This window comes from Alosa pseudoharengus, unplaced genomic scaffold (assembly GCF_046254945.1).
Source record: "Alosa pseudoharengus isolate Yale_2024_CS ecotype anadromous, Long Island Sound unplaced genomic scaffold, YU_APseudo_1.1 YU_APseudo_1.1_scf_13, whole genome shotgun sequence".
Taxonomy (NCBI): Eukaryota; Metazoa; Chordata; class Actinopteri; order Clupeiformes; family Clupeidae; genus Alosa; species Alosa pseudoharengus.
In genome coordinates, this window is record NW_027468598.1 from 10,994,443 (window position 1) to 11,138,621 (window position 144,179).

The 144,179-nt window shown below is 45.0% G+C and overlaps 3 protein-coding genes across 6 annotated transcripts; all 3 read right to left on the minus strand.

Annotated features, from left to right (window-relative positions):
* Positions 1-15,581: 15,581 nt before the first annotated feature.
* LOC143121637 (dehydrogenase/reductase SDR family member 13-like) lies at positions 15,582-19,649 on the minus strand. Of its 3 annotated transcripts, XM_076282111.1 has the most exons (7): positions 19,531-19,649; positions 18,496-18,624; positions 18,192-18,290; positions 17,854-17,972; positions 17,616-17,739; positions 16,550-16,876; positions 15,582-16,289 (listed from the first exon to the last, which is right to left on the minus strand). In XM_076282111.1, the coding sequence occupies exons 3-7, from the start codon at positions 18,220-18,222 to the stop codon at positions 16,030-16,032; spliced, it is 861 nt and encodes a 286-aa protein (XP_076138226.1). In that variant the 5' UTR covers positions 18,223-18,290; positions 18,496-18,624; positions 19,531-19,649; the 3' UTR covers positions 15,582-16,029. The 3 variants fall into 3 exon arrangements, with proteins under 3 accessions (XP_076138226.1, XP_076138227.1, XP_076138225.1); XM_076282112.1 differs by lacking the exon at positions 18,496-18,624; XM_076282110.1 differs by lacking the exons at positions 18,496-18,624; positions 19,531-19,649 and having other exon boundaries at positions 18,192-18,441.
* A 3,481-nt stretch (positions 19,650-23,130) lies between these two features.
* On the minus strand, positions 23,131-34,038 carry phf12b (PHD finger protein 12b). 2 transcript variants are annotated; one of them, XM_076282114.1, is made up of 16 exons: positions 33,152-34,038; positions 32,719-32,842; positions 31,930-32,108; positions 29,779-29,851; positions 28,941-29,406; positions 28,601-28,721; positions 27,722-27,854; positions 27,265-27,426; positions 26,991-27,143; positions 26,166-26,844; positions 25,722-25,811; positions 25,393-25,557; positions 25,081-25,179; positions 24,899-24,981; positions 24,602-24,740; positions 23,131-24,300 (listed from the first exon to the last, which is right to left on the minus strand). In XM_076282114.1, the coding sequence occupies exons 2-16, from the start codon at positions 32,782-32,784 to the stop codon at positions 23,900-23,902; spliced, it is 3,009 nt and encodes a 1,002-aa protein (XP_076138229.1). In that variant the 5' UTR covers positions 32,785-32,842; positions 33,152-34,038; the 3' UTR covers positions 23,131-23,899. The 2 variants fall into 2 exon arrangements, with proteins under 2 accessions (XP_076138229.1, XP_076138228.1); XM_076282113.1 differs by having other exon boundaries at positions 32,719-34,038.
* Positions 34,039-36,264: 2,226 nt separating this feature from the next.
* sez6b (seizure related 6 homolog b) lies at positions 36,265-113,746 on the minus strand. The gene is made up of 18 exons (XM_076283124.1): positions 113,680-113,746; positions 111,734-112,249; positions 111,470-111,664; positions 110,009-110,154; positions 85,654-85,843; positions 66,001-66,186; positions 60,803-60,971; positions 59,702-59,868; positions 56,545-56,739; positions 55,078-55,216; positions 44,697-44,893; positions 42,716-42,910; positions 39,723-39,914; positions 39,200-39,394; positions 38,675-38,713; positions 38,423-38,531; positions 38,213-38,309; positions 36,265-36,372 (listed from the first exon to the last, which is right to left on the minus strand). The coding sequence occupies exons 1-18, from the start codon at positions 113,744-113,746 to the stop codon at positions 36,343-36,345; spliced, it is 3,024 nt and encodes a 1,007-aa protein (XP_076139239.1). The 3' UTR covers positions 36,265-36,342.
* Between the last annotated feature and the right edge of the window lie 30,433 nt (positions 113,747-144,179).

Genomic DNA, 144,179 nt, shown 5'->3' on the forward strand with positions numbered 1-144,179 from the left:
AGTCATTTTAGCCTTGAATGTTATTCTAACGCCGTTTATAGCTGGAACTCTTTTATATGCTGTAACAGGACACTAAGCCATCCTCGGTTAGTTCTCCCCCAGGGGGGTGCATAGACAGAGATGGTCAGACTCCAACAACCACGGCAGCAGAGTTACGCTACACCATGCGGCATTACACCCATTCGGGAAAGGTCACGTTCAAATGAGCTTTGCATCGCTCGCGCGCACATACATATATATGTGCACAGAGAAATGAGAGGGAAAATTCCCAGCCATATCCAGAGCCTGGCCCAGGGCCCCATGTCATTTTACAGCACATAAGCAAGTGGGAGCACACACACAGCACTAAAAACTGGCCAGGGCCAGAGGAGAGTAGCGGAGAGCTCGTCTCAAATGGGTCTCCTGGAGGTGCCTCAAACGCCTCTTTGATATGGGCTTTTTCCCCCCTCAAGATTCTCAAAACAGTTCACTGTTGGTTAAAACTGCAAGTGGTGTGATGTGAGGAGATGTGCTTATATACAGAACCTCCAAGAGCATGATGGGAAGAAGGGAGTGAGAACAGAGAGAGAGAGAGAGAACCAAATACCTATCATAAAGAAACAGGAAGAGAGATAGAGAGAGAAGAGAAGAGAAAACAGATAAAAAGGAAAAGAATAAAGGCAGGAGGACTGACTCAAGAAAAGAAACAACAACGGAAAGCCGGGGAAAAGGAAAGTAAACAATTCACGGCGGGGTTGCAGAAGCTGAGCGTCGGAGCGGCATGCGCAGAGGGCAGCGGGCCGGTGGGTGGATTTAGCAAATGTGTCTGAAAGCAATCAAACAATGTCTGGACCAATCCCCGCCTCATCGTGATAAGAGGCAACACTGAGGCTGACTGGTGAGCGGGCAGCTCTCTAATCAGGGGCCGGACTGCAGTAATTGCCTGCTACAATCCATCTCTGCCACCGGCGGGCCCAGACGCTCAGCCGTATTAGACAGGGCCCCAGTTCATTTCAATACACTGCGCCGCCGTCAAGTGAAATTGGCAGGGTAAATAGGAACCGCTGTTTATTTCCTACTTCCACCCCCCTGTCGTATCCCGGCTAAACATGGAAGTAAAAAAAAGAGTGTGTGAGAGAGAGAGAAAGAGAGAGAGACTACCATTAGCTCGGGCAAGAATCCGGCAAAAAAAACGCAGAAATTACTGTCAGCAGGCATCCCCACCGCAAGCCGCAGAAAAAAACAATGGTGGGCATCCAAATTAAAACACAATAAATCACTGCGTGTTTAACTGCGCCGAGCCGGGTTGGAGTCGCATCTTCGCACAGCAGAGACCGAGAGAGGGCGTGCTGCTGGAGTGGGGGAGGCTTATGATGGCACACACACACACACACACACTAACCTCAGTAAGGAACATGGAGGAGCCAATGCTTGAAAAACATTTTGAAGGTGGATACTAGACTAGCATCTGGATTAGCACTCCTGCATAAAAACATTTAGTATATTACATCAGCAACCACTTCTGTGCATGTTAATATGAAGCCTGTACATGTAACATAAATGTGATAATTAATTGTGGGAAAAGTTACTGATTTGAAAGTATATAGACAATTGCATTTAAGAACCAACTCACAGATAGGAAACTAAAATACTTTCACAAAAAAACGGTATCAGAAGTTTCTGGTTGGAGAACTTGTCACTTCTACTGTAAATCAATAGCCTGGGCCAGTAAAACCAGTTATGTACATAAAATAATTGTGTTATGAGTCTGGCTGCCTCGACTCAAAAAAAAAGAAAGAAAAAAATGTGTGTGACGATTTGACAAGATGGACAGAGCCGTGTTTTATATCATTTTTCTAGGGCACTTCTGTGCTTTTACGAGGGTCCTTGTGGTTTTTCAATCAGCAATAACAACAGTATTTGGTAGCAGCCATTCACTGGGAGGCACCAACAATGATATTTGAACTCTGGGTTCAAAAGGCATGAAAATCATTCAGCTTCACTTTTTTGGCTTGGATGGTTACTTACTTACTGAATTCACCAGAATGGGGACCTTTCAGAATAGGCAGAGGTGCTATTTCTGAAAATTACTTCTTATTACTTAAAAGATATTTTGAGTCTTCTTTTAAATTACAATGCCCCTACAATTGGACCATACCCAAGGCTCTTCTTGCCAGAGAAGATGGCAAACAATTTTAGATTCCTCAGTCTAACAGAAATGGGATAAAGCATTCCATTCCAAGAAATAACCATGGGCCATTTTAGAAAAGAGGCAGTCTTGTGCACGTAAAAAAATCAAAACAATAAAAAAGACGAGGTCCATATAAAACAGGTCAGCATGGGTTAAGGGCCTCTAGTCTGCTCTGGTGTAAGAGCACAGAAGCACTGCCTGTCTTGACTTGCCGTAGGATGTAGGGCTAACTGGATCGGGCTAAACTCCACACACATGGAACACTCAATACGTTCCACACAAAACATTTCATGCATGTGTGTGCTGCTTTTTTCCCCCCTTGCAACCTAAAACCACGGTTTATAATTACTTGTTTTTACCTTCATGGTGGTAAAGAGTGCAATACAAATGGTGCAGTCCTGCCCTTCAAGATGACCACATCATTGCTGCAACAGAGATCCTTATGAAGGCAGGCAGCAACTGTAGAAAGCATATCAGTAGTTACCATGAGTCAGTCCCTCACATGACACTGTAGAGGCTGGAGCAGATACTGGCTCAGGCTATGAGCTGCTATGCTCGGTGAGTTGGCTTATTCACACATTGCACTGGAGTCTGGAAGACAGCTGTGTAAGACTTGGCGACAGAATCACCTGTAGTGTAGGGTTAATTAGGCAGCATGCATTTTTTTTTATGTTGGCCTATTTGAGCGCTGTGCAAATGTATTTTCAGACCTTTCTTCAGATGTAGGCTACAAGACATTTTGTTAATATCAACAAACTAAAAACATGCACAACAGGGAGCACAACACATTCTTTCAGCTTTTCACAAATACAATACATGCCTCATCACCAGGTGTACCCAATTCTTGGGAAACAATACTGCTAATTGCCTTGTTAAATTTACACAATTCATGGTCATTTCAAAATCACACACACACACGCACAAAAACACAAACAAAATAGCAAAACAAATTGTCCATGTGTGGGCAAGTCAAAAGAAGGAATAAAAATGACCAGCCAAAACAGAAACATTTCATTTTTCATAGGTCAGGGACACTGATCAATAATGAACTGTCATTTATGATGTGGACAGAGAAAAGCAACTGAATGCAGACTTAGTGTTGAATTGCCAGAGTTAGAAATAACAACAACTATATATATGGACTCTGAGACAAATACTTGAGTTGCAATGTAATAACAATGCAATAATCCCTTTAAACGACGAATGCAGTCTCGGGTTCATGCAGCTTAGAAATGGGAATCAGAATTATGAAAAAACACACTCAGATGCATGCACTGCAAAACAAACACAAATGACTTTGGCAAAAGTGATCATTTTCAGTATTTACACCTTTTTCTTCAATAATGATGTCTGATTCAGTCCATCTCAAGCCCTATGTATGGGTAGCAACTGGTTTGTTCCAAGGTAATAGATGAGTGAAAAAGCTACTTGCATCTTGGAATTACCATGATCCAACAAGAAATTCATGAAATGGAATGTTTGATAATTTCACAGAAACCACCGAAGTCACTGAAAGACAGGAGGTGACTCAGTGGAAAATGTCCTTGTAGTTGTCCAGTCAGGAAGTCATTTTCTGTTTTATTTTCATATTCAAATATTTCATCCGAGCTTGAGAGAACAAATGTCAAGGAAAAAAAGCAATAACATTGAGTCCATTTCATATCCCAACTGGACTTCTAAACATAACTACATAATATTTGATGCAATATACCCCTAAATTCCAGACATATGTAAAGACTACTATTCAATATTTAAATCATGCCCATATAAAACAATACATATCAGGACAGACTGCGGGGACAATGACTTTGTCTGCATATGGTCATGCCCATGATGTTTCCTACAATATGATCACAGCTCCACCTAGTGGTTAGGTTTAGATATTATTCTGACCAATATTGAGTATAAAGGTCCAAATAAATTGAGATTGACCCCAGTCAATCGTCATTGAGACTCACCATGACAGAGTATCTGGTATGTAGCAGATCATTGAAATGAACCTATAAACCCTCAGTAAAAAGGGACTCCATAGTGTGATTGAACTCCTGCAAAAGACAAAATGTGAAGAAATACAGGTTGTGCAGACACATAAACACAAAAACCCATCCTGAATGGGAGAAAATTGGGAGTTAAATAAGATTTGTTTTTTTTTTCATCGGAGTGATAGCTTTTCAAATTTGATGAGAAAGTGATAGCCTTTTCATCAAATTTGTATTAATGTTACATTATATGAGCTTAGTTTGGTGTTTAGCCAAAAAAGCAGGGTGATGGGTTACTGCGACCACCAAATCTAGACCTTGATAGGAATACCAGAGATTTCAGTGGGTTTAGAATTTGTGCGATGAAATCAATTATTTTAGATAGATTAAACATACTTACTTTACTCTCCAAGTTCCAACATTCCCATGTCCAAAAATAAAATAAAAATATTAAATTAAAAAACCTGTCACAAGAAAAGTTTACTACCATCATCAGTTTGGTTTCCTCTCTTTCAAAAACACACGCAAAACGTGTAGAGGCAAGTTAGTGACTGATACAAATTATAAATGGCGTGCGCAGTGTAAATTGTCCGTAATTGGAGCATTTCGGTAGGTCATTTGCAGTGATGGAATCACTGTAGGTGTGTTCTTTGCTGCTCAACATGTAGGCCAAACGCAGTCTAATTAGGGAAAGCTAGATTTTGCTACTCGCATAAACTGTTTTCAAAATCTGTGTGTTTTCCCCCCTTTGTGACAGCCTACCCAAATCATCTATTTTCCTACCCTGGAGGTAAATTGTTTTTTCCCGAATGTTTTATTTTTTATTTTTCTTTGTTAAGCCTTAAAGTAGAATTGTTGTTTTCCCAGATTGGGAGAGAAAAAAAAAACATGTTCCCAATGAAATGAAATACAAATTTGTCTAACATGTTAACATGCAGCCATTGAAAGAAGCAGGATCTTCAAAGATCATCTTCATATTTATTGTACTTCTGTGCGTGTAAAAATGTCCTCTTTTGTTCTTTCTGATTGTCAGGCAGACTTTAAATATATGCCTAAAAAGAAATCATGCACTAGGCTAATCAACCTTAGACATACACATCTAGATTTCCACAGTCAGATCTCACTGGACAAGGAACAGGCCTTGCTGGAAAATGGGACCACATGTGCGCTCACGCACACACACATGCGCACACACACACACTCACATGCACACACACACACACACACACCTCTTCACCCGCTGAGTTCCACAGTCTGGTCCTGCTGCACAGAAAGGGAATTTACATTTTAATAGGCAGAGCTGCTCGCCCGCCTTCGAATGAGGGTATATGCTCAGCTGAACAGCGGGAAATGCACCCCACAGCAGAAGTTTAGAATGAACCCCAAGACAATTCCGGGTGTACACAGACAGAAAATGATATTTTTAGCCCCGTCCCCATCTGTGCATCTCCAAATATACATACATATAGAAATAATTCTAGACCCAACACTTTCAGACCAGCCAGGGAGTGTGTGTGTGTGTATATATGTATGAATGTATGTATGTGTGTACAGTATGTGTGTATATATCTGTGTGTGTGTGTGTGTGTGTGTGTGTGTGTGTGTGTGTGACAGCATGGGGCCCCAATTGGGGAGGCAGCTGTGTTTCATCTGAGCGTATGAAGGTCTCGTACAGGAGCCCGGCGACCCCCCAGTCTGCCTTCGAGCTGGTGCTCACAACACCGTGACTGTTCCATCAACACTTGTCATTAGTCCCCAAACACACAGGCTCATCCACAGGGTCTGTGTGTGCTGGGCTTGACTTGAGCCACGGTGCGGTCAGCGCTCTACTCCCTGACCTGTTCAGAAAGGACACAGTCGGAGGTCAGCTCCGCTCCAGCGCTGATAGACTGGGTGGACAAGTGGCGGTCACAAACAGGGGGGATAAAGAGTGTGTGATTTTTGGCAGCTTTTCGCATGTAATTTCTCAACAGGAAACAGTGAAGGAGATGGGAGGGTGGGGGGGGGGGGGGGGTGTTTGAGGCAGTTGTGAAAACGGGAGGCGCGTAATATTTTGGGTTCTCGAATAGCAATCTTAATCTCTCTCAGTGGTGTCCTGTCAAGAGCACAGGGGGGAAAAAGTTCAAATCAATGTAGCCATTTTAATTTGCGTGCATATTTCTTAGGACAAGGGTGTGTTTCCATTTGTTTACTGTCACTGTTAAAAAAAAAATAATACAAAAATAAAAACCTGTCCTAGTCCTTGAAAATGACTGTTTTCCTCTCGTTACGTGTCGCTCTTTTTGCCCTCCCCCCATTTTTCCCCTCACGGTTCATATCTGTGTCACGCCAGAGTGTGAAACAGCACAACATGTCACAGCTCCAGGCATGCAATCAAGTCAAGGGCCCCTCCCATTCCTAATTAATAACTATTGAACACGCTAACAACAATCAACACTAATTAAATACACGTTTGTTGACAAGTGTAAGAGTCTTATCAAAAGCACAAAACAGGGGTGTGTGACTATGGGGGGGGTGTATGGAGTGGGGGGATTGTTAGGTTGTGAGTGTGTATGTTTAGAGGGGGGAGTCTGTTTTCCATAATTAGTTAATGAAGTGCCTGAAGCCACACTTTTCATTCGGAGACCTCTGCATCCTGCCTGTCTGTCACCCCGAGCAGCCAGGGGAAGCAGGGCAGTCTGTCCAGCTGGTCATGTGTCTGTGTTTAACCTCTGCTTAACAGCCCAGTCAGGAGGAAACGTGCTGCCGGACAGCAAACCGCCAGTCTCTCTCACACACACACACACACACTAATACACACACATACACACATGGTCCAAAGAGCCACCACATCTCACTAGAAAGCCCATTACAGAAGTGTTGCTGGATAAAAGCGGAGCTCCCCCAGCAGAAGGTGCCTCGTGCTCTGCCGTCTCCTCCTTTTCCGCCTCTCCAGGCCTCCTGCGGGGCGAAGCCGGCCGGACCCTGACGCCCGCATTGTTGGCCATGCGGCATGTGGCACTGGAGCGGAACCCGTGAGGGATAAAGCCAGTGGGAAACCCATCATCACCCCCCCCCCCACCACCACCACCACCCCCCCATCCCCATCCTCTGCTGAACAGCCTGCCGCAGTCCAGCTCTCCACATTAACATATCCCACCAAAGACATCAATATGCAAGGCGCTTTTTTTTTCTTCCCCTTTTTCTCCCCCTCTCTGTTCCGCACGCTTTCCACTCTGTGAGCAGGAGCACGCAGTGAAGTCGGCAAACACTGCCTCCGTCAGCAAAAGGCTAAGCTAAACATATCAACTAACTTGCGCTCCGAGAAGCAATAGTCGGGGAGTGGGGTGGGGTGTGGGGGGGGGGGGCAAACAAAAGGAAAAGGCCAACGGAGAAGTTGTGAGAAGGGCGAGAGAAGTCGGAACGCTCCACAGAACAGATGCTCGGTTTCCATCAAGGGGGCCGAGGGGGCCTGGGTGAGGTCTCTGCCCTGCGCTGGCCCACTGACCGCGCCCGTGCTCACACTTCCCTGACCAGGAGTAATGCTGAGTGACAGCTACCACAGGGCACGGCCCCCCGTATCGACATCAGCCGTTTGTTCCCATGATCGGTCCCTGATAGGCAATTGAATTTGTCAGTGACCCTAAACAATCGCTTGGATGAGGATCAGCAGGCCTCCCTTCCCCCGTGGACCCCGCTGCCCATCCTGATCAATACAGCTGATCAATATCGCCAGCAACCAATATTGATGACTCGTGTCCTGTCCTGCTTACTGTCCAGCAGTTGGCCACTATGGTGGTGGGAATCAGTGAGTATGGATGTGCGTATGGATGTGTGTACGGGTGCGCGTATGGATGGATGGGAATGTGTGTGTGTGTGTTGGGGGGGGGGGTGTTGAGTATAATTACTTGTTGAGTATACTTACGAACTCCATTGCTAAGTTTGAACTAAACGTAAAACGTAAAAATTGTAAAAGACAATACACAATGATATCCCATTTTGTACCAAATAATTGACTGGTTAAACGAGAGGCACACCTGGGCCCTGCATTCAGAACTCTGAAATACAGTACTGCCCCCTCCTCCACGACCTAATTTGGTACAAGCAGCAGCGATGAGCCCAAACAAGCTCTGTCTGTCGAGAGGGAAGGGGAGTACCCCCGCCTGCCACAGGACGAGAGCGGCAGCATGGAAGAGGAGAGTGCATCAGCTGCTGAGCCAGCCCGCCAGCCTCTTTCAGTCGTCCCCCCCCTCTCCTCCAGAACCGGCGGGGATCTGAAGAGCCCGGGTCACTGGCGGATCCAATTAGAGGAGGACCAGGAGGGGCTCCGCTCCAGATGCAGAGCGGTGCCGGTGCCGACCTGCGCCTCTCAGCTGGGACCCGCATTAAAAGGCCCTCTGCCGCATGTGGTCAAGGAGGCTTTACCTGATGAGCCAAGCCCATCAGGCGTTGCTGGGCAGACGCGGGAGAGCCTCGTACATGCCCCACGTGCTCTCTGACCAAGCAGTGTACGCAGGAAACCTACGCTACGCGCTGGGTAGCAACACTGGACGGTGGCATCTGCTGCTATCAGAACTGATTAAGGTCGAGATTCAAAAGAGGATGGGGAAGGGGCATGATAAGACATGCACATATGAAGACATTATTTGTTGTCTGTTTTCCAGGAGTGGAGCACTGAAAAGGAATCGATGATGTGGAGTCCTCTCCTCCTCCCCCCCCCCCCCACCCCCTAGTCAACTACGTAGCACATCTGTTTGCATTTGTTGCTTTGGCATACGCCTCCTATTGTCAGAGCCAAGAAGAGTTAGTTAACCGTTCCCATTAATTAACAGGCCTTGTCCTTGGAGATGGCTGTGTGCAAAGATGCATTTTCAAAGCAATGAATCCCTCACTCTAGAGTCTAGTTGGTACCACAGGACAATACAGACTTGTCTTCAAAAACCTTCACACTGGTAAAGGGGGGGGAAAAATCACAAGTTTGTTTGACTGCTGTTCGTTCTAAAACCTGTGGAGAAAAAAAAGCGTGTCACCAAAAGGATCCTGGTCTATTGCTGGTGAATAGCATGGCACTAATTGCATGGGTGATTTCATCTGGAACTGGTCTGCCAGGAAGGTAGTTTTCCTTCAGCTCAACAACCAAAGGGGTGCAATTAGTGTCCGATCAATATCATGCATCCTTGATATTTCTCCACCAATTTCCCAAAGAATTCAGACAAAACCAGAGCCTTGAGCTGCCTCTTGTTCACCTCCTCCTCTCCTCACATCAATGGTCATATCTACCGTCTGTACTGAAAGTTGCTGTGAGTAATTGAAATTCTTTCATTGTAAATGACAAACAAGGCAATCTGCTCTTTAGTAGACACTTTGAAGAAAGCATATCTGTTCGGAGAATGTGGCTGAGGCGGCGGGGGAAGGGGGGCATTTCCCAAAAAGTCCATTTCTATTCAGCTGTTTATTACTCGCTCTCTACAAACACACAAAGGAGCAAAGGTGGAAGAACACAACGCCAGGATAGCACAGCTCTTTTGTACTAACCCAGAAACGTTCTTGAGATTTCATGCAAATGCCTTGAACGTACCAAGTGTGCACCTCTTTCACATTCATATAGATTTGTTCTTGTCACATAACACATCTTGTGTTAAACTCATTCATCATCCCTTTGGATTGATGGTCACTTGGAAGGACAGCCATTCAGTATTGAAAACATGTTTTAGGGATGGTTATGCAGCTAGTGGTCCAGTTAGTTGTTGAGCTAGTACAGAACTTTTTCCTCACACTTTCACACACAAAATAATTACCCACTTTTATCTTGAGAATGTGGCTCAGAAACAACCAAATGTATAAGAAACTTGGGTAACACTATTTTAATGTGTCGCTGTTACAGTGTACCTACCTAATTAGGTACAGTGGTACAACCTGTGTAACAACATGTACTATCAGGTAGGCCTACTATCATTGTACTTGCATTATGTATTTGTGGGTACTACCTACATATAGTTGTTACATTGTAATACTGAGTGCTTTTACAAAACTTTGCCAATTTGCCTAAATTTTCATCAGAGGCAAAGAGCTGACCTGAGACCTGCTGGATGGGGTAAATCTGATAGATTTGATATACAAACCATTCTTAGCTCCAGTCAAGGCCTCATTGTCTTCAGTGTACATGTAACAGCTGTGCTGCTACAACCTTGTTACTCTTTGATACAGTGGAATAAACCTATTAAGTGTACCAGTTAATTACTTACATATATGACATGTATGTTGTGTCTTCGATGTCTTGGAACAGGTCTACTAATTCACATGTACTGTGTGGTGTAACAGCAGACACGTTTCAACACATCAATTACAGGATGCATGACATCATTGACAGGATGTATATAATATGTACATGTAAGTACTTATTTTAATGTGTCGCTGTTACAGTGTACCTACCTAATTAGGTACAGTGGTACAACCTGTGTAACAACATGTACTATCAGGTACTATCATTGTACTTGCATTATGTATTTGTGGGTACCTACATATAGTTGTTACATTGTAATACTGAGTGCTTTTACAAAACTTTGCCAATTTGCCTACATTTTCATCAGCGGCAAAGAGCTGACCTGAGACCTGCTGGATGGGGTAAATCTGGTCATGATAGATTTGATATACAAACCATTCTTAGCTCCAGTCAAGGCCTCATTGTCTTCAGTGTACATGTAACAGCTGTGCTGCTACAACCTTTGATACAGTGGAATAAACCTATTTAAGTGTACCAGTTAATTACTTACATGTACATATGACATGTATGTTGTGCCTTCGATGTCTTGGAACAGGTCTACTAATTCACATGTACTGTGTGGTGTAACAGCAGACACGTTTCAACACATCAATTACAGGATGCATGACATCATTGACAGGATGTATATAATATGTACATGTAAGTACTTAACTGGTACACTTTATTTTAATGGGTTTATTCCACTGTATCAAAAGAGTAATAAATGTGTACCAACACAGTTGATACATGTACTACAGTATGTAGGGTAATGGCAGACATGTTCCAAGACACCAATGACACAACATACATGTAATATGTAATTGTAAGTATTTAACTGGTACACTTCATTTTAATGGGTTTATGACACTGTATCAAAGAGCAATAAGTGTGTACCAACACAGTTGATATATGCACTATGTAGTGAATTAGTAGACGTGTTCCAAGACATTGAAGACATAACATACACGTCATATGTACATGTAAGGAATTAACTGGTACACTTCATAGGTTTATTCCACTGTATCAAAGAGTAACAAGGTTGTAGCAGCTGTTACATGTACACTGAAGACAATGAGGCCTTGACTGGAGCTAAGAATGGTTTGTATATCAAATCTATCATGACCAGATTTACCCCATCCAGCAGGTCTCAGGTCAGCTCTTTGCCACTGAGGAAAATTTAGGCAAATTGGCAAAGTTTTGTAAAAGCACTCAGTATTACAATGTAACAACTATATGTAGGTACCCACAAATACATAATGCAAGTACAATGATAGTACCTGATAGTACATGTTGTTACACAGGTTGTACCACTGTACCTAATTAGGTAGGTACACTGTAACAGCGACACATTAAAATAAAGTGTTACCAAACATTCTAATCCATTTCCACTTCTACTATGTTTTGCTGCAGTACCACATTGTCAGTAATTGTCATGCGATGCTATGAATGCCAAAACACTTCCACAAACATTTCCTCATAGCCCTGAGTCGGGGGCTCCACAGTAGGACAGCCTTCCATAACTTTCCTCTATTAAATCCGCACAGCCAGAAAACCTATTTAAAAACAAAGGGACATCACCATGGTAATAACCTTGATGCTTTTTGATTGAGTAAATACCCTTAGTTGCCTTGTAAATCACAGCTATAAAACAAAAGACCACACTTTTCTTGGGTAGCTAATTGGCAATTAGTGAAACAATTGCAGAATGTTGCAGTTTCTGCTTAATTGATAGCCTTAACAGCAAAAACCTCCCCAACAGCATGCCTTAGAAGCTGTGCACAGCAAGGCATGCTTCCTCATTAGATTACGGCAAATTACAAAAAAAAACCAGGGAAACTGGTTCATTTACCTGCAACGTCTAATTGAATGCGTGTTTCCAAAGCCAATCTGAAACAATTTGGTCTGTTTTTGTTGCTCTCCTGTCTCAAGATGTTGTCAAGAAAGGCACATTGGTAATTAAAATAAGATAATAACTGGCAGTTTTATAACTGATTTTAGCAGCCTGAGATCTCGTAAAAACCTGGTCTATTAAAATTATTAAAATAGAGAGGGAATGCAGATTTCTCATAAAGACATGTTCTCACAATGCATACATAGGGCCAACTATAAAGCACAAGTCCCAGGTTTCCTATATTGTCAGATAGAAATATTGATTTTGAAAAATCATACCATTTTGTACATCTTTAGCAATGCTGTGTTCAGTTCATCTCTTCTGTTGCCTCTTTAACCTGTGACCATCATCCTTATCCCTAACTGTCTGGAAGGGAGTTGGCAGAGAGGAATACAGAAGGGAAAAAAACAAGACCCTTTTCTATGAATTCACTGTTTGTCCACATTATCAGTTCACTTTAAGTCCATTTTAAGCAACCTTTCTCCTCCACTTCAATTGTAAACCAAGCTCAAATGGACCTCAATTAATAATGGAACAATAGAGAATTCTCAGTGGAGTTAATGTGTCTGCTGCTGGGCGCTCTGTAAAAGCGAGAACAGTGAGAATGTGTGGAGGGGGTGTTGGTGAAAATAGGAAAAGAAAGGGAAAGGGAGAGAGACGTAAGCGGCTTTTCTGCCACTCTCCTACAAGTTGTACCATATTTGTAAACATCGTTAATCAGAGATTAGCAGATGGGGACGTTAATTGCACCTGTGGAAATAACATGACCCCAAAGGATGATTCTATTTACTGCCTTCCGAGGGAGCTCATAAAAAGAAAGGAAAGGGTGAACATGGTGAGGAAAGGAGGGAGGTGTTGAGGCCTAGAGTGAGAAAGAGAGAGAGAGAGAGAGAGAGCTTTTGGATAAAAACACCGATCCTTTGCCCCCCTCCATCCATCCTCACCATCCACGCCCCCCCCCCCCCCATCTTCGCACCTTATGTGCGACGCCAATCTGGCTCCACAGTGCATTTCTCCCAACTGACTCAGACCTGGAAGTGGAACTTCCAAACCACCTGCTCCTCACACCCCCAAACAGCCACACACATTCACAAACAAAAACACACACCTTACATCCAGACGGGACCTCCTCAAGATGACTGCAGGAGTGATTGCTGCGGTGATTAATCATCCTATGGGATAAAGGAACATTAAAACTACACTACATTAGTGTGGAGGCCTTGTGTATATGATATTGCACCGTAGTGTGGAATTCGACACGACTGTGGCATATCCCCCTGAAGGCAACTGCACGTACGTGGGGCGTATTTACAACCATGCATGTCAAGAAGTCACTCTCTTGGAACTTCCTCTTCCGATTCTCTCCCCCTCCGAGGGAACCGCAGCGTTCCGTGTTGCCGTGACACAACATCCAGAGCAACAGAGGCATCTCCGCCGCCACCGCTTATCAGCCCGCAGGCAACCCTCCCGTACCCCCTCCCCTGCACCCCCCCCCACCCCACCCCCAAACACAAGGTACCATTACGGAGAACACACACCACATCTAGCAGCCCAATACAATCCAAGAATTAACATACTGGATCAATCAGGAGCATTGCATGCAGTGATTGCTAATTGATGCGCTAATCCAGTGGTTAAGTACTATGCAGGAGTGCGGGGGAGTGTGTCGAGAGTAAACACCTCGAATCGCCCATCAATGTGTTGATTCTTCCGACAGAGCCAGATGGAGCAGGTGGAGGTAGCTGGAGATCGCAGATTGGCGAGGACAATACGATAGTGTTGAATGGAGGTTGTTGAACCCAGACCCTCTTACTTAAGACTCATGGCAAACAGTCCGTCTCAGTGTCTCTATACTACTACCCAGTGGAGCCAAAGATCACATGATCAAGAGGCACTTGCTGAAGACATTAATTCAAGATAAATTACACCCCTGACATGCCATTGGATTCCCATCTGTACAGGGACACCTTGCCAGTCAGCCAGCGTAACAGGTCTCAGTGAGATGGGAACAGGTCAGATGTGGGGATGTTAAGAACACTTGCATATACGCTTCACTCACAAAGTGGTCAACTTCGAGTACAGGCTCTAGTAGAAGCAGGATGACTACAGTAGAGAAATATATAGCAATCTACATCAAGCAGCTGAAATTATAATGAACTATTATTCTCTAAAAATCAATCAAATTGTGCATTGCAAAAAGAAAAGTGTGAATTTCTTGGAAATGCATGTGAATTATTTATGAGCATGTGTATAAAGTGAATCAATGTATTTATGTGACACAAAATGTACACATTGTCTTGCACTTTCAAACTAACAGTGGTAATGTTTGAAAGATTTACACTTGTGATGAGAGATGGGACTAGCTGATGAGTAGTTAAATAAAAAATATTACAGCAAGGTGACGGTCTACTACAGATGAGTAATACATGCAGAGCAATGTAAAGCATAATGTTACCAATGACTTGTGCTCCAGCACATTGCTCACAGTAGCTGTTACGATTGACAGGAGTAGAACAAAAGACAAAAGGCAAAACATGATGGAAAAGAAGGATATGCTTTGCAATTACACTTTGTAATATCTTAATAGCGACTCCCTGGAATGCTGACCTTACGGTTTAAAGTTATCCAGTGCTAACAAGGTTTCTTTTTTGTAGAAGGCACAGCTTCATAAGGTCAATAAAGGTTAAGGTCTTGTGGTCCTTGTTTTCTGTCTCCTCTTTGAAAAAAAGCTGGAGCAGAAGACCGAAGAGTATGTTGTGTGGCACGCTACTGCCCTCTAGTGTTGAAAGCATATCCATTTCAGGATTTACTTCACTTCAGAATTTACAAGCTGTGCTTTTTAATCTGCTTTCCAAGCATACAATAATAATTTTTAAAAAAGAGTACAAAGGCAGAGGAAGGCACTAAAGTAGCTACATTACACTGCTCTTATCTGATGCTGCCGCTCTATCAATTCATATATGCTGCTAAAGAACTGCAGCAGAACGAGAGGAGCGCAGATTTACAGATGGAACAGCCTTCTGCAACGATTGTGTTGATGATAACATCAATTTTGAACACAACTGGCCTTTCAAGATCAGTGCACTTTGAGAGTGCTGGCTGCCTGCAGAGTTCTGCTGAGTCATCACGAGTATGCATCAGCCGTTAGTCATTCGAACGGCATCTCCACAGCAGAATGCACACAAATGCTTAATTGATTTTTTTTTGACACGTAAGAACACCCGGGCACTACCGGTACATCTGAAAAGCATGCTGGCTTTGCAAGCAAGCAAGCTTCGCTGTTTGAAAGCAAATCAGTGACATGATCAAATGGTAATTTATTAATGGCTTACAAAAACAAAATTGCATAGAGAAAAGAGAGCAGAGGTTGATAAGTACAGAATGTCCCTAGTACTGACAGTGTATCCTGATTTGAGGTGAAGTGTCACCATTTGGCGTTTTTAATATTTACGCATTAGAGTATGGAGCATCAGTCAAGGGAAAATCAAGATTACATATTTTAAAAAAATATGTCATAGAAAAGCACAGCAAAATTCTCTATCTGTCTCTCGTTATCTGCGCATAGATCAGTTGTTACTTTCCAAACAATGTCAGTTTGATAAGGCTTGTTGCAAGTATAAAGACAAAAACAAAGTTTTGATGTCTTACATGCAAGTGACACTGGAAATCCAGAGAAAAGTGCAGAACATATTCCAGGAGCAACATTCCCTAACCTCTAGCTCAGGAGCAACATTCCCCAACCTCTAGCTCAGGACAGACCGCATAGCCTCTCACTGACTTCCCACAGCTTCTTAGCCAGACCGTCATCCCTTGCCTTCGCACTAACTCCCTGTAAGGCACATGCGGAGAAGTAGCGTCCGCTGAACGGCTCAATACCTTCCTGGAGGGCGCAGTGAAGGGTGGTCTGGGCACCGGCCTCTGGGTCCAGGAAGAAGAGCCGGGAGAAAGGCACAAAGAGCAGCCGCTGCCACAGGCTCAGGTTGCGGGAGAACTCTGTGCTGATTACCCCTGGATGGCAGAGAGACAACTGAAGAATGAAACTGCACTGATCCAAGAATGTTTTAAGGACTGAACTGCTTGAAAAAAAAGGTCAAAATATTATACTGGCAAAACATGCTATTATTTATCACAATATAGTGGGTTTGATTTATTAAGAAGAAATAAAGCAAAAACAACAGACATCAGTTCAATGTGCATCACCCCCTGAGTGAAGTGGTCTGTTGAGTAAGTCACTGGAAATTAGCTCAATGGCAATGACACTGACTCACCTGGGTGAAGGCTGTAGCAGGTGACATTGGTGCCCTCCAAGCGGTTGGCCAGTTCACGGGTGAAGAGGACGTTGCACAGCTTGCTGTGGCAGTAGGCCATGAAGCCGTGCCAGCTGGACTGCCCTGTCACCAGGTCCTTATGGGCACTCAGGGTGGCGAAGTCGATGGTGCCCAGGCGGTGGAGCAGCGCCGACACGTTCACCACGCGACTCTGTCCGCTCTGCTTCAGCCGCTCCAGGAGCAGGCAGGTCAACAGGAAGTGACCTAGATGGTTGACCCCGAAGACCAACCCAAATCCGTCCTCCGTTTGACCTGTCCCCATGAGCCCTGTGTGCAGAAGGGTTGAGGGGAAGTTAGCATCAGGGGTGGATTCTGGAATCACGCCACCCTGGACACAAAATAGTCTTACACTACCCCCATCCAAATGACAGTGTCCAAACAGGCTTGCTCTGTGTCGCCCAGACTAAACATCCACTAAAGTTAGCATCACCACTGGCCAGCTGTGTGGTTGTAATATCATGTGTCTACCACTGTAATAATGAAAGGCATGTAATGTAATGGTGCATTCAAGACAACTGAAATCCCACAGAATCCTACACACATCCACACAGTCCACAATTTGTTCAGTGTCATGATTCATGTGTCAAACACCTGACATCTGTCAAATGATGATGGCCTAGATATGGGCTTTTCTGTAAAAACACCAGTTGTTATGATCCTCCTAGGTGAACAGTGTGAGGTCCAAGCCAAATTTTGGAGCAGTCAGCTGGGTTTTTGGGGGGCCTTGGTAGGCCTGTTTATTTTGTCACACCTTGCAACAGGTAATATCTGAATAGTGAATCCCTGGAATTCTGACCTTACGATTTGAAGTTATCCAGTGGCAATAATGTCTCAGCTTCATAAGGTCAGCAAAGGACAGTAAAGGTTAAGGTCTTGCGGGCCTTGCTTTCGGCCTCCTCTTTGACTATAATACGTTTTATGGCACGTTACTACCCTTCAGTGCAACAGGTAATCATTCAAGACACAGTCAAACACCAACGACAACATGATTACCCTAACCTCACACCTGCGTTGTTGATGAGCAAGTCGAGTCGAGGCTCTGTCTTCAAAAATGTCTCGGCGAAGGAACGCACCGACTTCAGACTCGCTAAGTCCAGCTGCATGTACAGCACTTCACTGTTTCCACTCTCCTGGATTCGAGAAGATGCGAGTTAGTTTGCCGTTGTACCAACCTAGGTGCTTATGCAGCACCTTGACTGTATTTATGTATAACAATAAAACCAAAAAGGATAAAAACGTATTACCCTCCTAATGTCATAAACAGCAGCTTCTGCTTTCTGTTTGTTGCGACAGGCTAGAATGACACGTGCACCTCTCTTGGCTAGGTCCATCGCTGTGCTTTTCCCAATACCTGTATTGCTGCCTGAATAACAAGTGTTTTAAGTTGTTTTCACACTTCAGCATTTTACTCATGCTTGTTCATATATACATGCTATTAACGCCAATGGGGGGGGGGGGGGGGGGTGTTAAATGTTAACATTATCAGAAACGTCATATTAAAAAAGGTGGTCAAGCATCGAAACTTCAGGTAGCTTCTAACTAACGGTAGCGGTATGTATTAGCGACCAATTAGCAATCTTACCTGTCACAATAACAGTTTTCCCTTTCAACATAGCACTGCTTCTGCAGCGGGAACCCTTAAACAATGTGTAGTACAGCAACAAATACAACACGATCCCACCTGATAAAACAGTTAAGAAGACGGACATAATGTCAAAGTTGTAGTCACACTTGCGAAATATTGGAGTAGGCGATTAAGACGCCTCAGATCTAGGCAGAGCTCCTATGTTTTGAAAAGTGCATGCCCCGCCGACCTCAAACACTTCCGGGATTCTGTGTTGATGTCCACAAGATGTCGCTATGATACAAATTGTAACTACACTCACTTTCTTGAGGTAATTCACGTTGGGTGGCATCATACCGGGAAAGTTGGTTTAGTTAGAGCAGGGGTCTCAAACTCAAATGAGCTGGGGGCCAATACTGCCAACGTCATCTGATTGGAGGGCCGGCTATTTCTGAAAATGCAATGTTCTTTTTTTCAAATACCACACAAAACTGCAAACAGAAAGTGCAAGTGTTTTTATCTAGTTTTAGACACCTGTGCTAGCAACCTTAGCTTATAAATAAAATAATGATAAAATAAATATTAATACAAATTATAAAATAAATGAAAAACATAAAAACAGGTATGTGTGTGTGTGTTTCACACCAAATAAAAATATTTCCTCTCTTTTTTAAACCTGGCAAACTAGGCATCAGGGTTAAGAAAGCAACACCATTGGATTTTTATATCAAAATTTCAAAAGGCCATGGCTTGAAAGTGGTCACAGATAAAGTCCTACTGTAAATGTAAAAATCTTTGAGTAAAACAAAAGTTTATGAAGGGGGTAAATTTACCCATCTAATTTGTCACTGGATGGCAAGCACCTCAAATTATGCACCTTTCAGTAAATACTGGACAGGTTTACTTTCCTTTTTTCATATTACCCACATAACAAATTAACAGGAAAACACCTAAGATGTATACCAACACCTAAGATGTTGTGGTTTAGTAATAGATTACTACAATATAGGCCTACAATAAAGTATTCTGGTCAAACAGTTCCTATCGCGGGTAATCTGCAGTACCCAGAAGTTCGCATCATATTGCGGGTGACTTTGTAGTTCTTTAGAGCCCTATTTCTACTAGCCCTGCTGTCTGTACCACATCCATTACGGACACTCATCACGATTACCACTGCAACCTCCAAGCTATGTTGGGCAGAGGGTCGAAACAAGCATGGTATGCTTAGTGGACACCGTTGTATACACGCACCTCCATTCACAGACGCACCGTGACTATCACTGTCATAGACGATCGATCATAATCTCCAAAAGGATATTCTCCTTCAGAATTAGAATAGGTGAATAACATATCTTACCTAAGACTTCATCACACGTGAACGTTTTTCAACATTTGGTGTAGGCCTATTTCTGCTTAATTTCTGCTTCAATTTCTGCAACACCATATGGCCTGCATCGCTTCCGCGTCATTACATAGCCTATGCACGTCTTTGTGTTTCTCGCGTGTAGTATTTCCTGAAAACTTTGCGCAGCGATTTTGGGTTTGAATCAAGCTCTGGATGTCTTGCACATAGTGGAGCAGAGTAGGCCTGCAAATGAGATTTGTCACCGTACCTGGATCTATCGTCTATTTTAATCAGTATCGTTGTTTGTCGCAATTAATAGCCTCAAGGGCCGGATTACATAATTATTTTGTCATACGTCGCGGGCCGGAATTGGGCAGGACGCGGGCCGGATTTGGCCCGCGGGCCGGGTGTTTGAGACCCCTGAGTTAGAGGGCTCTTCAATTGGCGGCCCGCGGGGTCATTTGTACTGGCCCTTAAAAAAAAAAAGTAAGCTCTAGCAAGCGCATGTGCTGTTCTCCACTCTTGCATCTCTCGCTCGTAGCCACTGCACCTTAGTCCATTGCACAAGTTAGACTAGCCTACATTACAATCCATTACATTTGTACGTAAGTTGAACGTAAGTTCCATCTTAGTTTAGTTTCAACCTAAATTGGCACTACGTTGGAGTTTATGAACTACTAATATTTAACAGGTTGCACCACACAATAGTTTCTGTCAACAATATGCAAAAAAAAAAAAAAAAAAAACACTTGGTGGAAAGGAGCAGATCCGACTCAAAGGGAATTTCAAAGTATTTCTATATAGCCTGGCTATTTTTTTCGAAACGATAGCGAAAGAAAAACTTGGAGTCTCTCTGTCCATTTAGTGAATGATGAATTTGTGCGTAGCCTATTGCCGTTGTCCTTCATTTCTTCACGTCTTACAACATAATGCAATAATAGTCTAGTTAAGTCAGAAATGAGTCTGTCTAAAGGCCTTTTGGAAATCATGTGGCATGACACATTAAATGCGCACTCAATTGCGATTCGAAGCAAAAACTATCACCGATAGCCTAACGAAGGTATAGCCTAAATTGCGTTTGTAAATGTGGCGACGGCAAAACGTTTTGTGGTTAAAGTGAATCGTAGACTATATAATAACCAAAGGAGATGATTTGCACCTCCGTTCACCAAATAAAGGCCGTGGTTGTGTTTCTACAATATGGTGGCACAAAACGTAATTTCTGTCAGAAACCAAGTAGGCTAAATGTTTTCATTGTCAACGTGAACTATGTTCAGTAGGCTATGTTTTTCATTTATTCAAGCAGTGACATTTGGTATAGGCTAATGCATGGTGTAACGTGACGTGCGTCAGAAAAAAGATGGGCCTGTCCCTCTCAAAACATGTTAAAATAGTGTGATTAGAAAAAAAACCCCGGGGGAGACACCCCCGGACCGCCGTGTTATTATTAGGCTATTATGACTGGCCTGCCCCCACTGCTAAAAAAAAATCTAGAGGTCACGGTCATCTCATTAAATGATGGGAACGTCAAATGTAACAAGTAGGCCTATACGTCAGAAGAGCTACATATGCGACTGATTACACATTTAATTCACCAGAGGGGTATTTCACAAAGGCAGAATTAAGACATCCAAGATAAGTAATAAAGCGAGGTTTGACATAGCGTTGTCTGGTCATCCTAGCTCAAATCGTTTCACTAATGCCAATCTAGGATGAGTAGGAGCGACTATGTCAAGCCAGGTGTAAGTAATTCAGGATGTGTGCGCGTTCTCGTTTCTGCTCCAAAGTGCCCACGGTTGGAATAAAAAAAGACGCGGAAAATAGCGTCATTCACACAAAGGGAACAACGGCTTTTGACATAGACTAACAATTAAGTGAAGTTGTCCTTTTTGGTATGGGGAATCATGGCTATTTCTGTAAAACAGCAGGAGTAGGCGTGGTAGACCAACTGAATGCAAATTTACGTATGCACCCACGTGTGAGTGCTTCCTTGTCTCGGAACGCAACGTAAATAAGAAAGCGCTTGCCACTGCAAATATGCACATATATGATATACCAATATTAATATTGTAGTTGAAAATACCTTCGAAAACTTGCCCCTCCACTCCCAATCAACTACAGTAGGCCCTAGGCTATTCAATAAACGTCTATCAATAAAATAAGCAAACAATGAGTACCTATAACCTATGTTAATTATTATAAGGCTATCACAATTAAAATAATAACCATATAGTAGGCAGACAATCTGTTTTGTTTTGCGAGCAAATACATTTAGCAAATAGTTTATAAATGGAATAAAGCTCTTTAAAAATTAGCATGGAGGTCTGATGTGAATGACAGCTAGCAGAACCAATAAGACGACATAATTACCATTAGAATTAATTTAGCTTGGCTGTTAGCCTGGTCGGGACCAGGCTAGGTGCAGAGAATAAATCCCCATGGTAACTTATGTGCCATCTCTTTTGTGAAACCAAGTCAAGGCTAAATTCATCCAGGATAACCTAAAAATCCCAGCTTAATCCCTTATCTAGGTTTTGTGAAATACCCCTCTGAACAGTGTTTGAATCCTGTTTGTACTCACTGGAAATCACATATTCCATTACTGTTATCTTATCACAGATTTCATTCATATTAGCCATCAACAACCAGTTAAAGATGTTGTTATGCATGTACAAAATACAATATTTGAACACCCATATTGCTGCTGCTGTACTTCATTGTATCTACAGCTGTAATGTGATTACTCATATTTCAAGCCGCATTTCTCCGGCCCCTCAGTTGTGATGCTTTTCATGAACAGGCCCCCATTAATGCCCACCCTTCTAAGTTACATAAATGAGGTCAGCTGTTTTAGAAACCCAATGATGAGCCCTCAAATGCTAGGCCAGTCAGACTGGGGGATGGCCCACCTACATTTCTGTGTGAGTTGCTAATCGTTGATTCAGATTGTGACAAAGGTCACCTTGTGAAACACAGTATTGCCACTAATTGCAGATGTTTTGACACATTATATTATATACCATTAATGTCAGATTAGTGAAGTCAGAATAGGCAGGCAACTGGAACCACATCAGTGCATGGAGAGGAACGCAGTGTAGATTATACACTACTGATTCCATTATATAATTCATACTGAAAATGATACTGATGCATTCTAAAAATAGACAGATAAAACAGGACACTTTTAAAAAGGCAACACACCCTACTGGCCCCAGATCAGTTATAAAAAAGCAACTAAATGAGAACTAACCCTTTTTGACAGGGTGTCACAGGGTTCCTGTTTGCGGTCACCTGCCCTTTTTCTGCCAGTGGATTTCCTAGAGAAAGGATCAACCTTTGCAATGTACTGTAGACCAAAGTGCAATGTGATACCTATTGAACACTATTTTACAGATTGCATATCATACACCATATATGTCATTATATATACAATATGAAGTACAATTATCTTGGGTTTGGGTTAAGCGGTTTGGCATGGCTCATGTTCTGTTGCATGTTTTGCTAACCTTTCTTCATACTTACACAATGTCCAACGTATGTACTTATTTCAGACACAACAATGGTTACAACATGCTTACAGCCACACACCCTTTAACACAAGCAGACAATATCTTGCTTTGTACTTAAAAATCTTTATGTATTTACACTGTTATAATACAGGCAAAAACCTTTTTTTCCATGTACAGAAATGCAAGAATTTTAAAACGAGATCTAAAACGATGTGTCTATTTACACAAGCTATTACAGATGGGACAGGACATAAAGACAGGTTTTACCACAAAGTTTTATACACAAAGAGAACTTAAAACTTAGGAAGTCTTGTCAAATTGAAACTATACAACAACGTATATGTACAAGGTGTCCTATGCCTCAATCGCGGAAAACTGAAATGCCTTGTATGTCCATCACATACAGTTATCAAACATACACTTGTGTGCATGTGTGTGCAAGATGATAACAGCTACCTGCAGTGCAAAAGTAGCAAAAGAAGGTATGAATATATTTTACCATCATAAAATAGAATGGGATTAAATGAGCTGATTGAAAGAGAACACATATCAAAACATCCTATACTGGCACAAAGAGGACAATATGATACTCTGTGTATGAAGATCAGGTGACAAACTCCCAAATAGCGGAAGATAGCACCTTTTCAAGAAATGGTTGTAACGGCCTTTGCATTATTTGAATTCCATTAAACAAAAAAGAAACAAAACAAAAAAATAAAACAATGTGCAAAATTAAATGGCTCATGAGACCTCAAAATACCTTGAATTCAGATGAATGTATGAATGTCACAAAATGAAAGTTGCTTCGTTTTTTTCCCTATGCAAATAGGCTTCATGAGCTTCCCTTGGGGCATGGTTGTGGCAGCCGGGATCTAGGGCACCGAGTTCGAGTGCAGCACGGGCACTTGCTGTGACGAGAGAGCCCGGGCGCCTGCCAGCTCTTGGGACTCCTGGACGGGGCAGGCCATGTCCTCTTGCACCTCCATCACCACCTCCTCCACCACCACCACCTCCTCCTTGGGCTGCTTGGCGGCGAACTCGGCGATGCTGAAGATGAACTGCAGGCAGCCCAGCTTGACGCAGCTGCCGTGGTGCAGGAGCGCCGTGCCCTCCCAACCGGCTCCGCTGCCCCCGATCAGGCTCGAGCTGCTGGCCTTGCAGTTGCACTGGTGCCTGGAGGACTCCGCCTGGCATTGGCTGCTCATCACGCCCCCTGCTGGCAGAAAGCCCTCCACTGCGTCCTCCGCCTCAGATTTCCTCTTCTTACAGCGACCTGTGGGAACGCAGTGAATAAGTGATCACACAGCTGATGGTGGGGAAAATATCCATTTTAATATTAGACTGTATCATGACACAGCATTCCAAAAGCTCCTTAAAGATGGAACTCCTAATGGTTTGAACCCCCATTAATCAGGAATTTAATACAGAATTACATTAAAACTCAAGGGTCCCCAAACAACTGAAACTGATACATGTATAAATGTGCCCTACAGATGTATAAACCATGCATCAACTAAGCTTGAGAGTCTCTTAGTCGAACAGCCATTCTATTCCAGAGCATGGGGGATACTCACGGGTGATGCTCTGCACTTTGGAGACCAGACTGCTCGGTGGGGTGGGAGCCACCTTCTCTGAGAAGTCACAAGAGTAGAGGACGTTGTCCACGGTGGTCCCGTGCTCACTGTAGTTCAGTAGCTCATAATGCTTCGTGTTCTGAGGAACCAAAAGAGTGACAGGATGTAGACTTGATAGTGTAATTCCAATAAGCTAAGCTTATTAGAGGAAGCCCAATCTAACTATTTTGTCTATGGTATGTGATCTGCTATACTTTATTAGCACTTTCAGTATGCATGTGGCTGGGTGTTGCTTACCTCATCATAGAAAATACAGGCATGTTTTCCTGAAACATAATTGCAATGACCATATTTGGTAAGGCACACGTCCATTTCAGCACCTGGAGAATAGACGTCAAGTGGACAGTGTTAGCCACCCATGTATGTACACAAAACCAAGTGCCTGAATGTTTATTCATTTTTCGCCAGTCAAGTCTTACCGGTTCCTATGTACAGGGTCCTGTAACGCATGCTTACAGCTTCCCCTTTGCCCAGCACAGGATAAAACGCAGCCCGCGCCTGAACCTCCTTCTTTTGTGCTGTAATGATAGCATAGATAGTACACATTACATAATAATAATAATAATATAATTTCATCGCATACATACACAAATATAAAACAATTGTATTTGGGTATTCCGTACCCTCACTTCAAATGGCCATCTTAGAATGAACACTTGCAACATTAAACAGAGTTTGTCCAGTCAGGCTAGAGAATGAGGGCAAGAGAACAAGGGCTACTGTAGTCTTACCTTCAGAGGGCGGGGTGGGGGTAGGGGGAGATGGAGAGGCAGAAATGGGAGAGGGCGCCCCACAGGGTTTGGGGAGCTGGGAGACCTTCTTGGGGAAGAGCTGCTGGATCCTCTGCCAAGCCAACATTCGAACCATGTCTTCGTCCAGCTTGCTCAGCTCAATGTCTGTCCACAAAACAGCATTTACAATAAGCACCAAAATACAGGTACACTTACGCAATAGCATTGAGTGCTCACTAGTGGGCATTGTGAAAAACACCTTGGGTGCATCCTGGTTTGAGCTGTTTTGTCTGTTCATAAAGAGTAGCACTGAGTTGAATGAGCCTCACCTGGTTTTCCTTCAACTACTCCTTTCAAGCAGCCGGACAGAGCTGCTATTGCTGGAGACATGGACATGCTACCGGGAGACACCTTCCCCCCTAAGTGCAAAAAACATGACATTGAGAAATGGAAAAACACTGTGGTCTAAATAACATGACTAAGCTTTTAGCTCAATGCATTGATAGCAGTCTCTCAATGGAGGTCAATGAATCTACATTTCCGACTGATTTATGTAAGACTGCTAAATAACATTATGTTATTACTTTGTTGGTAGTGTAGTGGCTTTGTTGGTAGTGACTATGATGTCCACTGAAAAATCAACTTGGTTTTGAGAGAGAAAAAAATCTGTCTGGAAAGCATGTTTGAAATCATTTGAAAACAGAGACTCAGCCTCCAACTAGCCATAAAACCTCTGCTCTGCCCTGGCTGGTTTGTGGAAAGAGATGCCATACCTGAGGGAGGTAGAGGGGATGCCAGCCTGTCCGTGGGCTTATCCTGGATGGGTCTGGGCAGGGTGAAGGTATGCGTGTCCACCACAGAGGACGAAACCTTGGCACCACCTATACTAGCCACCTCGCCAGCCAAGACCGAGCTGGCACCCGATGATGCCGGTGACACCAGACGGGGGCTCTCTCTCTGAGCGCAGACGCTTAAGGGAGGGCCGCTCTTCTCAGTCTTCACGCCATCCGTCTTCACATGGTTGGGGAGCGATGGCTCCAGCACCGACGGACTCGGCAGCCTGGTGGGCTTGTGGTCACCCTGCTCCGTTACCTCATGCACCACGGGGCCATTGGCCTTCAGCCGTCCCTCCAGCAGGCCGTTGAGGGGCCTGCAGTCCTGGCAGGGCTTCTCGCTCGAGTCACTGCACCGGTCCAGTTGTTCCGAAGGGGCCTGGGGCTTGTGGACGACTGGAGCCCCCTGGGGGCCAACGCGAGCACTGCAGGGCTTGGACAAAGGGCTGGGTGAATGGGTCCTGTGTGTGGGGCTCGGGGAGCTGAGCTCGTTGGCCTCCACACAAGGCTTGACATCGGCCTGATGGCTCTGCTTGGAGTCCCGTTTTGAGGATGGCATCTGCTTGGCAGATAAATGTCTCATGACACTGCACTGAAGTGCAATGACACCACGAAGCCACTGCAGCACAAAAGGACAACAGTTAGAATGACACAGAACTAAATAAAATGCTCATCTACATAGAATAGACATACGAGGGAATACATAGCCACTGGTATAGCCACTGTGATAACGGCAGGTGCTGGCTGGATGTCAGGAGTGCTCACCTCTTGTTGCTCGGCCTCGTTGGCAGAATACTGAAGGGGTGCCTGATGCTCCTTTTCAGGAACGCCGTGACAGATCAACTCCCCTTGTCGGACTCCAGAAGGTTCTGGAAGGGGAGGGGGGCACTGGTACTGACTCTTAATGGAGTCTGGGACCTGAAAAAGATTTAGTTAAATTAAGTTTCATGCTCTATACTTAATTTGTGCAACTAAGAAGGATATAGTTCCTAATTCTGCTTATGAGCATGGAGGACCATGCCAGCAATGGTAATGGTACCTTAAGTGCCAACTTGCTGTGATGAGGGCCCTTTCGGTGGGGCAGGTTTTGTCTGTGGGCCAGCCGCAGGAAGTCAACCTTGACAGCATTCTGGGAAATGCGGTCCTGGAACCGGTCAAAGAGCTGGCACCGATTGCTGTAGGTTGTACTCCTCTGGTTCAGCTGAGCAAGAAAAGGATGTTAGTTCACAACACAAAGCCGCCTCTCATATTCAACACACAAATTACTATCAGGGGATCATAATTCACTATGTATTCACTAGTAATACGTAACAAATGGAAATGTGCTGGTTAAGTTCCTTTGTTACAAGAGATTCTATATTGTTTTCTGCTCCAAATTAAAATGTGCAGTCTGTTTAAAAAGTAAAATGTGTAAAATACTGTTTAATTTGGGAAAATTTCCCTTCTATACTTCAGGGTGCTGAGCATTTCAAATGCTGATTTTGGTAGAGACTCACCACCACATGCTCAATGTGGTTTGGACACATCCATCTCCCAGTGGGCATGGCAGTGAGAGGCGGGTCCAGACAGTCCATGTGGAACAGCAGGGGGCAGTAATCGCACTGGACCAGCGGAGCAACTCTGCAGCTCCTGAGAACAGCAGAGGAAGACGAGCAGTTTTAAAAACATGTTGACTACTGGATCCAGAGATTGCCCGAAAAGGGAGAGTCCAATCTCAGGGTGAAAAAGTATAATGACAGTAGGGTCTGGACTTTTCCACCAGAAGCTGTTTTTTGGTTCCCACCCAGTTTCATGAGCAACATTACAAAACCTATCTCTGACGTTTTAAGAGAAATACCATTTCTATGACCTTTTACACTACTAGTACAAACAAATGACATTTGCAATTTCAAAATGACTTTACTCCACACTGGCTGGGCTAATTTACTGAACTAATCAACCCTTCCCATGAGTTTTCTAACAGGATAGGTAGTCTCCATAAGGAAATCTCTGCTGGATCTATGCTATAACGTCTGGTATGCAAGTAAGTAAAGTTTATTTTTAGAGCACATTTAACCACAGCTCGCACTGACCAAAGTGCTGTATATAGTCCATTAGCTAAAGAATAATAAAATAAAATAAAATAGATAAGTAAATAAATACACATACACATCAGTGATGCATTGCATCTTACTCATTAAAATCAAATAATGCATATATTTGAGGGTTAATCAGATTGTGATGAACAAATACGGAACATGCAAAACTATGTAAATGTATGAAAATGCAGGTGTCTAAGATGACCAAGCAGGTTGTTGGACCTGTCAAGTAACTTTATGAATAGCAAATACTGAATTGAACACTTTCTTTTGTTCATAGTGTTCAAGATGTCCTACCTGCTACAGGAGTAGCACAGCCTGACTGGCAGTGGGACCAGCCCACTGGGGTCCAGCTCGTGCTGCTGCCTCTTTACATTCTTTCCGGTCATTTCTTCTTTCCGTCTCCGCTTGCTGCTTCCTGGAAGACCACGGACATTGTGTCATTAATCAGATTCATTCAACATTAGATTACAGTGAGAACATGCATCAGGGGCATTTATGCTAAAGGAATGCTTGCAGCTTGTACACTGCACTACTGCTTCCAATGTGGTGAAGTGAGGACAGATGGCTGCTTCTGTGAACTACAATGGGCTATTGGCAATGGGTTGAGAGTGTTAAGTGATACCACTCTGCTGACCTGGCAGCGCAGTCGTGCAAGTGAGCTCGTTGGGCAGCTGGAACTGCGTGGGGTTCTGCTCCATGGCGGCAGCGATGAGCAGCTCGAAGGGACGCTTCAGACGGGGTCCCCCCGTGGCCCCGTCCGTCTCCGAGCCCGGCGCGTCTTCCTCAGGGTCCAGCATCTCCTCGTCGGCGTCGTTGGGCTCCGACGGCGTGGGGGTGTCCGTGGAGGCGTTGGAGGTCGGGGTGCCAGGTCGGCTGCTGGGCCGACTGCTGACCCGGCGCTCCAGGAGACGGACCTGCGCCACCGCCACCCGCAGGCTCCCGCCGCCACCGCCCGGCACGGGGGGCAGACCGTCCAGACGCAGCGCAGGGCCCATCCCGGCGCCCGCACTCAAGTCCAGCTCGGCTGCCGGGGACGATGAGCGCTTGGAGAGCGGACACTCCAGCAGGCCGTTCATCTGCTCGGCCTTCTGCTCACGCTTCTACACAACACACAAACAAACAAACAAACAAACAAAAGTCAGATACAAACAAGCTCAGTTGGCAGACTATTTAGCCACACAATAAGGGCTACTTTCCCAGACAATATGCACTGAGACTCCACAATGGTGGAAATGTTCAAAATCTACACAGATCTGTTTCACAAATCAAAGACACAATGGTTAACTAGGATGAATTTAAATTGGTATGGTAACTCCAAAATAAACGGCACAAACTATACTTTGGTGCCAAACAATGTTCTGTTGTGGCCAGGACTATACTCACTGTTCAGAAGAGATGGTAATATGATACACTAAAGTACATTGTGGCAAACAAGTCAGTAAAATTAAAAAAAATCCAGAAATCCTTCTCACCTTCTTGTGAACATTACAGCGATGACACATCCAGTCTCCTGGAGGAAGCATTTCTTCACTCAGTGGGGGATTGCTGTTCCCAAAGTAAAACACAAATATAAGATACATTACTTTCACAACACAGCCAAATGTGGAACACTTCAGAGGTACAATACAGCAACTACCCTTTAAATCAGGATTTTTAGATATTCAGCCAAGGAAATTGGAACATTGAGTAATGCAAAAGGCATCACAGTATACTATGGTAAAAACTCCCTTTACACAACTGTTAGGTCAGGACAAACTATTGATCAATATCTGATTGGTCAGGACAAACTATTGATCAATATCTGACTGGACGAGAAGCATTACGTGAGTCGCAATATCCCAAGAGGATGAACCAACAAAAATCCAAATAAATGACAGAAAACACTATTTGATGTCTTAATACTCAGTTGGCAGTAAAAGTGTTTTATAGAAGCAATATGGCATTTCTGATTGTGCCATTTGTTGGTAAAGGATATCCCCACAGCAGTGACTACCTGCGGCACTCTGCTGAATATGCGTTACCAAAGCCACTCTCACAAGTGCCATATTTTATCTAAAGCTAGAGACTGCCAATAAGTTGATTTCTCGATGGTATAGCCAAGGAAGTCATGGAGTCTGTTAAGAATTGTAGGGGCTGATAACATAACGTTACATGCAGCCGCCTTTACCGTTATCAAATAAATACCCAAAGTGAATTTTGATGATGTTGATAAGAATGTATTCTGTGGTATATACACTACTGTGTAAAAACATTATACCCCAATGATAGGAAACACCATAAAGTTATTTAAGAACAATGAACTAAACGGGAGCCAACAATCTTTTGCCACCAACCCCTGTGACGCTGACTATGACAACACATACATCTATACATATTTGAAGTGTTCAAGTATTTTGAAATGTGTCCTGGATCAGCATTAATATATTGCTTGAATAACATTTATGTCTCCTTGCATGCTCAGAAGTCTGACATCTGTATGCAAAATTAGAAAAACAGTCTATGTCAAATTGCATTTCTGTTGGAAAAACCACCTGAATAAAAATAATAACAAAGAACCAACGATGCTGCAACTATGCTGTCTTGTCTCCCTCTAGTGGAAAGCATTACACATAGCCAAAGGATATCCAGTGACAGGAGCATGACAACAAAGGGAGTGTAATTGGGCTTTTAGGCCCATGCTGAACCAAGAGTATTTCCATAATAAAGTTTTAATGACCCATCAGTATGGTCCATAGACAACGTTAAAAGTTGATAAGGGGAGGCTATAATGAGTGTAGACTCTTCTCAAGTATGTGATACCTTCTTAGAAATCAAAAGTAAATGGCTATGCTAATACACCAAACAGCTGCTTTTGTACAGGTTACATCAATTACTTTTGCCTGAACTGCAAACAGTGATCTATATAATGGTTTAGTTTGTGATCATTGGATCATTAACATGAACATCAACATTAGCATACAATTATTATTCTGAGGTTTTAGCACACAGACTAGCTTTGCTGTTAGGTGAAAGCCTTAACAACGATAGCCTCGATTCCCATCACAATGTGACATGAAGTGTATTAGACAGCTCAGGTTGACTTGACAGAATGACAGATGAATGGTGCCAAGGTAAAAAAAAAGAACTTTTGAAAGAGGTCACTATACCGTGTAAACAGAAGCACACTGACAAAGTGCAAGGCTGACTCCGAGTTTAACTTGCTCTTTACCATCAGCCTTAGGTGCTGCACAGTACACATACGGTAAATCTAGCAACGAGATAATGGAACATGAACAGCTTTAAACAGATACTGTGCGCTGGTGGCTCACTGAATTAACTGTGAAGTCTGTAGAGTGCAAATGCCTGGGGCCCAACTGCAGCTCCCCAAACGCACAAAAGGTGTCGATGATGCTGGCTGCATCTCCAGTAAAATGCGTTTCTTTGTAAAAATGATCATTTACTATGCTCATTGTACAAATGAGGTGGAGTGACAGCCTCTCTAACTCTCACGCGGTCCAAACATCACTTGACTGGCCACCTCATTTGCTGACTGTTATGGGAAACATTTGCTTTAAGGTAAGGGAAAGCTTGAAAAGTCCACGCAGACGCTTACAGACAATAAAGAATTCAAAGTATCAGCTTACCAGCACTGCAAATGAAAGGCGGCGGGACAATGATCACAACACAGAAGATCGCCTCCCTCGCGGCAACTATCACAGGTATCGTGGTTATTGGCTCTCCCACTTCTCCGGGGTTCCCTTTCCGGTTTTCGCTTCTTTTCTCCATCCTCAGACTTTGGTGGTGCAAGCAGCGTCTGTATTTGCTGAAAGTGGATACATTTAACAGGTCACAGGTTCACTTAAAACGCAAGTATATGCCGTTTGCGGATTGGCTTCCAACAGCGTAAACAAACATCCAAAAGACATGTTGTACCAAGCCATCATACAGCTGGCTAGTGCATATGTAACGTTGCAACCAGCGGTTAATTCCCAGTTTGTATCCATATAGCTGCTACAGCTTGGGCTACAACATATCAAGTTTGGAGTCAAGCTACTCTCACAACTGTCTTCGCGAGCGTGGCCAGTTTAAGCGTTGATTAACATAGCTGTGAATTACCTTTTCATACGCCCAATTAACCTGTATATACTGTACATTAACGTGTACATGGTGTGCTTAGGCCTTGGCATACCTCATCAGTGCACTGGCTATAAATAACTGAAGTGCCAGCAAAGTTAATTATTGTAAAACTGCCTAGCACTGCACTGTACTTTTGAGTTCACTGGTAGCATAGCTAGCTGCTACTTCGAGCAACTGATTTGGATGGTTATTTTGCAAGTACCTCGTTCAACTTGACCAGCTCTTTCTGGATAGAGACAGTTTACAAGTGTGACTGTATCAGAATAAAATATAACTTGAATGACATCTTGCCTCACCTCCATTAGACCCCCAGACGTATCCAAATCGTACACAATCCTCGGGGTCTCCATTTTGTCCCACATTCATCAAACGTTAGCACAATCAAGGCTCCCGCTGGTAAGAATCCTTAGGTTTCACGGTCTAAGAGAGTGTGACACTCTCTTTTAATCGGCAGTCGATTGAAAAACAAACGTGACAAGGCTTCTTGACGATGCTTTCATAAATGCAGAGAATAAAAGAGAGTAATGCTGGCTGTGCTAGCCAAGGTTAGTGTCGCTGCCTAGCTAGCTATTTAGCTAGCGACCCATTTCGACAAGCAAAGACAACGTTAAGGGTACTTGCTGTTAGGGTAACAGAGCTACGAAACACAGCGAACCATAATGTCAAAGGATCATCAAAAGTGCATAAATTGTAGGTTTTCCTTTCAACCCGAGCTTTGCATAGGCTTACCACGTTCGAAATAGTTATTGTTTATGCGGCCTAGCCTATGTGATTCTTCTCTCTGCTCCTGCAAAAGCTGCTGGTAAGGATGCTAGTAAAATGAACAAAACAGCTTGCTTCCATTGTTGTCAATAAGCAGATTCCAATAATATGCAGAAAAAATGTTCCCTTAGTTTAACCGACTGTTAAAAAACGCAAACATGTTATTCGCCGCACACTGCAATATCTGAAGTATTGTTATGAAAAGGCAACCATCATTGCTTGCTAGCACAGCTAAGCTAACATTCTCTCAATTGAGTTGGCGCAAACGCGAACGAACTGACGTGTGAGCATGCGCATTGGGTTGTGAAAGTCGGGCTGGTCGGGCTCAGTGTTTGAATTAAAGGAAAAAAATTACGAAAATAATTCTGCTTAAATTGTTACACATGAAATACTCATACAAAAAGTTCGTAGAGAATGTTATGTAGGGTATTTTGTATTTTTTTGTAGTACTGGCGCCTGCGCTGCGCATGCTCATGGAGAGCATTGCAAATGGAGACGAACTAATTATCAAGTGTTGACCTCAAGTTACCGTTTTTCCGCCCTCATAGGAGCTTTTCGGAAGGGAAAGAGACTATGTAGGTATTTAGGCAAACTGGGATAAACTGTAGCAATTTTACAATGATAGAACGAACGATAAGAGGCCGAAGAAAAAGTCGGAATCGAAATTGCTTGCTGCTGCATCGCATCATCCCAGCAACAGTCCCTATCAAAGTACAATGGCGTCTCCCAAGTCTCGCGGGCGGCACGTCAATAAAGAGATGTAGGCTACATAGTAGCACCAGAGTGAAGCCGAGTGGTTCCGATCAGGGGTCTTTGGTAGCACCACTAATGCCATCCAAGCCGATACCTTGAACGTGGAAACTGCTTGTAAATGTAGAATAATTACAGGCAAAACCATAGGCTACAAGTCTGGCCACTCACCCAAATATATTCTGTGCAATAAGTGAAGTGTGCTCCATGAAAGCCATATTTCTAGTAACGTGAGTAGGCTTACCCCAAAACGTTAGAAACGTTATAGGCTATTCCCCATCTGCGATTGTAACGTAACATGTAGATTGATTAGACTTAATGTAACATGAAGGGTTTTGCCCATGTTTTGTCCTGAATAATATACACACGACTGAACTGAACTATGTTAGAATAAATAGACTAGTTTTACGACTGAACTTTACAACATGAATGCATCTATTGCTGGATGGGTAGTGTGACCACATTATTTGCTGAGCGCTATAGCCTACGTTCACTAAACGTAAGTGCTGAAAATAGGCCTATAGTCCCAGGTCTGTTTATGTGGAATGTTAATTATGTTGGAAATGGGGAGGTTTCCCAATCACACTTTAGTTCATTTATGGTAGCCTATTTGGCCTGCTAATCTTAGCACAGTTCTCTTGGAAGAGTTTTATGTGCTCAATGGGCAAATTCTCGCATGGTGTGATGTGATGTCCTCATGTGTCATTTCTGATGCACTTTTGTAAGCATGTTTGCAAAACTGCTATTATAGTACTCTTAAAATGTGAAGCCTACTCATGATTTTGAATACTTTATTGACAGATATTTCCATGAAATGGTTAATTATTACATATATATTATAAGAAGTAAGAAAACACATTTGTTTTCATAGCATTACAGTAACATTGCAAGTAGGTGACTCAGTGAAACCATTTTATTGTGCCTACCCAATTTACTGAGCTGACTTTTTTTTGTACAGTTTTAGTACATTCTTGAACACCTTTAATCTCTGAGCACTTGGATTTAAGCAAAGAGAGAAGCTGAAATAAAACATGTCTTTGTTTTCAAACCAATTGGATTGTAGGGACAGTTGTTGTGACCATCTTTTTGGCACATATTACTGGGATACATTTTGCCTGAACATCAGTGATGACAATAAGGACTGCAGGACTGATACATTGTCATAACCTTTGATATGAGAGTATGAAGCTGACTCAAAATTATAAAAAATATGTGTACATACATAATATCATTTACATTGTAAATCTGTGTGAATGGCTTGTCAGGTCACTGATTTCAACATTGCACAAATCATAATAGATTCATCTTCACTGGTTCTCAAGAAAAACATTAACTCCAAAACATTTTTGCAGCTTACTTTGGTTTTACAGGTGCATCGGGATCTCTGGGAACCTTTATTAGAAACAAAAATGAAACCACCTGCCATTCTTCAAAGTGTGCCATTTAATATTTGTTTTATTACACATATTACAATACTGTTGAGAGAACAGTTTCACACTTCGCTTTAACCCTTCATTCTCCAAGGTGATTTGCTCAGCAGTCACCAAGTAGCCTAAGATCTGTTTCAGTCCATCACCAGTTTGATTCAGTTTTTTAAAAAACAAAATTCAAGTGATAATAACATTGGAAAATGCCCTCTTAATAATATATCCATTTTCAATATAATAAACATCATAATAATTTAAAGTAGTGCAAAATAAGTAACACAAGCCGTTATGTTCAGTACAGTTCAGTATACATCCAGACATCAAATGATCAAACATAAAAGTAGGGCTAATACAAGTATTTTGTTAAAAATGAAAACAGTGGGTGCAGAATACTGTGTAGTGATCTCGCAAAACCCCTCAACAAGGTGTAGACTTACTGTATGTTGCCTGGCTAAACCAGGTGAGGAATGAATATTTTAGAGTAAAACATTTTCTGTCTGTTCATTCCATCAGTCATCCAATAAATCAAACATCTTTAAATAGATGTTTTTATATATAATAGGATACTATGCAAATGGTTGATTACCAGTGAATCAAAAAGAAAAATGAAAATATTAATAGTCACCAAAATCAACCTGTCTCTTTATGTACACAGAAAGACTTACATTAATGTTTGATGGGTAGTGTCCTACTGTCAGTGCCATATCATTCTGTTAGGATCAGTCACTGGGTAGAAACTGTACAAACACCACTGCTAGGTCATTGCTATTGAAGCTCTACAAAAATAATATCAAGTCGTCCACACTCTTTACAGTGCTTGCAGAATTCTTCTGAAGACAGATATTTACAGCAGGTTCAGTAAGGGCGTACAGGGAAAAAGGGAGGCGGGACGAGTCACAGGAGAAATGGAAGGTGCCGGAAAAAAATACTTCCACAAGGCATAAAAGGCTTGAATTCCTCCAGGCTGAAAAATGCAGTGTTTTAAATGGAAACTTCATACTCTCTTGTCTCCTGTAAATTACAAACATGTAGGTTTTTACAACACACAAGAAAATGACTTGAAGAAGTCGTGCAGTCAGGATTGATCTCCTTAAAACAACAGAACAAAGATCAGGCCACTAACCAAAGCCAGTGATATGAGAACAGAGCTGATATGAATGTTACATGAATTCAACTCAGAGAAAACAAAATGGAGAAGCCCACCCACCACAAATATCCAATGACTTCTGCTTCAAGTGTTCCTTCTCAAGTTCAAATCCCTTTATTGAGCCTCTTAACAAAAGCTAAAAAAAACTCCCACATGCAAACCCATTTTAATGATGCAAATGTACATTTCTTTAGACAAAAGAAAATGGCAAGGCAAAAAACAATACATGGAATACAATAGTCTAATAAACATTAAGTCATGGTTTGACAAATGAATATGAGATAACAGCAAATGGCATCTTAACATGGTGTCATAATAAAGATGGAAAAAGGAACAATATTTATGTTTCACACTAGCAATGGGAGTTATGTCAGTTTCCTTAGTAGGTACTGGTATGGCCATAACTTTATGTATAACTATTTGTTTATTTTTTTTTAAAGTGCTCCCTCTTGCCTAATAATCATGCTCAGATGAGCTGTGTGTGAACAGCAGTCGTCACAGATATAAATCGGTTACACCACCGGGTGGCTCAGCAGCACATGCGAGACATTTCCATTTGCACCTGTGAGCAAGGTGACATTGCCATTGTGTTTGCCTCACCCCACCCCAGCTGACCCCGTACCGCTCAGCGCTCCAAAGATACACACATCTGGGAGCAAGAGGCACATGTGGATTTTAGTTTGGGCTGCTCAGATTCATTTGAACTGTTAGTCTAAGCATAGCCATCGCTCTCAGGAGATGTGCACAATCCCACTGAAATCTAGTGTGAATTATTGGTCTACTAGACCGCTCGGTATACACAGATTGGCAGATGGATTTGAAAAAGAAAAGTGTCTGGACGGCTTAGAACAGAGTGGCTGATGGGAAGAGGTGAAGTTATGCGGTGGTGTCAGGGGGCCTCACCTCGCTGTTCTTCAGGGGGGCAGTCAGAGGAGGAACACAGACAAGAAGCAGTGTTAGCAAGGAGAAGAGGCAGGAGAAGAGAGGGCTTATGGGGGCGGGGGGAGCATGGGATGAAGGCATAGCAAGTCCTTGCCATGGTTGTCCACAGAGAAAAGAAGATGGTGCACTACAAATGGGTTTCTATATTGGCTCTGACAGGAGTGCTGAGAGACTTCAGGATAAGTGGAGCATCCTAATTAAATCAATATGGATTTAGTTCGCTTTTAATGAGACAAATAATACTTGAAATGCCAGAATTGCCCAAATAGGCCTAAATATACTCCCAATGTAGCAGGATGACTGCATACATATTATTTTGCACACCAAGATGTTATTTCATGGTTATTTGTTTTAGATAAACCTGCAACATGGTGACACACATGCTGTTTTTCAAAGCATAATTTTCTTCAGATGTGAGAATAATGATCAAACCTGAATGAGATATCCAGTATTTGGTCTCACAAATTGGGATCAACATGTTTGTCAAATTACTATTTAACAATGTATTTTGTAACAGTGTATGTTCCTAGACCACAAATGATATAATGATCCTTACATAATCATGATTGTTTCTAGTTTCTTTAAAAATAGATTATGGCCATGCAAAGCCTTCTTTTGGCCGTTGTTCAAACACTTTATAATAATTGTGATCTTCAAAATTTCTCAATGTTATTTTAACTTTCTCACACGCACAAAACCCAGAGTATTGACCATCCTCAAAAGCAGGTGCCGGACTCTCTGTGCTGCCCCAGCGATACTTACTGCTGTGTCAAAACTAGGGTTATCAAAAGCCGAATCTCCACTGATGTGGTCGTACTGTGGGGAGGACGTAGACAATCGTAAGGACTTCCCTTGGTACCTGAGGGGGGAAGGAATCATCTCTTCATTATTAAGTAGTGGTAGGATCTAAGCCTGAAGATTCCCACATGTTTTAGAGTTTTGATTTATTTCTGCATACTACACTTGGATTACCTTGAAAAGTAGAAGTAAATTCCTAGAATGACCGCAGTGATGATGGCAACAGGGATGAAGACAGCGATGGCCACATTAGGGCCCTCAATGTTGAGGTAAGCACTTGCAACTGGTCGGGGAAAAAATATCAACAGAGTTGTTCAGAAATGTAGAGCCGACAAGGCACAACACACGAGGCACTCACAATAATTAAGTAACCAATACAATGGAGCATTTTTTCAAGTGTTTAGAGAGGACAGTGAGAGTACTTACCATCCAGTCTCTGCTCATTAATGTACTCGAGTGCGGAGCCTGGAAAATTATACAAAATTTTAGGCACTACAAAATTCAAGTATGTACACACATACATATGCACCAAATTAAACATGTCTGCAAAGGCTATATTGACAAGTCCATACCAGAACATTTCTAGACATGCTGTGTGTTATAAGCAAAGTTCTTTTAGGCAAGTCCCTCCACTCGGCGGCCATATTTTAATGCTTTTTGGCCACGTATCAGGCATCTATTTCGGCAGAAATGCGCGTGCGCAAGGCTTCACGACACAAACCTTGCTCCAGCAGTGAGATTGCAACACATGATTGGCATGATGTATTCACACCACATGATTGGCACAATGTATTCACATGTCGACTTTTTTGCCATGGAAGGGGCAGGATATGTGTAAACAACTGCGTTACAAACTACTCCCATACATTTCTGCAGGATTCAGGATTTTTTGAGTGCTGTGTCTCCTCATTAGAAAGTCTCTCTTATAGGTGTTCCCGTTGCAGTACCCACCTTTGCAGACAGGGGGAGGGTTGCTCCACCATGAGGGGCGTCCCGCCACACAGCGGATTTCAGGCTCTCCCAGGAGCTCGTAGCCCTTCTGGCAGGTGAAGTGCAGCACCTCTCCCGCCTGGTAGAGGCGCTTTTCGGGTCTCAGGGAGCTGTAGGGTGGGGTGCCTGGGTTCTTGCAGGGTTCATACGCATCAGCTGTGCATCAGAAAAGTATACATTTAGCCCACACCAGATGCTTTCCCTCCCAATGCAGCTTGCACGGACGCAGACACATAATACACCTGCGGGCTAAATTAATGACTTTAGATAGACTAATATTATGCACCGCTAACTCTTCTTCCATAACGAAAAAGTTCACACAAAAACAAGTCTTTGCATTGCATTTAATGTCGAGAAACATTCTAACACACTCATTCTTGTCCACATATATCAAGATGCAAGACCCATTACAACAGTATATTTTTCTTTCAGATCATAATATAGAGGGGACAAGCAGGGGACTACGAGAGGAGTGTTTACTCACGAATGCATTTTGGGAGCCTCTCGCTCCACTTGGGCCCGGAGGAGTCTCGGTTGTAGCAGGAGAGAAGGCTGTTTCCAGAGAGCGAGTAGCCTTTGTTGCAGATGTACTGGATGGTGGAACCCACTGTCATACGGGGACTGGACATCACGCGGCGACTGTGCTCCACTGTTCCCGGATCTGGACAGGACAGCACTGAAGACACACACAGACATAGATAGGGATAAATATTCAATTACCACCAAGCAGAGAATTAGACATTTTCAAATGTGCTCACAGTGAGGTCAAGTGATAAGTGGTGCCATTTAAGTTGTTTACATTGATGTTTGCAGGAGTATCAAACAAGTAATAGACAATACAAATCTCTTCTTTATTGCACAATCAAAATTACATTATATTATGTACTTTTATGACTTTAAACCAACTTTATTCATTATAATAACAAAATCCTTTTGTTTTAACTATGTTGTGATTTCTTTCAATGACTGCCACATAATCCTATTTTAAGTTATGCTTGCTTTGTTAACTGCACCACTAGAAGGAGAAAACAGATTTGGAAAACAAATTTTGATAAATAATTTTACCTATATGTGCAATTCCCCTACTCACCACTAGGTGGGGATGCAGTTATATTTTTTTTATCTGAGTCGCACACTCTCAAAGCACACATTACCATTACCTCCAGTATCCATTTAATATAAAAAAGTCTGGCAATGCTTCATGTATTCAATCTCTTTTAATTAATAACTAATAGGGTAAATTAAGTTTAAACTTGAAATGTCTAGACAAATTTGTTTCACACAAATTGCATAAACATAAAACACTTTGCAAACAAATATGAGAATAATGAACAGCTCCACTCCGCTCCGCTCCTGTTTCAAATAGGTGTGAAGAGAATACGTAATCTGGGCTTTATAATCAGGATCAGCCGCAGATGGACTTTTACCGAGGGGCACGGTGGGGAAAGCTGCTCCTCTCATTGGACATGGAGCACAATGTGCGCAGTTTGCAGTCTGCTCCACTGCTCCGTCAAACTCCCACACGCGCAACTGTAAGCACTTGTGAACTCAGCTGAACTGCACTGCACTGTCTCTGCTCAAAGTCAACCCATCTAATCAGTCTACACAAACACACACACACACAAACACACACACACAGGTACACTACACCTCTGTCTTTGTTTTTTTAGGTATGCGCCCCGCAGTGTGAAATGGTGGCCATTCCTCAGGTCTTATTCTCCCTCAGCGAGCGTGCACGAAGAGGGAGACGAGCGTGGACAGTGTGTGTGTGTGTGTGTGTGTGTGTGTGTGTGTGTGTGTGTGTGTGTGTGTGTCAGAGAGGTAACCCACCCCTGCCTGCGCCGGTCTCCAAGCTGAGCCCTGAACACACAGCGCTGTGTAATAAAGAGATTACGGCCGCCTCCACCTCGCAGCGGCGCCCCCGCCAACCCAATTCTCTCCCCGGCAGGAGAGGGGCCAGCGTGTTAATGATGTTTGTGAGTGAAAGCGGCCCGGCGCTGAGCCTGTGGCTCCGGGGAGGCCGGATGCGGAAGCGCCCTGCCGGAGCAGTAGACCCCGCTGCAGGCTCTTTTGTTGGCAGGAGGGGGGGGGGGCAGGGGGGAAGGGCCCAGGATCTGGGTTTGGGTTGGTCATGCCTCTCTGATTGTTGTATCCGCGCTTGCCGCCAAATATGTGTGCCTGTCTGTGACTGCGTGTGAGTGCACCTGCATATGTGAGTGAGGTTCTGGGACTGCGTGTGTGTTTGAGTGAGAGCGAGTGTGCGTTAGTGGTGATGTGTGTATGTGACTGATGTTCTGTGTCTTTCTCGGTGTGCCATCTGTGTGAGTGAATGTGTGTGTGTGTGTGTGTGTGTTTGTGTGTATGTGTGTGAGCGTGCATGTGTGTGCTGATGGGGATGTGTGTATGTGTTTGATGTTCTGTGTGTGTTTGTGTGTATGTGTGTGTGTTGATGGGGATGTGTGTATGTGTGAGGGAGAGCGTACGAGCCAGGAAACCGGGCCAGGTCATTACCGCCGCCTGTCTGTCCTGTTCACACTCAGCCCACCTCTCTCATCGGGATTCCGAGTGGCCAGGGGGGACACAAGAGACGCTGTCAGCGCAGCACCGGCAAAGACACGACACAGCTGTCACCCCCCCCACACCCCCCTCCTCCTCCTCTTTTAATAAAACACTCAGAGAGAGGAGAGGTGGAGGCTGTCACAGGAGTGGAGGTGGCGCTGGAGAGAGGGCTGAGGGTGGGGATCCAAGAGCGGGGAAAGAGGCATGGCTTACAGAAATAGTGTGCCCAAGGTGTTGGGTGGAGTGCAAAATGCTGGGGAGGAGAGGAGTGTGAATTGAAAGCGCCCCCTTATCTCCAAAGGCTCGCCGAGAGAGCAAGTTATTACCAAAGAAAGCATCCCACTCGCTCTCCAGTGTCTTTGACTGTACATACAAGAGGGATGGAGGAGAGGCAAGCAGCCACTTGCTTGTACAACTCCAACTCCAACTCCAACTTGACAGCCCCATCTTGGGTCCGCGTGGCACAGTGTGGGCATCTCAGAGCGGGCATAGACGGGGGATTGTAAAAATCCTGTGATAGCTCGAGTGTGTGTGGAGAAAAACAATAGGCAGAGAAGGGGTTGGAGGGGAGAGAGATAGAAAGAGAGGCTAGAGTGGAAAAGGAGGAGGAGGTAGAGAGAGATAGAAAGAGAGGCTAGAGTGGAAAAGGAGGAGGAGGTAGAGAGAGATTGACATGACATATGGGGGTCAGAGGAGGAACAGTGCATCAGGCCGCAGTCGGATTTCCCCATCGTCTTTTCCTCTCCACCTTTCCCTTGACCTTGATGGAAAAAAACGCCATGAGGTCAAGGAAAGATGTGAAGGTGAATTCACAAGGAGAGATAGAGGCAGAGAGAGGGAGAGAGGGAAGGAGAGAGAGAGGGAGAGAGATTGACAAATGGGGGTCGCAGGAGGAGCAGAGGGACAGGGCTCTCTTACCTCTCTCACAGCTGGGCAGGTCTCCGCTCCAGGTCAGGTCCCACTGGCACATGAGCATCTCCGTGCCAACCACCTCAAAGCCCGGGTAGCACTGGTAAGTGACCACTGTGCCGTGGACCAGCTCGGGGTGAGAGGTCGTCTTCCAGCCGTTGGTGATCTCGGGCAGCTCGGGACAGGTGTCATTGCGCGGCACCTCTGCAACAGAGGAGGATGACACAAAGGACAAGAGAGGAGGAGGACAGGAAAGAGAAGAAAAGAGGGAGGGAGACAAAGAGATGGGAGGGGGAGAGAGAGCGAATAAAGGAGAGAGCCAGAGGAGAAAAAGAGGTGAAGGAGAAGAGAGAGAAAACATCGGTGAATAAAAAAAGGGCAGCAAGAGTAGACTCACATGAATGATTGGAAAAGAAACCTCACAGCTGGACACCACTCAGTCCATTATTTCTCCAGAGAGTCTGATAACACGTCTAGCGCGCTGGGTTATAGATAGCCGCCCGTACAATAGCGGCGCGCTCCGTCTCTCAGTGACCAGAAACACAGCAGACAAAGGGGACACATGCTCTCCTCGGAGCGAGCGAGCGAGCGAGCAAGAGAGGCAATCCAGCGGAAGGCAGCAGTTTTGTTGTGATTATGAAAGCTGCCCCGTGCCAAGGGTGAAGGGCTGCCACGCTGTTTGCTGATGCCTATTCATCACATGGCAACGCAGTGGAAGGGGGCGCGGTGCTCGACGAATGTGTCTAATCAGTGCAAGCCCATGCTGTAATTGGTTATGCCTCCAATAGGCCAGAAATTCGGTGCACCTGCCACCTGCGATACTTGGCCAGGATTTTGTTGTTGTTTCTTTTTTTTTTACCCCTCCTATCTCTCCCCTCTTCTTCCTTTTCATCAGACGGGGCGTGAAATGCCTGCAAAGCATCCAGCTTTCTCTCCCCTGTGAGTCATCAGCATTCAGCTGCTCTCTCTCCCTCCCTCCCTCTCTCTCTCTCTCTCTCTCTCGCTCTCTCTCTCTCTCTCTCTCTCTCCCTGGCGAGGAATTCATTACTTGTTATCAGATTTTTATTTATATGTAGTTTGGCACCAGACCTATGCTGCTGCGGCAACTGGAGTGTCTTGGCGGCTCCAGGAAGATCTCTCAGTCTGGGGCTTGTGTGTTGCTCTCCATCCTCCTCTTCCTCTTCCTCCTCCTCCCCTATAGAGGCACCCGGTCCTCCAATTTACCGCCCCTCACTTTCCTACCCAGCTCCCTGTAATGATTTCATATTAGGTTGGGAGGATCTCTCCGTGGTGTCTTCTGCCATATCTCTAACAAGCAGCTAATTAGTGTGCTTCACTTTTAATTAGCACGCTCAACACAGACTCCAAAAGCTGCATAGAGGCAGTCTGAGGAGCAGTTTATTTTTATAAGTAGGAGAGGGGTGGTGGTGTGGGATGGGAATGCAATGGACACGACCTTTAGCAGGCCTGCTGTCAGGGGGTCAAGGGCTACAGATGCTACCCATGCTTCCAAGGCCAAGGCGTGGGGGGCCATGCAATGGACTGTATTTTACTGGTGGTGCTGGAGTGTGTGTGGGTGAAAGGCCCCATTTGGAAAGTCCCCTTGTCCTTCTATACAGAAGGAGGGCACCACAGAACCGGGTTGGTGTGGGATGGACATGAACTGGACAGGACCTCAGGATGAACCTGTTTACTGACCACAAAGATGTGGATAGAGAGAGCCCAGAGGAATATTTAGCTGTCTTCTCTTTATCTCACAGACCCAAATAAGCCATTATTAAGAGTCTGCTGTATTCTGGCCTGTTTCTTTTAAATTGTAGTATTGAAAAGATTGAAAGAGGACGAGCATTTAAGTTGACTGGACTTGGGTTGAGACAAGAGAGGAGGGCTATATCTCAGCCGTTGACATGAAGAAATCTTATATTCGTGCTAAATTGAGCTCTAGGCAGAGTAGAGATTTGAGGCTCTTTTCCTCTGGGTGGGCCCATACCGAAGAAGTGCACCACAAATCCGTTGTTGTAGCCGTAGATGTTGGTGGCGGGGTCGGACTGGAACTGGATGGTGACGTCGGCCGTAGTGGTGTAGAGCTTGAAGTGGGGTCGCGTGCCGCCGTACTGACCCAGGATCTTGGCGGTGAGGTCATCGCCATCGTAGAAGGTGAGCAGGTCATTCTTTCCCATGTGGAGGCTGTGGAACATACACACACACACACACAGAACTCTTTAACATTCTACTTCAGCATTCTGCCCTCTCCCCTCTGTGTCTGCCTCTTCCTCTCCTCTGCTGCTCTCCCCTGATTCCTCACCTTTATTTTCCAACACATCCTTTTTGTTATTATTTATCCCACAGCTTTTTATGTATGGATTTTGCATTTTGTGTGTGTGTGTGTGTGAGAGAGAGAGAGAGAGAGAGAGAGGGAGAAAGAGAAAGAGACAGAAACAGAGAGATAGAGAATGTCTATATGTGTGTGTGTGTGTGTGTGTGTGTGTGTGTATGTGTGTGTGTGTGTTTGTGTGTCTATATATGTGTGTTTATTTAATTTAAGATGTCCACCTGCTTTTGAAAGCAAACACGCAGCTTTTTAAAAAGCATTTCCAGCCGCCGCACTGATGAACCAGGAAGAGAGAGAGAGAGGCTTAGAGAAAGAGACAGACAAAAAGAGAGCGAGAGCATTGACGTCTTGGCGCCTATTGAACCCCAGGCTCCCACCTGCCAGCGTGGCCCCTGCCTCCGCCGCCTCTCACCTGTATTTACAGGCTGGGAAAAATCAATCCCACTCTGCAGTGCTCAAGCTCCAATAAGCCTATTCTGTCTCGGAGATGCGGCAGTCTCTACAGCTGCGCCATCACAAAGACAGCATCTTTTTTTTTTCTTTCTTTCTTCCTCCCTGGGCACCCTGGGCAAGATCCTTTAGTTTGTGTGTGTGTGTGTGTGTGTGTGTGTGTGTGTTTACTTCTGTTTACCTGTCTAACGGCAATCGGATGACATTTTCAGTGATTGAATCCACTTCATTCTCCTCAGTGACCATTGTCAATGGTGCGTTTGAAAGCGCTATTTCATTTTAAAATAGACGCTGTTAAATGTTGAATGTGTGGGTGTATACGAAAAATTCAGATGTCCCTTCATTAACTCAAATACTTAGAGGAGTGAGGATTTTTTACTCCATGGCTTTTACTCATTCTATGGCTGAGCTGTGCTTTATCTCTATCCACATCAAAGGAAGGTCATCTTGGCGGAGACGGTCGGTCCATACTACAATGGCCCTCAAATCTCCAGAGCCCAGAACCGTCCAAAGAGTTTTAAAGGAAACACTCCAAAATACTCAAACAGGAAATAATAGAAGGAAGGAATTCAGAAAAATTGAGCGCACAGTGATGCATAAAATTCACACTGTGTATAGTGTCACGTCCCACTGTCTAGGGGTTTTGTGGGACATGAGCAAATGATAGATGGCAAAAACTACTGCGGAGGATCAATGCAAAAATATTTATTTATAAAAATATAAGAAAAAGTATTATAGAACAAAAACTAAGGCTACAACAAAAGTCTAGAACGAAAGGCCTCGAGCACAGGCCCAGGCAATCCCCAGCCTATTCCTCTCACTCCGAGAGCAGGCAGGAGCGACGGAGACAAAACTGCTGGAACGAGTGGCTTGCGCGAAGCATCGGAGCGGCGTAGCGTGGCATGGCAGCAGCAACCTCAACCAAAATCCCGAAAGCGAGTGAGCAAACGAGCGAGCTTCCGGATGACGTCAGCCGGCACAGACCAAAGCAAACAAACACTGATAAAACATACAGGGACGTAACAATAGGAACAAGTCAAAGAAAAAAAAAACTGGTCAGGGTTTTGACAGCATGGACACCATAGCTCTGCCACCAATGGTCCCCAATGTGGCGCTGTCCCATAAGAATATGCCCATCACAGCCATAGAGGCAATGGTCCACTCAGATAGGGAGAGCTGACACGCATAGTCTGTCTTGTCACTAATTAATCACAAGTGGCCAGTGATGGAACTCATTACAGAGGGGAAAAAGAACAATTAATCATCCCCGCTCTCCCCTCTTTCTGCGGAGGCAAGGCTTTTCAGACGGCATGGAGGCAGATTGATGTCCTGGGATTTTAACGAGAGCAGGTGGCGTGTGGAGTTATTCGGTTCCTGTGTCGCTACAATTCTGATGTCTTTGTAATGGTGTGTTTAATGTCGGTCTATGCAAGACTTGTTATTGCTACCATGTGGGTTCTTAACATGTCATTTATTGGTACAGGTACAGTTGGGCTATATATGCTATGTTTATTGTTATTGTGATGGAGGGGTGGCAGGTGTTTTGTATACTACCGTATATAGTATGTACTTTTTGAAGGCTGGTGTAGAACTACAATATTGTCCCGCTGAGTACGTTCACATACACATACCCACATTAATACTGGTACATTCTGAGCATACATACATACATACATACATACATACATACATACATATAAACATACATACAAACATACATAGCCTACATACACTAGCACTCACACATACTCTTTTATGATGTGTGCACAATCCAGCACAACATTATTGTGTCCACGTGTACATTGTGTATGTACTCTACTCAACTACACACACATACTCAACAGACACACACACTCACTCTCACACACTCAAAGACTTAGGGGAAAAGCAATCAGAATCAGATCCAGCTAACCCCTGCTCCACAGCATGACAAAAGACACTTTGGTGGGCCGTGTCTCATTTTCCATCAGGAGTGTTTCTCAAACACAAAAGCACTTCATCTGCACTGAACAGCCGACGGGGTCGAAAAACAACAAGCGTCATTGTCTCAGCTCATATCGAATTTGTCGCGATAAAGTCAAACTCGGCTTTGCACATCTGCGCGCCGTGTCGGCCGCGGAAATCAATCATGCTTTCCATTTTGCTGTGGGTAATTGGGGGCCAAGCAGCGAAGCTGCGAAGGCACCCATTGAGTTACTAGCTTTTCCTATTATTACACTTCTGCCATTGGAGTCTATGGCAGCCCATAGAACGCCTGGCTAAAAAGTTCAGATTTTTTGGCAGAAAGTTTCGGGACACTCCACTGACCACTCACACTCATTTACGGACCTCTAAACCCAGCCATCTAGCGCCACCAACAGGTCAAAATCTGGCCGAAAATTGAACCGCTGGGTCTAAAGTTATGACATTTGGCACACTGATTCAGCACTGTCCCATGATGACTCTCACCAATTTACAGAACTCTATGCCCAACACTCTAGCGCCACCAATGGGTCGAACCTGGATTGCATTCACGCATGTGACCATTGAACGGTGCGTCCGATTTTCACATATCAGGCACCGTTGGAATCCCTGGACCGACCTAATTTCAATGAACCCTATTACGTCACTTTCCGCCATATTGGACCTCCGTCATATTGGATTTAGTCCAAACTCTACAAAAAGTTTCAGCGGTCAGAAATTTCATCCGATTTTCATGGAACTTGGCGGAGATGATCTTCTTCCCGAGCCGCACAAAAGATACTTGTCAGATTTTTCAATTTCATTTTTGTTTGCCCGTGACAGCCAATCAAATATGGCGATGAAGCTGCCAAACAGGAAGTGGACTAACATCTCTGTGGCATTTTGAGCTAACATAACAAAACTCGGTACCATTAGTCAGGACACTGTCCCAATCTCTCACAGCAATTTTTATGCATACATTGAATACTCTAGCGCCACCACCAGTTTAATGCTGGACATGCGTTCATGCGCGTATTCCTTGACTCTTTTGTCTGATTTTCACAATTGAGGTAGCGTCTGAATCCCTGGACCATCCCGAGTTCATCGACTCCTATCCCGTCACTTTCTGCAATATTGGACCTCCGACATATTGGATTTAGTCCAAACTCTACGAAAAGTTTCAGCGGTTACAAATTTCATCCGATTTTCACAGAACTTGGCGGAGATGATCTTCTGCCCGAGCCGCAAAAACGATACTTGTCAGATTTTTCAATTTCATTTTTGTTTGCCTGTAACAGCCAATCAAATATGGTGATGAAGCCGCCAAACAGGAAGTGGACTAACATCTCCGTGACGCTTTGAGTTAACATAACAAAACTCGATACCATTAGTCAGGACACTGTCCCAATCACTCACAGCAATTTTTATGCATATACATTGAACACTCTAGCGCCACCACCAGTTCAATGCTGGACATGCGTTCATGCGCGTGATCCTTGACTCTTTTGTCTGATTTTCACAATTGAGGTAGCGTCTTAATCCTTGGAACATCCCAAGTTCATCGACCCCTATCCCGTCACTTTCCGCCATATTGGACCTCCGCCATGTTGGATTTAGTCCAAACTCTACGAAAAGTTTCAGCGGTTACAAATTTCTTCCGATTTTCTCAGAACTTGGCGGAGATGATCTTCAGACCGAGCCGCACAAACGATACTTGTCAGATTTTTTAATTTTAAGTTTATTTGCCCGTGACAGCAAATCACACATGGCGACGATGCCGCCTAACAGGAAGTGGGCTAACATCTCGGCTACGCTTTAATGTATGAAGTCCAAACTTGGTACAGGGACTTGGTATCTGATTGTGAGGACGCACTAGGAAATTGGCATCATTTGGCCTCTATAGGGGGCGCTGCAATACAGGAAGTGAGCTTGTATCTCAGCAATGCTTTGATGTACGAAGTCCAAACTTGGTATAGAGACTTGGTACCTGATTGTGGGGATGCACTAGGAAATTGGCGTCATTTGGCCTCTACAGGGGGCGCTGCAATACAGGAAGTGAGCTTGTATCTCAGCAACGCTTTGATGTATGAAGTCCAAACTTGGTACAGGGACTTGGTATCTGATTGTGAGGACACAGTAGGAAATTGGCATCATTTGGCCTCTATAGGGGGCGCTGTAATACAGGAAGTGGGCTCATATCTCAGCAACGCTTCGTTGTATGAAGTCCAAACTTGATACATGGACATATTAGCTGATTGTGAGGATATGCAAGGAAAGTGGTCTCATTTGGCCTCTAGGGGTGTTGCAATAAAGAAAGTGAGCTCACATCTCAGCAACACTTTGGTGTATGAAGTCCAAACTTGGTAGACGGATATGGGAGCTGATTGTAAGAACGCACAAGGACATTGGTGTAATTTGGCCTCTAGTTGTGCTTTAACAAAGTAAATTAGCTTATTTCTCAGCCGTTCTTTATCCAATTGCCATCAAACTTGCTGTGAGTGCTTGCTCATCCCATGGCAACGCCATTCCTGCTATAGCGCACTGCTTGGCCCCCGCATTGCTGCTTGCAGCTATATTTTCATTTGGTTTAATCAGAAAGCGTGGGCTCGGCGCGACTCCACTCGGCCCATGGCACAGCTGCCTCCTCCAGCCCCTCACAGAGCATTACGCTTTCAAGCCGTGAAATCCGGGAGGCATCCTTCCCTCAAATCTCTTTCTCTCTCTCTCTCTCTCTCTCTCTCTCTCTCTCTTTCTCTTTATCTCTCTCTCTGTGAAAAAAAGAAAAGAAAACAAATGCAATTTGTTTCAAGAAAAAATAAAAGCAAAAGGGAGAAAACCAATGACACAGGGCTTGTTCTCCGCACACAGAGGACCTGGGAGATGTAAATGGCAGCAGATACTCCTCTGCTCTCCACGCACCCCCCGGCACAGGAAGTCCGAGGGCCATGTTCATTTATCATCCGCACCAGTCAATGGCACGTATTAGGATTTCCTCCAGGAGGAAGAAGAAAGGTGGGGGAGGAGGTGAGGAGCCCCTCTGGAGGATGATGAAGGAAAGCAATCCTCAAGAATCCACCAATCACCTCATTCAGGAGTCACTCAGCCACCATCCCCCCCATACGCACGCATGCATGAACACACACACACACACGCACGCACACACACACATACACACACACACCACTACTCACACATGGCTGTGCATGTGGGGCTTTTTGAGGAATGGGGAGCTAGTGTTTTAATGACCATTAAAAAAAAGAATATGGTGATGGCTTGCCATGCAGATAAATCTGCCTGAACGACCCAGAGGAAAATCCTCTCGTTCTCATCAAAGCTCAAAACAACAGAGTGACTGAGGGCTGCCTGAGAGTCTGAAACAGTCTCTATTCTCCTTTGAAATGTCAGTTCAACCCCATGCCCTTGAAACTGAAATTCAAACACTTTTCTAAAACAATAAGAAAAAAAAAAACTTACATGTGTGTATGAGCGTGTTTATGTGTGAGGAGACACACATACACAAACTGGCATGCGTAACCAAGAACACCGTGAGGGACACACACAGTACTCATTGACTAAACATGGCAAAGGATCAAATTTAGCCCCTCAGCCCGTGGTAGTTTTCTTTTCTTGCATTAATAAGAAAACTGAGAGCAACGAGTGCAAATGTAATGAAACAAAGCCCTTCACTCAAGCCGACCTGCAGCAATGGCAGCCTTTCAAAACCACACTGGAGTCTTACTGAGCACTGCCAGCATTATTTAAGGTGCAGGAGTGTGCTCATACAATCATTAATACGTTTTTTTTTTTCTCCCAACAAAGAAACTGAACGAATGGGTCATTGTTCTCAGCTGATATCCATTTTTAATTACAGAGTTAAATATTGGTCTAGCTCCGAGCCAGCACTCTGGCGAACTGCCGAGCGCCTAGCGGAAAAAGCATGATTTATTAAGAGCGAGCCAAATGTCATGCTTCCCCGAGGATAGCTCCCACACCCCCACAGTGACCTGTTCCTGAGCCAGGCTCCGCCACCCACCCCGGGGGCACAGGGAGTGAGGGGGTGGGGGGGGGGTGGGGGGGTAGTTAGAAAGATATAAAGTGGAGGTGAGACAAAGACAAAAAGAGATGATGGGAAGAGAGATGCTGAGGGAGGAAGAGAGAGAGAAAGAATGGGAGAGGAAGAGAGAGAGAGAATTGGAGAGGAGGTGCTTAAGAGATAATAGAGAGGTGTGCACATAAAGCTAGACTGGACTGGCATAACTTGACTTATTATTTTATAATATCTGTCAAAAATCATGATCCATGTTTTACTGCTCTGATCCGTGTCCTCTACCCTTTTATGATCTCTTTCACTTTAAGTTGACGCGTGTGCCACTAAATCAGATCATCACCGTAACGCCAGTGTGAACGAGGCTCTGAGCGGCTTCATCACCTAAACTACGCGGCTAGATTGAGATCCACTGCACTTGTATCAGTTCCCCAGCTCTCACTGCCACAAACAGACTGAGCCATGGGCAGGTGTGCAGGCTGTCACCTGTGCTAACCCCCCACCCCCACATCCCCCACAGCAAATGAGGTGCAGCACTCACAACAAGAGTCACGCACGCCTTCCTGTTTCTGGTAAATTAATTAATCATCTGTCATTACGCACTGGGTTGCCTGGTAATTGTGAGCTCATGGTGTGTGTGTGTGTGTGTGTGTGTGTGCGTGTGTGTGCGTGTGTGTGTGTGTGTGTGTGTGATGAATTATTACAGGGGAGAAAGACCATGCTCATTACTAGCGTAAAGCATTCTTAAAGCTCTGGAATGAGGCCCTGCACACCATACACAATGGGGGTCCCAGCACAGATCTGTGTGCCTCTGGTCTGAGTACAGTCTCAGGCTATGGAGAAAATGGCCTGTGCTCGCAGAGGAAAAGCCCCTGCTATTCACAAACACATTAGACCAATGGCAGCGAACAGATTTTTTGCTAGGCGAGCCGTGTGAGCGCTGGGGTGGTTTAGCAGGGCCTTATGGACTCTCGCTGTTTCTTCCATTTGCTTTCTCTCGCTCTAACTCTCACTCTCCTCTTTTGCTCTGTCCTCTCTCTCTCTCTCTTGCTCTCTCTCTCTCTCACTTTCTTTCTCTCTCTCTGAGGAGAGCGTAGTCTGTGGCATGCCCCCCCCCCCCCTCCCTCATTTTCGACCCATCTGTATTTCTCATTTGATGCGCCCGGCTGATGATGTCCCATATGCTGTTTGACAAATCTGGTAATTTACAGATGAAGGAGGGAGGCGGCCGGCTGGCTCGGCACAGCGTGGCCTGCTGAGGCGGGGTGACCCAGGGCAGACCCGGCCCAATCCATCTGCCTCACCCGGGCCTCTGCGCTCCATCAATAGGAGCGGCTTGTTCCCTCCCGCCTCTCCTCCCGCCTTTGATCGACTCAGCAGTTTAACAGTATGGAGAAGCCAGTTGGTACTTGTGTTGGAAAAAAAAATCCAGGACGGAGAGAGAAAAGAGCAATAGAAAAAGGGTTGAGAACTAAACACAACAAAGAGAAAGGGGATGATAAGGAAGGAGAGGAAGAAAAAACAACTCAAAACCAAGGGCTCTTTCAGGTGGCGCGGATATTTCATTTCCTCTATTGTTGAGAGAAAAAGAGAGAGAGAAAGAGAGAGAGAGAGAGAGAGAGAGAGAGAGAGAGAGAGAGAGAGATAAAATGAATGTGAGCTTGAGAGGCGTTGGCAGTGGAACATCTTCTCATTTCGCCTCAGCAGACCTTACACAGGCGGCCAAATTTTCATCAGCAGAACCGATAACGGGCAAGGTGCCCCCACGTGCCTCGGTCATCCCCGAAGGCTGTATCTGCTCTCATCACCTCTCGCAAGCCAAACCATCGAGAAATTAATTACGCCGACCGATTCCGACGTGAAAAACATCTAGGATGCCATTTACTACGTCGCAAAACACAATGTACCCGCTGTGGCGCTCGCAGGGAAGCCAAAAAAAAGAGAAGATAAAGACGAAGAAGAAGCAGAAGACAATGGCAAAAGGAATCCTATGCAAATGAGCGAATCTTAATTAAGGGAGGCAAATTATTGAATGCATGAATAATCTATCAGGGCCTGACACAGCAGGGCCTCCTGTTCGGAGGCTTCACCTGACGGAGTGATCACAGAAAACACTCGTTTTTCCCTGCTCGACATAATTGATTCGGTGGAGAATCACCTTTGGAAGGAAGGGGGGGGGAAACGAAATAATTAGTTCTCCGTTGAGTTTGTTATTAACCTTTGTCCGCCTGCTACTTATGTGTTCCACTCATAAGCACAATGTTCTTTCATCTTCCTTCTCTACACCTTTAATCCAATTTCTTTAAACGTGCCACGGCCATTAGCTCTTTATTCTCTCCATCAATTCAATCTCTCTCTCCATTTCTCACTGTGTCTTGTTCTGTCGTTTTGTCTCGCTCATTTGTCGCAGTGTCTGTCCCGCTTTTGCACGGCGGCGGCGACGACGCAAGGGGCGACGATCTGGCATTCATGTTTCTCCTGATGGGCTTGCTCGACACGTCTGCGAAAAAGACACAAAAGAAAGAAAAACAAAGTGGGAATTCTTGCACTCTGTTTCTCCTCCTCCCCCCACAATTCCGCAGGCTTCCTCAGCAGCTGTGGGGTACAGAAACAGGCCAGGTGATAGAGCCATTCTGTGGGGAGCGTGATGCGAATGCGAAGCCAGGCATCACAGGGTTTGACACTAACATCTTAAGAGTAAGAGAGAAAACAATCCCTCTGTGACCAGGCAAGCTTTATCTGTCTTTACTATCCCCTCTATGCACGCACAGCGGAGCCACATCTGACTGCGCACAGGAGAGAAATCAAAGCACCGGCAAAAAGGCAAAGGCACCGACTGCATTCTTCCCGTCAGGGTGCTCCTTGGCAGCCTGGCTAAAAGTGATCATCCAGCCAATGGAACTGATGAATAGTCCATGCAAATCAGCAGATGTGAGTTGCAGAAAGACAGACGCTGGACTCTGAGAGGGGGTTGGACATAAGCAGAGAAGCACAGGGATGGGAAAAATGTATAATGGTTCTGAGCTCTGTGAATGAATCCAATTATGGACATGGATATTGGCTTCTGTTTTGATGCCCCTGAGAAATTTGCAAGACAGCTGTGGACAAATGCATCTAAATAATCTCAGAACTAACCTCAGAGCTGTGAATTGACAAGAAATGCCATCTAATTCAGCGAGCCAGCTTGAATCTGACACTTGGGGGACACTGTAATTTCAGTAATATAATGTCCAATATTGATACCTGTCTGTTCTACTCAGAGTTCACCATTTGTATTACAGGTAGCCTAATGATATAGAATTGATGCAGATGTAGTAGGTTGCTTCTAATCCTGTAGCAAATCAACATGTATTTCATCTGTCAAAGGAAATATGTGTGTGTGTGTGTGTGTGTGTGTGTGTGTGTGTGTGTGTGTGTGTGTGTGTGTGTGTGTGTGTGTGTGTGTTTGCATGGTATCAATACCTGACACAGAGACTGGCAGGCAACAAGTCAGATTAACATCACTGGCTCGTTTCCGTTAATCCCCCTCACTGGCCTACAGTATCTCTCCCCCCTTTTAAGACTGGTGATATACTGGTGAATCACACAGGCTCAGGCACGTACACTTGGATGTCCAGCATGATCCTCTTGTCCTCCTCCACGTGGATGCCCCAGATGCAGTCCTGGCCTTTGTCGTACGCCTCAGGCCAGTTTGGAGACAGCACAACCCCAGCGGAGTCTGTGATCTCCCCACTGCAAACAGCTAAAAACACACACTACATGTTTTAAACACACATGCTTAACACACACACACACATGTTACCTCTCTCTCTCACACACACACACACACACACACACACACACACACACACACACACACACACACACACACACACACACAGACTCACACTCACACACAAGCATGCATGCTCCCACACATACAAATGAAGCATACAGGTCCACCTACACACATGGCAAGTGCTTTTACATGGCACACAGCAGAAATACCTACAGTACAAAGTACAAACCACTCTCTCATACACACACACACACACACACACACACACACACTCACACACAAGCATGCATGCTCCCACACATACAAATGAAGCATACAGGTCCACCTACACACATGGCAAGTGCTTTTACATGGCACACAGCAGAAATACCTACAGTACAAAGTACAAACCACTCTCTCATACACACACACACACACACACACACACACACACACACACACACGCGCACACACACACACTGGGAGATGTACATTCAGTAGGTGTAAATGAAATTATTGAAGGGTCATCTCTGGCTGGGTTCAGAGGGAATTCATTTGACGGAGACCCAGAAATATTACTTCTGAGAGGAGCAATGAGTCCGACTCAAAGAGGGCCCCATGGGATTTGCACTTCATCTCTCACTGGCCCTCCACTCTTCCATCTTGTATGCCACACATTTTATTTTTCTTTTCTTTTCTTGAAGAATCAGACAATGGCTGTTGTTTGTGACCCCTTGGCTTGAGCCAGCCCAGATTAAATCCCTTTCGATCCCGAGTCCTCTGGGGCACTTTAGGATGTGGCTGGACCGACGGGCCGGATAAGATGGTGCTGTGCGCGGGTGGATACAGGGCTCATGGGAGAGGCAAACCTGCACTAATACCAAACATGCGCCTCAGGAAGAGGCTCAGGCGAAAGGCTCTCATGGGCCGTGGCCCTGTGGCTAAGGCCTGCCCAGGTCACCAGAGCACAGGTGGATTACTCCGTAAAGGCTTTAGAGAGATGGAGGTGAGATGGAGGTGGATGAAGCTGTTTTCTGTGACGCATGTGTGGTGCGGATGGGATCAGATGATATTTTTTATGTGTGGACTGTTTCTGTCTAGTTATCTTGTCCATCTCGGAATCTTAAAATGGATCAGGCTGGAACAAGCACACACACACACACACACACACACACACACACACACACACACACATTCATGCATGCACCATAAGAGATACACACACAGTCCAATACACACACATATAGATGTATGTCTACAGGCACCATAAGAGATGCACACACGGTCCGATACACACACACATATAGACGTACCTCTACAGGCAGGCTCGGTCTCGTTCCACTGTGGGTTGTTTGGGTCCATGCACTCGATGATGACAGATCCCTGCTCCAGGGTGTACCCGGGGTCGCAGGTGAACTCGGCCACGGTGCCCACTGCGTAGGTGCTGTCGCTGCTGGTGAAGTTGCCATACTTGACAAACGGCTCGTAGCAGTGTCCAGGCCCAAAGGCTGAAAGGAGAAAGCATTAATCAGGACAGACAAAACAAAAAGATAGACCTACTGCTATCATAAACCAAACTAAGCATTAGAGACCTAGATCATTCCAAGCAGCACCAACGATGATGATGATTTTCTTTTTTGTTACTAACAGGAGAGTGCTTCAAAAGCATCCAGATTCCAGAGCTATTTTTTTACCAACCACTGCAGTGTAGAATCACTGAAAGGTACTGCTGCCGAGTAAACAAACCCACTCAAATAAACAAACAAACAAAAACGCCTGGTTGAGCTTTTAATGTTTCCTGAGTGGAGCTCAACGCAAGTCGACAGGGACCACACTGCAATGAGGATGTTCAGGCAGCAGCACTAAAGTGTCTGATGTTTGCCATTGATATGCCTGCAGGTGCTTCCCTGTTCTAGCACGCCCCAGACTGGAGAAATTTGTAACATTTGAGCGTTTGGTCCATCGCGGAGGTGCTTTATATTCAACACCAGGTCCATGTTGGAGCGCACACAGGTGATTCAGCCAATTATAGAAGCTCTTTCCCATCTTAGCACCAGTCACATCACCCATGCATTATTCAGATTGGCAACAGTAGATCCTCAGACTATTTCGCCCTCCATCGCGAGGAGGAATTGATTCATTTTCAACCCCATTCCAATGATTTCCCTGGTATCGCATTATCAAATTCCATGTGATTAAAAAAAAAAAGGAGAAAAGGGGGAGGGGGTGGGGGCAGCTGGTTCTGAGAGAATCTGAAAATATGCAGGTGTGCCGGTTGGCAAAAGAAGTTCATGAAACTCAGCAAATGAGCCTTTTCTAAAGTTGTGGGTGAGAGAGTGCATTCACATACGGCACCAGCTTAATTTTTTATGACACGAGTCAAGAGCTGGGATTTGCAAGGCCCTCATAGCTTATTAGTTTTGATAACCAAGGTCAAGCAATGCAGGGGAAAACAGCAGAGCTGTTTATGAATGCTGACAGGGCAAACAAATATTAAAATGTTTTCACTCCAAAATCAGCCTAGCATATCAAACAGGTATTGGATTGAATGCGAGAAAATTATGCATTTCTGGAAACATCTTTTGAAGGGTGTAAATTTATCATATTTTTTGTCACCTTGTGCCACCAGTGACTCATGCAATAAAATGTGCAAGTATATTCTAGTTTATTCTAAATAATACTTTCATTACAAACATATACATTTAAAACATAGGAAAAATGTGATGCCACTATTATTAATAACCATGCCAAATAAAACATTTATTTACAGCTCATACCTCACAATATGCTACAGAATGGCATTCATTCATATGGGCAATATAAATGTGAAGGGTTTTTGTATACACTTTTCCTGAATGAGCCACCACACCATCTGCAACAGTATAAGTGCTGTTCTGTAGGCTACTAATGAACGACTGCCTACAGACTGAGCCGTATTACATAATGGACTTAAAGAAAGCCAAAAGGCTATATACATTTAATAACACTTGGAAAATGTAATTTGATTGAGCCATTAAAAAATGCATGTAATTGGAATCATCCTCCAATTATATCAGCATCCAATTATAAAATCCTTTTTGCATTGTATGGCATATGGCAGCTTGTGCCCGATTTTATTATTTCCATTCCTTTTATAAATATAGAAGTGCTAATACAGTGTATGTCAGGAAATATATTTTTTAATGAATATAGGCTTGAAGAGAGGAAAGAAAAATATTTCAAATGCCAGAAACAATGGTGTGTGTATGTTTGCTCCAAAACTTCAATGTAACTGCCATGAAGGATGGCCTCATTCATTCTCTCTGATTACCCATTAATTTATGCACTGATGGATTTGATTTGGGACACAAAACAGCAGGGGTGCCTGCTCACACACTGCAGTGAGGAGAGAGGAGGGGTACTGGTATGTTTTAAGCTACCAGACTCAAAACAATGAAAGTGGAAGAGGGGCCTCTAGGGGGCGCAGTGAGGCTTGGTGCCTTTGTGCACACGGGAGCCCTGGACCTGGAGGAGCATGTGGGGCATGAGGGCCTAAAATCTCCAGCCTTCCAAAAGGCCTCCCTCTTTAGTAAAATTGAAAAGGTGCAACAACTTAAGAGGGGAGGGAACTTTTTTACTTTTTTAACAATTTTACTAAAGAGGGAGGCCTTTTGGAAGGCTGGAGATTTTAGGAATTTGGATTTCACATCTACGGACTCTAAGACCCAATGGTCTGAATGAAGAACTGGATTTGAGACCTTTTATTTAAAAGAAACTTCATATAGACATGTTTGAAAGTGTTGAATGTATTGAAAGTGACAATCTTGGATATTTGTACTAAACATATATTTGATGTACTGTGATTGGTGACTGTGATGAATTGGGTGAAGACACAGTGTGTATAATATGACTTGTTGGATGTATGATATGCTGACTGTTTTGTCAATTTTGTAAATGTTGTGGTTTGTGAACACTATTGTTGCTGTGGTCGTCTTGATGATAGGCTCCCCTTGTATGTTGTGGTTAGGTGCATCATAATTGATTGTGTGGACCTAGCTTGATTACACACATGGTAAGATACCCAGAGTGCCCTTGATTGACACCTGGTGCTTTAAGACTGGATGTGCTAGTGTCCACATTAGGAACCTTGACAAAGGCTGACAGGCCGAAACGTTGGAATAAAACAATGAAGAGATAGAGTGTGCGGCGACAAAGTTTTTTCTTAAAACTGATTCCTACCCAAGGCTGTTTTGATCAAGAATAGGAGGAAGAGAAAATGCCTACTGGGTGAGAATGTAGAATACCCACATGTTCATTCAGAGATACAGTTTGTAAAATATCCCAAATATCAAGATTAGCAATTATTTTTGAATTTCATATTTTGAATGTTTTTAATTCATTATAATACATTGACAACAACATTATTTTTTAACATCAGAATTGCTTAACTACTATATTTTTGCCGTTGTGATTATACCAGCGGAGGTTTACCTTCATATCTAATGGCCGTGCCAGTGGAGGTTCCAGATCCATCCGTGGTGAGCTCCACAAACAGGTGCCTGGAGCTGCTGGCGATGCCCTCGTTGGGCAGGTACTCCACCTCATACGAGTCATACAGCGGGGGAGAGTCGATGTGGTTCCCATTTTTAATCAGCAGTCTGAACACAGGTAACAAAAGATGGCACCCAGGTGTCTGCTGATTAGACACATGTCAAACACTTTGAAACAACCTGCATAACGAAAAACCAAGAATTTGCCTCTGTGGTACTAATCAAGGGGCTGGCTCAGTGAATATGCAGACCAAAGTCAAGTTTCCCCGAGTCTAAAAACCCTGGAAATGTCAATGCAAGGTTATTCTTATGTACTGTGTCTGCTACAGGTGATTCTAACATGCCACTGACAGAGAATGTTAACATTAATGTGCTATTATGACCATATGCTACATTTCTTTCGATCTGATTGGCTGCTGCTGGCCAGAGCATAGTGTATCTCTCCCAGTTCACCCGAAACACGGGAGAATGATGACTACAAAGAAGGCCAGCAAGTGGTCTCATTAAAAGTCCATTAGTTGATTCTGCCCCTGGACATGGTGGGCATTGCTCATAAAATATAATTCAATCTGCCCCTTCTGAGATTCAAAAAGGGCGCCTATTCGCTCACTCCATTTGTGTGAAAGGCCCTTGATTATTTCAGTTCACGGAACAATAAATGTAGCCCTGCTCCTCACCCCGTCAATCTGCTCCATCAGTATTAACACACATTCGCACATGTTTTCCTTTTCAAGCCTCTCCTGTGAAATCAAATACCTAACATCAGCCTTGGTCAGTCATAGCTGTGGCACTCAACATGTGTGTGTGTGTGTGTGTGTGTGTGTGTGTGTGTGTGTGTGTGAGCAAACGTAGGTGTGTGCACATGTAAAAGAAGCGTCACAACGCCTGCAGAGAGGAGCATCAGGGGTCCCCAAAAAAACTCTTTGCTGCCTGAGGATGATTCAACTAATGAACTAATTACTCTCCCCACTACTGCGAGCCCTGTGGTTTTGCACTAGCACGTAGAGAGAGAAAGAGAGAGACGACAGCAGGTAATACCGACCTGTCATCGTCCTCGGCAAGGGCCACTTTCTCGAAGTGGACATGCAGCCGGTGGCTCTCGGGGGCCTCCAGAATCCAGTGGCAGGTCAGGTTGTTGCTGTAGTTGCCAGGGAAACCGGGAGAGACGATGCGTCCCACCGTGGCGTTCTTTACCATCCCTCCACAGGAAGCTGGGAGGAAAAAGGGACAGACAGAGCACGTAGCACGAAGGACAGAGAAACGAGAGAGACACACAGGTGTGAGAGGAGCAAAGGTAGCAAAGCTTATTTATTTCCATGTTTATTTTCTTTGTACTTCTTTCATTTTTTTTCCCCTGTGCATCTGTTTTCCTTCTGCAGAGACAGGGGACCCCCAGGAGTATTGAAACGGTATTAGAATGAAAAAGTAAACGTAAGCTTGACACTCATTTTGGATAAGTATTCCATGTGTATACAGTAGCACCGACTGCAAGGGAGATGCTTGAAAAAAGTAATAAAAAGACGGAATAAAAACACTGTGTGGGGAATATTAACAGACTTAAGATTTAAATACATTTGTGAGCCTGCCTCTCTGAATATTTGATAAAGTTGTGAATTTCATTGTGAGCATGTATATGGACAAATTACAATGTGTATGAGAGTATTGGTGTTCACACAACAAACTAATCTGTCTGTTTACATACATACATGTGTATGCTGCTTTTCACTTTAGTTTATATACTTTCAATGAAAAATGATAAAGACAAATGACAGTATGAACTTTTGAGGTGTTGTGGTGGAAGGTCATCAAATCAGCCAGTTGATAAGTAGAAAATTGAGCTCATTACTTCAAGAAAAATTCACCAATAACACTTATGTTAAAGCAAAAAAGGAGCTTTCAAGCAGGCAGAATTCGATGCAAACATGTTTTTATTGATGCTAGCAGCATGATGCTGTAGCACCATGAGTGTATCTCGAGAAGGCACTCCCGAACAATGGTTTAACTTCAATACTTATACCCCTCCAAAATGCTGACACAACACTACCCCGAACCCACAGGTGGCGTTATGAAAGGATCGTTGTTCGGTCTTATCTTCGCAAGTCAGCAATATTGCTGTCAAGGGTACAAACTTTTCACCTTAAGTTTACAGGAAGTTCAGGGGTGTACAGAGTGATCACAGGTCATACATTGTGCATGGGTTAAATATCGTTCGCTGTCCTGCACTCTCCTACTGGTTGTTATGAGTAGAGCTTGCCCCTGTTTTTCGCCTTATCTTGCAGCTGCAAGGCCGACTTTGTTTTTTTTCAAATGGCCTTGCTACGGCAGCATGAGACACAGTGCAACAAAAAGAGACATCAGGATACAGAGTGCACATAGGATGGCTTCATTATGTTATTTGTAATAGTTAAACTTGTCATTTAAAAAGTTATAAAAGGTTATTATATAAGAATAATGTCAGGGTATTACTTGATTGTCATTGAGATTATATATATACATGTTTTACTGTTTAAAACTCTTTGTCTCATGATATTTACAGACCTTAGTGATAATTTACTGTATATCACATTTCCCCCCTAGACTTACATAGTTTCACCAAACAGACCTATTCTTACCTGTCTTTCTGAGAATGCACTTGGGAATCGACCTCTCCTAAGCAAAAATTACTACCTTAACGGGCATGCAGTCCTAAGACCCACACCAGTTGTGCTATCAAAGTGTCGCATTCCCAATTGTCTTGTCAAAGGGACATAAAGCCAAAAACCTACCCCTGGGGGATGTAACGTGGGGAAGGGGAAAAGATGGCTACACCCCTTTTACTTATACAGTATTCCTTACACCTATCATGTCTTCCCTGCACAAAGAAAGTAACAGTAAGAGGTTGCTCAAGTCATTTTGTCCCTTCTAGGTGTCATTGAAAGGGAGTGAAAGAGATGTAATTTCCTTCTGGCAATCCCATGTAATTTCAGGCAAACACTACAAAACATGTTGACATATCAATCCTAATCTATTTGAGAATACATAGCAGTGACCACACATTATACTTCAGTGATATTAGTAGAGTAGTCAGTTCACACCATAGTAGATTAAAACTATAAAGGCTTATATTAAAAAATAGTATATGCATGCAATGGTTATCATGTAAATATAGTATATTGGTATTGGTAAACACACTATTATATTGAGTATACTGGATACAATACTGATACGAGAGATAAGATGCAATACATTTCAACTTAAGCTTGAAGAGACACTCTTATAGGCATGACGATTATACTTTATCATCCATTGTGTATTATTGACTTTTACCTAAATGTGCAAAACACTCTTAATACAGTTCCTAATCTACCATGCGTGCAGATTTGTGTGAATCTCGCCTATCCGAGTGTCTAAGAGACCTTTTTACTAAGGCTTTGAGTTGAAGTGACCAGTGCCTCTCAGGCGCTGATAATAATGCAATCTTTGGTTGAGTGTCTCCACTTGAGTAAGTAGATCCACAATTTGATGCTCCAACTCTGTTATGTGCGCCTCAAGGCGATGCATCTTCTGTTCCAGAGGCTCCTGGAAGAGCTGCCTGCAGGCTGGTGGCTTCTCCTTGCTTACAAGATACTGCAGCGTTATGTTGGCAATAATCCTGATACGCTGAAGTATCTTCACATCCGCCTCTGGAAGCTTGCTCTTTAATGTTGCGAAGTGGCTCGATGGCATGGTCGCTACTAACCTGATGAACTCGGACACAGACAGTGTTGGCACTGCCCTAGTGAGTTCAGCAATTGGTGGCAACATGCTGATGCTTGGCTTGACCTCTTTGGGGGGAAGGGAATGTGGTATATAATCACTAAGGTCTGTAAACATCATGATGAGACAAAGAGTTGAACAGTAAAACATGTATTTATATAACCTGAATGACAATCAAGTAATACCCTGACATTATTCTTATATAATAACCTATAATAACTTTTTAAATAACAAGTTTAACTATTACAAATAACATAATGAAGCCATCCTACCAGAATGTGTACTCTGTATCCCGATGTCTCTTTTTGTCGGACTGTGTCTCATGCTGCCTTAGCAAGGGCTGTGTGAAAAAGTCGGCCTTGCAGCTGCAAGATAAGGCGTACACAGGGGCGAGCTCTACTCATAACAACCAGTAGGAGAGTGCAGGAGAGCGAACGATATTTAACCCATGCACGATGTATGACCTGTGATCACTCCGTACACCCCTGAACTTCCTGTAAACTAGTTAGACTATTGTTCGGGAGTGCCTTCTCGAGATACACTCACGGTTTATTGCTGTTGGTATTGCTGTTAGCATCAATAAAACCATTTTTGCATCAAATTCTGCCTGCTTGAAAGCTCCTTTATGCTTTAGCATAAGTGTTATTGGTGAATTTTTCTTGAAGTCGTGAGCTCAATTTTCTACTCATCAACTGGCCGATTTGATGACCTTCTACCACGACAGAGGCTAGTCCTGAACAAATGCAGGACAAGTTGGCAATAATCTGAGAGTCGAAGGACAGGAGAGATACTTGGGCTACCAATGCCAGTCCTGCAATGCTCATGCTGCAATAATGTCAAGAATGTTAAAATGTGATGTCATTTTGTATTTGTAATTTAATGTTTATCCTTCTCTATGATGATATCACAAGATTGAAATTGGCTATAAAAAGATAAAGAGGTCTGTATGTTCAGTGTGCTTGGTTGGCTCAGATGGACATATTATGTACAGTTTAGATATGGTGTTGCCAGACAACAAACAATGAGACATTCTCTGCAGAAACTCCCTGCTGAGCCAATCATGGGTAACACTGCACAGGACCCAGTATGGCCAGTGCATTTGAAAAGCTTTGAGGAGAAAATAAGGGAAAATATGTGTGACTGTGTGTGTCTGTGTGTGTGTGTGTGTGTGTGTGTGTGTGTGTGTGTGTGTGTGTGTGTGTGTGTGTGTGTGTGTGTGTGTGAGTGAGAGAGAGGGAGAGTGTGTGTGTGTGTGTGTGTGAGAGAGAGAGTGTGTGTGTGTGTGAGAGAGAGAGAAGTGAGAGACAGATTTTCAAGATATCCTTACATGTGTGTGTGTCAGCGCATGTTTGTGTGTTTGTGTCAGTGCTGAGTGCCGACTTGTTTGTGGTGGGCCACAGCTATCACACCTGATCAGGGGAAGGTTAGCCAGGCGGACGACGCTTAATTAAAGCTGAGCAGGGGCCCATGTGTTCCCTGGCAGAGTGCCCAGGGTGATCAGTAGTCTGAGCCTGGCATACACCGCTCTCTCCGCGCCCCAACAACTCTGGCCTGCGTGGCCATGGCACGATCACACCTTTTAAATGTCACGCTTACAGGGGCTTTGCTTCGCTCGATGCGCGGACTAATCCTGCGTTCATGCGCGACGCTACACGGATGTGTCTCCTCTGACCCCCCGCTCCACGGAGCCCGTTAACTATTCATTCTGACTCGAGTGCGTCGGAACTGCCAAATGAGATCCCCGGCATCAAAACAACACTCCTTCTTCAGGGGACGAGCGGAGAGACTTTGTTTAGAGTCGAAGCGCTCCGTTGTCTGTTTACCATGCAAAAGATGTTCGGCGGGATCCGCTGGAGAATCAGCTGTCTTCTTGAGAAAACAGCAGGGCTTTAGACGCTAATAACGCCTCGGAAAAAACACAAGGAGGTGTTTGTGTGTGCGCGCGGGCTGTCGCCAGCTGGTGTGGCAAACATCGCTGTTGACCACGAGGGTTTAGCAGAGCCAGAATCAATTACAGAGCCTCAACAAAGCTGGGAGGATCAAGGAGGCGGTGGTAAGCTAGAAGTTTGCTCCACTCAGATTTAATTGAAGCAGAATGGACAAAATAATAAGCCTTACACACTACTAGAGCAACTGAAGGAAACTTCATAGCATGTGTATATGTGATGTATAAAAGGAAGATGTCGTGTGCATGATCGAAGAGGAAAAGTAGTGAAATAAAACAGTGGGGATTCATTCATTACTGCATCTGCGACCATATATGGCAATAGACAGGAGAGAAGACAGTGAGTGTGTGGGCGATAGCACTTGAAGGTTTGCCTCTACATTCCTCTGATGTTCCTCATCATGTCTGTGTGTGAGTGTGTGTGTGTGTGCCCATATTCTCTTGTGATGAATACCAATGACACATTGAATGTATTTGCAACACTACGCTGGTGTAAATGCATTCCTCCCATCTCTCTCTCTCTCTCTCTCTCTCTCTCTCTCTCTCTCTCTCTCTCTTACCTAGACACTGCGGCTCCTTGCCACTCCAGTAGGGGGTGGTGGCATTGCGGCAGGTCAAGGTGGGGGGGCCCTGGAGCTGGTAACCAGTGAAGCAGTAGAAGTAGGCCTCTCCGCCCGCGTGCAGGCTGGTCACGGACACATCTCCGTACGCCGGGCGCTCGGGGAACGGGCAACTCAGAACAAACGCTGCAAAGAGAAAGGACAGAAGAGAAGAGAGCCGCAGGCTCGTCAGCACATTCGTTCAAAGCGAGCACGCTCAGTAGTAGTCTAATATTTGGTGCAGTGTCTCGTCCTCTGCAAGTCTAATTCACTGAAACATGCTGAGACAAACAACAACTCTGCATGAGCAGCACACTGCGATGTTCAGATGTTGGAGTGTGTGAGTGTGTGTGTGTGTGTGTGTGTGTGTGTGAGTGTGTGTGTGGGGGGGGGATTGTGGACACAACTTTTGAAATATATTCTCCAACCTCACAAGTTATTCTAGTGCACTGAGCCAGACATGATGGCCACTCCAGCCCCTCTCAGTGGGTCTGTCCCTGATGTGGAGGCCCAAGCAGTCCCAGTCTCCCTGCCCTGACCAGTCAGGCTGACCCGCTCTCGCTCGGCGAGACGCGCATCCGTGAGAAGATAAATGGACCCAAACCTGGTACGATGTCCCCCGTCCCTGTCCACCAAGTAGATTGTGTCTAGTGGGATGTATGGAGGCAATCATTAGTTGCCCAGGATGATGGATTAGGCCCGCGGTGCCCCTAATGGGTGCCATAAAACAGCACTGTCCCAACCTGCCAGTGACGCCTCCCCATTCCTACTACAACCCCCCCCCCCCCCCCATGCTTAAACTACATTCTTGAGATGCGAAAGAGAAAATATGACTGCTGCCAACTGCCTACAGGGACATGTTGGTGAGGTCCAATGCACAGGTGAGGGTGCTCTGGGGTCACCACGCAATAGTTCTCGTCGTAATTAGCAGCAAAGGCTATTGTGCGATGAGTGCGTGTACATGTTGCTAATGGGCAAATTAGCAGGCTTAGAAATTCGGCTTGGATTTCCGTTAGGGACAATTACTCTGCAAAGTGCTAATAGGGTTTTTACACAATGCACAGGAGACCTCTTCGCGGACACACACTTCTAGCTCCACTCTGTTCGGCCTCAATAGCTGTGCCCACTCAAGAGCAACCAATGGCCTTAGAGTTAGCCCAGCCAAGGTGCTTCTGTACCGTTTTAAATACCTACTCTATCAAAATAAAGACCTCCTATTGCCCACTGTGTGCACAAGAGTGGAAAGCTATAAGTGGCCTGGCAAAATGAAAGAGCGCTTGCTGGTATAGATCATCACCTACACAAGCAGCGGGGTTCACCCTGATTCTCAAACCAGCCTCTCTTCATTCATGCGTATGAGCACTGACATCAAAGCCTCAGGCTTCGCTGTCATCCTCGGGAGAACGTTCACAGCCAACAGGTGGAGATCCCAGAGGTGGGTGGGTGGAGGAGAGAGAGAGAGAGAGAGAGAGAGAGAAAGATCTCCATCTCTATGTGCGGTGCAGGCCTGGCCGTAGACAGCTTTTATAAACTGCTGGCACTTTTTCATCAGCTACAGCAAAGGTGTGCAAGGTGTCCAAATTTTTCCACATCACACCAGTGGGCAAACAAAGGCAGCCTTGGCAATGCCAGAAAAGAGCCGCAGAGAGTAAATCCTAGAGCGAACTTGCGGCAGCCATTTAACTAAGACCTGTTTTACTGCCTCCCATTTGTCACCCTCGCTGCCCCAGAGGACTTCTTTTGCAATTTATAAGAGAGATATTTCTAGCACACATCTCACAGTAACTGTGCCAGCTTTATTGTCGGTTGTTACAATTCAGCACCAGGTCCCGGACATTGATTTTTGTCGCCACAGAACTCTTTTCTGCACCTCGGGCCAAGAAAATATGTACAGGCCTAAATAGAGCGATAAATCACAACCTTTGACCCAACACTGTTTTTTCACAACACACCATCATATAGGATTTCAGGTAACTGTGTAGCAGCAAAAGCATGGCATGATATAAAGCCATATGAGCCCCAGACACAGGCAACAATATTTTGTGTCTTACACAATCCCTCCGATATCCACTCACAAGTAATAGCCATAGAATCAGGCCCTCAATCATTCCCATAGCCAGGGCTAAGCTCTAAATTATAAGTGCAGGATGCTACGAGCAATCTTCCATCAGAGGATCTTCTATAACACCAGAGCACAATAAACACAAGCTAACAGGGTTAAGCGTTATCACCACGTCAAAACAATAGGTTTAGTATGATCCACTCGCCAAGGATAAACAGCCCACAAATCCACAATACGATTCACTTAAGTTTATCTCTTTGGGCCCTTGTAACACAACAGCCATTTTTCATCGGCTCCCCCTGTAATTAAGTGAGCGGGCTTATTTGTGCAAGTTTTCGTACTGCTTACCAAAGCTATTCTCTTAAAATCGAAGAACTAGCAAATTGCCAATCCCTTCGCCAGTTCTTTTGAAAGGGAAGAAAAAAAAAATTTGCCTCCTTGACAGTTTCATTTCAGCTTAGTCTCTAACCCTGTGGAGGACCCTGTCAGCGAGAATTGATGTTTTTGTATTTCTGTGCTTTGTGGAGGTTGCACTCGGTGTCTGACGTGCAGGGATTCCATTCTCCTAGCATGCCAGTTGATAAATAGGTGTAATTTTTCCTTTTGGCTAAACTCTGACATTTTGTTTAATGGGTGGGAGTTCCATTAAGCAAGAGGCACAAAGGCCATGGAACACCCAGAGCGTAACTTATGAATGCCAACGAGTCACACATGGTACCCAATCCAGGTGTGTGGTGTTACAAAAGTGTCAAACACATGATTGTCCATTATATGCATGATTATGTGGATAAAGTGGATGATAAGCATACATGTTGACATCGCTCCTGGAATCTTTTAATATGTTGAAACAGATCTCCCAAGAGAGTATACAGGAGAGTATAGTATTCTGTGGTACAGTAGGCTATTCTGTGATAAGGAAACAGAAATTCTATATCCAGGTACAAGAAACATAACAGATCACATCACTGAAAAAAAGTGCCCCCCAGACTATATCTACATGGTTAGCATGCTGAATTACACTGGAATACCAAAAAGAAACAAAAACATAATACTGAGCTGTTCGGTTTTCATATGGTTGCACTTACATCTTTTAGGCAGCAGCCCCCCCCCACACACACACACCTGTGACAGATCAGGCAGCTGAGTGTGGACAGCTACCCCATGCAACAAATGGTCACCTCAGCCTGTCTGTCCAGCCCAGCTTGTGCCCCCCCCCCCCCCCCCCCCCCCGACAGGTAGAGGCTGTGAGGAGATGACACTGTGCGGTCGCACAGAGAAAGCCTCCCCCCACTCCTGCTGCTTCTGTCTAATCTCTTCATTGAGACGGTGGCAGCGCTGCTCCAGCAGAGTCAATGAGCCAACAAGCAGGGGCCCTGACACTCCCCCAGCCATCCATTTTATTTATGCTTTATTACCGGCCTATCAGCGCAGCGGGGCCCAAGCGCCGAGCAGACTTGTTGTTATAGCATTATCACCCCGCCGTTTCTGTTTCAATTAGACTAATATGGAAGTGGCTGTGAGGAGGGTTGTGGGTGGAGGTGGAGGGGGGGGGGGGGGGCACTGGAGAGGAGCTTTATGTGAGGCTGGTCCCTCTGCCATTAAATCACACACTATGCCTCTTCCTCCATTTTCCACAGTAGCCCTCACAGCTTTCCAGGCCATAAAGCCCAATTGTTTTTATGTATTTATTTATTTATTTTTTGGTGCAGGAGGAGAAGCAACGGCGGTACCATGGTAACTGGAGCCAGGGAGATTAGCGGGCGGGGTGGGGTGACGGCAACAGATGCAACGCTAATGTCCCCCATTAAGTGCCCTAGAGGTGGCTCCGTGGAATTGATGGTGGCGGCGGTGGTAAATGCACATAGGGCTATGGCAGCACGGCTGATGCTGTAACTAATGATGGTGATGTGGCGGAGAGTTAACCCATAATGATAGCGGACAGGCTAAGCCAGAGGAACGTCCACGGGCATCTCACGCTGACGGATGGTCATGGAGAGGTGGATGGATGCAAGTGAAGGAATATCTATCTGAACTGCTATTCATTTGCTTTATTGGGCCACAAACAAGCTTAACAACAAAGCAGAGTGCCAAGTGCTATACGTATGGCATGACTTTAAACTTAAATGTGTACACACACAAATTCCCGCTCACATCAACAAACACAGGCCTACAAACACACCTGCCATGGGACGTCCATTGTCATAGGCTCTCAGCATGTGCATAGGATAGTAAGTCATTTGTACACATCACTACCTGCACATCTCTGTTACAGTAATCCACTCAGGCCCCAGTACACGGGCATCTGGCTCAACGTGCATTACGGTCCTTAAACACCAATCCCTCTGTGCCACTATTTGTGCTATGCATCACAGCAGGGGACAGTGGGGCACAGGACACAGAGAGAGAGAGAGAGAGAACAAAGGAGTGGAGGATGAGAGAGGAAGATGGATCTCTCCACAGAGACCAGGTCCACTGGGGGTTTCAAAGAGATTTCAAAGGGAGGGGTGTCAAGGGGGCCTGAATTCAGGGTTCCTCCCCAGATACCAGTCAATGTTTGGGCATAACCTTGCATACAGCAAGTGGATGTTTTGAATATGCATGACATGCACATTCAAAGAATCTAAATTTTACATTATTCATTTTACATTATCTCTGTTACTGACAAGATGTGAGTGTAAACTAAAGTTGATATCACTGTTTTCATTTCTCTGAATAAATATTTCAGCATTTATAATATTTTAAGATTTTGTTATTGTCAATATTTAAACCACCAAATATCTATAATATTATTCACAGGATCAAAACATTCACATAATGCACATTTACCAATTTTTCTATAGTATATAACGTTAATATCTACAGTGCAAAATCACATATTTGAATCTATCCTAATGTTGCATTGAGAGGAGAGAGTGCTCTAGCTATGAGAGCAGAGAGCTTTAGAGTCAGACGTCTGAGCACTTGAGCGCCAGGTCTATCTCCTGCATTAAGCCCTGCTGCATGTGAGATAAGGCAGGAGAGGCCGTCACTGCCCTGTGCGTATGGCCACTCTGAGAACACATCGGAGCTGGTGGAACGGATCCTCTCCTAGGTGTCTGCGCACTCCTGTGCATCGAAATACGACCAACACTTGAATCCTTTGGCGATAAGCACAGGACTATTTCCAAATTCCAGGCATGGATGTGTGTCACACAGGACATGATGGAGGACAAGCGTCACTGGCATCCTGTCCCTACGGCACCGTCTTTCGACACAGACCGACATGTAGTCCCGTTAACAGAGACGAATTGTCTATTAAGACTCCTGTATTTTGCATGACCCGATGAAATATACATCGTCCCTTTCCGCCCCAGGCATTAATTATTGAGTGCTGAGGGGATTCACTCTAGTCTGTGCACCCAACTCATCAGATCCAGTGAAGGATAATTGTGTGTGACGGGGAAATCTCTTTCAGCGGTGGATTGGATTTCATGCTACCTCTCATTAACCTTTCCTGTGCAGCGAGAGCACAGGGGATGCAGAAGCCTACAGACACTGGCTGATGGAGCTCCCAAGGGAACCATAGCACCCTCTAAATGCCCCCTACTGGGAAAGATGGGTAACACCTATCAGGCAGATGGGCAGACTGGCACTGACCCCTACCCAACATTTGACACTGTAGTTAATTAAACGACTTCAGCATTATGAGACAATAATTGAGTTGTATAATGTTGCGTTATATAATCAGTCATGAATTAACAATGCAACACTATTCTTTATACTGCTGCCCTTTCTAGGCTACCTTCCTTGTTTGGCATGCATAACAAACAGGGAGATGTGAGCTAATTCACACATACACTTTTTAGATTCAGGGAAAACTCTGATCACTTCCCATGGAGATAACATCCCTGAGCACACATCAATTTGCACCGATACCTCAGGTGAGAAAATCTAGTGATGAAGAGTTCAATCCCTTCATGTCTACAATAGACTATTGTCACATTCACTCTCTCATGGCCCTAGTAAACTCTTAATTCCACTCATCAGAGCGTCTCCTATCAACTCTCTCTCTCTCTCTCCCCATCCCCTCCATAAGTCAGTTTATGAGTGGCAGTAATTATAATTTTATCAAAGCCAATGAATTAGCCGCAGTACAGCAATGATCTGTTTTCACATGTCTGCACTAATGATGTGAGGGCACCCCAAGAGGTCAGTAAATGACAAAACAATGAAGTATCCTGGCAACGCTGAGGGACTAATTTACAGCCCTGACACGGGCAGAACTTCGGGGGTCCAACATCAGACGGATCCGGAAATGTGTTCTGGCTTGAACAATTGGCACTGTGTTGGCACTTGATTGGAGCACATATATTATACACACGTAGAATAATGGCAAGCTCAGCCCACGGAGGTTTAACTTTTATACTGAACCCACATGATGTCTGAAAAGTCTGTTTTTTTTTCTCTTCAGGGTCAGCACATAACGTAATGATGGCTATGGATATTCAGCGACACTAGATTGCCATGCAGCTCCGAGGGCACAGTTTGGAAGGGAACTGTCGCCCAGAGGCCTTCCCTGTCAGGCGACTTGACAAACATCGATGCGATGAAAAGACAGCTGAGGGTCAGACGAAACTGAATTACTCCGCGGTCATTCTTCCATTTCCAGTGGGCGCGGTGACAGGCTGTGCTCCGTGTCTGTCATGTTAATGTCCCTCCCTCCCTCCCTGGCGGCCGTGGATGTTTATAAGGCCCGCCGAATGCCCAGATGGCCCTTTAATCAAAACTCTGATATGGAAGTGCGCTGCTCCAGCAAATGAATTATCCCGCTTTCCTTGCAAGAGGAACATTCAGTGTTTTCTTCCCCTCCCGCACAGCTGGGCTAACATCAATTTCTCATAATTACCATGAGCTGAACAAATGAATGTGACTGCGAGTCAGGCTGGGCAGGTGGTCTCTGCGATGAATTCCTTCCAAGAGGGTACATGCCACCGCGGCACATGAGTGCCTCCTGCTAATAATTGTGGGTTGGTTGGTTACATTACATGCCATTTTGTTTTCATTAAAAACTGATATCATTGTTAATTAATTAAAAAGAAATCCACAAAGCCATTTGCCTTGTGTTCGTTAATGACAAATCACACAACTGTGATTACTTCTGAGTGATTCATTACAAACAAGTTACACAAATTAATTGAGTTAAGGTCAGTATGACTTTCACATGGAATATACAATTGCTTAAACTTGTGATTAATTCTCTGCTGTAGCTACAGTGCATTCAAATTAATTTTCATTCTGACTGAATAAAATCTCATTTAATATCAGATCATAAATGGTACATATAGAATGAGAGTGTAATTACATTTCAATAAAACCCATCACTATAGTCGGCCGCAATAAGGAAAGGGAAAAGGCCATTCTGTAATATGTAACTACAATGATTTTTACAGAGCATTGTCTGTAATGTTCATGGTGTAAGGGCAGAACATTCGATTCCAACATTCGGTCTGCTTGCCGGGCTGGTGATGGCGCAGCCTCATTTTGTGCAGAGGGGTTGCCAGGGGAAGGTCGGCCGAGCCTAATCACAAGCGTTTGTCTGTGCAAACACGCCACACGCTGACAGCAGCTCTGCCGAGAGCTCCCTGGCGAAGGCCGGCTGAACCCTGCCAAGTGTGTCCGAGGAAATTCATCAGGAGACCCGGAGGCCTCGCGTGTCAGCGCGCCAGCCAGGGGGAGAGCCACATGAAGCCTGTCGACAGCTTGACAGCGTCCCATCTCACACTTGACAGGCCATCCCATGGCTCCCACGATTTCACTAAAACTGGGATAGAGTTCCCCTCCCTTTCAGACACACACACACACACACACACACACACACACACACACACACACACACCACTCCCACATCCCCACAGCCACAGCTCTCACTCCAATAATCCTCCACTCAATCTCCATTCTCTCTCTCCTTCTCTCCCTCTCTCTCTCTGGCTGTCTCGGCAGTGCAGACTGTGCAAAACAAAGCTATAGACCATTCCAAAATAGAGCCTTGTACCTGGTGACATGCAGTGCCATCCAATCAGCAGAGAAATGATGTGGAGGAGAACAGGATGCAGTCGGCTTTCTCAACCAGCACATAAACACTCGCGACGGGATGATTGGTTGTTTGGTAAATCCACAATAATATTGGAAATCATATGGATTAGCCGTGTGTTTGGATCAATCTCGGGAAAAAATAGTTGTCGGGCAGCAATTAACGAGAACACCCAGTGAACTTTGAAATTCTCCATGTGTTTACACAGAGATAGGATTCACATATTGAGCTGCTGTCAACCTGCATTCAGTCTGGCGAAGAAAGGAATCTGCAAAGTGTTGCTTTTTCCATTGAGATGGAGCCTAACACTACAAGACGAGGGCATATTTGTGCAAACGCGTATAACTGTGCAAAAACGCCAGGGAAATGAGGAGGAAAACAAGTGTGTAATACAATTTCTCTAGCCCTGTTGGTCTGTGTGTGGAGAGGAGTGTCTACCTTGTCATTCTTTCTGAATAACAGTAATCCACATCCGTTTCCCAAAAGCGTTTGCACATCTGCAGTAATGAATTGCATATTGCCTCGGCCAGCCATTAATGCTGTCACCAGGGTTCTGTATTATTACTGCGGCAGTGGTCCTGATGCTGGGTGCAGCTGCATCACCTTGGCGACAGACACAATGCCTGACACAACCCTGTACGCCTTCCACCTTTTGTTTGGTGATAATGAAAGCCTACGAACAGCAAGCTGATTGCTGAACAGAAATTAGCTCTAAAAAAAAACAACGAATTCAGGAAGGGTGGACAGGGGTGGACACGGGCTCACAGAGAATCATGTCTCACTGATGGATGATAAACAAAACTAATGCTCGGCCATCGTCCCTCGCCGTGCCTCAAATTACTGCCGAAGGGCTGTGGACACGCCGTGGGAGTGTGTGTGTGTGTGTGTGTGTGTGTGTGTGTGTGTGTGTGTGTGTGTGTCTGTGTGTGTGTGTGTGTGAGAGAGAAAGAGAGTGTGTGTGTGTGTGCGTGCGTGTGTATGTGTGCCACCGCTTTAGCTGCTGGCTCTGCCACGCAATGCGACCTGCCTCTCGTCCACTCATTACATTCTAATAAAGGACAGACTGTGCCCCTCCACACCTGCTCTCCTGTTTCGCTGTTGTCTTTATTAAATTAAGCTCGTGGCGTGACAGCACTGCAGATTAACAGACTCTTCTCACACGTTTTGTTCTGAAGTGTCCAGCGCAAGCTCTTCGGGAAATGTGGTGACTTGGAAGGAGATGTTCTCATTTATATAAAACAAAAAACACTAAATATTTATCAAAAAGCCGATTCCACATAATAAGCTCATTTAAAATCTTCCAGAACAAAATATGTGCAAAAAAACTATCATTCAGAGTTATTGACAAGGGCACCATGTCTGTTTTTTTTCCCCCTTCTTAAACCTGTTAGCAGAGCCAAGTCACTATTGACTGCTTTACTAACAACTGCACCGACTGCATAATTCATTTGCGTATTAATATAGATGTATTTGTTGACAAGCCACTGCCCTGGACGAGGTCGATGAACAAGGCAATTTGGCAGGCAGTAAAGGAGGAGGAATAAGCCAGACTGGATGGAACGCAGCAGCAAATAAAGACCTTAAAGGACATTTACGGATGTGTCCCACTGGCCTCTGAGTCTGTGCCACTGCGTGCTCCAGCTCTATTATAAATCCTTGCGCTGTATCATATTATCGTCATTATTCACACACCCAGTCACACATGCACAAACATGCATACCCCCCACGCATTCTCACACCTTTTCCAGTAGCTACACAAAAATACACACACATATATATACACACACACACACACACACTCGGAGAGTGACAAACAAACAACCCGCCCCAAAAGAGAGAGATGAAATTTGCCGACAGAATCTCTTCTCGCAGACGTTGGAGTCCTTTGAGGGAGGAAATCATCAGACCCACACCCATGTAGGGGCCCCAGGGTTCAGTCTCTCCCCGAGATCCATCCCGTGTTCCATCACAGACACATGTCTACATCTTTATGCTCCCATCCCCAAGGAGAGACTTGTTATCTCGTTGATGGTTGGAGCTAGGGGAGGTGGGGATGACCCCTTAACCTCTCTACCCCCCATGTCACCACATCAGTGGTGTGTGTGTGTGTGTGTGTGTGTGTGTGTGTGTGTGTGTGTGTGTGTGTGTGTGGTAGGGAACAGTCCCAGTAGGATGCCCCTGTATTAATATGAACAAGCGGAAGCAAGAGAGAGGGAGGGAGGGAGAGAGAAAGAGAGAGAAAGAGAGAGAGAGAGAGAGAGAGAGGGAGAGAGAGAGAGAGAGGGAGGAGAGAGAGAGAGAGAGAGAGAGAGAGAGAGAGAGAGAGAGAGAGGGAGAGAGAGAGGGAGGATGTCTCCCAGAGGGCCTCCGGTGGAGAGCTGGGAGACTCAGGGTGACACAAACAGATGCGGCTGTCAGTGGTGGGGCGTCAGCGTGAGTGACAGCCTACGGACCCTGCGGGAGAAGACAGAGCGTGTCTCTGTCAGCCGCCACTGCAACCGCAACCCATACCCCCACCCCTATGCACACACACACACATGCACACACACACACACCCTCGCCACCACAGCTTCCCACACACTCATCTCCCGCCCACATGCTGGTGCCTTTCTTCCCTCATTACCCAACATTCTGCACCTATGGGCCATCCCACCATCTCTCCCCTCCTCCGTGGTGAAAGACCAAGCAAGACAACGAGAGAAAGAGAGAGAGAGAGAGACAGACAGGCAGAGAGAGAGAAAGAGAGAGAGAGAGAGAGAGAGGGATTGTGACAAAGACGCTACACTTGGCGTCAACCAGCAGGGGGAGATAATGTTCCCGTGGTTGAGTCAGCTTTAGGTTCAGTTTCCAAACATTGTGTAAGGGATTGGCTGCCAACCTACAGCATCAGGGACAAGGTCACCGCTATCAAACACACATAAGTGAAGCCAAAAGGAGTTTCTTGCTAACGTCGAGCTCTGTCAAGTCCATGCCTGCCTCTCCACTGATCTGCTTCCAAAGGGATGGCTCGCATCTGATAAATGATAACATTACCATTTCATTACCTACAGCTTGAAAGACATTTGCATGCAATTACTGTCGTTACTTCCATTTGCGAAGTGTTAGATGTAGATAAACCTTTATTAATCATCAGGCGTCCACAGAGTGGGCTGCCAGCCCAGGCATGTGGCAACTGTGGACTCTCTCTGAGCTCCATTTCAGCTGGATGGAGGACAAACGCGGCAGGTAGCCAACATGAATGAGATTTACACCTTTTCAAAAAATAGACACATGCATAGAGGGAGAGGGAGGGGAGGGGTGAGGCTCAACAGAGAGGGGAAAGGTAGACGGAATAGTTCTAGCAGCTAGATCAGACAGTCGCCACTCAGCTAGCTGGTGGGGTGTGTGTGTGTGTGTGTGTGTCAGGACGGGGGGAGGTGTGAGGGTTGGGCTGGCAAAGGGGTTAATTTAAGCTGCCTGCATCCACCTGAGGCTCCTACTAGCAGTACGACCCTACCCTGCATAAGTACACACACAAACACACACACACACACACATCATCGCTCCGACACTCTGCCCGTCAGTCACCACTCTGTTTCATGCTGAGCTATCTACTCCACACACCGCGAGAGCCTGTGTGATGACAGCCACATGGTGTTGGGCCAAATGATGGGGATGACAAGTGGGGACCAGGGGGAGGTGCAGGATAAAGCTAGTGAGTGATAGACAAAAAGGAAGGAGAAGAGGAAGAGAAGAGGAAGAGAAGAGAAGAGGAAGAAGGTGCCATGGAGAGATAAGATACAGACAAGAGTGAGAGACGGAATTATATGAAAAGAAAAACAAGATTTATAAAAGGTAACAGGAGAGAGAGAGAGTGAAAGAGAGACAGAGAGAGAGAGAGAGAGAGAGAGAGAGAGAGAACACTCCAGAACAGAATGTGGCAGAATGTTGGCAGAGGACAAAATGAAGTTCACAGAAACTGACAGACGAGCGGCCTGCCTCTGGCCCGTGGCACTTAAAGGCAGGACTAGTAGGATTTCATTAATGGCAACCCCAATGATACACGGCAGGGGAGCATAAAACCTAATGTTGCAGAAAGAGAAGTGTCTGAGCCAAAAGGTGAACGTGGCGGAAAGGTGAATCATGGCACCGGTGCTGCTGCTGGTGGGTGCGCTAAGTTGACCTGACGCGCCGGCTGCTGAAAGCCACGACGAGACAAAATGTCAAAGCTCTGTCTCCAAAAAAAAATCCCACTCTGCGCTCTGTTTATAATCAAGCATCCTCTAGACAGCCATGTCTTCAGACAGAGGGCCCAAGAGAGAGTCCTTATCAGAACCAAGGCCAACCAGTGAGTCAGGTGCCCCGCCCCGCACCCCTCCCCCCCCCTAACACTGTTGGTGTCTTTCAAATCAGAGCATGACATTGGCAATGAAAATCGACTGAGAGCCAAATGAGGGAATGTGAGAGACATAATCCGTAGGGTAGTATTAATAAAATCAATGATATATGTTGTAGGATAGAGATGACAAAAATAAGTATAAAATAGTAAACAAAACTGAGTACAAAATGTGCAAGTGCTTCAATGCTACTTCAGACAAGGGAACACAAAAATAACAGCTCTCAGAACTAATTTTGACATTTGGTTTTGAGATTGGACAGACAGGGGAAGAATATGCAATAGAAATATTTAAATGTAATTACCGGAGGAACAGGACGTAAAAATAAACTACAGTTCCCATAAGTGTTTATCTGGTCTCCCATCTCATTTTGCTGCAGACTTGAGAGTCTTTCTATTGAATTCCCTCCTGGGTCCTCAAGGACTACTTCTCCGCATAGCCTCAATATGGCTGCCTTTCTCCTGCCTCTGAGCTTGTTGACTCCTCGTGTGAAGGTAATTACCAATGAGAGGGGGAAGGAACCATTCAGATTTAATTAGAACCCTTTTTTTTTGCATTTGTGAATCTCCATTGCTCAGCCACCGCCCCTCTCTCTGTCCTGTGCTTGCTCGTCTCCTATCTGCTTACCTCTCTACACCTGTCTTTCACAGGCACCTGCACAGATGCATGCACACACACAGTAGGAGTGGGTGACAGGACATGCATATTCCAGCGGCATATTTAATGCAGGTTGGGTAATACCTGGATGGGGGAGGTGTGGTGATAGCGGTGTGTGTGTGTGTGTGTGGGGGGGGTGATAGCGGTGTGTGTGTGTGTGTGTGGGGGGGGTGATAGCGGTGTGTGTGTGTGTGTGTGTGTGTGTGTGTGGGAGGGGGGTGATAGCAGTGTGTGTGTGTGTATGTGTGTAGGGGGGGTGCAGTCAAGCTGCCCATTTCCTCTTGACTGGCAAGGCTTAATTCATCATGCTGCCAGCCCTAAAGGAGCGTGCTGATGAAGAGTGCGCTGATAAGGCCGACTGGAGATGGCGGCGCTGTCCGCTTGGTAATCAGATCTGCCACGTTCTCAATGCCTGTCTGAACGCGTTTTTCACACATCATTACGCGGTACAAGGTGATCCCGCTAATCAGGGAAAAGTGAAACATCAAAGTGGTCCTCCTCTCAAATGGGTAGAGTCTACTCTTTTTACAGGGAAAGAAAGGTGTATTTGCTTATGCACAAAGGATTTTAAGGGGGGAAATGAAAAAGACAATGTGAAACAATTCTTTGAAACAATTATGCTTTGAGGGCTTTTAATTTAAATTAAGAGTCAAATGAAATACAAAGTATAATATCAAAAAATGATACATTGTGAATTATAAAAAGATTTCATTAAAAAAGAATTAAAAAAAAAACTAGCCTGCACAACCACACAAATCTTTGCCAGTGAAAGACAAACCGAACAGTAAAAAAATAACATATTTCTGACATTTAAGGGGGCTAAAATGCATATTGCTGCCTCTGATCATTCAATCTCTGTAACCTTGGATTTTTCTTGGAAGAACTCCTGTTTTGAAGCAGCATAAGCGAGAGTGTAGTTTACAGTAAAACCTTTTGCAATGCTGACCTACACAGACCAGCCTCCATCAGACGCAGTAATGGCTGGCTAGCTTATTAATGAATCCTTAACTTTAATTTGATGTCGCCTAATGAGAAGTCAATTTGTTTTCAGGCACTTTTTCATCGTGATTTAACGCCTTGGTAATTAAGATGACCTCATTATTGCTTAATTATCATGCATGCCCAAGGAATGGATTTGCCAAACGCCAAAACAACAAAAAAAATAAGTTAGTGCAGACATGCCTAATGTGCACATTTGGGACTAATACTGTGAGTCCACACGGATGAATGTATTTTTAAAGAATAAGGACAAACAGGGCAAACAGAGAGACATACCAAACCCACAGACAGAGAGACAGAAAATAACACAGAGAGAGAAAAGAAGAAGGAAAGAGATGAAAAATAACAGAGAGAATATCACAAGAGAAGGATAGAAGACAAAGAAGAAAGAAGGGATAAAGAAGAACACAGACAGAGAGAAAGAGAGAGAGAGAAAAAAAGCCCAGGTGTCAGGAACACAGATACAGGTTCAGCCTAGATAGCACCGTCCTAGAGCACACAATGCAGTACCCTTACCTTGGTCTAGTAATTACTGCATCAGGAAGTTTCAGCATGGCAGTGAATGCACTAAAAGAAAAAGCCCGAAGGGCATTCTATGCAATAAAGTTTCACAAAATAAACATCCCAATTACAATTTGCTGTAAAATATTTGACAGCATACAGTAATCCTGCCTATTGCGCTATATGGAAGCGAGGTTTGGGATCCACTCAGCATGCATGACTACACAAAGTGGGACAAGCATCCAATTGAAGCCCTACATGCAGAATTTTGCCGATCAATGCTAAAAGTTCAATCAAAAACACCCAACAATGCATGTAGGGCAGAATTAGGTTGTTTTCCATTGGCATTACCTATTCAGAAAATATCCTTAAAATTCTGAATGCACCTGAACAGCAGTCCTAAGAACTCACTCCATTTTGAGGCATTGAAAACCCAGGAGATGAACCCTAAAAAAAAGTGTCCTCTGAGCCAGCTGGCACTGAAGTTAACTAACTCAATAACAACAATTAATAAACATCAAGCTTAGTCCAGCGCTGCTTCCCAAACATCAATTAGAGTCAACAAAATAATGAATCAAGCAAAAGAAGAATATTTAGAGCATTGGACAAACCAAACTACCAACCAAAGTAGAATGAATTCCTATCTGATCCTAAAAAGAGAATATGAATTTGCAGAGTATCTCAGCTCTGTCAGAGATACGAAGCAGAGGCATATCCTGACCAGGTACAGGCTTAGTGACCACAACCTAGCAATAGAAATGGGAAGACGCAGAAAAACCTGGCTGCCAAGAGAACAAAGGATATGTGGTCACTGTCAGGCAAAGAAGGTTGAGACAGAGGAGCACTTTCTTCTTCACTGCGAAAAATATGACATGTTAAGACAGACCTTTTTCATAAACTTACAGCAAACCATACCAAATTTTATAGACATTGAAGACAATGATAAAATGGCCATACTTCTTGGTGAAGGGCCCTCTGCTGCCCTGGCAGCACAATATGTCTTAAAATGTCACAACCTGAGGGACATGACTTAAGTAAACCTAATGTCAAACAGACACATATGCACACAAGCACATGTTCTCACATGAGCGCACGCACGCACGCATGCACGCACACACGCACGCACACAGAGACGCACTCTCTCTCTCTCTCTCTCTCTCTCTCTCTCACACACACACACACACACACACACACACACACATACACACACACACACACACTCACCCCTACCTATCATTCTAGTATTATTTCTATACTGTCTATTTTGTGCTCACATGTTTATACATTGTATGCTGTATGTCTGTATGTCTATGTTCTTTTCCTTGTGATACTACTGTGTTATTTGTAACACTAGCTTTAGCAACACTGTACCAAACAGTCATGCTAATAAAGCCCCTTTGAATTTGAATTTGAGAGAGAGAGAGAGCAGTTACACACACACACACACCACACACAAATATACACCCTGCACAGTCGTGGCTCGTGCGTCTGGATTTGTGTCGGTGGGTAACACTCTAAATCTCAGCGGGTGATCTCCTGCTCCGGGGGGTTTAATCCACACACACACACACACACACACACACACACACACACACACACACACACACACACACACACACACACACACACACACACACACACACACACACGGACTGCAGTAGAGACAGCCACAGCTGCCTCTGTCAGCAGCCCTGTGGATCTGCACTGCAGCTGACAGCTCCTCCTGGCTGCACTCCCGCTGCCCGCTGAGCCCCCTATGAGCCGGACGCAGCCTCCGGAGCAGCCCGGGCCTCCCGCCGCGGACGACACTGATCCCACCTGTAATTACACCACGCCAAAGCTTCCGCGCAAACACAAAGCACGTCAATACTGCACGCGTATCTAAACAGTCCCTCAAACAGGTTTGACTGGAATTAGCATGGCTCACAGTGACACCGCCCCCCAACCATACACACACACACACACACACACACACACACACACACACATACACACACACACACACACATACACACACACACACATATACAAACACTGCATCCTCCGTGGCATTTGTTTAGCTTATAGTGCGGATTTCTTCACCATTATGCGCCAAGCTCTCCATCTGAAGCGACTGTGCCACTGAATGCAAATGTTGATTGCTGTTCATTCTTCAGTGTAAGAGGCAGCGGCAAATGAGGACCACCAAATGAGCCTTCAGGAGGATGCTATCAGTCTCTTCTTCACTTCTCTCTCTCTCTTTTTCTCTTTCTCTCTCTCGCTCTCTCTCGCTCTCTCTCTCTCTCTCCACTGGCTGATCATGACATTTGAGTTGTCAGCGGCTCTCGACTGATGTGGATGTGTGGGGGGTGATCTGCCACTGAAAGGCCAGCCCCCCCCCCACCCCTCCAAAACACTCCATAGCGTCTCTCCATCAATCCTGCCCTGTTTCAGGTTAACCTTTACCCAGACTTTAAGGCGAGGGGGGCGGGTGTGGGAGGATGGGATGGGATTGGGGGGGTGTTGGGCTTGCTTTGAGCCTCCTCCTTATTTGGGTCTGAATTATTGAGCGGTCTGAAACTTTAATGTGTGTGCCCTCCTCCTGGCATTTTGGAGTGAGCCTCCGCCACCCCCTCCCCACTCTGTGTTTGGGGGCTTTGTGGACAGTTGGAGATGCCAGCGTAGAGACATATGGCACCGCCGCCGTGTAGCCTGGACCGGTGGGATGGGCACAGCGACGCCTCATTAGTGCTGCTCCACGGGACACCAAATCAGCACAGACCAGACACAAACATCTATGGCTGCCTACACACACACACACACACACACACACACACACACACACACACACACACACACACACACACACACACAAATATACAAACACACACACAAACAACACAGTTCTCATCATCTACCAACCGTCTGCACCCGCCAGTGGCATAATGAATGGGAACCTTCGCCGGAACATGGGCATGACACACTGGGCATGACAAGGGCACGCAGGGCAACCTGACACGTACTGTAATAGCTAATGCACCTTCACTCAACTGCATTTATCGGCCTGCGTCAAGCCACGTCATCCCACTGACCGCCCGCATTTCCATCTGTGCCATTATTCTGGAAAATTCTGGGAAATGCGCTTTTATTCGAGGCACATTCTATTTTCCTCATTGATTCTCAACAATTTTCCCCAACCCTCTCCCCCTCCACACCCCCAGGCCCCATTCTCCTGCCTCTCTTGCACACATCACGCAAAGCAAAGAACGCATAATCTCCATGGAGACATTAGGTCCTTCTGTCCCCCACGCAGATCTCCATGCCATGGTGCGCGGAGCATATTAAATTGGACGGGCCAGTTGTCGGGGGCCCGCGGTGTGAAGTAAATGGAGGGTTTTTTTTTTTTATAAAGAAACAGAAAGCCATTACCGGCGCAGTGGCGGCTCGGAGCTCTGGAGGCTGTTTGCAAGGCTCTTAATAGAGGCATGACAGAGGCCGCTACCCCCGTAACCCACGAGGGGCTGCACTTTGGGTGGCGCAAAACCCACTGATTACCATCCACACGCCACGGCAGGCAGAGAGGAAGAGAGACAGACAGAGAGAGAGAGAGAGAAAGAGGAGGGGGGGGTGGAGAGACGAGGGCAAGGCCACAGACAATAGAGACATAGAAAAACAGACAAATGGAGAGATGGAGATAGACAGAGCAAAAGAGAGAGAAAGGAAGGTTGGAGGGAAGGCCCCATACAGGAAATACAGAGGAGCGAGAGGGGGATGCATAATGAGCGAGGGATAGAGTAAAAAGAGCAAAAGAGACAAACGAACGGTAGGGGAGAGAGAGAGCCAGAGAGAAAAATGCTTTTCTTATTCAACAGGCACATTAGGGTTCTGCAAAATTGCATTACCCCACTGCAAACCTGACACAGTTCATTAGTTCACAGAAACAAAAGAATCTCACTTTCTCCTCCCTTTCATCGCGCCGCACGCCACAATGACTGAAAACAAATCAGACCTTGCCATGCACAAAAAGCAACACGGCTCACACCCTCTCAAATATGTAAGTCTCTCCATTTCCACCCACCCCTCCCCTCCTCCCTTTGACGTCTCTATTTAAAGACCATTAGCGTGAATTGTGGGTGCCATATTTAGGCGTAATTACGCAGCCTATTGACAGCCGTTGTCATTTCAGGCAAGCGTGAACATTATTATGTTGACAAGCGATAACAGAGAGTGTCTCTGCTCAGTGCACAAAAAGCTGCCGGGAGAGCGGCGTCCTCCACCTCCAGACTCCCAATCACGCCTGTCAATCTAATTAAGCAACGTGTATGCAGACAAACAGGTGGGAGCAAGACTGTGGCAGTGTGCCAGCCAGGAAACAGCCCTGCCTCAAGGCCTCATTTCTTATGCCATGTACTGTACACCCTGTATGTACTGTATAATCTATACGTATGAGGTCATATTAAACACACACACACACACACACACACACACACACACACACACACACACACACACACACATACACACACACACACACACAAACACATATATACTGCATAAAACATGTTAAGCTATGGATTTTATGTCACGACACAGGAATATATATTCATGAAACAAGGAGAATGAAGCTCGCTTTTACTAAAAAGTAAATTCTTACATACCGATACCTTGAAATGTCAGCAGTCTGACATTGCATTTTAATGGTGACTGGTGTTTAGTTAGCCTGGTATCACCAGACTCGCTAGTATCTCAGTGAGATGAAAATGAGATATTAGGCAGGCGAGGCCAGGATAGTGTTTGGTGCCTTATGCCACAATAAATACACTCTCATCATCAGAAGCATCATCATATTCACGACACATCGCCCAACTGCTGTGATGGTAAATACTGTTTTCCATCTGACATTACACTAGTACATATCCGCCATTTCTGCATATCTGCCCGTTTCCTCTGACATAGCACTGTTGCCATACCTTGGTAGCGGAGCAGGAAGGATCCAGGCTTGGGCTGCTTGCTGTGGAAGTGGATGGAGATCTGGTTGCTCCAGCTGCGTACCACCAGGCCCTTCATGAGGATGGACTCGTTGGCCAGCACCGAGGGCTCGCGGCCGCCCAGGTCCTCGAACCTCACTGTGTCCCCCTCCGCAAGGCTCACGTTCATCACCTGCACACAGGTGCACACAGGGAGAGAATGCTCAGGGACACTGGACAATATGCGACCTGCTCAAATAATAATAATATTCGTACAGTATATCACAAGGAGAAGTTTTTTCACAAACCAACCATCAGCCATTGAGAAAAAAAATGTGGTAATTTCTTAAATTAAATTACTGTGGGTTTTATGTTTTTTTACAGTTACAGTAATTTTCAATTTTCTCTTGGATATTCGTTACTACACATCCCCCTGTGCCTCGAAAACACGCTCCACCATGCGTAAAATGGCAACACACTGTGTCTCCTCGCAAGCAGAGGAAGACATGGAAAGGCTGCTGATGCTAAGCCTGCCAAGTCTCCTGAACCTCGGGGAAAGTCAGCCGGTGCCCTCCCGCTGTCCTGCCGCCTCATCCCTCCCTCCTGATGACCTTCCTCACACACTGATCGCTGTCTCCACTACTGGACCGGCGCCAGGGAAAGCCCGTCCACCTGCCCAGTGCCCAGCCCGCGCTGGCCCTGTTTATGCACACAGAACAGCAACCCAGCAGCGACAGCACTCTTATCGGGCATCATCAGATCCTATCTCTGCCTCCCTGCTGTCTGATAGCACGGCTGTGAGGGGGTGTGGGGGTGAGGGCCCGTGACACTGGCTGAAGGCGTGTGTCAGTGTCAGTGTGTGTGTGTGTGTGTGTGTGTGTGTGTGTGTGTGTGTGTGTGTGTGTGTGTGTGTGTGTGTGTGTGTGTGTGTGTGTGTGTGTGTGTGTGTGTGTGTGTGTGTGTGTGTGTGAGACACACCTTGTTCAGCTTGTGTGCTAAAACATGCAGAGGTCACGGCAGTGTTTTTTCGAGTTGAGTCAAATGAGAGAGAGAGAGAGAGAAAGAGAGAGAGAGAGAAGGACACATTATGAGAGTGAGGGAGAATTAGCTTTATTTATTTCCTGAGACTGGGTACATCGGCAGGTTGAATTGTGATACAGAGATGTCAACTATGTGGTAAAAACAGAGATAATGAAGAAAGCGCCTCCAATCAAACCAAAAGGAAATGAAAGTGACTTGAGGTATAAACAGGAGAAAAGTACAAGCCGTCAGTCTGTAACACAGTGTTGTGTTCTCTCTGTCGGCAAAGTCGCAAATTGCACTTTTTAAAAGGATATTTGGAGAACAAAATAAATAAGCAGCTTTGAAGCCAAACATTCCAGGCATACAACAATATATCTGTGTCTTCTCTTTAATTAAGTCGGGAGAAGCTAATACAACTGTCAATCAAATGGCTTCAGGCTAAGAGGTTGTCAACCTTGGAGCGAAACAATCACTGGAAGGGATTTAAAAACAAAATAAACTAGTTCAGTTGGAACTAGTTTGGACTCTGTGACATTTCTGATTTACAACACCAAGAGATATATGCAGTGCACTCCTTGTCACAGAACTCCAAATCCCAAAAATGTTAAATGTTAAGAACTGCCTATAGAACTGCTAAGTTCCATAAATGTGGATAGATAGGTGCAGCAGATGAAAAGGTATACATATAGCAGACACACACCACCACTTTTGCTCTAGTAAGTGTTCAGATGTTTCATGTTTTGCAAAAGAATCCCGTCTGACCTCTAGAGAGTATCCATTTCTCTGTATGAAGGGGAACACCTTTCAATCTATACATTCTGCTAGCATAATTTTCTCTGTCCAAGACAGTCTTACATTAAGGCTGTTTAGACAGTACAGCCTACTGCGCTAATAGAGCTTCACAGGATAAATGATTACTGGCCATGGCCCTTATCTCTCAGGACAGTTAGGCCACGCAGCTGTATCAACAGGTGACAACCCGAAGATGTTTCTGCACCCAACCTGAATATATTTACCGATAATAGACCCATGGATATAGCACAGGGATAATAGTCTATAAAACAAAGTGCATTACAAAGTAATCACATTATACTAAAAGCCCTGGGATAATAAAAACGCTTCCGGAATATTGCTTGCCGTACCCTAATCCAATTTGTGTTGGCGTCAGTCCCAAGTCAACTACCACACACACACACACAGACACACACACACACACACACACAAACACACGTGTAATCCCTCGGCAATAGGCGTCTGTCACAGACTGTGTTATAGCCGTGTTTATTCGTCATTGTGGAGGCATTCAGGGTCGGCCCAACAATGCGCCACTCCATTCAGCCGCTGTTGCGCGCGGCTAACAGGATTAGCGCGGGGGAATAGCACCTGTTATTACGGCGTTTAGAGAGCGCCGTGCACGGAGAGAGATGAACGCGCCGATCATCTGGAGGTGATGGGGAAAGCCTGTGGGGGTTCCCGGTGGGGAGGAGAGAGAGGAAACGTGATAATGAGTGGAGACTGAGGGAAAACAACAACACAGACGATGCTCACTCTGCTTCTGAGGAACGAGGCGACACGCAGGGATAGAAAGCCACTACAAGCGTCTTTCCACGAGCAAACAGCTGATTTTACAGGAATAATATCACTGCAAACTGCTAAAAGAGTGTGTGTTTTTTTACTTACGGATACAAGACACTCAAACAAGTTAATACTACTTTTCACAGCGATACCGACACTATGTCATCAAAACCACGCGGCTAATTGTGATGGTGCTGTGTGTTAAATTTCATGACTGAAAAGATGAAAGTATAACCGAGACAGAGGTAACCTTAAGTGAGTTGTGGACTACTGACAGCTGTGACAGGAATCACTTCATACTGTTTAGAGAGGTCAGTGAAAACTCTGACAAGAGAGATGAAGGTTAGGGAAGAGAGATGGTCCATTCTGTCATCTGTGTCCATTTCTGTGATTTGTGAAGCCCTTGGCCTGGCTGACTGACCGTGGAGCTGAGTTTGTCTGAGAAGCTCGTCAGTGTGTATATGTCTGTATGGATGTGGAAGTGTCTGTGTGTTAGTGTATGTATGTGTGGGTGTGTGTGTTTGGAAGAAAGGTACTATGGCTGTGTGTGTGTGTGTGTGTGTGTGTGTGTGTGTGTGTGTGTGTGTCTGTGGTGTGTGTGTGTGTGTGTGAATGGATGTAATGTGTGTGTGTAAGTAAGTCTGTGTTGAATCTGTATCTCTGTATGCAAATAGAAAGCAGTGTGTGTGCATGTCTGTCTCTCTCTGTGCGTGTGTTTGTGTGCGTGTGTGTTTGTGTGTGTGTGTGTGTGTGTGTGTCTCTATCTGTGTCTGTGTTTATCTGTGTTTGTACGCTGGCTGCGGTGGCTTGTCACAGTTTCCACAGTCAGTAACAGCTGTCTACTTACCACTGCCAGTCCCAACCCAGCATGGCACATCCTGAAGAGCAACACAGACAGGCCAGCTATAAAAAGTCATGTATCTGGCTATGTGGCCAACTCCTATGTTTACTTTTGAATGAATGAAGTAAATAAAACGCTCTATAACCCCTCACACAGGTTAAGGTCTAGGTAAGAGTTCTGAATAGCACTAAGAATTTAATGGCACTTTCAAGCGAATTAGAGAGTGAAAATAATTCTGTTCTCCTTTAAAGAAAATGTAATTCAGACATATACAGCCTCAAGTTAGTATAGATAAACGCATTCACATATTTCATGGTTCTGTGGCTCCAAGCAGCAAGGCAGAAAAAAAGAGCACGATGGTGAGTTTTTGAAAGCTTGTGTGTGTTAAAGAGATATGTATGCAATGCTTGCCTTTGTATGTGCGTGTTTGAGTATGTGTGTGCATGTATGGGTGTGCGTCTGCTTTCCTGTGTGTGTGTGTGTGTGTGTGTGTGTGTGTGTGTGTGTGTGTGTGTGTGCGTATGTGTGTTTGTGTATGTGTGATTACAGTAGGTATGTTTTGTGTGTACTCCAGGGCTTTTCTTTCTCACAGCAAAGTCAAACCGCTTCATAAGTGAGCTGCCGTTCGAAAAGAGACCTGGCTCGGAATAAATTGAGGTCAATATGTGGTTAAGCCCACCACGCATCAAAGAAGTGGAGAATACATTCAAAGCCTTCAAAAAGTACTAAATTCTGAGCTGTGCAACCCTGACAACAATCCTCCAGGGAAGGTGAGCAATTTCGGTGTATATAAGGACAGACTCCACAGAAACTGCTACACACACTCCCTCTCCTCATTGCACCCACACCCACCCACACACACACTCACACACACACACACACACACCACACACACACACACACACTCACCCACACACACACACTCACACACACACACACACACACCACACACACACACACTCACCCACACACACACACTCACACACACACACACACTCACACACACACACACACACACACACACACACACACACCACCACCACCACACCCACTCACCCACACACACACTCACACACACACACACACACACACACACACACACACACACACACCACCACCACCACCACACCCACTCACCCACACACACACACACACACACACACACACACACACACACACACACTTACATACATACACACTCACACACATAAAGTTCACAGTTTTCATATCTGTGCTCGGAGGGCAGCACAATGGTTAATTAATCTGGAGAAGCATGCTGTGTCACATTAAGAGAGAATTAGCAGAAGAACCCTGAGGCACCAGCCAAGTGACAAAAGGTATCCTGCCTCCCTAGCACAGAGTGCACCAACACACACACACACACACTCATTCTCTCACACACACACTCATTCTCTCCCTCTCTCTTTCTCTCCCTCTCACCCTCTCTCCCAGTGATACAGCCTTGTGAACTTGCTTTGCAACCCACGCTGCTCACTGTTGCAAAGACACAAACCCGGGGGTGAATAATTAAAGTTGGTCCTGAGCATAAATAAACGATGCGTCGCCGTGCCAATCTCAGGCACTCCCTGCAAACAAACAGAGAGACAATGGAGAGAGAGAGAGAGTGAGATAGAGCGAGAGAGGGTGCTGGGGAAGAAAAAAAAGTTATCAGAGAAAGAATAAGAAAGAGAGAAAGACTGACAGATTAGGAGAGATGAGGACACATGGAAGCATCATGGAGAGAGAAAAAGAAAAAGAGTGATGAAGGAGTGATGATGACAATGGAAAAGAGAGAGAGAGAGAGTGAATGAAAGAGAGAGAGAGAGAGAGAGAGAGAGCGCCGTTTCTTTCAGCGGTCTCACGTTTCCGCTCTCGAAGCGCTGCTCACAGATGCTGGAGCGGGGGAGCGGCCATGAAAGGGAGCAGGTTTCTGTTTCCCGGCTCTTTTGCAGCGCTTCAAACGGGGGCCCTGAGAGCGGCGGCACCATCAGAACTCTCTCCTGCAAGGCTGCTCTAATCACTGCTGATACCGCCGCTAATGAGACCACACTCGCAAAAACACACACACACACACACACCACCGCTGGAGACGGATGAAAGGCCCGAGCGCTCTTATGGAACAGACAGACACACTCACAGCCACATACTGTCTGGCACTTAAACATGGCACAGGCAGCTTACACAAGCAGCAACTCCAACATACGCTTCCATCAGGGACAGCCCTAAAAAGCATTTTTATTTGAGCATGTGTACGTGGTGTTTGATTACGCCCATGGACAAAAAGGTCTCCAGAAATCGGTGTGCTTTTCTTTTTCGCCCGCGATGTGTGTTTTTCTGGCACGGGATGTGGCGTTTCTAAAAATAATAGCACGCCCCATTGGTTGGCATGAGCTCATGGTACGGCAAACTCGGCTTTCGTTCGCATGGCTGCCTTTGTGGGTCATGCCGTATCGTTAGCCCTCCGGCGCACTTCGAGTCTTACCAGCATCACACGGCGCTTCTTGGTTTAAAAAAACATATTGTTGTCATTGGCATGTTCTCCTCCACACCGTGATGGGAGACGGGACTGCACGCTGCTCAGTGACACCAACTCTCTGGGCGGAACAGACCTTCGGAACTCAGGGTTCTTATGTACCTCTCTATCTCAGGCTTAAACCCTTTCCCTTCCTTTTCATCTCTACAGAGTCCCAAACCGCTGTGAGATAAAGGTACAAAACCCTTTCCAACCCCCCCAGCTCTCTCTCTCTCCCACGCTTTCTCTCTCTCTTTCCCTCTCTCTATCTCTCTTTCTCTCTATCTATCTATCTGTATCGCTGTGTCTCCCACATTCCGTACTGTCTCCTCCCCCATCCCTCTCTCTCTCTTTCTCTGTTTCCCTCCGTTTTTCCCTTCCCCTCCATCCCTCCCCACTGTGATCTGTTCATCCTCTCCCTCGGCCCCACTTCTCCATGCTGTGGCGAGAGGAAGGAAATCTCCTCTAATTAGCAAGCCCATTCTCTGGGAAACAGACAGAGAGGGAGATGGAGATGGGGAGAGATGGAAAGAGAGAGAGCATAAGAGAGGCAAAGAAAGGCAGAAGGAGAAAGAGAGTGAAAGTGAGGCAGGGGAAAAGAAAGAGAGATGGAGTGATAGAGAGAGAGAGAGGAGGGGAGGGAGGGCTGATTGGGTTCTGCAGCGTTTGGACTGCTAATTAAAGGGTGTGATTAAGAGGGAACAGAGGAAATGATGTAGCACCGGTAGCATCTGTTCCAGGCAACAGATCTGGGCCATAATGTGTGTGAGATTGAGAGAGTGTGTGTGTGTGTGTGTGTGTGTGTGTGTGTGTGTGTGTGTGTGTCTGTGTGTCTGTGTGTGTCTGTATGTGTGGTAAAAGATGGGTACACATGCAAACACACACAGAGAGAGATGGAGAGAGAGAGAGAGAGAGAGAGAGAGACAGAGAGAGAGAGAGGGAGGAGCGTAGACATATCCCACAGCCCCACATCGAGGGTCACCCACAGTGAGTTCACCTGCTCTAAATATAGGAGCCCCCAGAGCTGAGAAGCCCATCTGCTCCATCTGTGGTCCTGTGTAGAGTCACACCTGACTTACGCCTCTGATAGGCCTGAGCCACCACCACATACACACACACACACACACACACACACACACACACACACACACACACACACACACACACACACACACACACACACACAGACAGGGAGACCCCATCTCCGAACACACAAACACACAGAAAGAAAGACCCCCTCCATACACACACACACACACACACACACACACACATACACACACACACATACACACACACACACACACACACACACACACAGACAGACCACCACCACAGGTGACAGCCTACAGTGCTGGGCATGCCAAGCAGACAGCCTTATCTCTCTTCGCTCCACTGTCCTGGCATATTATTAGTGGGCGGACGCATCAGGTGTGAGCCTCTCCACAGGCACGAGGTGCTGTGGACGCCATTGTGCTCCAAATTACCTGACGAGCCCTTTTACACGACGTCTGCGTGACTTTTCCTAAAATAGGAACCGCCCGAGAGCCCCGAGGCAAAATGGAGGCGATAAGAAGGGAAAGGCTGAGAGATTAGCAGTGCGGTGTGTGATTTCTCTCTCTTTCTCTCGCTCGTTCTCTCTTTTCTTTTCTTTTCTTTACTCTTCTTTTCTTCTCCCTTCATAACACAAATTGGACCCGACGCTGCAGCTGCCTCTTTCATTACGGGCCATTCATGTCGGAGCACTCTCTCTCTCTCTCTCTCTCTCTCTCTCTCTCTCTCTCTCTCTCTCTCTCTCTCTCTCTCTCTCTCTCTCTCTCTCTCTCTCTCTCTCTCTCTCTCTCTTGCAAGGTCATCCCTGTCCCTCCTGGCTGAAGGTTGAGTGCTGGCAGCCTCCGAACAGACAGAGGCGCCTGTAAGGACATTGAGAGAGAAAGAGAGATGGAGAGAGAGAGAGAGAGAGAGAGAGAGAGAGAGAGGGAGACAGAAAGACACGGCACAAGCAGAAAGGCGCTACCAGTGAAAAGGTAGCGAGACAGAAAGAAAAGGTCAACACAACCACAGTCACTTTGCGTGGGTGAGGCGTGGGGCCCTGCAGTATCGAAGGCTAAACTTACAGTAAGTAGGCTATGAAACATGCCATATGTGCTTTACATCAGCACTTATCAAACACAGATTTGCATTTGCACTTCAGTATTTCAGCAGCATTACCATGTTAATGGATACAAGATAACACGTAGCCTTTGTGCTAACTTTTTAGCATGTAGGAGACGCATGTGTGATGCAGAGGAAGGGCCGCGATCCGGCAGCGGTGCTCGGGTGTCTTCCTGTGATCACTGCGAGAGAGAGAGCTGCCCACTCACGTCCCCTCTCAGCGTTATCCCAGACTGACCCTGCTCCGAAGTCACACGGCGTATCAGCATCCAATTAGCCTTCGCCGATCCCTTCGCGGGGGACTGAGATGGGCATGGAGGAGAGGATAGGTGCGGCGAGGTGGGGTGGGAGGGAGGGTTTTGCGGGTTATGGATGACTGGAGGGGGAGAGCGCAGCCCTGGTGTAAGATGAGGGCCCTCCGTGACCATGCAGCAAGCGAACGGCGACGGTGGCGGCTATCTCGGTTTTTTAGCATTCCCCTCGTTTTTTTTCTCTTTTTTTTCATTATCGCCGCAATCCCTGCACGCCTGCTCGGGGAAAATTGGTTCTATGCGATGCGCCTGAGCGGCTTCGGAAAAATTGCAAGGGAAGGGAAAATCCGACAACGCAAAAACAAGGGGGCCGGGGTTACGCAAAAGAAGCTCTGCGCACGGATGCGTGGCGGAGTGTGAATCAAGGTGATGGCGATTACCGACTTTGAAAGGAAACGGGAACAAAAGCATAAAATGAGAACGTTGCTTACACAGACACATATTTTGTAGGGAAATACATGGTGTCGCATTCATGCCATTTGAATAGTGAGACGCAGCTGAGATGCCAAGTTAAATAATGCAACACAGACTTTACAGCAAGAATTCAAAAGCATCGGAATGACAAGTAAATTATATCTTGCACAGTGTAAAATGCACTGATGCTTTCCTTCATTGTGAGTATTTCATCCACAAAACCTCAGCAGGAGTATTTGAGGAGAAGAGAGCTCAGAGCTCATACAGAGCAGTATGCCACGAGAGGACAGATTGCAACGCATTGTGTGTGTGTGTGTGTGTGTGTGTGTGTGTGTGTGTGTGTGTGTGTGTGTGTGTGTGTGTGTGTGTGTGCTGTTTGTATGTGTGTCTTTGTGTGTGTTTGTGTGAGTGTGTTGTTTGTGTGAGTGCATTGTTTGTGTGTGTGTGTGTGTGTGTGTGTGTGTGTGTGTGTGTGTGTGTCTGTGCCTGTGTGTGTGTGTGTGTGTGTGTGTGTGTGTGTGTGTGTGTGTGTGTGTGTGTGTGTGTGTGTGTAAAGGCTTTGGGGTCTGCTTCCAGAAAGCCATCAGAATCCCTCATCACATCAGTCACTGTCCTGACGTGCCCCTGGACATGCGCTTATCTGGCCCGGCCTCAGCGCCGCGGAGTTCATTACACCTCCGGGTGATGGAACGCATCACGTCCAATCTCCTGCCCCGACACAGCCATACGGCTGCAGGCACTGCTGCTGCGCTGGACGAGAAAAAAAAGAAATGTCTGGCCGCCACAGTACGCCTCTCCATCCGCTCCACTCTACTCTGTTTTTTTTTTCAGAGTTTCATTTCACATCTACTCAAAATTCACCATCGTACACACTCTCACACACACACACATACACTACAGACACATAAACATGCTCGGGCACATACAGTAAGCATACATCCACACGCATATCCAAAGGTGCAAACTGACACACACACACATAGCCACACATACAGTTTTGTGTGAACACATGCACAACCCAATGTAGAATATGTCCATTAAAGGCACAGACAGAATACCAGTGTATATAATTAAACATTAAATACACAGCCATGTTTGCGTTCATCCTTCACTGCCAACTCTGTGAGCTGTTCTCACATAATAAACAGTCGGGACTGAAAAGCAATCAGCCAGCACCTGCCCACCATCTTATTTTCATGATAAATTACTCTAATAACATGCTGTTGTTTATGAAACCAGGGGGAAAATGATGTGTGGGCAAATGACTGCTTAACTCATGGCAGCCTTACTTATTCTTTTGGGTTTCACCGGCAAAGAGAAAGAGTGGGGGTGTGGGGGGGCAGAACAAACGCCTACATTAAAAACCCATCGCCCTATTCTAAGGCCATGTGTTTTGGAGGGTGTTTTTTTTTGTCTTTCAACCAAACTTCAGTCTATTCAGACTACAACTTCCTCTATTTGGTTTTAGTCAAGTTATTTTTGTAAAAGACAAAAAAACATTACTAATTACATTGACAATATATGTCAACATAAATAATATGAATTTCTTTATTGAATCCTGTGTCAGAAATGAAATGCATTGGATTGGATTGGAGAAGATTAACTGGTTCAAACTCAGTGAGTAAACCATACAGTAGTCACAAGGATCTGAATCCAAACACTTAGAGAGCATTCATTAGTAATGTGAAAAACACTCTCTCTCCCCCTCTCTCTCTGTCTCTCTCTCTCTATCTCTCTCTCTCCCTCTCCCTCTCTCTCGGCTTGTAAGAGCCAGTGGACAGCAGGCCTATCAGATGAGATTTTTGTAGGAGGCACTGATCTGTTCTCAGGTCAGGCTGACAGAATGATTCCTCAGAGTCGTAGATCACAGCTCGTGTCTCCCTGAAGTCGGGGGTCAGAGGCTCCTTATTAACCTAATCTGGGATCAAACAAACACAGCCTGATGCTTTACGATATCACTCGTAACCCTGTCATTTAAGGCTGCTCTTAGCAATACATCTTTCCGCACGCTTAAGCTACCTGGCTTTAGCCTTTGATCGCTATAATGAAAATGGATTTGTAAAACAGACAGACATCTCTGGGAGTCTCCTGGGTTCTTATTAGCCATTCAAATTGCAACATGATCTAACGGTAATCAGAAAATGTCCAGTGAAATATATATGACATACTGTATATGCTTGTCACTGCCGGCAAGTCAGATGGACAATGGAGATTGTCTGCATTGTCTGCGATTTGAGTGCATAAAATAGTTGGCAAGAAATGCAAAGTAACTAAATGATAGCATAATAAATTGCACAAAAAGATGATAATTAATCTTTTACAAATCGATCTAAAAATGCAAACTGAAACGGCTTTTAATTATCTCACGACTGACACAAATATTTAGACTTCTCTCTTTCCCTTTACAAAACTGAGTGAGCATGATTAGACGTGCGTGTGCCGCAAGCATCCAGCCTAATCTATTTTACTGTCAAAATAACAGCCAGCACAGGACATGCGGCCAAAGTGTTTAAGGCCTCCACGACGACTCCCCAGACTCATGTGTGAGTGGCTCGGTTGCATTAGACAGGACCCAGCGCGCCATGCTTTTAATTGGCCTCTGCTCCGCGCCCATAAATCGTGGAGTGTTTACCAGTGAGGGGCCCGGCCGATCGATGGGCATATTGATCCAGCGCGAGCAACACGAGGAGGAGCGGAGTGAGTGGGAGAAAAAATGTCTCTGGCCATAACGCCACAGCTGATAAAGATAGTAGGCAGAGACTAATCGAGGCTTGATTGTTAGATTGCGGTTTAATTGTTGGTACCCTGACCCAAAACACACCATTAAGTGCAGCCCCTCTCTCTCTCTCTCTTTCATTTCAACACTACACACCTCATCCCTCTCTCCCCCTCCTCCCTCCATCTCTTTCTTTCTTTCTTTCTCACACCATAAGTACCTCTCTCTCTCTCTCTCTCTCTCTCTCTGGACTTAGAGTTCAGTGGAGCGCTCGGCCTGGATGTGCATTTGAAAATGTGGGGAGTGGGAAAATTGCAGCTGAAATCTCCCGCTAAAACAGGGTGACCTCCGAGGGGAAAGGGGGCTGGGGGGAGCAGAGAGAGAGGGGAGCGCCTTGCAGTCGAATAAATCAAAGGGAGCAGAGAGGGCTGCAGAGAGCTGATAGCTGACCCGACGAGGCCAGCACACCTTCACGGGGGGAAACAGGTAGAAAGAGAGAAAGAGAGAGGGAGAGAAATAGGGAGAGAGAGAGAGAGAGAGAGAGGGCAGCGGGTAAAAAAAAAAACCTCCTGAAAGTGTTTTAAAGTGCTGTACTGCACTCTCCCCATCTACAAAAGGCCCTGCCTCAGCCATATTTGGCAACTTAAAATCCTCTCACAACACAAGCAAGCTGCAAAGGAGACCAGGGAGGACTGGGGGGGGGTTAATAGACTTGTTTCTCTCACTCCATAGCCCTCCCACGCTCTCTCCATCTCTCCCTGCATGCCCCCTCCAGACCTGTCCAGAAACGGCGCTCCCTTTATAAGGTGTGCCAGTACTGGGCCACTGTGCCACAAAGTGGAGTTGGCATAGAGCGGTGCCAGTGTTCACAGCTGCTGGCTGGACTGCGGAGATTAAGCCCATTTATGTGAATGAAAACCAGGCCAGGCAATAAATTGATAGGAAAACCATCCTGTGTTTAGTGCCAGCTGGCCCCGACAAACAGTTCAGGAAATGGAGACAAATAGGTCACTGGAGGTAATGTCTCAAATTCAGCCACCTGAGAAAACACAAATCAATCCTAACCCTGACTTAATATAGGACATCTTTTTTAATGACACTTTACTTATAAATTCTTGGGGAACTTTGAAGCAAATCTAATTAGTCCTTTTCCCTAGCATCAGTGTTAGAAGTGTTGAGTTGTTGTTCACACTCATTATAATAAGCAATATATAGCACTAAACTGAACTCTGTAAACCAAAAATGATACTGAGTAGCCTACTGGTTGGAAATTTCAAGAAACTCACATTACTGCAACAGCAAAACAAGGTGTTATTTGCCTTCAGGCAAAATAAACATGACTTTTCTGAGGAGACATATTGTATATCAAAAGAAAAACACCTATATAAATGTAAAATTGAAGAGAACTGATTCATATGTACTACAAAAGACCTATATGAATCAGTGCAGAAATAGGACATATTCAGTGACTTAGGATAATTGTATAATTTGTGTAAACTATGGCTCTAGATCAGGGGTCTCAAACTCCCGGCCCGCTGGCCAAATCCGGCCCGCGTCCAGCCCAATTCCGGCCCGTGACGTATGTCAAAATAATAATGCAATCCTACCCTTGAGGGTATTTTTAATTGCAACAAACAACGATACTGATTAAAATAGACGATAGATCCAAGTACGGTGACAAATCTCATTTGTAGGCTACTCTCCTCCACTATTTGCTAGACATGCAGAGCTTGATTCAAACCCAAAATCGCTGCAGAAAGTTTTCAGGAAATACTTGTAGCCTATTACACGCGAGAAACACGTGCATTAAGACAAGACGTGCATTTGTAATGACGCGATGCAGGCCATAGTTTTGCACAAATTGAAGCAGAAATAGGCCTACACCAAATGTTGAAAAATGTTCACTTGTGATGAAGTCTTGGGTAGGCTATATTATTCACCTATTCTGATTCTGAAGAAGAATATCCTTTTGGAGATTATGATCGATCGTCTATTGACAGTGATAGTCACGGTGCGTCTGTGAATGGTGAATGGAATCTCAAAGATTTTTACATTTACAGTAGGACTTTATCTCTGACCACTTTCAAGCCATGGTCTTTTGAAAATTTGATATAAAATTCCAATGGTGTTGCTTTCTTAACCCTGACGCCTATTGCCACAAAAAAGTTATGAGAGGAAAATCTTTTTATTTGGTGTGAAACACACACATAGGCCTACCTGTTTTTATGCTTTTTTTGTTTGTTTTTATAATTTGTATTAATATTTATTTTATTTATAAGCTACAAGGTTGCTAGCACAGGTGTCTAAATATAGATAAAAAAAACTTGCACTTTCTGTTTGTAGTTTTGTGTTTGAAAATACAGTATTTGAAAAAAACATTGCATTTTAGGAAATAGCCGTTCTTTTTTGTATTATTCTTTAACACTGATGTGGCCCTCCAATCAGATGACATTGGCGGAAGTGGCCCCCAGCTCATTTGAGTTTGAGACCCCTGCTCTAGATGCTTAGGTCTATCAGCTGAGAGACTCATAAGTATAATGATTTTTCAAGCTAAGAATACATTCCTTTTCTGAAGGTATACATATTTCCAACACCATTAATGTGAAAAACTACATGCTAAAAAGGCAATGAAGAATTAAATTGCCTTATCAATTAATTTAAAATGTTTGACCTTGTGTTCATGACTTCATTGGAAATCAACCATACAGTTCGTAAAGAATATATTTCTCAAACTTTATAGGCATTCTATATCTATATGTTAGAATACATCTCAACACTTTTTTCCCTTTTTTTCAAAAGTCTTTGGGTTCTCACTTCATAAAAATATAGAATCCCATAGCCAGCTTTGATTCTGGTGTTATGTATTCATATTCTCCTAAAAAGTGTCTTCACTGAAACCATAATGACTCCTGAAATCTCTCCTGGTACATCCAAATTTTCAACAGGATACAGGATCGATGTCATCACCGATTATCTTCAAGTGAAGATAAACGGAAGCTGCCAGTTCTTGCTACCTGTTACTCCTTCTCTGCAGACAGGTACGGGGAGCCCCTCGGCTGACTGAGTTAGATTTCAGATAACACAATGATTTACTTCAGACTGGTGCTCGGAGGGGTTTAAATGTTAGCAGGGGCACTTTTACTTGTAAATACCCAGGGTGGGGTGGGGGGTGGGGGGCAGGGGGCAGTGAACAACAGCGCTGGCCATCAGTGCATGTTTCTCGCTCCGTCAAACAGGTGCACCGCGTTAGCTTAGCGGTGGCGACAAGAAAGACCGCTACGGCTGAATCAGAGAGCTGAACTCGCATGTTCACTCTGAAGTGCATCTCCGTGTTAGCGTTGGTGTGTTCCCCAATGTGGTGATAATGGATGTGTAATGTATCATCCACTAAATTGTCTTTATTTCCATCTTTTTGTTTCGTTCCCTGGAGAACTGTTGTGAGCCCACCCATCCCTGCCACTACAGAGCACAGTGTCAAGGCGAGTTCACTGCTGATGGAGGGGAAAGAAAAGGAGTAGTTGTAACCCCATGTGGGGTAATGATGGCTGTGTTGGGAGAGACACAGGGAGAGTGCAGCCCTGTCTGACACCATGACTGAATGGGTGGAGAGGAGTTGGAGTGTGTTTACAGATATAGGTCTGTGTGTGTGTGTGTGTGTGTGTGTGTGTGTGTGTGTGTGTGTGTCTGAAAGCACCTGCACTGCTGCTGCTGCTGTTGAGTGCTGTGCCCCTTTCTTTCTACCTGAACCATCCAAGAGGGTAGAGAGAAGGAAAGTACTCAAAAGAGGCCCTTTACTGTCAAATGGAAAAGGTGTCCTTTATACTAGCCAACCAAGGACAGATTTTCATTACAGAGCAGGAATAAAGATGTTTAGATTTAAAGATGATTAGATTTTAAAAGTCCTCAGAGACACTATGGCAGCCATGGACCATCACAAGAATACCAATAAACAGAATTCAAAATAACTTAGCATCCTCTAAAGCAGCCGTCATAGATATCGAAGTCTAGGGCTTCAGTGATGTCACTACCTGTGGCTAATTAGGTTAAATGGAACGCCTGTCCTGAGTGCTGGGCTTACAATTATTTTCCAGGCCTTCGGAAAGGACTAGCGTCCTGTGATCCCTCTTGTGCATTTTCCCCTTTGAGTCCGGCAAACTTGGATCCGTCTCGTTTTCACTTCTTTTGGATTTAAAACCACCCACTAAGAAAACTGAACATATTAGGAACCAATGCTTGGGCTGTACGTTGGGAGAGAGCTATACCAGATCAGCGAGAGCCACAGGTAAGTGACCGCTCACTGGAGCTCTGCCAAAGCTGACACACACACACATTTGCAAACACACATCTAGGTCTTTACATCACGTAGGGCCAGTGTGCAGGTTAGCTCTAGCTTTCCTTTTAGGTTACGTTGCGGTCCGAGGTCGGCTATAAACATACTCTAGACAACATTATATTTGTTTGGATGCTGTGCCACGGCCTTTTCATAACAGTACTCTAACAATTATATCAAATAAATAAATAAAGGTGCCAACAAGGTAAAAACTGGCGAGCAGTTGAAAATAAAGCTGGTGAATAATACCACACACCTGTCAGGATCCATCCACTCCAACCCTGATAACACCCAAGTGTTCAGTCAAGCATACAATACATTTACAAATATTATTTAGAGTGATCCTTGAGGCTTCAGTGAATAATAAAGAAACATAATTCTGACTCAGCTCTCTGCTAACCTTTCCTTTCTTTTTGAAAAGAAATGAAGTATGAGAGCCAGGGACCCAGCCATATTGAATTAATCCAAATCATCCAATCCATTTAAGGCACCCTGGCAGGCAGATAATGTCCCCTCCATCCCATTCTCTTTTGCCTTGCTACTGTGTCCAAGGCCCTGAGTCCAATTTAGCGCATTTCCAATTTCAGCTTGAGACAGGCAATCACCAACTTAAGAGAGATTTTAATAGGCATTTGGGGAGAATGTGCTAGAAGGAAGCACTGCTCATTATGGGCCGAGTCCCCCATTAAATGGCCCTTTTCACTCTCTGAATGATAGCCAGCATAGTGGCACACTGATTGAGGTGGGCAGCACGGGGCAATGGGGCAACTGGGGGGGGGGGGGAGGGGGTATTTACATGCACATTTTACATTTACATCAACCACCAAATCCTCTCACAAATCCTTTTTCCTTTTCCCCTCCACAAAAAGAACACCGGATACTGTATAGATGGAATTCAGAAGTGTTAAAGCTATAATTTTGTCTCTGATTCCCACAGAGTGGTATGTGACAGGAAAATGTAAGCTTGTTCCGAGTGAGAGCCGCATGCCGTGCATTTCTGAAAAGGCCGGTCTCATTTGGCCATCTATTTTTGCCCAGGGAGAGATGGAGATAATAGGGTGGGTGCTTTTGATGATGATGATTGGCTATCAGTCTGTCACTACTTCTGGCTGGTCCTTGATATCAGTGGCAGAGGGAAGGACAAGAATTGCCAAAAGATTAACTCGGGAAAATGCAGAAGGGGTGAGAGATGAAGCTATACAGCATAACATTATCAACATTCTCTGCAATCGTGGCAGAAGTGTGGTCATTGCAGATATTGCTTTGGACTGGGTGACCGGTTCGGTCATTAGGCCAGAAAAACTATGCTGTTTGAAGCACGAAACCTAACAAGGCACCAGGACTTTGATCTGTCAGCAGCATGTGGTTGGTTGTATCTGGATTCAAGCACATTTTATGGTATAGCTTATGGCTCTTATGGTGAGCTGCAGTCTCTCTCTTTTGATCAGATTTTTACAAAGTTTTTCATCTGGTTGTATGATGGTTTTGTCAATAGCGTGTAATCATAATCATCAACGACTCACTACGCTCAAACACGGACCACCCGTCTTGCTTGTGCGGCTGAATGATGCTCCTATCAGTGAGATGCTACGGTCAGCGAAATCCAGGCCCCAAAACTCCGGGCTCTGCCTGCAGTATCAGAGGACCGTGGGCAGGGCTGTGCCGGGGAAACAGTACCCTTCAGAATGAAGAATAGGCAGGCGAGCTTTGCTGAGCACGCCAGCTGCAAGACAGCAAGGCAAAACAATGAGATGCAACATTATCCATCCAGGCACTGAGCCCTTAGTTATCTGCAGCAGTGGAGACAGACGATCCGTCACAGTGAAGTGGAGCGTCAGCCGTCCGAGGAGGAGAACCGCACTGTCAGGCTTTAGGCAATTAGTCAGAGAGGATTCCATTGCTGTTACCCAGCATACAGCGTGTCTCTGTTGGGTTTTACATAGTCGGTGTGTTTTTGGTTCTGTGTCGGTACCCTGTCCTGAAGAATTGACCGTGTGCTGTATGTCTGAGACGGTGTTTAAAGTGAAAGGGCTGGACTGACTTTCCTTTCCTTTCCACACGTCCCACTTGGTGTAATTAATTCAAGTGGATGCTGATAAATTAACTGCACTCCTCTTGTGCAGGCGCCCCTGCATTCTAATGCCTGGTGTTTATTGTGTCGCGTGACCTCTGCATTAATGAAGGTCACTAAGAAAATGACACTGGCGTCAACACCAAAGGGTGTGTGTCTGCATTAGAGAGGATGTCGGTGAGCGAGGACAGTGCAATGTTGAATAAGCAGCCAACACCCCATTTTCACCCCAGTAAGGTCAGTCAGTGCCTCTCAGCTTCACAGCGTTTATGTCCAGCAGGTCCAACATCATTAGCTACTGCCTGTACAACCATAATCATTATACCACACCATGTTACACAATCAAAACACAGTTCCTCTGATAATGAAGCAGTGTAGACCAACCTAAGAGTAGTTAACATATCATTACTGCACACTATGGATCACTATATATTAATATTTATTACCATAGTATCTTCACACATAATAGCCAATGAATTTTTACAATTTACTATTCATATATACATTGAGTATAAAGTCCGGTTGTCTCTGTCAGCTTTGGAGTTAAGAATTAGGTTTAAGATTGTTTTAGCAGCATCTTCACGACATTCATTAATTATGCAAACATTGAGAATTAAAATGATTGAAATAAATTAGATTATATTAGATAGTCTTCACTCACATACATTGCATAGTAACCTCAAAACTTCGCATTAACGGAACTGCAGGTAAAAAAAACTATTCTGATAAACCTGCTAGTGTGAGGTTACAATATTGTGAAATATCAAATATCTTTCCAAGTACTAAAATAGTGACACGTGGCCAGAGGAGTCTGTATTAGGAATAAAATAGCCTCTTGAGAGGCCGGGGCAAGCATCTCTAGATAATCTTACTGCCCTATTGTCTTCCTGGCCTCCACTTCTGCTGAGCACAAATCCCTTTCCGCCCACCCAGATAAACTGGGAAAGTTTCCCACTCTGCAAACCTTCAAGCGACTGTCTTCTTATCCACCACCAGCCTCCTACAACAGAACAGAACAGAACAGAATGCCCCCAGTCCTCTAAAGAGCTCGACATCTTTGTGAGGAAATATGAGATTCTGGGTCTGAAGAAGTGGGAAGAAGCTTTCGAAAAATAAAAGGAAACTCATTAAAACCTCGGTGGCACTTTAATTAACTGTATGAGAGTAGCTCCTGCTTCAGCCGTCTCACAGCACTGGAGTGCTTAGGGGCCTGCGGTCGCCCAGAAGGAGCAGGTCTCCTGAAATGTGACAGGTAGTTAACAGGCTCTTGCCTTCACTCACCGCCAGCTTCTTTCGCGAAGACGACGGCACGGCGTATGATCGGGAGATGATTAGGGTGGCATCTGAGGTTATCGATCCCGCCGAACAATTCCCAGGGTACTCAGCAACGGCTGCCACCAAGTATAATACAAAACTAAGTAAAGTAACGGGCCGATCGAGTCACACCGAAACTGATGAGAGAATATGATTAATCTCACTCGTCTGTGCACTATACTGTGTCTGCAAGGCCAGGTGTGGGGGCAAACATTATCACTATTCCATGGAGCCAAATTAATTGAACCTTTCCAGACAGACAATTGGACTGCTCTCATCACAAAATATATGAGCCATCTATCCTAGCAAATGCTGCAGCCGTGCATGCAAAAGCATAGCTGGCAAGAGATGAAATGCATAATGTGATGTGTTGTATTGATTTTTTTGCCATACATACTTTCCTATCCTCGTGCAGTGAGAACACAGTGACCTTGCAGACTTGTATTTGCACTCAGATGCTCTCTTAATTAATGCCCAACCTTTCTCCAGCACCAACATTCCAACGTTTTTTTCTGCGTTTGCGTGTAATGTTACTCTTGTTGTTTTGCATGATGAATTATGATAGCTTGCTTTTATTCAGGAAAATACTGGTCGTTGCTATGAAACTGACCTTTTGGACTGCGGGCAGTGTGTCTCTCCCAGACTGGGGACAAGCCCTCGGTGTCTTTGTGCTCAGTGTGTGTATAAATAGTGTTCCTCCTGGCGGTAGCTTTTGCCTAAAGGACACATGGTGTTTGAACGTGAAGGACAGGCTTGATAGGATGCTAGGCTCCTGCATCTGAAATAGGGCTAGCAGCAGCCCCCCTAGACAAGAGGATCTGGCACAACAGTCAGGTATCGATCGATCGGCCAAGCAGGACACTGCTGGCCAATGTCTGTTGAGTGGTAATGGGTTTAGCCATCCTTAATAATCTTCAACAAACAGCACGCCTGGGTTATCACCACAGGGCGAGGTGCACGGAAGGAAAGGGGAAAAAAACAAGAAGAAGCGTCCTAAGCAGAGGCTGAATTTGCAAGCCATCTTGAGTGAGCTGAAGCACAGCCCAGGCTGTGGAGTCTGCAGATAGTTGCTGCCTGCCTGTGCTTTCCGCATTTTGCATGCCAGTCACTGCAGATGGGCTGATATTATGCAGCGCAACACATGAGCAGAACCCTTACTGTTTAATTTAAGTATTTCCCAAGCCAAGAGATATGCAAAGCATCACCACCAAGTGTTTCAATAAGAATAAAAAAACTCATCAAAAAATCACTCAGGATTTTTTTTTTTTATAATGGAATGTGGGATTGTGGAAAATCTTCTCTAGTGGAAGGTAATAGGTAACTAAGAAAATTTGAATTATTTAATTGCTTAATGGATTTACATAAAGCAGAAGGCTATGTGTCAAATTTCTAGAACTGAGATGCGATTGAGATTAGATTTTCTTTCACGGCAAAGAGGCCTCATTCCTCTTGCCAAGATGTCATTTAACTCCTTCCACCCACATACGTATGGTTCCTACCCTCGGTCAATCTGCTGTTTAACTGTCCAAGATGACAGATGCATCCCAATCAATCTTTGCTATCACCTCAGACAGAGAGCGAGAGATATAACTGTATTTTATTGAACCGGACCGAGGACCACTTAATCCACAGCAGTTCAGAATATCGATCGTCAGTCGATGCCTATGCGGTGGCCGTGGCTGAGGTAGGCATCTTATAGATCTCTCTGGGACCAGTGAACCACTGCCTTGTGGAAAGCCTTGAGTTTCCATGAAGGTTTTTTTTTTGTTTTAAAGAGAATGACAGTGGTTCTGTGTTAGGAAATAAGAGAGAATGGGCCAACTTCTGCAGTGCAGGGAATAACAATTAGAAAAAGTTCACTCCAGAGTCTCTCTGTCGTTTCATAGTAAAGTTCCGTGGAAAGACAGCCTATGCCATCTGGCATCAATAATTGTCAGCAAGGAGTTTCAGTGCCAGCAGTCTCAGCAAAAGCTTTGACTTTGACTTTTTCGCTCAAACTGTACTGTTTACAGCGAGATCTAAACGACCACTAAACTCTATCTAACACCTACTTGATTCCACACAACACACAATGACCTTTATGATGGTGAAAGTCTGTCCGACTGATTGCAGTGCTCAGTAAATATGCTACTGTCATTTCTTTCTGTGCGACAATGCCCCCAAACCATTGCTTCCTAGTGGAAGTTTCCTGCATCCATTATCACAATCACATCAACACTGCCTCGGGGGAAGTCTACATGCAATCACTTTCAAATATCTGCAACCGATATGGTAATCAGAGCATAATTTGACACCATAATCTCATTCTAATAACAGACAAGGCTGATTCTGATGCAGCGTCAGACCTTTGGGGCCAAAGGTGCCTACTTCAGGCACCAAGTCATAAAGCAATGCTAATGTGCTAAAATGAACAAACGTGGTGTCACTGCCAATGAAACGCCACTGGGTGGAAAGGAAAACAGGCATGATTGGAGCATCCACCCTGGCTAGGCTAGGCTTGGGCTGTGATGAAGTCTTTATGCATGGGATTTCTCTGAAAGGTGAGCGGTCCAGATAATAAAAATCCCTGAGAAAGTGATGATAGCATTTTATCAGTCCCGCTGGTTTTTATGAGGCACCGATAACATCACCCAAAATATTATACAGCAAGAGTGCATTAGAGGGAAATCATCATTATGGTACATTTATTATGTAATACATTGCTGGCCTGTAAAGATAGACTGATTACAACCAGCTAAAGCCAAAATGCAGCTGTATAGGCTGTAAATCCTCACATCTTGATCTTGTATGTTAAAGCTTTTGTTACTAATGGCTTCCTTCGTTAGGACCTTTGAATTCTAATGCGCTTTGGTTTCATGTTTCATGTTTCATCCATGGTGCTAGAGTCTAGACACACACACACACAACAGCTGTCAAGACACTCAATTTTTCTAATCTAAATCTTGCATGCATGGTAAGTACGTTTGTTCATTTGGCTTGGACCAGGAGGTTACGTGTGGTCAAGTGATGTTCCCTCTGGCCACTGTATGACCTTAAGATCCCTTGGTGGCCTAATCTTCTGCTAGGATAGACACCTGTATTAATAGATCATCACTGTCCGTGGGGACTGTACTGAGTGACCTCCCCTGCAGTGCGGACATCTCACTGCCAGAGAGATATTCACACTTTGGGATTATCACCCTCAGCTCACCTGACTTCTCTTGAGTCACGGAAATAGGGTTTGCATTCAGTTTCGGCTAAATCCGATGACTCATTAAATTCCTCTAGGAGGGGATTATGCCCCCCCCCCCCCCAACCAGAGAAGCCTGCCGATCAGTGGGATACTAAAACAAGCCTTTTAGAGCCGGACGTGCCCAATCGACTAAACAGGGTCATAAACTCCCCTGTCGTCGATGCAGTAGGTATCCCCCGCATTGTCTGAATTAAACATTATTTTTGTCTATCAGCACGAGGATGAGGCCTCTTTAATTAAGTTAAGAGTTGCCAGAGAGACGTTTTAACGGGCGGGGGGCATTACTGAGCCCCATAAACAAACAAAAAGGAGTGGACAGATAATCCATAAGCAATTAATTAAGGGAGGAACTCCGTGGCGTCCACACGTATCAGTCAATGTGAATAATTGTGGCATAAGGAAGAGCTAGAGAAAGATATTTATACACTGTCCCTGGGTTAACAAGAGTGAGTGAATGCGACGAGGAGAGGATAGATAGCCTACCCCTCCCCTCTCCCCACCTCCACACACACGCACACACACACACACACACACACACACACACACACACACACGCACGCGCACGCGCACACACACACACACACACACACACACACACACACACTCTACCTCACCATACCCTCAGCAGCTGTGGAGGATCATTGACAATGATTTGCAGTGAGCACTCATTCTGTCCAAATTAAATTGGCTGAAAACATCTGGAAGTCCGTCAGGCTAAAGCCTCTGCACTATTTCTATGAACGGCAGTGGCAGGCAGACAGGCCCAGAGAAATAACGATAAGTGCAGTGAATCAGGTGAAAGCAGATATCTACTTTCTCTGAAATCACTATTCTGAGCATCCAAGGCTGACTGTATTTAATGAGCAAAACTACCTGCACCCATGCCTTCAGCAATACTAATCAGTAGATCACTTGACATTTAACCTTTGGCCGGCAAAAACCATTTCACCGAGGGAAAAAAAATCAATCACCATGCACAACAAGACATCTGTCACTCAAAATACACACAAGTTGGGGGACGAAAGAAAGAATACAAAAAAAGTGGATTCTCACTGGTCCAACTGTCCCTTATGGCCGTGCCAGCGTCAGTTTGTGCTACGAGGCAATCTGTCAGGGCTATGCCCACACTGGCACCGAGAACAGCAGATGAAAGCGCCCGCGCCTGTTTGTCTAGATAAGCGCCGACCGACTGGCTAGGAGACGGTGCAGGCCTGTGTGGACAGAGAGCTTCCTCTTGCATGAGGCTGCAGTGCATTTGTATTCAGAGGGAAGCACCTTCCTTCTCCAACCGTGCCTCCAGTAGCACATTCAGCCTGACCTGATGAGGGGTACAGTAACATAGTGCTACAGAGCCCTACTGTAAGATAAGGCCTATTAAGAGAGAGATAGCAAGTTCCCAATCAGTTAGGCTCACTAAATACCTAATTGTGTTTAACCTGTCTCTGCTGTTGTTTATGTACATAAGAAAATATATAGGCTACTGGAAAATGCTAAGCACGTGTATAGTGAAGTATGCGGCTAATCTGGTTGCACGTGTAGTTAATCTGGATATGTAAAAGCAGATGATTTAGCATATGCTACAAATGCATTTCTGAACCATATCCTTTAAAGTTTCATGGAAAGATCTCAAAGCCTCTTTTAAAGACAACTGATGCCTCTGTGGTCTTCTAAACAGTAATGTTATTACATTTGTCTTTTAAACAGACATTGAAAATATATGAAAAGGTTAATTGCACAGAATTTCCCCTAAATCGCAGAATTAATATCCTTGCGGAGATCCCTATCACACAAATAATCCAGCTAGGCTTGGCACAGAGACCATTAGTCGACCGTTGCCTTGATCCCGTCGGAACATTAAAACTGACCTGAATCTCCACGCCGTAGCCCATGTAGACGGTCACGCTGTAGGTGCAGTCCACGGTCGTTTCATACCAGGACCCCGCCTGCATCTGCGCCGGCTGTGGCGTCTCGATGTAGCCCTCTGGCGCCGTGAAGTTAGTGAGACACGGAGCTATAGAGTAGAAAGAGAGAGGGGAAAAAAGAGGAGATAGAAGATGAAAAAGGGAGGGGAAAAAGAACAGGAGATGGCATGAGGACCGGTGAGGCTCCCTCCCTCCCTTGATCCCTCTTCATTCCCGAGGCCTCGCGCACTACACCTTAATTGTCTTTCAAGGTTTTCTCATTTTCTGCCAGGATCAACAGTGACTTCTTGTTTTTCATCTTTCTCTCTACCTTTCTTTCCGCCTCACTCTCTCCATCTCTCTCTCTCTCTGTCTCTCTCTCCATCTCTCTCTCTCTCTCTGTCTCTCTCTCCCTCTCTGCACAAGGGAAAGATCAGGTAGGGCCGGCTGGCCACAGACCATTTTCCGGTCGCCTTCAGGTCTTTCCACTCAAGCAACTCCTTTATCTCTGCCGCCTGGTTAAGAGGTGGTGGTCACCAGGGGCCGCACGCAGAGGAAAGCTGTGAGGGCGGTCACTCCCAGGAGGCCCAGAGCACACCTTCCTCACCTTCCTCACCTGCACCAGGCCGAAGCCTGCAATGAAGAGGGAGTGTCCGGGCGCTCAGAAAAACAACTCTCGCAGAGCTGCCTGTGCTCATCTGCCTCCCCTCATTCCTCATACTGCTGTCTCACACCCAAATACTGGATAAAAAAAAATGTTTTTTGACTCCAGGTTTCCACAAATGAGACCCAGAGGATTTGACACAAATGAAGTTGTGAAACTCCAGTCACCATCTGGTGGATGTTGATTGGGGGTTCTATCCTCTGAACCACACATACACACACTTTTTTTTTTTAAAGTGAATAAAGATTTTAAGCTCCAGCCTTCAACAGGACTGAGAGCATCCAGGGCAGGAATGCAGATAGACAACTGAAAGCCCATGGTAGATGGGAAGGGCACAACACAGGAAACTGAAATCTTTAGCCTTGGTGAGAAGATTGAGGAGGATACTTTTTGGACTAAAGCTGTTTATACTAAGGGTAATATTTTGTTCCTTTAGTTATGATACACAGCCCTTACATGAGTAGTAATACTAATATGGTAACATGAGGCTCTTTATCCAAAGTATATGGAAAATGAATAACACTACATCTAGCGTCATGTTATCAAATCCTGATAAGCCAAAACAAAAATGGACCATTCAGATTTTACATCAAAGAAGTCACACACAAATATGTTTAGGCCCTTCTGGTGTTCCTGTTCATTTTTGTTGACTGTGATACAAATCCTGATTATAGACAATAAGCCTTTTCCTACTTGCTCACAATGCATGTAATAGTCCAGCTTCATTCTCCAGTATCTATCCTACCTGCAGGTGGTATTACCTGGGGTCTGCATGGTTGTGATGACAGTGGTGGTGATGATGGTGGTTGTCGTGGTTTCCTCTTCCAAATCAGCAGATGCAACGGCAGGGACCACATTGTCTGGGGACTTGTTATTCTGAGCTGCGGACCTCTCCATCTCGGTGATGGTGTCCGTTTTCACCAAGGTTGTCAAGGCCGGCAGCGATGCGGTGGTTGCTATGGCAACTCTGGCTCTGTCTGACGAGCCGCGTCCCATGGTACCAGCCATATTGGGAGTACTGGCACAGGGGGGAGGGGTGGAGGCATGCGTAGCAGTTGTCAGGGATTCAGCCATGATGAAATCTCTGTGCGACGTTGTGGTTTTTCCATTCATTGGGTCCGCCACCTTGGACCCGTGCTGATCTGAGCCGGCAGGGTCGCGGGCGGTGATGGTGGATGCAGGCGTTGCCGCCGTGGTGGGGGTTGGCGAAGCGACATCGGAGAAGGCCGGCGCATCCTCGTGGGGCACCAGCTGCGTGGAGGGCTCCTGTACCAGGTGGTGGCCCGAGCCTGGCATGGTGGCACCCCCACTGTCTTCGAAAAACTGTGGGTGTCCGCGGAGGTCGTCGGTGTGGTACGACTCCGGAGCCAGGAAGCCTTTGTAAGGGGGGTGGTGGTTGAGGACGTTGAAAGGTGGAGCAGTGGTGACCAGTGGGCCATCGCGGTCAGTGTCCTGGGTGGTCGGGTAGGTGCTGTGGCCCCCCTCTGCCTCCCCGTGGCCTCCCCTCTGGGTAACAGCTACACGGCCCTCCAGGTAGGAACCTATGGAAACACAAATACTCAGCAGTCAGTCAATATGTCCTCCTAATTACTGCACAACAAGCAGCAAGCCAACCATATTCACACAGTGTACTTTTGTTGTCTGCTTTGGAAACTCTCCCAGTCACAGAATGAAACAATGGTTTAAAAAAATCTGAGGGAATTTCTCAGACGGAAGAAAATATCTCCTCTGAGCTTCCCTTCTCATTTGTAAAAAGTTGCAGTTCACCCCTAATGCTATTAGCGACCAATTGGACATCGGGGTCAATCGCTGCATCAAATTAACATATTGGAAAGTTAGAGGCACTAATACCAGAGTAAATGGATTATGACGAGGGGGGGCCCTTTGAAGAGCGGGCGTGGTGCTCTGAGAGCCATTGCAGCGATAACCCGTTCATGCTTTAATGGCTCATTTTAATACTCTCTCCCCCACCCTCGCCAATTTAGAAGGGCCTAAATATTCAGCACTGAGCGTCTTTAACGAGCAGATATGATAAGTGTAGCGGGGAAAATGGATATCCTCCCCACCGCACCTGGCGAGATTTAATCATCTGCCCTTCAGGAGTTCTGCAACGTGTGCACGCGCATGCCAAGGGAGGTGTTGATTCCTCCACAATGCTTCATTTCCTAACCTAATCGCTATCTCTGTCTTTACTAATAGCAATCTGCATTCAAACAATGGCGCTCATTGTAGCGGCAGGCGACGTGTGTTTTCTTTTTTTTGCTTCAAGAGTCTCTTTTTTCCGAAGGCAGCGCATATTGCTCAGCTCGCCAAAGGAGACGGAGAGGAAAATATGTGAAAAGATGATATCTCAAACCAAACGGAACTGACTGACTATTTTTTCCCCCTTTCCTCCTTATTTCAATGGTGTGTCAAAAGCAAAAGTATACATCTTTTCTCTGGGGAACGGTGTGAATTTGGTGAAGGATTGACTCCGTGGCGCGGATGAAATAAAAGCTACTTCCAACATGTCAGTCATACCCTTGCAAATGACACATAAAAGCTGTTACCAAGGGAAGAAAGTGTTCAATCCCCGTCATCAGTTTAAAGCGTATTCACTGACAGTTTATCCCATGCAGATAGAGATTTTCTCATGCATGAAATACAGGGCTGAGAGTTCCCATTAATTGTTAAATTGTATGAATTTTGATTGACAGATTCAAAACCTTTCTCTTAAAATGCAAGAATAACAGTAACTGAAAGCATATTCTGCGGAATACACTGAAGGACACAATGACATTCAATTTCTTCACAATAAAAGTCCCATCACTGTGCAGGGACTGTGCAGCAAAGCAAATGTAGAGGAATCAAATCAAGTGAAGTTGAGTGTGAATAAACCAAACATAGACATAAAGCAGAGAAAAACAAAGTTCCTGAATATCCAGCAGCTCCCTTGAGCATCTGCAGACTGATGGGAAGGCTCAGCAAACACCAGGCAGCACATGGTAATGGCCAGAGTCAGCAGAGGGGCTGGGCAGTGCTTTGGGGAGAAGAGTCATTTTGATTCGGGCCATTAGACTGGCTGAAGTATAAACATATTGCCTCCACTGTCACTGTTCAAAGGTCTCTCAGTTCTCCGCTCTCCACGGGCACTATTTGACTTTTAAATCACTCAGGCCCAGTCTAGGGGCTAGTGGCAGAAAACCAGTAGAGACGTATCTTGTTTTTTCCCTCTCATGTATACTGTCTTTCCAACCTCTTATCGATTAGTTCAAAAAGATTTGTTTGCCTTTTACTTTGGATCAGTCCCTAAATGGAGTTAGTTGTGTTGAGACGCAAGTATATTAAGCGTATCACAGATGCCAAATTTAAACATGCAAATCCCCCTCGCAAACTTCAAACAAACTGTTTTTTTGTTTTTTTTATCTCTTTTCAGGGTCCTGTTGGATTGCACCATGAAAGACCCATCTCAGAGATTCAATCCATTTAAAAGGCACATGCTCTGATGTACGCTATCTGGTTTATCCAGTTCTCTGTAGATCCCTGCCCTAGTGAAGACAACGGAATACGCGCTCAGTCATTGGCAGAAGAAAATGGTTTATCTCACACATTGTGAAATGCTAGAGGGGATAATTCACACATACAGAAGGCCTTCAGTTTCTTCAAAGGGAAGAAAACAGCCTTGAGAACAGCAACTCAAGGTCACGCAATGTGTAGCCAGAAAACGTGACGGGCGGGGTTGGGAGTGAAGTGTTTTAAGTGAATTGGAAGCGTGAAGGCAAAAAAGTTATTCTTCCAATCAACACCAACAGAATATGTTTCATCGAGTTGGAACGAGTTGCATGGGAGACTGATCTTGTGTTTTAGTGACAATACAATGCAATGATCAAAAACATTTAGTTCCAAACAAGAGAAGGAAAGGATCCAATTACGATCTGAGATTTATTCTGAGGTTGGTTGCCAGACTTGCTTTTGAAAAAGCACTACTGCACTAAGCAGCAAAACACTTGCTTATACACACAAGCTATGCACTGGAGCATCGTAAAATTGAGGCATTAATAATACCAAATTGCACCGCAAAAGCAGCATTTAGATACATTTCTCAAACAAATACTATATCTATTCACAGTAGTGCCGGTGCCAGTAATTTTCTCATGACATATTGTTTGAAGAAGACTGAATACTATAGCATGAAACAGAATGTCACAGCCCTGCAGTATAATTGCCCTCCCTAAAGATTTGAAAGTGAATAAGTCATCTACGTGATTTTCCTACAGAACAATAGTATGTGGCTGCTGGGGGAGTTTACAGAAGGGCATGCAGGATTGCTTGCTGACGTTTTGAAGTGTTATTTGTCGATCTCAGCTGTAAGCCTGTGGCTGACCTGAGTTCAAATGGACATGTTGACTCTGTCTTCTGCCTCATCTTTGCTAGTCCCCAGAAGCAAACCAACAAAAAACCTTTTCCTCTTTGCTATTCTGCGATGAAACATATCCATTGCCTCTGGGATCCAATCAAAGGCATTGTGCGGAACACAACAAAGGCTCACAACGCTGGGAAGGTGGTGGGTATCATTAGTCCAACTCCTACCAGGCAGGAATCAAAGACCATGCCCTGTTTGTAATGGAAACAATGCCATATGAGGTGTGAAATAATTGCTATGTGGTAGTACACAACGACCACGCAGTAAAACAGTGGGTAAACTGGCTATGGATGGAGCGCATAGTCATCTTTTGAACATGCTCCACAATTCAACAGTCCCAAACACTATGTAATAACAGTGGCACTATGTACTGTACGTGAGATACAGGGTTCTAGTATCTAGCTCTATTAGCATAAAAGAAATTCACTAATTATAAACAAATTCACAAATGACAGAAATTAATCAAATTTGAAAGCTAAATTTGTAAATAAATTTATGTTTTAATGATTGTTTTAATGATTATTTTCTGCCTCTCCTTAGACACCATTCTCTGGTGTTATGCCTCTCTTGTGTTCACACAAAGCCTTCTGTTTTTAAAAACAATCACACAATTCATTCTGCTCAGAGGAGCTCATATACACAGTAGGTTGAAGTTGTCTCTCTCTCTCTCTCTCTCTCTTTCTCTTTCTTTTCTCTTTCTCTCCTGAAAGAAAACAAGTTTATCACAGGGGGGTGTGATTGAAACTGAGGGTAGTTGACTTTGACAATAAAGGATGACAGGCATTACGGAGACACTTCACAAGCCCCCCAACACCCCCCACCCACACACACACACACACACACACACACACACACACACACACACACACACACACACACACACACACACACACACACACACACACACACACACACACACACACACACACACACACACATTCGCTTGCTCGCAAGTCCTCAACTCAATTTCCACCTGCACTGTTTGCATTGATTAAGGTATTTCTGTCTCCTTGAAACCCTGCTTCATTGTCCCAGATCTAAATGAGTTTGGATAGCTCCTGTACCAGACGTGCTGCGCTGGTAAGAGCAATGGAGAGAGAAGACACACTGGGGGACCAGAGAGGGGGGGGGGGGGGTGAAGGAGACATGAGCGAGAGAAGTGAGAAAGGGGGAAAAGAAAGGGGGAGAGAGTAAACAGAGAGAGAGAAAAACAAAGAAGTGTGAAAGAGAGCTGTGAGCCACAGAACACAGAGAGGATTATACGAAGCCGAATGACTCGAAGGCAGAGGCGCTCCCTTCCCGTTGTGTACAGCATCAATAATGCACCGGGGGGACCAGCTCAGCACTGCCTTCAAAGCCATACATTGGCTTCAGGTTTACACAAAAAAAACACACACACACACACACACACACACACACAATACACACACACAGACGTGGGCACTTACACACTGCACACATACATGTATCTATAAACACACAGAGAGAGAGAGGGAGAGAGAGAAAGAAAGAGAGGGAGAGAAAGCACTTGCCTCTCTGGCTGTGGACCTGATGAGCACACACCTCTAGGAAGCTTGGACACTCCTGGCCAGCTGCTCAACGAACAAAAATCAAGAAACACCGACTGTGCAACAAAGCAGAGCACCCCAGGTGCCGCTGCACGTATGCTCAGAGCATATCAAAGAGGGCAGCTGAAATTTGACATTGTTTTTCAGAAATTCCATCTTCATCGAAAATATCTACTTGTATCTGAAGTGAACCAGAGCCAGAGTCAGGATTTGTGAGACAGCGCCGGGCCTGTGTAAGCAGCCTCTGGGTGTTTAGAGGGCTGCTGCTGCTGTTGTTTTAGCTCCTCTGTTTTCTCTAGGCCTCTGGCTAACACTTTAGTTCAGCCCTTCATCTTTAGATTGACATAACCGTGTCATGAACACATCATGGCTGATGCCATATCCTGTCAGTTGTCAAAAGGAGAGCTAACTTCAATCCATTCTTGGAAATGGTTACAAATGGTGTGCTAAAAAGAGTTGTTTATGGTCTTTGTTATATATGCATGTCTATGTTATGTATTGTATATATAGACATACATTGCAACTGGTTTCATAATCTTAGTCATCATAATGGTCTTTGTTGCATAGATGCATGTCTATGTTATATCCTGTATAATCATGACACTTTGTGCTGATGGTGCGGTGTTGTATAATTCTATAATTGAGAACATGTCATGAAAACAATATACTATGGCATGTGCACGTGTAACATGAGAGTTATGACTTGCAGCTGAAGTGTAACTGGTCTCTGAAATCCACCTGACTCAGCCTTTCCATCTCTCTCCTCCATTCAGGTCTGCATTCCTCATCTTCTCCTCTTTCTCCCTTCATCATTACTTTCTGCCTATTTTTTTTTTTTTTCGTTTTTCTGTCCTTTTCTTCGGGCTCTTCATCAGCATCTGCTGTGGTTTTTCTTTACCCTACCACCCTTTCACTACATGTCAGCAGTCAACACTCTCAGACACACAAAGAGAGACTGGATAAGGCTAAATCGCCTCTGGGAGCACTTTGATGTTTATCGCGCAGGCTTTCAAAAATTGTAACAGAAAATTGGCTTATCTTAAATAAACCCCTAAATTCAAAATAAAAGTCAGCTGATTAAACTCTTGAATGTCTATTCACAAAAGCAACGGTTTCAGTGGAGGTTGCAAAATATAAAAATAAACAGCTCCCTGCAGAATGTACTTCTACGGAGCCCTCCGGGTGACATGGGGGGAAAAAAAACATGGGTTAGAAAAAAAAAAAAAAAAGTAGTGGGGAAAAAAAACATGAGGAAGAAAAAAAAAAACAATGCACTTTTGCGGGATCTCATTGCGGGATCTCGCAAAGTTTTGCGAGATCTCGCAAAAAGTTTTGCGAGATCCCGCAAAAGTTTTGCGAGATCCCGCAAAACTTTTTGCGAGATCTCGCAAAACTTTTTTTCTACTTTTGGAACTTGCTGGGCTTCCTACTTGACCCCAATAGGCCCACAAACCACTACCGCCAGATGGCAATCGTATCATGATACTATGATTGCTCTATCACTGTTGCGTGTTGTGGGTTTTCTGGACACATTACATAGGCCTATGACACGGGAGGGAGAGGGAGACACCTGCGTGCAGACACGCACACACGCAGGCGCGTAGCAAGCGTGGGGGATGTGGGTGTTATAATGTACACAGTTTTGCTGGAACACGATTATATCCCCCACACTTTTTGTCAGATTAAATTGAAAGTAAAATATGGAAATAAACGCTCCCGTAAAGAGTTGGAACCGTATCTATAACGAACACACAGAGACACAAATAGGTCTGTTGATTTGATTGAACGGTCATCCAGCCAATCACACCAAGTTAGGTGAAGAACCAGAGCCGCTCTGATCAAATTCAAAGTGTACGTCTTTCAAGGCTGCTGCTTGGGTCTGCATTGTAACGTCTGCAGTGAGCAGATTTCAGATAGGATAGAATTGAAATGATAATTGTTACCGCATTATGCTAATTTAGTAAATCAAAATTCACTGTCTGACTGACAGTTTTTGCCACAATGCAGGGAGTCAAAGTGAAAGCGGGGTGCGTGCACCAAGGCACCTGTTTCTGCAGGAAAACCTTTGGCTACTGTTCTCAGAGCATTATGCTTTCTCTGCCTATGATCTGCAGCTTTTCTCAAACTATGGGCCTCCTCAACAATGAACCTACTACTGCTCCACGTAGCCGCGAAATTAAGTTATGCCCGGTGCTTCACACATCTGCTCATTTGCAGCATATAGTGAATGGCTACTTGCGAACGTTGTGGATTACTTGCGAACATTGTGGATTACTTGCGAACACTGTGGATACTTGCGAACTCTGTGGATTAGGCTACTTGCGGACTCTGAATTATCTCTGGACACTTACGGTCAGTCTCATAACGCTCCAGGCTGGAGCTGCTGTACGGACTAAACCAGTACTTTCTTAAAGCCGGTCATAGGACCCTGTGATCTAGCTCAGTCTATTGATTGCCTTGTTATTGCAGTCTAGTGTGGCCTACTGTGTGTGTGTGTGTGTGTGTGCGCGCGCGTGTGTGTGTGTGCGCGCTTTGAGTTTAGCCCCCGGCCGGGGTTAATGGCCAGTCCCTTCCCCTAGTTTAACTCGGCCATAGAGAGGGCTAGTTTAAGCGGGTTGTATGAATGCGGGGTGGTTGTGTGTGGGAGGTAGTGGTGTATTAATTAATTCTTGTGAATAAACTGTGAAAAGTAAATCCCGAGTTGTGTGTGTGTGTGTAACTCCTCCTCCGACTACCAATAACATAATTAGGCTACAATACTTATTAATTTGGTGCCATCAACTATATAGACATAGCCCAGTCAGCACACATACAGTACGTCTCCAAGACGCTTGGAAAGGAACAGCTTACATCGCGTTCCATTTAGAACGTTTTATTTGATCTGATCTTACAAACGGCGGCGTCAAGACACATTTGAGTTCTACATCGGAGATAGAGGGCTTATGATCGATCATGCTGTGTGCGTCCATGCAGCAAGTGAAACTGGAGGTAACGTGGGCTAGAAGCAACAATAGTTTAAACAAAACGTGGCTTCCTGTAACTATCAATGGAAAAATGCATAGAAACTGCTAATCATAATCTTTAAATTGACATTAATTAAGCTGGCTATATGCAACACAATTTATATATATTCCCTTTGCATATGTTTGGGTAGACTTCAAACGTTTTTGAATTTGAGCTTACAGTTCTGTGTCCTTTACATTTATTTAATAGGTATTAGTGATACCCAGGGTGCGATTTTGTGTAAAAAACAGAGGGGGGGGATTTTGAATATGTTTGTAACCCCCAACCCCCCCCCAAAAAAAAAATGAACGAACGAATAATTTCATAGCTAATAATAGCCTATATTAATTTTGCCAACTTTGTAACATTTACCTTTAGCTTAGTTTTAGTTTACCGTTGTGTATGACTTTAAACAGCGATTGTGCTCAGCTCCTCTAATGCAGGGTTGGACTACGTTTTGATAAACATACAAATTCACCTTGTTCTTGACCCATCTGAAATGACTCCTCTACCTTTGCTGCCTCCATCCTTTCTGTATTTGTTATGTAAAATGTTGTATATGATGACACTGAAGTCTTGAGTTAGTGAATTGGCTAACAGTGTTAGTTGGTATACAAATAGCCTACACATTGCGCTACACGCTGCGTAGGCTGCGTGCATTCTCTCTCCTGCAGATTTGCGTTCAGTAGCCAAGTGCGTAATATTGTAAAAGTTGAAAAAATAAATGTGTTTATTGAAGCCTACAGAAAATAAATAGCTTACTATCATACTGTCAGTTAATTGGCTACAGTGCAGTGAAGAGTTTGGAGAGAAGTTATAGGGCAACTTGAAGTTTTATGAAAATAATTTACGAACCAGAATATATAAGCTTCTATTTCTTGCAGCTGTTAAAACACCCGCTAGATAGTTTAAATACCCGCCACCAACATTTGTTTTTGCTGTACAGATTATTTCTGTAAGTTATTTGTCTACTAGGCCTAGCCTACTGGCTGATTTATCAAACGAGTGCTTTCTCGTTCGTCCTCCGCAAACTACTAGGTGTTTAAAGTAAGACGATATGCTGCTCTGAGCGCGTTTCATGTTTGGTTCAGCGCTGTTTTCCCTGCGGAAGTTCCCGCACTAAAATGTTGAGAGGGACTGAAAATGTTACAATGTTTTTGTGTTCGATGACGTTCAGAAATGCCGTCTGCCCGAATGCTACTGAATAGCCTACTCTGATATATTGACACTGAAGATCGCGAGTTTAAGTAGGCTAGCAGTTAAGTTGCATTCATCGCTATCAAGGGGTTTAATCCTTGTCCCCACCAGAGATAAAAATAATTTAGCAGAGGTAGGGATAGGAAAACCAGAGTTGGGGAAATCCTCACCATCCCCCCCTATACAAATCGCACCCTGGTGATACCTCGAAATTAGGCTGCTGTCTGTTAGGCAATTTATTGTAGCCTGCTGTGTGTGCGTGTCTGCACTCAGGTGTCTCCCTCTCCCTCCCTTGTCATAGGCCTATGTAATGTGTCCAGAAAACCCACAACACGCAACAGTGATAGAGCAATCAGAGTATCATGATACGATTGCCATCTGGCGGTAGTGGTTTGTGGGCCTATTGGGGTCAAGTAGGAAGCCCAGCAAGTTCCAAAAGTAGAAAAAAAGTTTTGCGAGATCTCGCAAAACTTTTGCGGGATCTCGCAAAAGTTTTTGCGAGATCTCGCAAAACTTTGCGAGATCCCGCAATGAGATCCCGCAAAAGTGCATCGTTTTTTTTTTCTTCTTCATGTTTTTTTTTTCCCACTTTTTTTTTTTTTTTTTTTCTAACCCATGTTTTTTTCCCCCATGTCACCCGGAGGGCTCCGTATACTTCAGCTTCATTTAGATTAGATAAATAAATAAATGGATTTTCAAACTGCAGTGGATAGCAACAATGGCTTCCATTTTTGCAAGGCTGTGTGGTTTTGTCTTGTAAAATAATGAAAAACGGTGTGCTATTGTGCATTAGGCTCACACAGCTACACTTTTATCGACACGCACACACACACACACACACACACACACACACACTAACACACACACACACAAAGCTAAGACAGACACAAAGCTAAGCCCAACTAATGCACCACGCAAAGACCCCCTCTGGTGAAAATCAAGTTCTTAACCTTGTTACCGTAACAGGGATGTGGTGGTAAAATAAGAGATGGGTAAACTATGAATTCTGTGATCACCGTGAGGTAGACTGTGCCATGCGGTATTGGATTGTTTAAAAAGGCATTCAGAACATGTTTGATGATGGTGGAGGTTATTGTCCAATGTTTATAACAATACAGTTGCGTTAATTGGTTCCTAGAGTGTTGATTTCTGTACATATTGTGAATGTGGCTAATACAGTGCGATTTTTGAATGTTAAAAGTTACAATTGGTGAATAAACTCTTTTGAGAAGTGGATAAACTCTAATATGAGATGGGTACAAGGATACAAGGATACAAGGAAGTTTATTGTCACATGCATATAGTTACTGGAAGTAATACATGCAGTGAAATTATGTCTGGTGTCAGCCTATTTGTGCATTTATGGGGGGGGAGGGGGTAAAAAGTGCAGTAGAAGAGGGGTTTAGTAGATTAAGTGGCAAGGGCTGCATAAGAAAGGTGGAGGAGGATAGGGATTGGGGGGGGGGGGCACCAACAAGGAGCACCCAAGAGCAACAGGGGCAAGGAAAAACTCCCTTACCAAGGAAGAAACCTTGGGCAGATCCACGACTCAAGGGGCTAACCCAACTGCCAGGGGTCTTGGTGTGTGTGTTGGGGGGATGACAGGGGAGATGGGATAGTGTGCTGTGTATGTGGGGGGAGGGCAGTGTGCAATATGTGTGTTGGAGAAGCTTCCTCATGAGACAATGTGCTATGTATTGGGGGGGGGGGCAGTGTGCTGTAAGTATGTTGGGGATGTGTGTTGGAGAAGCTTCCTGATGAAATAATGTGCTGTGTAGGTAGGGGAGAGGGGGGGGGGGCAGTCTACTGCAAAAGGCTAGCAATCAAGGACATGGGTAGACTCTATTTCTGACATTTCAGAGGTGGATAAACTGTGTTGACTTGCATTTAGTTTCCACTACATCCCTGCTTGTTAACATGTCTGTTAGATATCTGTCATGATTTAGAAAACATACTATAAGCAAAATAAGCAGTCAATATCATAGCTGAGGGATTTCTGCTTTGGCTTTACAATCAACTAATCACAGCCTCAAGCTCAAGTTAGTTATTTATTAGCTCCCATGTAGTACAAATCAAAGTTTGCCTTTTGAACATTAGATGACAAAAGTGTGTAGAGCAAAACGCCTGCATTTCAAACTTCTTTTCCTACAGACTGCTATTGGTGCATTCCATATTATATAGGAGTTATGTTTATACTTTGTTGCAAAAGACACATATTTAGTTTGTTTATAATTGTGCTTTTCAACCAGAGGGGGACCCCGAAAGCAAATCTTGTTAAGGGTACCTTTAAGATACATTTCAGCCATTATAAGACCACAAGGGGAATTTCTTCATGAAAGAAATCCTGTGTAAATACTTCTGAGTACCAGAGAGAGAGTTGTAGAGGTGTAATAAACTGCTGGAGAGTATCTGTAAGGAAAAGATGGAGGTGGAGGGTCATCCATGTATTTCAATGATCGCATAGACGCACATCGGCCTGTTGCCGTGGCGGCGGCTACATCATCTCCCCCATCTCTCCTGGCATGGGCACAGGTCGATGGGTATCGGCTTTCCTTTCATCCCACTTGGTCGCCACAGTTTCATGTAGTGACTTGTAAAGACCGAGCAGGAGGACTAAGAGTGTATATGTGTGTGTGGATGTACAGACAGATGACGATAGGTATAAAAAATGACCACTCGATGAGCCGATTGTGCATGAAGAGGAGCATCTTCATAATGTATGGCAGTGCCACAGGGGCAAATTGGGACATGCACAAGAGCAATAGGAGGACCAGGGAGAGGGGGGAGACACTCTGTCTCAAATTGATTTTCTCTGATTTGTGGCCTCCTTGACAAAAGGCTCTCACGCCCACATGCGGGCAAGTCGACCACATCCTCATAATTAATCTATTTGGATGGCTTGGTGAATGCTCTGTGCTTTTGGGCAGACTTCAGTTATGTGGGCAAAGTGAGTGGAGAGGAGACATGATGAAGTTGGAGAAGTCATTTCCACTGGGGTGCATTTAAACAAGCAGTATAAGTACAAGTTTAAATACTCTTTGATCCTGTGAGGGAAATTTGGTCTCTGCATTTATCCCAATCCGTGAATTAGTGAAACACACTCAGGACACAGTGAACACACAGTGAAGCACACCCTAATCACGACGCAGTGAGCTGCCTGCTACAGCGGCGCTCGGGAAGCAGCGAGGGGTTAGGTGCCTTGCTAAAGGGCACTTCAGCTGTTCCTACTGGTCGGGGTTGGAACAGGCAACCCTCCTTTTACAAGTCCGAAGTGCTGACCAGTAGGCCACGGTGCGGGAAGTATTCTCCATCTCCACGCTTTCATGCCCTCAACCCTCGCACCAAATAATGACAGATGAAACACACACATACATTTCATCAGCTAAAAAAACTAAATGTGTGAATTATTTAATATTTTATATTTTCAAAATTGGATGAAAATCTGATGTTTTATTAAGAACACTCAGTTGTGCATTACAAATACAATGATGTTTTCAAGATGAAGACACAATAACTATTAGCAGAAATTCCGAACACCATATGCACATTTGAGATTTTAAAAAAAATGCACACACACACACACACACAACACAGAGAGAGAATTACAGAACATCCTAAAAGCCCAACTACAGCAAACTGATTTATTTCTTAAATTGGAACTGTATTCTTGAGAATGTCATTTCCCCTGTCTGTGCTGCAGACTGCACTGTGATATATACACGGATATGAGCGAAGGCCCTCTTGTTCCCACTCATGAGTGTCAGGCAGAACTGCAATCTAATTTAGCCCCAGGAAAAGACACATCCCCTCGGAATATCTCTCTATTTATTTCATTAATTTCTTTCTTTTTTTTTCAAAATTATTCTGTAATACAGCCAAAGGACAAACAGCCACACATGTAGGTGGGCTGTTTGTCAGTATGTGTAAAAAAACATTAACTACACAACCATGAAAAAAAACAAATAAACAACATAGACCTGCAGAAAGTGTATTACAGAAAGCACAGCAGTCAAGACAGCACACACTAGTGGATGTTCTCGTGGACACAAGGGCTCAGACTAATGGCTTACACTGGTAGACTGAAAGACTACTCTCTGCTCCACAGCCTGAACAAGTCTACTGATGTAGTCATTTGATGCTGTGAACAGTGATTTTCTTTCATGCAACAGATTACATCCAAATTCATAGGTTGATAAAACTCTCAGGGCCAGATGTACGTACATTTGCGAACGTAACGTTATCAGCGCCATGGACAAACAGCAGACTGCGAACGCTGACAGACCCAAGTTTCCGTCGTATTTATCAATCGTTCAATCCTTGGTGTAAACTGCGCCTTTCTCTGCCTCTCTCCGCCCATAAACGCAATTTACGAACGTCCACAACTGAATGGCAGAGCCTACAAGCGCAGTTGAATGAAGTTAACTGATGACAACATTAAAAAGAATCAAACGTTTAGCGATCATGAAATAATACCATAGATGATAAGATGTCAACGAGCAGGGAGATAATGAAGATCAGTAGTTCTAGTCAAACTACTTGTGAACGTAGGCTATGGAAAATTGGTCAAATCTAGCAAGTAGGAAAGTTTAAGTGAATGACGTGAAAGTGAAAGTAAGACATTCGAAAGGCCAACGAAAGTTAATGTTGCTTTTGATAGTAGCCTACAAAGACTTGCAAAACTGGTGCTCTAAATAGCGATTCTGTTGTCTTTGAAAGGTTCTCTTATTGAAGCATTGAACTTCAATTTGGATTAGCACCTGCTTTTACAAGGCGCAAGTATTTAGGCGCAGAATAGACGTGCGCTTTCAGGAGCAGTCTTTGTACATACCGCGGAATACATAATTAGGCGCTCTTTACTCTTCCCCTCCCATCTTTTTACGCTAAACTCCCACTTTCCCCTGGATCCTCCCATGAATGCATATGCATGACACGAAAAGCGCAATTAGACATGCTCAGCTCCCGCGACAGGCAGATTGCGCTTTTACCTCATTGCGCCTGTTTGTACATACCTCGCAATGATTTTAAACGCAAGTTGCGAAACAAATATGCCTGAAGTGGGCGCAAAAGCGTTAGTACATCTGGCCCTCAGTGCAGATGACACAGTGTTTTGGATGAATATTTTAGCTCTCTGCCATACAGAGCCAAAGTACCTGATTGCAACATCATAATAGTAATCTATAAATATCCTATTCTCAAGATTTTTACTCTACATGTACACAGTAAGACTGTGAGGTATAAATGGGAAACGCCGATGGCTGCAGCCTCCCATTCTCAGAGAGGAGGAATTACTTTTAAATCAGCAAGTGCTGTGGAGCATGAAGAATTGCTAGGAGAATATGGGGAGGACTACTTCCCACTCCGCTGTATTTGCTTGTTTTAGGCATTCAAATACGGCGGCGGTGGCAGCAGCAGCTCGTGCGAGCCAGTGAGCGGAAAGTTAAATCGAATGATTGGAGTGGCTGAGTAAACAACGCCAGAGTAAATCTTTCCCCTGGCGTGACATGCCGTTGACACATTCTGCGGCATTGTACTGACACATTCAACACCCTTCATTATCGCACACCTCGTCACGCATAATTCAAAAGTCTTTTTGAAATGAAAAGAAAAAGAAAGAAAGACTGACAAAAAAGCTTCCAAGACGGCAGAGAGCGATGTTCCTCTCCTATCAGCCCTTATTCTGTCAGAAAATGAGGCAGCCCCAGTTTCCAGTGAGAAAACAAAAAAAAAGCTCACGCATACATCTGACATCGCTCACAACCCCATCACGTATAACAAAGCCAATTTGCAGCACCTGAGACAGAGATCTACAGAACAGCTAAAACAAATGCAAACAGAGAGAGTTAGTGGTTCCAAAGGGACCCGAGTGGCTGCCGGCTATGCAGCTTCCTGTGTGTAGATGAAAAGCATGGGGAGCTGCATATCCTGGGGTTGGAGGGGGGGGGGGGGGGGGCAGATGCATGCCCACCCTTTTGCAGGTAAACAATCCACGGTTTCCTGTCCTGGCAGAGTTGTGGCGTGGAGGCTCTCAGGGATGCGGGAGATAGCATCTGAGGTGCCACTCCACTGAGATGATAAAAGCAACACGGCTCGCGCTCGTACCGCGCCAGAGAGAGGCACCTGCTGCTGGTACTGTGAAGCCTGCGCTTCTCCCTCAGCCTTCTAAAAGCATCACCGTCAAGCATTGATTCAGCAGACTGCAGCCACGTAAACACATGAAATGCGTGAGCCCCATCTAAAATACCTGGCAGGTAAATAGATAGAGTAGATGGGTACGGTATGATATTCTTGCTTACTGGCCACAAAAAAATAGCCCAACCGCTGGTCTTGGTTCACTCTCTTTAAAAAGTGCTGTGGCAAAAGCTTTTGAAAGGGCATTATCAAGCGAATTGAATTACACAGATATGATCATGATGAAAAAGAAACTAGCCGAAGGAGAAAAAAATAGAGTGTGTTCATTCGCTGAGGCTGAATGTCCTCGGCAGGTGCATCTTTTGCTCCTTTAGGGGGAAAAGGTCACTCTTTCATCTCCATAATGACCCAGAGACAAAGCACAAGCCGGGGCGAATCAATGCAAGGACACTGGCTATCAGTGGCCGCTCATCGATCGGAGGCCGCGAGGAGCCTAGTGATGCACTCAGCCCAGGTGCAGCTGGTCTGCCTCAGCAGGACCAGGGGGGAGTGGGTAGGGGGTGGGGAGTGTGTGTGTGTGTGTGTGTGTGGGTGGGGGGGGGGGGGGTGAGAAGGGGGTGGCAGGCAGGAGAGTAGGCTCAGTCCCAATACATCAATCTCTCATCTGGACAAAGCCCTGAGACTCACTCTATCCCCAGCAGGAGGATGGGACTTGGACACGCCGGTCTCTCATCGGCAGGGCAGCACCTCGCTGTCCTACCAGACTGTTCGATATTGGTGCTTACGGAAAACGAGAGAGAAAAAAATGAATAAGTAAACACAGTCAGAAAAAAAAACATACCAAACAGCCAAGACAGGGTATTTGCTTGTCGACTGATCTCGGAAAGCATTTGAGCCGGGGCTACATTTGAGTGGAAACACTCTTTTTTTCCGCCTGTTGCATCAGGAGCGATAACAGACACCTAATGTCCGAGATGGGAGCGGCTGCCTCCAACCAAGCGTCTCAGGCCAGGTGGAAATGTTACACGCTGTCTGAACAAGGGCGCACAAGAGGCCGCCAGGATGAGGAGGAGGGGGGGGGGGGGGGGGTTTGCTTGGTGACCTGACAATCCTCTGAACCAGAAGAGCACTATCAGACAGGTTGAAGCGAAATGTTCAGAACTGTGTAAAAACATGTGAGCAGCATGGCGTACATCTTTAGCCCGTCATGCTCCATCCCGCTTGACAGAAAGCTTTTTTTTTTTTAAAAAGAGAGAAAAAGAGATACTTTGGAGATAGAGGAAACTTAGAAATGTGTGTGTAAATGGATATGGATGGATATAGCAAAGAATCAGAGAGAACTGTATTGGAACAGCCCTGGCACTCTGTAGTTTGTGCCTCTGCTTCTCAAGCGAGTAATGCCGTGGGTTTGTGCTCCCTCTCTCCTCAGGGCACAGGCTGGATCTGCTCTGTTGGTGGCAAATTGGAAAATTAGGGGAGTCGTTTGCCTCCCCCCCCCCCAGGCTCTCATCCACTGCTCCGTGATGGATTTGGGATTACTTATGACACAAGCAGAAGACGGGGTGCGTATGTGTGAGTGTGTGTGTGTGTGTGTGTGTGTGTGTGAGAGTGTGTGTGTGTGTGTGTGTGTGTGTGTGTGCGTGTGTGTGTGTGTGTAAACCCAACGTACTACAAGGCGGAAATTACCGCATCAGCACAGGTAGTGATGTCTGGGGCTCAACGTTAACAGCTATCAGGCAGGCATTACCGTCAGACATCAGCCTGGGAAATTCAACTTGTATTGCTTAAGTTGAGTCAATTAAACAGCACCCTTCTGCTGTGTGTTTTTTGCAGGTGAAATGTAATTTTGAGATGCATTTCTTCTCTGCACTGGAATATCACTCCCCTCCAAATGACTGCAGTCATAATCAGACACAGAGGTGTGTGCGAGATCAGTGTTTAATCCTAAGAAATTAATTGGGCTATTTCTGACTCTTCTGTCTCTCTTTCCCTTCTTCTATTTACAACAGAACCCACAATGATTCATTTGCACACTGTTCAAATGCAATATTAAATAGTCCCTGCCTTTCATGAAATCCCTTATTTTTGTGCCAGTTCCTTAAAAGAGCCTCCCAGCAAAAAAATGTAAAAAAAAAAAAAAAAATCACTGTGTTTCTGATCTCCCCCTGTTTTAATATGCCTTCATATATTTTTCTTCTTTTTTCTTTCTTTTTTTTTGTTTGGATGCAGAAAAACATTCACCCCTGAGCAACAGATTAGCGATGCTGGCTCTTTGTGTGTCTGCACAAAGCCAGAGCAATTAAGGCGCTTCTCCCCCCTTAACAAGCTTTAATCCAGACATGCTTTCATTTCATTTGATTTCTTTTCTCGTCGCGCCAAGAAAACACTGCGAGTTGGTCTCTGGTTGCGACGCACGCTGTGCCAACCAGGCTGAGAGGATTCTGCAAGCCCCTCGCTCGTCAAGCACGGCACTATGAATGATTTAACTTCAGCTGTCAGAGGATTGCCAGTGCCAGGCTAACCACTGGCTGAAGCAAGGTCTTGAGAAAGCAGAGCATTCAGATGTATTTTTTAATCAATTAACAGTTTTGTGTTACTGGGGGCGGGGGGTGCATTCCACATTACAGTACTTCTTTGGGTGACAAAATCATCACACAAAATAGGTTTAAAGTGTGACAACAATATCACTGCTCTTACAGCAAAAGTAATATTTTTACACATACTTGACTGTATCAAATACAAATGCAAAAATACCACATCTAAATGTCCATCTCTCTCTCTCTCTCTCTCTCTCTCTCTCTCTCTCTCTCTCTCTCTCTCTCTCTCTACGGTATTTTTTATTTGGAGCAGCTCCCAAAACTAGTCTCTTTATTTGCTGTGAATGTATTACTCTCTGGCATGTCAGGAGAGAAGCTATTAGCATAAGATGAAAGGCAGTTTCCTCCCGTCTGACGCCTGTCGATCTGGACGGGATATAAACAATCCGGGGAGATCTCCCCTTTCACCCCGATGATGCGCAGCAGGTTTACACAGCCACACTGGCTGCATATCAATGCCGGCGTCTACAAGCACTTTGCCACAGAGGGGAGGCTAATCAGCCTCTTTAGGCAATACACAGGAGGAGTCGGTGATTGACATTAAGGCTGTAATTTCCAAGATTCGTTATCTCATTATTCCAAGGAGGGAAAACAGACGCACAAAGAGCAATTTTTCTTCCTTTTTTCAGGGATAAGAGGAGCTGAGTGGCGTATGTCATTTGCATTCAAACACACACACAGAAACACACCATCCCACACCCTTCCCCCTCTTGACAAATCCCTAGGAACACTCTTTCTTTCACACACACACACACACACACACACACACACACACACACACACACACACACACACACACACACACACACACACACACCTGCAGCCATTACTGTACATCATCGCACGCTAGGCGTATGCCCTGACCTCTTCCACATGGCTATATGGGCTACTGACTCATACAGGCTCTCTATGCCTGCCGGTGTGCATTAACATGCAGCTCCATGATTCCGTGAAGGACCACGTACAGTACAGTAACTGTAACCACAGTTACTGAGGCTCCGTAACGCAGGCCAAGAGGCAGCCCAGTTCAGACGAGCAGAGGCTTGGTACCGCGCTGCTTGGTCCTCCTCGTTAGTCCAGCCTGGGTGCTAAAGGGCATCTTTTGCACCCACCACTGTGTGACAGGGTGAGTAGAGCCGAGTGTTAGATAGACTTTTGTGAGATAGCACAGTCTTTTATGAAGCTATACTACCAGCACACAGAGAAAAGCATCTCTCTCTCTCTCTCCATTACTCCATAACATACTTTCTTTTGCCCTCTCTCTCTTACTCACACCACTTAAATCATCACTACCCCCAACCAACACACACACATACCCCCCCCCCCCGTCCTCTCTCATCTACCGTCTGTCAGCAGAACCATTTAGCTCATTACTGTACCACTGACTAAAACAGTGCTTTTCACTTAGCGCTGTCACTCTCCCTCGTTCCGCTTCATTGAAGCCAGTCCTTCAGAGGCGCTTTTGAAGTAACTGCATCTTAATGGCTTTTAATGCGCTCGTCGGATGTGACCTTTTCGCCGACGCCAAACCTGGCACGCCGGGGCACCCATGCGCATTACAGCTCGCTCGCTCAAGCCCTGGCCAACGCAGCGGTGTGTGTGTGTGTGTGTGTGTGTGTGTGTGTGCTGCGATGGCTAGGATGCTTCATCAAAAATAGGGCTTGCCAAATGAGCGAGCCCACCGGAGTGGCGGCTAATTGCCTGACCGCTAATAAGAGCAGATTTCACAGATTTCAGAGGCTTTCTCTCCCTCTTTCACAGGCTTCTCTTTCCCTCTTTTCCTCTCTCTCTCTCCCTCTCTGAGCTCAGGACAGGTAGCATATGGCGGTGATGGTTTTATGTAACGGTTAATGTAGAGAGTTTGAGTCATGAGGTTCTGGCTCATCCATTACAGTGGGCACATGGGCATCTCTCTCAGGTGGGTGGCCACAACGGACTGTTCTCTCTCTCTCTCTCTCGTCGAAGGAGGTGCACTGAAGCATAATATAAGGTACTGCGGCTTTTTGCCTCCTGAAGTGGAGTTTTCAGTGTGTGTGAGTCTACTGATTAATACATTAATGTGCAATCCGTTTCGAATAGTGAGCAACTCTGTGAGTCATATTGCACTATTCTTTCACTCTCTGTTTCACACACATACACACACACACACACACACACGGCTCACCAGCCGCGCACACACACGGCTCACCAATAACACACACACACACACTCCCACACCACTTCGTCTTCGTCACACACCAGTGACCACACCAGGATCGACAGCGAGCGGCGTGCATGCGCGCAGGCAGGCGTCCACCCTCGTATGCCATGCTCCGTCATATGCTTCATTTATTACCCCTGTAAAAGTTAATGAGTTTATTCTGACAGGGGGTGGGGTTGCCAAAACAGTTATGTTTTCATTACGATTAACAGTGGCTTGCACTCTCACTATGATTCTTTATTAATCCCCCCCACCCCCCTTCATGCTTCATTACCCTTTCTCTGACTTACCTACTCACCCCGCCCCCCCCCCCCTCCACACACACACACACACACACACACACACATACCAACAACACAGACACATGTAGAGTTCGGGGGTAGGGACAGGGAGCATAGCTCTTCACTTAAAATTCCATTACGAGCGTTGGATCTCCCAGGAAACCCGTTTGGTAAACACCTCATGCGCCGTGTGAAAGGTTCACCCCATCCCTGCTGTTTTTAATGCTATTAAGGAAGTGAGGTCATTTAATCTGCCAGGGCAGTCTCCCCCCCGCTCCACCCCACCTCAAATAGGTTAATAAATGACTATGCATATTATGCAAAATGTATTATGGAGCCAAAAGCCAGTGTAATTTCACAAATAATTTCTATAAGATATAAAAGTTTAAAACGAGCCGAACATTGCATATTAAACAGTGTCTGTATCAAAGAACAGAGGGAAATACACACATCTCATCCATTTTCAATGCTAGTCCTTTTGCATAGCCTGCAAAGCCTCTGTCACACTGTTTGAAATGGACCAGTCCCAGAAAAGATGTCAAATATAAAAGCCTTGAGACCTCTCTCTCTCGACAGCTCCTGGTGGTGCTCTACGTGTGTGCGAGCCAGCCTCTTTTATTGCTCAAAAGCAGGATCGGACATGACCAGAGCCCTACATATTGCAGAATTCATGAGCACCTTTGACAGCCGTATGCCTCGGAAAACACTTCTCTCTGTCCAGGCCTGGAGAGTCTGAGTGGGAATTCATTCACCAGAAACAAGGCCAGGCCATCCAGATGAAGTCATGAAATTCTCGGTTTCATCCAGTCTGACGTAAGCTACCAGTGAATTAGCTATGTGCTTTGCAGAAACAGATTTAGTTTCCCTTAACAATGAAACTGTGAGACATACACCTAAGCTGTATGTTATATTTCACCGCCTTTAGTCTTTTTAACTATACTGAGAGGCCATTGGCCTAACAATGGGCAGAACAAGTAAAAGCATGAGATTCGATTCAATTCAGCCCAAATTCAGGCATGTGATATCAGAATGGCCTGTGGGCAGGGGCGCAGGAGGCACGGGGGACGTGGGGGATGTGTCCCACGCAGTGCTGAAGAGACGGCCGTCGTCCCCCTCACTTTTGATAAGCAAAAAAGCCTTATATACGCTAAATAAATAATAACCTATAGGGTTTGCGCTAACTATGTAAAACTCCCCATTAACAGCATCACATCACTAACCACAGCCATCTACAGTACTGTAAGACTGCACAATCTCATATTCACTCTGTTGGATATCTGAAGCCAGTTTGTCTACTAACAACCATCATTAGAGATGCTTTTCGTTTGGAGCGGCATACTGGTAGGCCATCAAAAGCATAACATTTTCGGTTTGGTTTGGGATGTAATTTACTTTTGGACTGTTTGATTATATTGCTAAATGTTGGGACTGATGGGCACTGAACTCTGGGAGATATTTGATGGTTCACTGTTATGTTTCATGCAGTTGAAAAAGTGTCGGGATTTCCACCGCTGTTTATTGCGAGACAAGGCAGCCATTCATTGAATAGGGGTTGTGCTGTAGCCTAACAGAAACCTTTTTGCGTAGCCAAGTAGCCTAAATTGAGTTATTGTTTAATTATGCATGATTTAGTAGGCTACTTTTTATTAAATTCTTAGGCTGGAATGCCTTGAGTCACGCAACAATTAAATGTAGTAGGCTTCAGCCTCTGGCAATTAGCTCGAAAGGGGCGGCAAGACAATGAGCTTGAGAACGTGTGTTGGAGACCCATGGTAGGAAAACGACTTTATTAATCCAACCAACAATATAATAAAATATTAAGAAGAGGTGTTATTTCATTGACTTAAATCGAAGCAATGTCTTCTAGTGCTGGTGGACTGATGGCAATTGCTGGTATGGTATAGGCAAATATGAGAACCTGCCTTTATTTGTCCGGCCAGGGCTCGAATTACGTGGGAGCCAGAGGGAGCCGAGCTCCCATAGAGTGACGACTGGCTCCCATGAAAGCAACAAAGTCAAAAACCTGAGGGGGTCTCTCATATCTGAAGGTGTCTGGCATTGTAATTTAATCTTAAACAACCGCTCATTATCCATCCCTGTGCGATCTCTTACCATTAAAGACGTTAAATTAAAATATAGGCTACTACGGGACGTAGACCTACACTACGCTCTTGAACGCAGCATGACACTTCACCACCATACCACTAGACTATATGAGCAAACCGTATCGATTTGACAACACTCGCAAATCTGAAGAAGTCACCCTGCTTTGATGTGAGTATTTTGTCTATTTGCATAGGCGTTCATTGGGCTAGCCTACGTGGTTTGATACTGTGCTGAAAAGTCCTGTTTGCTGGTGAACTTGCGCTTTACCTATTCTATGTTGATTGACAAAGCCATACATTATGGCCCATAATGCAGCCTACAATGATTGTGTTGTCTGATGATCTAGCTATCCTCTGCCATTCAGAGCTCCGGAAAGTTCCCAGCTATTTTGAAACACCTGTTAGCAATCTCTGATGTCGGAATATTCAATGGCTACCCGACAATATCTCAGTGCAAACTACAAAATTGTTCGTCTATTAATTTTCCACGGTTCAACACATTAGCCTACTAGAACATAATTTGGCTGGCTTTATTCATTTCTGCCAGTTAGTGCTTTTTCCCCTGTGTATAAGTTACACTACATGCATTATTGTGTTTGACACTGAGGATAGCCTATCTGAGACGGTGGTCTGGTTTAAATGAGTTACGTTGTGAAATTGAGAATGGCACAGACTAAATCGTTTAGTCTATTTCTTTGTATTGTGAAATTGAAATGAGATATGGACTATTATAATCAATAATATGTTGAAATGAATTAAAAGTAATCAATTTCTATGAAAAATCTGTCTGTTGTATGCGTGTGTCAAGGTAAACCCTAGGCCTACCGTGCGCATATAGGCTACTGTACTGCGCAAAAGCGCCACTTGCGCCTAGGCTATTTCATTGTATCGCCTTGTTAGGCTATGCGCGCCGCGGGGTGTGTCAACTTTTTATGAGATAGAGAGACCCCCTTAAAGACAAAAAGATAATTCGAGCCCTGTGTCCGGCTATAAATAGAATCAATCCCGGGCATAATTTGAGGATTTATGGTAGCCTATCTCCTGCTCAACATGACATTAGCTGTTATGTTTATTGATAACAAACTCAACTAGCCTACTGATCAACTCGTTTTCACTAGCCTAACTATAAAATACAAGTATATAGGCCTACCCAAAGTTTTTGTTCTAAGACATTTATTTCAAACATAATTTCAAGACACAAATTGGATACTTCAGTTACCTTGGTGCATAAATCCCAGAGAGTAGGCGACCACACCCCAGAGTGATGGGCCTTTCTTACGCGTTCAGTGTGGGGTATAAACAAGCTGAGAATTTAGCAGTGTCACGTCTGGCTGTCAAAGACATGGGGAGCTCTTTGAAGCTTGGGATAATGTGGTACAGTACAGTTACTACAGTAACAGTATTTTATTTTACTTCTTATGTAATATATATATTTTTTTCAATTTTATAAATGCTTTGTTTAAATGCTGTTGGAACAAATAGTTAATTATAAAGGCAACTTTCTGTTGCAATTTTCTGTGTGTTCTGGACTGGTAACTTGTTAATAAATATTAACTGCAGACACATAGTGGAGAGTTGATTTGGTTTATACCAGACAATTTAGGTACTGTAGGCCTAACTAGGCTATTTGATCATGTAGTCTATGTTTGGATCATAGGCATGATGATTCATTCATGGCTTCATAAAATATCAACATCATGTTGCTTTTAGAGTATTCTACCATTGGCCCAAGTAGTGTAAAATAAATCTAAAAAAATTAGTAGAATTGCACATAGCACATAGCAAGAAGCTGGTCTGAGGGCAGATCTGGCGTTGTGCTCATCTCACAGTTTTGACAATTTTAATCAAACAATATTTTGAAAACAATCAATGGTATTATCTTAATATTCTGGCAAGTTTAAAATATGATGGTCGAAAGTGGGCCAGAGGTGGCGATCTGATATCTGGAAATCTGATTTCACTATGGGTTTGGTGTTCACAATTTGGTCCCTTTTGGGGATCTTCTTTGATTTTTACAAGGTCAAGTATAAAGCGTGAAGATATTTTTTTTGTCCTGAGGCTAATTGCTATGTTCAACCAAGATGGTTGAACTCATCAGAATGGAATGCTATAAGGGAGAATTGTGAAAAAAGAACTTTATTTACAGGTGTTTTGAGTAGTATCTCTGCTCCCTGAACAAAATTTTTAAGTTTGTTAATTGCATCATTCCTTCATTACTTAGATCATGGTGGTTATTTAAACTGCATAGATTTCTATGCAAGTTTCCCACCCATAAAATGTAATTGGGGCTACATTATATACTCTATTTGTTTTTGCTAACCCATCCCAAGGGAGGGGGAAAGAGTGAGTTCATTCAAAGTCAACTAGCTAAAGTGCTGTGTTTAGACCAATATTCACACATTCAGTTCCACGCCTTGGCAACTTTAGCACTGCCATGATAACTAAGAAAGACAGCAAATGCAGAGAAAAAATAACAAATACAACGGGTTTTCGTTTTAACCGGAGACCAGGAGACAGCACTTCGAAAAACCAATGCATGCTTTCTAAGGCAGATACAGTAGAGCAAAGTGACAACAGCAATAACAACAAACAACAGGAGGCTATTGGGAGAAGGGCTCTGCCTCGCTGCTTCTCTGAGCGATTCTCCTTCTCCTCCTCCTCCTCCACCTCCTCCACACGCCCAACGATTCTATCAGCAGGGCCCGAATAAAAATGAGACTTTCTCTCTCGCGGAACCTCATTACTTATGACAGCGCATGCCCGGGCGCTTTAATACTGATAAATACGTTTGCATGGGGCTGCGAGGCATTCTGAACGCTCGCCAAGCAGCCAGCAGATGGAACGTGTCAGAGCAGGAGTGGATGCTCGAGGTAACGGTGCCACAATGCAGCTGCCTGTCAACGCCACTCTGTACTTCACACATCACCCTTTCTCAGGCCCTCCCTCTCTCTCTCTCTCTCTCTCTCTCTCTCTGTCTCTCTCCCTCCTCATTGATGACATGGTCACAAAGTAAAAGCATAGGGAAGGGAAATAGTCGTGGTGGCTGTTCTTTAAATGGCACGCTCATGTCCCAGTTGCCATTTGGAACAATGGTTGGCTTGTTCACATAATGTACAAAATAATGTAAAGGTATTATCATGTAGAAACAGGCCTTGAATTTGCAAGTTTTGGAGCAGGGCCAGTGGGTTGCAAAATGTTACAATTTTTAAGTCTCTTAACAAAAGTATTTTGAGCTGAGGCCAATATTTCCATTCCTTGTTGTCAACTTATCAAGGCAACAACAGGAAAAAAGTTTTTTTCTTGTACAATGCCTGTCACTGAAAAGTTTGAGCTTTCTAGTTATTTTTTTTCTAAGAGAGAAATGTCCCAACAAACCCAGGATCTTTCTGCCATCACACCAGGGTTTTTTATTTACAAAATGGCAGGCAGTCAGCTGGGGCTTGCTTTCAGCTGCGAGGCATTAATAGTCTGCTCGGTGTAATGGTTGAATTGCCTTCACTTCGCTGGATGGCAGGGGGATGGCAGGCAGCTGCACTGAAGCGGACGCCACTGAGCCTTTCTCTCGGTAAACAAATCAGTCCGCGGAAAATAAGAGCAGTAAACAAAAACGCCATGCTTTCCAGCGCTTATTCATGACCCACCGGCCATGACAAAATCTGTCTCAGCACATGGGTGCATCTAGATTCGTTAAAATGAGGCCTAATTAGTTTTTTGTTTTTAAATTGTAATGTGCAGTCGGATGAATGTCGATTAAATAATGCATTTAATTTAAATAATTAAAGAACTACGGAAATAATTCAAATAAATAACTGGACATAACTTCCGAATCCATTACCCATTACCACATCTCCCAAATGATACATTCCATGTGTGCATAAATCTGATTAAGAATGTAGGCCCACTTTAATATATTCTACTTTTACACACAAAATAATCTTTCCAAGTTACAACAAGAGATATGGACAAATCAAAGTGATGAATTTATGCTCAAACACAATGTATTCATGAGATGCTTTTGGGAAATCAGCTGGCTCTGGCTGGTGACACCGTTTCACAAGCGTTCAGCTTCTGTGCTCATTTGAAAAAGAGAAAATCAGCTCTTCTTCTTCAAATGTCATTTCGGTTGTGAGAGATGAAAGGCTTGCCGGGCTTTAAATATCACTATCAAGCTCTCATCTCCACGCCGCCGGACTGGAGAATGGCCCGGGTGACCGCGCTCAGAGGGGGAGAGCGGGGCGGGCATAGTCCATCTGGACAGAACCAAGACACCGCATACTCTGGTCCTCGGTCCGTCAACCTCACCACATGCCGATACGGCACCTCATATCAGATCCCATCAGGCACTGTCACCATCACACACACACACACACACACACACACACACACACACACACACACACACACACACACACTTGTGTGTGACAAGCTACTGTCCTCACTGCTGGAACAGATCCGTCATAGAGACAACGAATCAACACCAGCCGCGGCCTGTCCTGCCGCAGTCTCTGCCTGTCACCACCAATGCCAGGTGAAGCCATCAAAGCGCCGCATCCAAGGGGTCAGCCACGAACATGACAGCAGTGCCCAGCAGCAGCAAACAATGCATGGCTCTCCTAATGAGCAGAGACATTTTGATTTGGTGGGAGCAGTGGGCCAACACAGAGGAAAGATATACTCTTGGTGAGTGAGAGAGGGAGAGAAAGAAAGAAAGAAAGAAAGAAAGAAAGAGAGGGGGAGGGAAGCAGAGGGTGACAAAGGGAAAAAAACAGCAGCAAAGAGGACAAAGAAAGAAAGAAAGAAATAGCATGAGGCAGGGAAGAAATTGAGGGAGAGATAGACAGAATGAAGAGAGAGAGAGAGAGAGAAAGAGAGAGAAAGAGAGAGAGCTGTTCCAGGGGCTTGGTGCCGAGTGGCGCTGGCCACTGCCGGGTTACAATGGGACGGCTCGGGGGGAGATGGGGCCGGGTTACAAATTGGATCCTGACAGTCTGCAATCCTATTAAATGAAGAAATATGGCGGCAGGCGAATGGAGACGCGGGACCTATCACTCCCTGGCAGCTTCACGGAAGATCAAGCACCCACGGCTCCCCCAGCTCCCCTTCGCTAACCTGATGTATTGCCTGCTGCAGCCTCTCCACTTTGCTAAAATAAATGATCGCGCCGCCGTCGCCAAACACACCGTCATTGGCTGCGGAATGCACGGAATGCGATGTGCATTTTGAGAGGGCGCGTGCTGCTCTTACCCACTCCCCGTCCCCCAGTCAGTGCTGATGTCCATGTGATACTGGTGCATATGACTTTTATTTTATGATTAAAGAAATCATTTTGTATTTATTAATGTTATGTATATTAATCTAGCAAGGGAGTCGAGTGGGGCGACTGGGGAGACAAGGAAGATATGAACTGTGGGATAGATTAGGGAGTACAGGAGAGGATTTAACCTTTAGTGGAGCAGAGGGAGTGAGAGTGCTGAGTAGTTCTTCTAGAAGTGGGAGAAGGGGACAAAAATTCAATCTGTGGCCTGTGCGAATCGTGCCTCTCTCTCTCTCTCTCTCCTCTCTCTCTCTCCTCTCTCTCTGCAAAACGATACCACGAGAGTCATTAATTTCCAAGAAAGAGGGGAGCGAGATGAGAAAGAGGGGAGCGCCCGTCTTCCCGCCATCACTGAGCTCCCCCAACCCCCACCCCCACCAGATGGGGTCCTTCTCTTGGTCGCCGTGCCGCCCCGCACCCTCCCCCAAGAGATAGCATCTCTTCGGCAGTGAAAGCAATTTCTCCATACCATTAGGAGAGGGAATGGAGGCTTTCGGGCGGCCGCCGAGACAGAAGCCACCGGAGTGTGTCTGCTCGGCCGGCTGCGCCGTGGCAACAAGGTCGTAAGGAGAGCCCGGCGCGGCAGACCCGCACCACCACAGGGACAGAGGAGGACGCAGTGGACTGGAGGCAGCAACGCAGTGAATCGCACCCCTAGCCAAAATAAATAAAAATGGAGAGAGGGTGGGGAAAGAGTGAAATCAAGAATGAAAGTAAGAGGGGGGGAAAGGAGAGGAGAGCAGCAATACTGGAGGTGCCTCAAGCTGTCTTTCTACTCTCCTTGAAATAAAACTGGGTTTCCATTTCAAAGGTCAACACTTTCTAAGGATTTCATCCTCACCTGTATCCAGGCAGTTTTCATCAAAGTCGGCCCGAAAACCAACATCTCTTAGCGGGGCTCTCACTCTGCTACCCTCACTGGCGTTCGTCCAGGTGACTTAAGGTTACGCCATTTTCCCTGGGATTAGTGAATCATGTTCTGAATTTGGACTAGATTCTAAGCACGCCGAGCTCAAACAAAGCGTTCACCCGACACCTTCTGCAGAACAGATGCACTGCTGTGCGGCTGGCTGTGCGACTAAATGGCACTGATTGCCTCTCGAAGGAGCCAGCGGAAGTGAGAGACTTCCTCTTGGCCGCCAGACGATAAGAGAGACATCAGCTATTTGCCGGAGTAAGAGGGAGAGAAAAGGAGAAAGCACACAGCACATAACCACTAAATCAATACGCAGCCATTCTCCTACCGAGACAGCATACGCGTCTTATATAACCTTGGAGCTCCTCGGATTTTCTCGGGCGAAGGTGCAGTCGGTGTGGCGGTGATCCGCATGGCTGGCCGCTTGCTCGCCTCCTCGTTCTCTTTAAACTGACAGGCCTTAAAATAAGAGTTCACTATACTGGGGTCCAGACCCCTTCACCTGAAGACAAGATGGCTTTTTTTTTGTTTGCGGCAGGCAGGTTTGCGGCTGTCTCAGCCATGAATGACAGGCTAGCCCTCTTTCCCTCGTACCCAGATGTGGTGTTAAAGCGCACCTGCTCTTCCGCTACCGTTCCCGTTTGCCGCAGCAGAAGCAGCGGGGGATCCGTTTTGCCTTAATGCGGTTAGACAGAACATGCACATTTCAATGATGTCTCTCTTTTTTGCGTGCGTAGCAGTAGGGGGTGGCAGCTAAAATGAATTGCCTGGCATTCAGTTGTTGTGTCTCCCTTTCTTCCCCACCATTTTAGGTTCATGAGCCTTGATAATTGTGTGGTGTGTAACAGAGAGAGAGAGGTGGGAAGAAAGGGGAAGAAAGAGGAGGGATGAGAGAGAGAGAGAAAAGAGGGAGAGAGAGAGGGAGAGAGAAAGAGAGAGGGAGACATAGAAAGAGATAGGCGAGAGAAACGAGACAAGCGAAAAATGTTCTTTTAATGCGGCTCTGCCCAGGCGCTAATGTTAATCTCTATTACACAAACACAGTTGATATCCAATAACTCAGCCTGGGTGTGAGGGTGTGTGTGTGTGTGTGTGTGTGTGTGTGTGTGTAGTGGGGATTGGGCTCCGTCAGCTCTCCTTCGCCACCTCAAGAGCAAATTAGGACAGATGAGCTCCTGGAGTTTTCGAGCCCGGCCCTGGAACCAGAACAAGAGAATGGCTGCATGTACGTACGCCACAGAGAGAGAGAGAGAGAGGGAGGGAGGGAGAGAGAGGGAGAGGGAGAGAGAGAGGGGGGGAGAAAGAGAGAGAGGGAGAGAGAGAGGGGGGGGGGGAGAGAGAGGGAGGGAGAGAGAAAGAGGGAGGGAGAGAGAGAGACGGAGAGAGAGAGAGATATACTATAGAAAGGCTGGAACACTGATGGGGTGTTGAGTCTGTCATGTCCATCAGTGCTGGCCGTCCCTCTCCTCTCTGCATGACTAGGCAAGGAGAGAAAAACGAGTGCGGGAGGGAGATGAAGGGAGAGAGATTTGGTGTGAAAGGTGTGGTTCATGTGCGAGCGCAAGTGTGCTGTGTCTGTGTGGCAAAGTAAAAAGAAGGGAGATAAGAAAAGAGAGGGAGAGAGAGAGAGAGAGATAGTAGTGGCCACTCTCCACTGGAGGGAGTGACAGGTGTGAAATCTGTGTGCAGCCATGCATGACAGACATCACCAGGCCGTCAGAGATGAGGCCAGTTGAGGGGGACTGGCCGTCCCCACCTCCTCTCCCACAGAAACAATGACCTCTGACCTCAGGGGGATGGATAAGGGGGGGGACCATGGGGGATGCTAACAGATACAGATCCTATTAGAGGAAAGTTGATTAGTGTTCTTCCTCCTCCTCCTCCTCCTCCTCCTCTCTGATTTGTTTGGCTTTCACCATCACAAGTCTTTTTTTTTACCCCCTTTAATTTCCCAAGTGGAAGTTTTAATCATCGCCTGAAAATTGACCAAAGGGGTCATCTGAATTGGCAGGCGAGAAGAAAACAAACAAACTCTGTCTGAGGGCGATCTTTCAAACACGGCTGGCAATTCCAAAATGAGAAATGAGACTCCGACACAGAGGAAGGGAAACGATTGTGTAAGTATGATTACAAAAATGTCCATTGCAAACCCCTAGCTAATGGAAAATGAAGTTTAATACATAATAATAGAGTAGAATTAGCTCACTGGAATATATTACTCTGACTAGTCAGTGGGGAGTCAAAGCTCACTGCCTGAACCATCATAGACCATGTTATTGTTTGTGTATGGCACTGCAGCATGGCTGTCCTCTATGAGGTCTTTGATCCACCTATGGATGCGTAGCAGGACGGATCGCAGGGCTTTCTATGGGGAGAATTTCCTCTCACGGTAGCATGCAGAATTTAAACGCCAACCCGTATCTCAACTGACCTTCCATAAAGCTGCATGCCCTGCCCTGTTCTTGGTGCCCTGTTTTGTTTTAAGGCTATAAGTTATTGTCTTGAGCCTATTATGGGATTATTATGGGCAAGTGAGGAGATGTGTGTGTATGGGGGGGGGGGGGGGGTCATATGAAAGGATCCCCCTCAGGGTGGGGAAAGAGGTGGCGGCGAGGTGTGGTAGGGTGCAGTGTGGTGCGGCGCGAGGGGAGGCGGACGTCACCGTGTCCTGTGGCAGCCTGCCGCGTCGCCGTCTTATCTGCCAGGCAGCCAGGGCCGGGCGAGCGACACCTGCGAGCGGAGGCAGACGGGCCCCTGTTTCCCCTGACACATCTAGATAACCAAGACAAGTCAGCGCCTGATTCAATCAAAGATTCTCCGCTGCCACCCGCGCCCCCTCTCTCCCTCTATCTTGCTCTCTCTCCCTCTCTCTCTCTCTCTCTCTCTCTCTCTCTCTCACTTCATTCTTCCCCTTCAGACACAAACCCACACATTTTACCAGCTGCCGCCCATCTACAGTATGACACAGAGTCAGGGGACATGCATGGGTGACAAGGCATCGACAAGATGGAGGAAGTTTTGGAAGACACTGAGGTACAAGTTGACTTTTCTCTCAAGAAAAGACGTGCGTTATCAGGATAGCAGTTAAATCACAGTCGTGACATCTCCCGTCGTAAAACACAGTGACAGTGTGTGTTCTCACTTAAATGAATCAGATTAAAGGTGTCAGTCAGATTCAGCATTCCCAAATGCAGGCGGACTATTTTGCATTCAATCAGACAGAAAACCGTCTTTGTCACTGCCTTGGCCAATCGCCAGGCGGTCCTATGGATTTTTTTTTTTTTCACAGACGGCATGTTTAATCAAGGCAAACACAATTCCACCAGACAAAACCTCTACGACAAGCCAAGCCAGCAAAGATCTCAAGCTGACATTCAGGCAAAGGACCTCTACAGAAAATACCCCTGGAGGCTATCTGACTGCTGACACCCAGCGATCGATTGCTGAGCTAGACAACAGCTTGCTGAGTGAAGAGTATGCATGAGGGTCATCTGTTCTCATTGGAAGCATTAACACCTCCATGCATTTAGCAATTGCCTTTATCCGATAGACAACATACGTAGCACTCAAGGTTTATTTTGTTTCAGTATGTTTGCCCCCAGTGCTTTTCACTGACCTCTGTCATATTTCTGTTATATCTTCCCATATATTATCTATTGAAATGCCCAATATTAATTTTCAATATATATATATGCTGGAATTCTTTTATGTAACCAGGTGGTCCAACACATCACCTGGATGGCATACTGTTTCTGAGGT

Coding starts and splice junctions, on each gene's coding strand:
- LOC143121637 (XM_076282110.1), bottom strand. CDS start 18,318: ATGTCCGTCTTCTTAACTGTTTTATCAGGTGGGATCGTGTTGTATTTG. Junction 17,973..18,191: donor GAAAACTGTTATTGTGACAG/GTAAGATTGCTA, acceptor CTTGTTATTCAG/GCAGCAATACAGGTATTGGG. Junction 16,290..16,549: donor CTGCTACAGCCTTCACCCAG/GTGAGTCAGTGT, acceptor TCTGCCATCCAG/GGGTAATCAGCACAGAGTTC.
- phf12b (XM_076282114.1), bottom strand. CDS start 32,784: ATGTGGGACAAAATGGAGACCCCGAGGATTGTGTACGATTTGGATACG. Junction 27,427..27,721: donor ACCACATTGAGCATGTGGTG/GTGAGTCTCTAC, acceptor TTTCTTGCTCAG/CTGAACCAGAGGAGTACAAC. Junction 25,180..25,392: donor CCCCACCCCGCCCTCTGAAG/GTAAGACTACAG, acceptor CTATCATTACAG/CACAAAAGAAGGAGGTTCAG.
- sez6b (XM_076283124.1), bottom strand. CDS start 113,746: ATGACTCTTCTCCCCAAAGCACTGCCCAGCCCCTCTGCTGACTCTGGC. Junction 56,740..59,701: donor CACGGCCATTAGATATGAAG/GTAAACCTCCGC, acceptor TTCTCCTTTCAG/CCTTTGGGCCTGGACACTGC. Junction 39,915..42,715: donor CCTGCCCAGCTGTGAGAGAG/GTAAGAGAGCCC, acceptor GTGTGTCTTCAG/TGCTGTCCTGTCCAGATCCG.